Here is a 143,390-nt window from a genome sequence, read left to right as displayed (position 1 = left end):
TGTAAACAAGAAACTGGATTCCTGTCTCAACCAAGGAGTAAAATTTAGGGATGGCATCCCTAGCACTGCATTCTTACTATTCTTTGGGAATGAACTTTTTGTTGTTAAGTGTTAGTGCCTGCATAGAGGTAAAGTGCAACTGCCTGTTTATTTTTATAAGCAGCAAACCTCTTATCCAAATTGGATTAGAAGTGTAGGAAGTAAAGTACTGCTCCTCTGTAGATATGCTAAATCATGCATTGCCCATGGGATTATAAACGAAAGAAAAAGATATAATCGAATAGCATGGGATTTTTTTTCTCTGAGGAGTAACAAACTGGGAACAGGTAGGTGGTATAACATGAGGAGGTGGAAGAGATATTTGAACTCTGTCCTGTTTGAATTGCTGGCTGTAGGAGGCAATTAATATGGAAACTTATGTGTGCAAAAAGTTATTTTTGTGTTTATGTATAAATACAAGTTGTATATGCATAAAAGCTCGTTCACCTTATTAAGAGACAGCTTTTAATGTATCTGGAGATATTTCAGTATACCTCTATTAGAAACCTATTGCATATACAAAGTAATCAATTCTTGTTCTCTTGGGTCTTTGCCTAAAGTAACCTTTGTTGTGTACCTGAGCTCATACAACGCTATTTAAAATATTCTTAAAGACATGCTTGAATGTCAGAAATACAGAAAACTGAGGTACTGAAAGCAATTTATGTACAGGGCTGTAATATACCCTATCAGGCCACTATAAAAACGTGATACTTGGCTCACAGAGAGTAGGTAGACCTCTGACAGCTATCCAGAGGTACGTAGGTCGTATGCTTTTATATGTAAATGCTGGAGGTGATATGTTTAGAAAGGGTCAGGTTTTGTACCTTATATAAAGACTGTCCAAAGTTTGAAGTGAGGAGGAATATAGTAAGATGGTACATTTATTAGCAGAGACTTACAAAATATTCAGATATGAACTACAGACCTGGGACATTCGCATGCAGAAGTGAGGAGAGCAGTGTGGAGGTTATCCAGCACTTTTTTTACTGAAATTGCAGATGAACTACAGTTGAAATGGTGTCAAGAGTGTAGTAACAGTATGATGAGGAATTTAGGATGAAGCAGAGGGAAACTCTCTTGGATAAACTTGTCTTTTGCACTTCGCAACCTCTCCAAGTTAAAATAAGGCAAGTAATTTTTAAGATACGCATCTGTGTGATGTGGGAGTTGAATAGAAACTGCAGTGAATAGTTTTTAAACTTTGTCCCTCTTAAGATATATTTTTTTTTCCTAGAATGTGAGTGTGGGGAGCCAGCCCAGTCATAGCTGAATTTCTGTAACTGAATACTTTTTCTGTCATTTTTTTGCGAATCTATGTGAAATGTTTTTGATCACTGAAAGTGAGGCAAAGATGTGTTAATACTTCTAGTGACCGTCTGTCTTTAACTTTCTCTGAAGAAGTCCATGGTCAAACGATCTAGCTTTGTGGGAATGAAAACTTTCAGGTAATGCAGGTTCAGCTAGTTCTGCTAGAAGGTACCTTAGGAGTTTTGCAAGCAGGAAAACTACATCTTGGAAATTAATTCAAATTGGGCCTCCATGTCTTTATTTAGGGGAAACCATAATACCTGAAGCTTAGTGAATCCAAGTTCTGCTGTTCAAAGAACACAGAACTACAGCTAGAAGGTTCTTTGAGGAAGTGCTTGTGCATAGCCTAAGTTAATTGAACTTGCAGATACGGTATTTGGCTTGCAGAGTTCTCAAGATCCAGAAATGTTCCTGGAGAACTTAAAAAAAAAAAAAATTGTCTTCCACAATAGCTGTTTCCAGGTACCTGGGAACCTGGGAAACTCAAGTTTACTGTCTTGGAAAGAAGCCTGGTACAACTACATCTGTGTCTTTCTGACTTAGCAGATGGCTTACATCAGTTTGACCTTTTGGGAAATGAATGTGTTTTCTTCAGAATGATGCCTTACCTATCACCCTTTCAGTCTTGGATTTTTAGGAATCCAGCATGTCTGATGCTTCAGGCTGTTCTTGAGAAGCCAGGTGAAGGACCATCTTAAAAGCAGCTCAATTCCTGAATGTCTGTCTTGGGTAGCAATTGCTGTGAATAGAGTTCTGTGGTGTCAGTGCTGAACTGCTTATTGGGACACATTTCTCCTGTGAAGCTGTTGTAAAACACAGGCTATGCTCTGGGTCTCAGCCTTTCAAGTGTTTAATCAGCCCAAACAATCTTTGGTGTGGCTACAGCAAGCTCTCTGCAGTAATTTTTGCCAATTGTTTTATTTTAAGCAAATGTTGAATCAAACAGTCATAGGAAGGCTGTGAACAAACACGACGCTCCAGACTGTTCTGCAAGACTGCTTGTCATCTGCAGTTCTCCAGCATTTGGTACGCCTTTCCTATTTCCTGAGGGAATGCATGTCTTGAGAGGCCGTTTCATACTTAAAGCTCCCAGTCTCTTGCAGTAATAGCTCAATATCTGGGGAGCCAACTCCTGCTTTGAGCAGGAGGTTGGACTAAATGACCTCCTGAATTATCCTGTGATTCTGTGAAGTCCCTTATGAGGAAAGGAGTTGACTCAGCCTCTTGGAAACACAAAGTACATAAGTCAGTAGTTCTGCTGTCTTGTAGGTATTTCTTTATTCCTGTGTGAAATTCCTTCAGCTCATAGTAAGGCTAACTATGAAATATGTTCTCAGTGCAAGGATCAGGAAGCTTGCATGCACTTTTCTTAATGGGGTCTCCCCTATAGGAAGTTGAAAGTTCCGAGTTGGTACAGTGCTAAAAGCCACATGTACCTACTAAAGCAGAGATCAAACTGAAGACAGAGGGACAATTCTTTTTCAGTCTGCAGGATGGGATATGCATTGATGGTAACATACTGTCCGTGAGTAGAAGGGCTTCCCTGGTGTACCTGAAGAGCAGGCACACAAAGATCTAAGGGTGGAATAAGACTTAAGAAATGCTCATTAGGTTTGTCTGATGGCAAAGGATAACTCGTGTCATGGGAAATGCCTCTCTGCAGCGTGATGATTTGTTGCCTCTCTGTAACTAGGCTACTGCAGCTTCAGTGACTAATTGCTCCACAGTTGCCTAAGGGTCACCATGGTTGTTGGATGGCAGACATTTTAGAGTTGGCAAATCCCTTTGAAGGAGAATTTGCTGTGCCTTAAGAACTTGAGATTCTACTTAGATCTCTTTTACTCAATGTTCTGCAAATCTGATTAGCCTCTCCCACCCCTTCCAGAAGTGGTCAGTGTGGAAGAGTTCATAAAGTACCATTTACCCTTCATGTTGCAGCAACTTCATATGCAGCAAAGCGTTCTCTGAAAGCTGTAGCTATAACAATGGACCTTTGTTTGCTCAGCCCTTACAAGAATTTTCTTACTTCTTGCCACAAGGCAGCATACAGTAGTGCAGGGGATTAGGTCATTTCCTTCCCTCCTCCTCTTCCTGCAGATTATTTGATTAACATTTCTATTGTATACTCTAATTAGCATGTTCTTGGCTTCAGGCTGCTTTCCCCCCCATAATCTCCTTAAAACACTGTAGTATGACTTTATTAACTGTATAACATGGGAACTCCTTGCACAGAGATTACATGTGACATAACACAATGAAAGATTAATGGGGCTGGCAAGTCGGTAATTTTCCCTCCTTTCTTCTTCCCCCGTGCACCTGGGGTTAGACTTCTGGGAACCCCCTAACAGTGTTCACACTTTCCAATGCATGAAATATGTCTTTTTTGGGTATCATTGGCTTTGATCAGTTAGCTACTGACTTTGTGGGAAACAGAGTTAAGGTGGTGTATAGTGCATGTTCAGCCTTCAGTATTGAGTCTACAAATATACTTCCCCTTGGGACCGTTACAGATCCTATTCTTCCATGTGTTTGCTCTCTTTTCTCAGTGTTTCCTTTGGTCTCCTTTCCTCTGTACCCTGTGTGTGGCTATTTCAAGCACTTATCCTGTGGGGGGGTTTTCTTCCACTCCCTGCCTGTTTTGTTAAATGAAATTATCAACAGAGACATGTTTAAAATGTTCATCTTGAAATTTAGCAGTAAGATACTGATCAGGTTAAGTCTAGGTTGAAGAGTTTGCCACTCAGTCGTCTTGGCTGTCTGCATGCTAGGGGACATAGCATTGCCCTTTGCCTGTATCTGCAAGGCTGTTCTTTTAACTGATATAGCTAGAAATGCATTCCTCTTCAAAGCTCATTTTGAATGTCATGTGAAATCACGTAATTATATCAAACTGTACAGCATCTGCTCATGAGTCAGATAGAAGAACATGACGATGCAGCCCTTTATTTCTTTAACAACTTCAAGGAAAGAACCTCCCCTGCAGTTAAGCATCACTTCATGAAATTAGCAGTGGTATCTTGGGCTACAGATTTCATTGTTTGTCTGGCATGGTTGGCAGCATCTCTGCTCCAGGGAAAGTCAGATAGCTTGCCTAGCGACAGCATGCTTGAGGCATTTGCTTCCAGTCCTCAAGGCAGAGCATGGTTCTTGTGTGGAGTAGAAATCATTAAACCCTCCTTTTATTAAAAGTGAGGGACACAAGAACAGATGAGTAGAGCATGGCTGTGAGTAAACACAGGCAGAGAAACGAAGTGTTTCAAACTCTGTAGGGTGAGGTTCAGAGGCAGTCACATAGCAGTGCAGCTAGGGACAAAATAAACCCCCAAATACCCTGCTTTAAGACGGGGCATGATTAGCTATGAAAAGGGGATTATGTGGTGCCTTTGCCTGGTAGCAGAAGACCGTGCTCCAGAATACTGTGAGTCACTAATATGAAGGCAGGTGGGATGTAGAGATAGGAATTGTTACCTGTGGCAGGCTGGGTTGGGTGGTAGAAGGTATATCCACCTGCAGTTGCTCACTCTGTTACTTATGTGTCTGCAGCATAAAGTAATCCACAGGCTTATTAACCTGGACTCTGACAGTGGCATCTGTAAAATGAGAAAATAAAGGAGCTCTATAAGCAAATTAGTCCTAAGTTCTGCTTTTCAGACTGAACACTTTTGAAACAGCGCAACTCAAGTGCTACGGCTTGTGTGAGAGAAGTAATATGAACTGGAAGTGGTCATACCAATGTGACTTATCTCTACAGTTAAATAACTGACTACAAAGCACTTTTTGTACTCTTGTTGCCATATCTGTGTGTTAAGTGATGCTAATACAGTCCTGATTGTGTTGTTTTTACAAACAAACGAAAAAAAACCACCCCAAAACCAAACCCTTAGCCCTGATTAAAAAAGTATTAAAGCTGCTGACCTTGTATAGGCCAGGATGAAGTGTAAAATACTTGAAAGATGATGGGGGAGGTGGGATTGGGCGACTCTTCCACCCCAATGAACAGTGCCATTTTCAGGTTCTGGTAGTTACCAGTGGAAAAAGCTAGGTTCACATGCCAGTAGAGTGGGGCCATTGATTTTTGGCAGGGAGGAAGGCTCAGTTTTATTCTCAATATGTGCCTTGATGAGTCTCTGGCTTTACTGATGAGATTGATTGGGAAGGTTCCTATCCCCTCACTTGCATTGGTATAGTGTATTTACAGATAAACCCACAAACAGATTAGCAAAATGCTTTGGGTTAAAATAGTTGGGGTTTGTGTGTTGCGTTTTGGTTTTTCGCTAAGCCCTTTACCAGCTTAGTAATCTGACAGCTGTGATAACGACCATACCATCTCAGAGCAATATTCAGTAGCATGTCCTTTTTGGTGACCAGAAGAAGAGTGGGAACAAGGGGGCACCTGCACATCAATGTTTCGCCAAGCACTTTTTAGTGTTCAGCAGTTGTGGCTCAATCACTTCTGTGGAGCAAAGTGTGGTATCTTGTGCTTAGTAATCTATGATAGGAGAAAAAAAAAAGTGTCTTTGTGCCTGTGTAGAGTTTTATTATCCAGAATATCTTATGGCAAGGTGTTCTGCAGTTGAGTGTTTCAGGTAGGTGACAAGATCCTGTAACAGGACAGCCTTATGGTATTACTTGGGAGAAGGTTGGCTGTGGAGTACAGGTCAAGGAGAGAGAAAACAGGTATGCATTCACCTTGTTCTCAGCAATGGAGCTGACTTATGTGGAGTTGCAACTTATGCTGTGTTATGGCATTACGAACAAGAAGCTTGTTTGACATTGCTTAGCTTTGAGTGCTGCCAAGTAATGCACCTGCCCTTCCTGCCTTCAGTTCTACTGGTACAACTGCATGGCCATGCCATGAGCTGAACTTGGAAATGGATCCAGCTGATAAACAACCGAGCGGGTAAACCAACTTTTAAAAACATGGACAGATCAGGGAAACCAGTCCATAAAGTTGTGCTTGCAAAATTGAGGTGGCAAGCCAAGGGAGGAGCAGCAGAAACCAGAGCAATAGTCACCTGTAGAACTTGGAGATGTCAGTCACAGCCTGCGTACACATCATTTGAGCCAGGGTAACTGTGCACACCTTCTTGGCCCACTACAACTGTGATGTAAAACTTGATGCAAAGGTTAAGCTACTGCGTCATATCACGCTTGCAGCAGCCTCGGAACATTTGCATGATCAATTCTAAGAGGCGGTAACTTGGAAACTGTGGTAACTTGATCACTATTTTATGGCTCAGACATTTAAATGATCCCACCCACTGGCTCGATGCAGTGATTTCCATGTTAGTGGAATAAGAAATGAGCTCAGAACCTGGTCTGGCATGTGCAGATTTGTCTTTCTAAACGTGCATCCTACAGGAATGAGCTGTTAGTGTCGTTGGCCATGGGAGTCCAGTATACACAGGTGGTGACTGCAGGTGTGTCATGTGTCCAATTCTGTAGCATTAGTGAAAACAGGGATACCAGTGCCTGAAGAGTTTCTGCTGGTTTAATTCTCGCTGTATTAAGAAATCACTTTTTGTGTGGGAGGTGAGGAAAGCTAACTGGACTAATAAGTGATTATTTAAAAAAAAAAAAGGTATAGCATGCATGGGTACAGTTATGTAAGAGAAGTGGTGAAGGAAATAGATCAGCGTTTCCCCGAGAACCTCATCCACAGAGCTGCTGGAGAACTGGGCTGCAGGATCGTTCTCAACACACCCTCCGCTTCCTTTTTTCCTTTTTGGGGCCAGAGATGGATGAGTTTATGGAGTGGTGAGCAGGATGCAGGCTCTGACTCCAGCCAATGATGTGTGGTGAGGTGGTGTTTACCTAGCTTACGCAAGGCAGAGCCAGCCCCTCTTTAGTCAGAAGGCACTACCCACAGCTTAAGTAAAAGCACGCAGAGCAGAGGCACTCAGTCTGGCAGTTGCTGGGGGTTTAAAGGAGTTGGTGGATTTCGGCTGGTTTTAAACAAGATTGAAGGGGTGACTTTTTTTTTCTTCTCTACTGTGCAGAAATACTGAAAGGACAAAAAGATACTGGTAAGTGCTCTGCGTGCCATCGCTTTTTCCTTCTAGTGTTGCATTGTTTCAGTCTCTCTTCTAAAAGCCTCCTCAGTTGCAGTGTTTTTCAGTGAGAAGTTGAAAGATAGCTCAGTGATGTGGTCAAAAAGAAATCTGAGAACAGGCAGTGTGTCTGCGGGCTGCGCTTCCACCAAAAATAGGAAGAGGCCTTCAAAGTGCATAGTATAATAAATGCTTCTTGTTCTTAAGAAGTGTCAGTCACTTCTCATTTTTGGGGTGCAGAGCAAGATGCCTTGAAACTGTGAGCATTATCTAATAAAATCATACCAAGAGGAATTTCTTATAAAGCTGTTAAATATTTGTGTTGCCTAAACCAAAAAAGGCTTTCAATGTAATTGTAACTCCTATTTTTCCAAGATGATATAGTATGCTATGTGAAGAGGCTTTGGTGTAATACAAACACCTATTTAGCTGATACTTTGGTACATAAACTGCCTCATCAGGAAGTCAGAGGCTCATAAAAAGCAAAATGGTAATGTTCAGATCTGTAGAACAAGAAGTCATTGTGGTTTTCTGCAAGCACAGGGTCCTCGGCTGTGTATTCTAGTTCAGGTGCATCAGGCAGTAGATCTCCCAGGGCTCAGTCATAAAAGCATAAAAAGTTCCATCTATTTGCGTAAAGGCCCTTTTAAAAATAATGCCTCTGTTTTGGTATAAACTCTTAATCTGTATATGGAACTTGTGCTTCTGTCACCAACTTGCAATGAAAGTTGGGACTGCTTATTTTTAAGGTAATGCTGTGTAATTTGTCTGAAGGCAGTAAAGAGGATAATTTTAAAGGATCCTGACTGCAAAGTTCTCTGTGTCAGAACTGTACTTTTGCCACATTGTACCAGTATTCTACAAAGTTTTTTGTTTTCCTTCTACTTTCGCAGCACACTTGAATAGGTAGGATACAAATAGGTAGTGCTATGGCTAATGAACACATAACATTGTCCTATCCTCTATTGTATTGTTTTATGGCTTCATACATTACACCTTATATAAATAATCTTCATGTGATAATCTGAGTATGAAATCAAAACTATCCCTTTTTAACAAAACATAGAGTTTGTAGTAACAGCCCAAGTGCAAGTATAGCCAAAAGCTCGTGTAGAAAGCTGCAAATTAATCTTCTTAAGTAGCTCGTGTGAATAACTTTCACAGGTAGCTCAGCTGACTGAGCAAGTACAACCTGCAGCGTTTGGCCCTGATGATGCAGGGGCGGTCAATGGAGGAGCTTTGCCTCGTGTGAGGTTGTGTGCTTCATCACTAGTATATCTGAAAGCTGATGTGGAGGACATGGATGGTAAGGGGGTGTAGACTGCGTGTACATGTAGCAGTTTAACTGGTGAAAAACTCTTTCTCAGCTAATGAAGGTTATAGATAAAATTGCAGTGGCAGCTTTAAAATAGACACCTTGTGCTAAAAGACAAATATTTTCAGCTTCCCACACGCAGTCTGAATTATATCATTTATAACCTGTAGGAGGCTATCGTGGTTTCCTCAAGGGAGGATCAGCTGTTACTTTTTGTAACTGAAAAAAATGCTGGATTTTTTTTTCCCAGGGGAATATTTTCAGAATTGATTTTTGTCAGTCTGAGTGAGTCGTTAGCAGTTACATAAATCTTCCAGGTTTAATATACCCAGCCACATTCTCATCCCATCGACAGCAGTTCAGAATAACAGAACTGAAGTTAGCAGAGGTCTGATTGAAATCAGGCCCCTGTGCTTAGATGGTTTTTTCCATCTTCTGAACAGGAATTCCATTTTTGAATACTGTCATAAAGTACAGATTTTCATATAGGTGCCTATAACAGAGGTCTTGTTCTAAAACACTTGCCTTGTTCATTGAACAAGGATGGCTGTCCACAGTGCTGTTCCTCACTTTCCTAAAATTGCTAAAAAACACTCAGACTTGCTTCTGAGACTGAAACAGAACTCAAAGCAGGACACTGGATGCCAACCCAACTAAAACCCTTTCTTAGACTGGAAAAAGTTAGCTGTAGTCTTGGTGCAAAGCAGTAGGTTTGCTATTGTGTATCAAGTTAATGCCCCTTTGAAAGCCTCTACAGGCAGTGTGCCTTTTTTTTTTTTGCCGTGCTGTGACTCTTGCATGACTGGTTTCCAGGATGAACAGCCTACTAATGGCAGATGTCTGTGGTAAAAAGATGCTTTCATTCTGTTTATGAGAATGAAAAACCCCTCTATGGAGATTTTACAGATGTTCTCAAGGCACAGCAGCAGATAGTTGTTTGCATTGTTTTATGCTTGGTATCCTGTGCAGGAGAGGCTGCTTGCTCGTTTCAGAGCTTGGCTTTGTTGTCTTATTTTCAATGCTTTCATATCATAAGACACTCTTGTGTGTGTAGTGGATGACTAAGCTTATTCAGAGGTTATAAAAGAAAAGGCGAACAGTATAGACTAAGGAAAGAATAAGCCATACAAAAGCAAAAGGCTGGACTGATCTTCCGTACTCCCAAGGCTTGTTCTTTTTTTTTGGTGCTGAAAAACTCCCTTTTCTAGAAAGGAGAAAATTAATTATCCTTCCTTAGAAAGGTAAAGTAGGGCTACTGATCTAAAGTGACAATGCAATTTAAATACATAACAGATGCATCGCTATACCTTTCCTGTGCATCTGTAGTGAAGGATGCAAGCCGTAGACAGAATCTGGCAAATCTCAAAAATGGAATGTAAAACCTGCTGAACTTAAAGTTCTAGGTATGTGTGTGAAGGAAATGTGAGCTTGTTTTTTAAACTGGAAACTGGGAGAAGTGTGAAAACTATGGCTGATAAACGCATACCCTTCTGCATGTTCTTTTATCCAGGTGATTACTTAAGTAAAAACTATTTTAATAAAAGCTTCCAAAAAGATTGCTAAGAAGAACAGTTAAAGGAGAATAACTTTCCAATGGTGACTTAACCATCATGTAGAAGAAAGTGATTTCTCAATCTTTGTCTCCACTTTCAGAAACAGTGATGCAAGGAGCTGATTCCTTGTTGCTTGCACCAGTGTAGATCAGCAGTAAGATCACTGATATTGTTTCTGAAATCTGGCAACCTGGACTTGATGGGGACTTGTAATCAAACAAGAAGGCAGTCTGCTGGGAATTACTTTAGGTTTTTTCACTTCTCTCTCACTACTTCTTCCATGCTTGCTTCCATGCCTCTTCCTTCTTCCATGCTTGCAGATATCTTCATCTTGAGAGACTAGTATTCTGCACAGATTCTTTGTGTCTCACAGTGACTTTAACTTCGATATTCTGGTCCTTTAAATCTGGAAGTCAAGATTTTTGCCTTTGAAGGGATGAGACATAACCATATTCTCTTGAATATTACTATGCATGCATTCAGAGGAGTTTTGTTTCTGATCTTGCAAGATTGCCTAGTGGAAATTGGAGTGCTAAACAGCTTAAACATGTAAATGGATGTTAGCAAACTTGAGTCCTACTTGTGTTTTGTCAGGTAACTGCACAATTCTTTGTTTGAAGAGCAGTATGGGGTTTTAAATCCAAATGAAGCTATAGACAGTTATATGTAAATCTCAGGAGGATAAGGGTAAAATTTTGTTTCATTGGTAATGGAGTTGCTTATATTTTATGTCTAACTGATCAAAAGTGTACCTAAGGTACATATTTCAGTTGCTTGATAAAATTGTGTTGGGCTTCCTAAAATTAATTGTATTCCTAGAATAATTTAGGTTAGGAGGTTGTCTGGTCCGCTCCCCCTGCTCAAAGCAGGACGGGACTGCCTTAGATCAGGTTGTTCAGGGCCGCGTGCTGCTGAGGTTTGAGTATCTCCAAGGATGGAGATCCCACAGCCTCTCTGGATTTTTTTTTTTTCCCTAATAGCTAAACAGGATTTTGTGTTGCACCTTGTTTGTTGCCTCTTGTCCTGACACTGCATACCTGTCAGAAAGGCTGGATTATATTTTGTCCATATCCCCCCTGATTTAACACAGTTGCTGAGGGAAGAGCTGGATATGAGAATTGCAAGGACAGTAAATGGAGAACTACAAATAGCAAAATGTATAAAAATAAAAACATCAGTAGACAAGCTGTCTAGTGCTTTATTTCTAAAAGCCAAAAAAAATTCAAACCTTAGAATATGTAGATATAGAACATAAAGAAGATGATGATATAAAAATGGGGAAAAAAAATCCAATTTCTGCATCTGAATCAGCATATTTTTATTTTAATATACTCATTGACAGAGGACTTCTTTTTATACTGTGAAAGTGGTTTTATGCAGTATTTTAGAAAAGGCCTAGTCTGGCACTAGCTACAGTTGCTAGCAGCCTATAATGCTGGCTCTGTGTTTAGAAAATGATGGTAATTTATTACAAAGAGACTTTTATTCTAGTATTTTTAGCTCACAGCCGAGTGTTTAATGAATCTCTGCTTGGGCTCATTGAATTTATGTTCTCCCCTCCCCGTGCTCCATTTTAACCATTAAGATACTGCTATTCTTGCTGCAATTCCAAAAGCTATACTTGGTCTACTAAACAGCAAACTTATTCACAAGGTGCTGTGCCTCAGTGCAAACAAGATCTGAAGACTTTCTGTAGAAGCCATCAAAGAGTAGTCATTTATGAGTCTCATGGTCAGAAAAGGCAGCTGAATGATTGAGGATGGCTGGTAAGCTAAAGCTGATAGTTCAAAAACAACCAAAATTCATTATATCTTGAGGTTCCCCACTGAAAATGGCATGTTCAGTGAAAGTGGGCAGACTATTAAACTCTTCTTCTACTCTGAAGCATGGTTTGCTAGGTCTTCCCGGAGAACAGTCTGCCTCCAGATTCAGAGACTAGTGCTTGAATGTGACAGGAGAGTGTACAATGATACGGCTTTTCCTTCTACTTGAATGTAACCAGAAATCTGTGGCTTGCTTTCTGCCATAGCAATCATTGCCTTCCATGACTCAAGTGAATATTGAACAAGAACGCTTGTAAGAAACTGGACTTCCATTCCTAAAACAAATTTAAAATACATTTTCAGTTTAGATATCATCTCTTTCCAGTCCCTCAAAACAGTTGCACATGACAGTATTGTGCAAGTTACCTTCCATGAGCTTTCTCCCAGCTCCCGAGGAACCAGTGTTAAGAATAAAAATGTATTACTTGAACAGAAAGAACTCATGAACCAGTTTCCTATTTTTGAGACTAAAAGGTGCTAACTGGTACCAGTCGTGTTTTTGTGCTAACTGCAAATAGTTGTGCTCACCTCTTACCCAATCAAGTAATGCCTTTCCGAAATGGTTTCTTCTGTGTGTAAGTTGCTTTACTCACAAAATCTGTTATATTATATAATACAGGACTGTACACAGGTAGGGTTTTCAGGCTTTGGTCTCTTCTCTGTAGCAGAAGCAGAGATCTTGAGGTGAAAATTTGCTGCTACCAGTTCTGTGATTTGGAAGAATGTAGGATGGGGTGGGATCTTATAATCAACACCTTATTCCTCATCAGTGTGGAAGGGTCTTGGAGGAGTTTTGGAACAGTCAGTTGTTCAGAGCCTACTTCAATGAAGCCTGCTCCACTGGTGGCTGGAGATGCTGCTGCAAAACTAATGGTCATGGAAAAAAGCTAACTTACACATTTTGCTCAAGCAGTCAGTTGCTTAGTTGTATACTGGTGCTACAAGGCCAAGTTGTTTTTTTAATGTATTTAATTAGCCTTTCCTAACACTTCTAAGAAGTCTCTTGTAGTATTCTAGGAATAAAAACTGGACAGGTTATTCTACAAGAGAAGGCTCATCATATAAATTAGTGGATCCTTCCTCTCAAGAGCATTCCCTCCTGTAAGTTCTTAAATGCTTTATCCAGCTTTAAATGATCCGTAAGCCTGCTGTGTTTCAGGAGTGGAGATGCTATCCCATGGCCTGTTAGACTCCTCTCCAGTGGGAGAACACTTGAGTTTTATTTGCAGACATCAAATTTCACTTGGACTAGTCTTCAGGACCTCATTGGAAGAATACAATTAATCTTTGTTATTTCCAGGACTGAAATGAGTCTTCCTTTTCGGTACAGTGCATCAGGCAGATCATTCTGGGTGAGAAGTAGCATGTATGTTTTTTAGGGGCTCTGAATTTTGTATGTGCTTGAGTTGAAGTTACTGGGTGTTAGTAGCTGTGAAACTGATGTGTGCAGCTCGTAAAGGTTCTGGAACATATTTTTTAAAAAGTTAAGTTCAAACATTCAAGCTATGCCTTTGAAAATGTAGGAACAAGCTGTTTTACTAATGGTAGCTCTAGATTGCTAACTCTTGAACCTTCCTTAAGTCAAATAAGTGGGTTTCCATCATATGTGCTGGTCCCAAAATAAACTTGGCTGGATTTCTTTAAATATGAAACAAAAAATGTATTAAGGGGGAGCTGCGCGTTAGATGTTGGACACTTTTCCTTGCATTAAGATGTTCCAGTTAATTTCTTGCATTGCTGAAGTCTGACACTTGGAACTGTTGGCCCCGTTTTACGGTTTCTGCTCAGTTGTCTCCTAAGAGGAGGTTACTGGCCACTTGTTCAGGTAACTCTTTAGAGTCTCCTTTAACTGTTCATGTGTAATTACTTTTAATGAGACTCAGAAGCTGACTCTCTGACTGGGAGATGTATTTTTTTAGCTTTCCATGAAATTGTTCACTTGGGTGAACAGAAGAGAAGTTATGCCAAACCTTTTCTTGTACTAATGGCAAAAGTTAAAGTTATTTTTAATGGTTGCCTTCCCACCTTCTCTAAGTGAATGGATTAGCTCTCTTTTAAACACCATAGTGTTGGGTACTATTCAAATCTTTTTTTTTTTACCCTGTCATGGTATTTACTAGTCCTGTGCTGTTTCCTAATGGGCGGTGCTATAGATTTCATAGCAGTATTTCTCCTGAGTTGTTAAATGCCAATTCAAAGGACAACCATTATGTTGTCCTATATATTCTGTTTTCTATGTGAAGCATTGCATGTGAAATGCAATGGCCAAGGTGAAATGAGTTGTACGTGGAGAACACTGACATGCAGGGGAGAGACTGCTGAGGGGATCAATATTCAAGTAGAAAATAGGTTAATCATTTGGGGAGGAGACTAAAACATTAGGATATCTAAGCAATTATAATGCAAGATCATTTTAAAATAAAACAAAAGAAGAAATGCTGGATTTGATAATAATACTTCATAGTAAGTATATTTATATCCTTATATCTATATACAGATAAATACTTAAGATTTATACTCACTTAAGTAGAAATACTTCAGAAAGGAGATGTGTCTAGAGAACCAAGCACTGTTAAGCACTAAGAGCTAGACAGTTTAGTATTAATGTCAGTAAACCACCCCTGCAGTGTCTTCAGAGGCACATGGCTTCAGAGAATTGCTGGTGTGGTGCTCCAAAGAGGGGTTGTGATGCCAGGAGGCAAGGAAGACCCAGATGGCCATAGCAAACATGAAAATTATGAACACAGTTAATGTTGTGGGGCTCCATTTACCAAATGGGACAATCTCCACTTCAGGGTGTATGGCTACAGGCATGATAGGAGTTTAAGGTCACATTTTCATACAAGTTTGCTTTAAATTCTCCATTTTAGAATTTTAAAGGCAAAACCTTGGGCCCCACCTACAACAGTAAGTACCCTCACCATCCCAGTTAACTTACTGCTACACATGGATCAGCAATCTAGAAATGCTTCTGAGCAAACTATACTGCTTTGCTCTCTCCTGTGCTGCTGTTGCTATTGCTGTGTGACAGATGGGGACTGTTGGATCAGTATAAGGCACCTTCTGTACCAGGTAAATGGTGGATACCATAAGGCTTGAACCAGGATAGCTGCCTACTGGAAATGCACACTGCTTCCTATGCAACAAAGATATATTGGTGTAACTGTTGTGTAGACGGGATGCAGATGCTTCACAATAGTGTTGTGCAAATCAGGTATATTACAATGTGCTCACTCATCTAGCAGTGGGTCAGGATACCGTTGTGATAATGTTACACGTGTGCTAACTACAGAGACAGTCTTCAGTTAACTTATTCCAAGCACTATGAAATCCACAGTACCCAGACATGAGAGCAAAGGAGAAAAGATTTGGAAGAGAATGAGAAAAGAAAGGCCTCAGTTTAGCCTCCTGGTTGTATTCTGGAGGCATCACAGTAAAAGTTTGGAGGACAGCAAGATGTCTTTGCATGTATTTGTGTGAAGCCCTCCCAAATGTGTGGGATAGCATGTAAGAAGGCAATGAAGGAGCATATTGAATTTTCAGATAGCACTGTGAGCTGATTGCAGGTGGGCATCGACATATCCATGCTGAATAAGAAATTGATAGTTTGAGAAGAGACGTTGAAGGCCAAGCTTCTCTGAAGAAGCAAAAAAGATCGGGAGAGGGTGGAGATCAGGTCAGTAAAGGGATCTTTGCATGAGCTTCTGAACGAATGTGAGCAGGGTCTCAAGCACTGCCACATCCTTTCTTCTGTTAGGACAGAAGAAGTAGTAGATAAAATCTGCATGATGACGTCTTTTCTGCTAATATCTATGGTCTAGTTGAGGTAGAAGAAAATGGAGATGCAGCATTGTAGTTGTGATAAAAGTTGATGACAGGATACAAGACATTTTATGTGGGCCAAAATGTGTATTTGAACAGAAGGCAGAATGTTTAACCATCAGTACTAAAAAAAAGAGCTTTTTGAGTTGGTATGAAAACTTACTTGGAAGAACCAAGGGAATGTTCTTCTTTCTGTTAAAGCCTCGAACAGGCTAGCATCAGCTTTATTCTTTATCAAGCAAGTGCTCTGTTGGGTAGGCTTTCTCTCTAGGAAGGTCAGGGATGGGTTGCGTAGGTCAGAGGTGTCTGGAAATGTTACTAATGAGAAGCTGTAAAAAAATACTAGTGTGAACTGTTCCTCAAAGCAGAAGTATGATGAAAAATTGCACTTCAAGAGACTGTTCTCATTAAGAATTATGTGGAATTCCCTCAGGAAATCTCCCTTCAAACAGCTGTTTGTATCACTTCCGTCTCTGGTTAAACATGAGAGATCACATTGCACACCTCAAACTTGTATGGTAGACTCGATATCAAATTGTCATACAACTTCCTTCCCTCTGCAAATCCAGAAATTTCTTGGAAAGCTCTGAATCAGATACTTGCCATGAAAACTTCTACCTCTCTAGCTAATGGACTGGTCTTGCTTTGTTTTTTTTCCTTTAAATTTAATCCCTATCTGGCTCTACTTCTTGATAGTTGAACCAAACGTACTAAATGAAGCTATATACCATTTATACTAAAAACTAGCATGAAGGAAAACAACTGTGGGTGTTTTATCAAGGCCATACTGGAATTTTCTAAATGCACTTGTGGTTGTTTTGTGATCTGGTAGTTCTTCCAGGCAATTCAACCTTAATTGATGTGGTTTTATATGTATGTTTTTAAAATTATTTCAGGCAAAACCAAAACGTGGAAAATACTAAAATATTATACCTGCTGTCTAATACTAAAATATTATACCTGCTGTATCAGATAGGTGTGCAGGTTTGTGTAATTAATGGATTTGAGTCTTTTCTCTTACATTTATCTTTGTTTTTACAGGAAATAATGAAAAAAGTGTGCCACAACTCTTGATCAGAGACCTGAAATTTGAGAAGAAGTCATTAGCTAAGCTCATGTTTTCTCCTGATCAAGAAAATCATCCATCAAAAGCACCAGTAAAATATGGTGAATTGATTGTATTAGGGTAAGTGTTTGTGCCTTGGAAGTGAGAATGAAGGTAGAATTTCAGGGTGCACTTAAAGCAGATAAAATGCAGGTTGCTGTGAGAGATGATCCCACAGCCTCTCACTTGGACTCCCTCTTTTGCAGTGTATCTAGTGAGCATGCAACTAAATGGTGAGTTGATCAGCTTTTCTTTGGTAGCTGATCTCATGTAAGAGGGGGAGTGGAGGGAGGGTTACCTTCTTCAGTGGCAACCAGGCGTTATACATAACGTGATATATTGGAAAATTGCACTGCAGCACGCATACTTTTTTGTGACAGCATGAGTGTGGAGGTAGGGCTCTAAACAGTTGAGTAGACGTAAGTTTATTTTATGCTCTTGTGTTCTTCCCAGGTAAGTGTTTCATGACAAAAGCAGCCAATTTGTGAAGGGTTTCCCAGTTGGTTCCAGGGTGTACCTAAACAGATGACTAATGTGATAATGTGGAAGAAGAGGTTCCCTAGGACTTCAAAATGAAAGTAGTTTTATAAGAACATGGTAGCTGACTCTATAATATCCAAGTGCAAACAGAAGATTTTAATAAAGCAAGTTTGCTGGCTGGCCTATTAACATTGACATGTTCAAAGTGAGGGTCTGAGGGTTTTCTGGTGGATTAAATCAGAGTCTCAGAGAACAGTATGTCTATTTCTTACAAGGGTTGTTTTCAACCAAAATTCTCTAAAATTTTAACTCTCCACCAGGCTTGGTGAGTGTTTAGGTTCTTTCATTTACAGTGTGAACACACTATGTAGAGATAAAGCTACAGATAAGCATATAACCTTACTCGTTTTCATGTTTGGGACCAGAGTCTCTCTTGCTTGTTGACAGTAGCTTTGAGATTAATCTGGGTAGCATTCCTTGACCTACAAGCTTTGTGTGCAAATGCTGTAATTCCATGGGCATGTTTCAATATTGTGTTTATCAATTCTCAGATTTAAATAGATGTGATTAATTGGAAATTGTAATTTTTTTCAATACCATACTGATTAAGAAGACTTTGTGCTTAGTATGGAAGTTCTTGTGGGTCTGTATCTTGTGAGAAGCTAAGTGATACAGGAAGATAGAGTTTGTTGTTTTTCTGTCTTTTTTGATAGGTACAATGGGTCTCTCCCAAATGGAGATAGAGGAAGAAGAAAAAGTAGGTTTGCTTTATTTAAAAGGCCCAAGGCAAATGGGGTGAAACCTAGCACTGTGCATATTGCCTGTACCCCTCAAGCAGCAAAGGTAAGCTTGACTTGTCTAGTTAAGTCTTATTTCTCCTGGTGCTGTCTAAAGAGTTCAGTGAAGTCAGTGCTGTTATGCTGAGATGAAATGATGTAAAAAGCATGAAGTTCTGGCTGCAAAAAGAATGGTTCATGTTTATCCAAGTTTTTTTGGTACTTGTCAGGGTTAGCAAGAAACAGTTCAGCAAAACAAATCTGGTGCCCAGTCCTTGCCCTGTCCAGAAAGAAAAATGTTTATCTTTGAAACATGAATGTTCAGGGCACAGGCTAGTCATGTAAAACACTTTCTATTTTGTTTTCCTTCCAAACTCACTACAGACATCTGTTCTAGGGTTCTGGTTTTCGCACTCATTCATGCTTTAGGGCTAACTTTGCTTCATGTGAAGCTGACTCTGAAATGGTCCTTTGCCAAAGCTCTGTGTGCACTTGCTATTCTCTCCAATGGGTAGGAGTTCCCCAGGGATGAGGACAGGTGGGTTTTGCAGGGCACGTTTTATACTGCTTGTAATCAAGTTCAGACTTCCCATTAAGAAGCAGTAAAGGAAGGGCTTAGGTACTGAAGTTGAATTGTATTTCATGTCAAAACTAATATATTATAGCTAAGGTAATACCATTAAATACTTCTGTATTGTGGCAATTCAAGTGTATGTGCAACTATGTTCAATAACAAATGGAGCATTTCTACTAAAACCAATGGAATTTGAGAATGCTTAGTGGTGGTTTAGAGATCTCCAGTGTTGAGATCAGGCCCTTAAATACAGTAGTGTTAAGTGTTTGACTCCCTAAATACCTTGACACGTAAGAATATTGATTCCTAAATTCAGGGAATGGCATAAAGTATTCTGAAATCAAAAGCATTTTGCTAACGAAAGTTCTTGTAATAGTATTACATCTATAGGAGATCTGTGAAAGTAATATTTATTTTTGCTAATTCTTTATGGTCTTCAAGTAAGCGCTATTTAGAAGCACTTCTAGAAGAGTGTTTGTTCAGTTTCTAGGAGGTAGTTGCAGAATGAAAATCTAGACTAACAAACTGAAACCTAGATTACTTTGCTACAACTTCTGCAACCTGTGCTGTGTTTCTCCATTTTACCCTGTGTACCATCACTACTTGTTACGTTTTTTGTCTATGTATCTTATTAACCATCACTGATTTTAGTATGGACTTGGATCCTGTTTTTAGAATTAAGTCCTAAGTTTTTGTCCTCACTTGGTGTTAGAGAAGTTCAGGCTGAGAAGGCCATGAAGGTGTTACATTCAGTTTTAGCCTTTGCACCCAGTTGTTTTGTTCTTTTGTGTTAAGGCCAGTGTTGCTTTAACACGAAGCATGACTAATAATATGTCTTGGTTATGTGTATTTTGTTGCAGCATGCGGTGAAGAGACCAGTTTGGTCTGTTGCTGAATCAATCCTGCAGCTTTTTTTAATGGCCAGGACTGGTTTTTGTGAAGTTTAACTACAGGCGTGTCACTAACAACCATCTGCCTTAATGCATTAGTTGAGCAGAACAAGAGCCTGGTTATATATATTGTCTGCTTTGCTGCTGTATTCTGTAGAGTTACTGTTCACAGGTTCAATAATATTTGGCATTTTTTCCATAGGCAATAAGTAATAAGGACCAACACAGCATATCTTACACTTTGTCTCGGGCCCAGACAGTAGTAGTTGAATATACACATGACAGCAACACAGATATGTTCCAGGTATGTGAAGTAAATATGATATATAAATGTATTCTCGCTTTTGGTAGTTTCTAATAAGACATCCTCTAAACAGGCTTTTTCCCTCAGACCCAAAAGTTTGCATGTGTCACTTTCTGCTCTTTGCTATTCAGAGACGTTTAATTCTGTTCATTCCCAAGGCCATCACATGAACAAAGCTGTATATCTGTGCATCTCTTCTAGGCTTGGTCAGAGGTGGCAGTTGTGTTTTTGTGACTAATACACAGGATCATGGTTTTGCCTTTGCAAGGCCATGGTTTTGCTGGTCTGCAAGTCACGTAACCTGTCTCCTACTCCCTCCTTGCAAAATGAAGAATAAAGTGCACAGTTCTCTTTAAGCACTTGGAACTTTGCTTCTAGCGTTTACAAAGGGATTTGGGATCAGCCAGTTGGAGGCAGGGTAGAAAAGAAATACAATGGGAAACTACAGCAAAGCTTTTGACACAACTAATAAGAAAAATACCCCTAACTCCTTTAAGCAAACCTAGGATTAAGTCTAAAGCGCTGGGAAATGTGGAGAGAGGAGGCCCAGTTCTCATGTGCTGGCAGTTCAGAGCAACTTTGCTGCAGTTCCTGTATGTATGAGAAGGAACCACAAACACATTTGCAGCTGTGGTGTGCGCTCCTATCTTATAATTGTTTCCTGTTTTTCTCAAAAGGAAGGGTTTTGTTTTGTGGGTTGTTTTGTGTGCTTTGTTCCTTCTGATTCCTGGACTGATCTTGTGTTGATTTTTTTTTTGTTGTCGCTAACTTATGGCAAGGAGTTTTGCTGTCACAGCATTTAGCTGTGACGCCACTGCAGGATCTAAGGAGGTGGGAGGTGTTGGTAAGTGGTGGAGGAAGCTGCTGTGCTGCTGCAAATACCTACAACAGAGCAAAAGGGCTGTAACAAACTGACTGCAGCATAAGCAATTGTTTGTGTAAGTGTTCTGTCTTCAGGCATGCTGTGGCATGTATGCTGCTCCAAAATTGCCAGTGGCAATCCCTGTGTACTGATGGGTTATCCTGCCTAAGAAGCAATAGAAAATACATTCTGACGAAGCAGTTTCAGTCTCATGAAAGCTCTCCATCCAGCCTTCACCAAAATGCACCTTGGGCTTTTGGGTCTCCTGCCCAGCAGTTAATCAGTCTTAATATAACCAGCTATTTTATAAGATGCTGTTGGGAGAGCTCTGGAAGTGAGTGAAAGGTGGTAGTGTGTAAGTAGGCTTTAAACCTGGCTACGTGGATGTTTGGGAGAGGGATATAACTTATCTTCATGTTTTATAAGGAAAAGGACAAGACGAGTTGACTGGAAGAGCAGTGAAACCCATGCAATTCTGTCAAACCCCATAGAGTTGTGTGGGACTGCAAAACTCATTCTTCCACGCAACCAGAAAAGAAGGCGCAGCTACTAGAAAAATCTGGTTGTAGTCAGATGTTGTATTCCTGTTGTGTTCTGTGCGTATTAATGTAACCCCTCCCCGCCATTAACATCTTGTACCTGGTCCTTCCTGACAGGTTTGCTGCTTCTCAGTGCCCCACCAGAGCTGGAGAGTCAGCTCACATAATCTAATTTTCCTACATCTACACCTCCACCTAGTCTGGCATTGTTCAGAATATTCTGGGCATGCAAAGTGACTGAAAACCACTTTTGTTCCATCTAACTGCAGTTTCCTAGCTGTTTTGGCACTGTTGCAGCTGGTCCAGCTGACCTGAGTGTAACCTTTCTGATGAGAAGGCCTTCAATGGAAAATCGTCTCAGAATTGACTTAATTGCATCATTTTATTTCCCCTTCCTTCAGTTGGCTGTACTCAGCCTTCAAAATAACTTTGATCACATGGAGGTGGAATAACTCATCAATTCAGATTAGGCTTTAGAAACCTAAATTTAGATTGGTGGAGGGTAATGCTTCAAGCTGGAATGTCATGATTTTTTTTCTTGATCATTTTTAAATGCTTTGAGTTTGACTATTCCTAGACCCAAAGGCAAACTTGTAAACAGTTTTTTTTCAATCTCTTTCTAGATTGGTCGGTCAACGGAGAGTCCTATAGACTTTGTCGTGACAGATACAGTTCCTGGAAGTCAAAGTAATTCAGATACACAGTCTGTGCAGAGCACTATATCAAGGTTTGCCTGCAGAATCATATGTGAACGTAACCCTCCTTTTACAGCAAGAATATACGCTGCAGGATTTGACTCCTCAAAAAACATCTTTCTTGGGGTAAGGGAACTCTTTCTTTTTCCTCTGAGTTCAATGCAGGCTTATTTTTAAACGAATTCATAGCTCCACTTCAGCCAAATTAAAAGTTTTCATTGATGTAATTTCTCTTAGGAGAAAGCTGCGAAGTGGAAGACATCAGATGGGCAAATGGATGGACTAACCACAAATGGAGTTCTTGTTATGCATCCCCGTAATGGATTTACAGAAGACTCCAAGCCAGGGGTGTGGAGAGAGATATCTGTGTGTGGGAATGTGTTCAGCCTCCGTGAAACCAGATCAGCTCAGCAGAGGGGAAAAATGGTAAGAGTAGTGACCAATGTTTTATGCAGCCTGTTTAAAATGGGTACAACCATGGGTACAGCTTGGGCATAAACAGAGGCTGGAATCTGACTCATTCAGTGTAGATGTCACCTCTGTCATTAGTTACTGACTACTTATGTGTCTGTGTTCATACATGAAGGTGCACTGCTCAACCTGAATAACTGACATTTATCTGCAGACTAATACTTCATTGCAGATCTAGACTGCTCTCCTGAGTTGCCAGTCCACTATGCTCTTCTGCAAACTGTCATAGTCACACACACATTTTAGAGTATTTTCCTGATTCTCCCTCTTGAGTTTATGCTTTTAAGGTTTTCCCACTTTTCTATTTTTATAGAATAATAAAGAATAGTTCTAGTTATATTGACACATGCCTATATACCTGGATATCCATTTCCAACTTGGCATTCTGAGTTTTCCTCTTCCTCTTGTTTCCAAAGCATTGGTGGTGATTTCCAGGAGATGACTCTGTTTAGTATGACTTGAGATCTCTTAGCAAAAAGAAATGCTACATGAACACTTGTTTAAGTGATGCATTTAGCTAGGAATGCTGACAGCTGACTCTTTCTGGAGGAGAGGAAAGCCATGTGTAAAGGCATGTTTGAAGAAAACAGTCTAAAATGTGATGGAGGACTAAAGACTTGTCAAAAAGAGGGGAGGGAGAAGCTGACACTGGGCTCTCTGTGGGTATCTTGTATAGGACAGTCAGGAGCTGCTTGAAACTTTTTGTCTAGATCTTCCAGGCAGATTTGTAGTATGAAAGTGCCTTGTGTTACTCTTCAGGTAACCTTAGGTGACACCTCTCTTTCCCTTTGTCCATCACAAGGTTGAGAATGAAACGAACCAACTCCAAGATGGCTCTCTAATTGACCTGTGTGGAGCAACACTGCTGTGGCGCACTGCAGAAGGGCTTTCCCGCACTCCTACTGTCAAGCACCTGGAGGCACTAAGACAGGAAATAAATGCAGCAAGGCCCCAGTGTCCCGTGGGGTTTAACACCTTGGCGTTTCCCAGCATGAAGAGAAAAGATGTTGTAGACGAAAAGCAGCCGTGGGTGTATCTGAACTGTGGCCACGTCCACGGCTATCACAATTGGGGAAACAAAGAGGAGAGAGACGGCAAGGATCGTGAGTGTCCCATGTGCCGCTCTGTTGGTCCCTATGTGCCTCTGTGGCTTGGATGTGAAGCAGGATTTTATGTGGATGCAGGACCTCCAACTCATGCGTTCAGCCCATGTGGACACGTGTGCTCAGAAAAGACAACTGCATATTGGTCCCAAATTCCTCTTCCTCATGGTACTCACACTTTTCACGCAGCCTGTCCGTTCTGCGCGCATCAGCTGGCTGGTGAGCAAGGTTACATCAGACTCATTTTCCAAGGACCTCTTGACTAACACGTGTTACTGAGGACTGCAGTAAACTGATAAGCTAAGCGATTCTGATTTTTAAACCAACTGTTTTTCGTATTCTCTGGGCTTTGCTGGTTTGCATTAAGAATTTCTGGGTTTTTTTGTTACAACAGCTAAATCCCTCTCTATTGAGGCAAGTCTGGAAATAGAAGAAACAGGGGGAGAAGGGGGAGAACTCCTGATTTTTTTTTTTTTTTTTTAGTTAATAACTACTTCTGAAGAGCTGAAGGAAGTGTTGTAGAGTGAACTTCGATGCCTTCTGTTTAATGGTTTTGAATCACATGCCCACAGTGTTTCAGTGAATGAAAGTTGTTTCATTCTTTTTGTATATGGAGGGTAAATAGTTCAAAGAACATTAGTTTACAGCTTGGATGCAAACGTTGTAAAATATAACGTGTATATTAACTCTTTTCTATTTATCTTTATTATTGAAAATACGTAGAATGTTTAGAGAATAGCATGGTCATAGTGTGTTCATCCAGCAACTGGATGTGTAGAGTAGTTCTGGATGGAGAAGGACATGAGATGGAAATGGTAGAAAAATTTTTTTAATCTAAAATACTGAGTTCTTAGAATAGTTAAAATGCTTTTTAAACAAAGCTAATGCAAGTTATGATGGCATAAAGGTGTGCTTTAACCATGTTGAAAGGTAGCTAAGAAGGAACTTCTTAATGTCTTTTTTGGTAGGACTGTACTTAAGATCTGGTTATGAGGAGAATATTTACCAGACTCTTTGAATATGCAACTTAGTCTAGATTAAGGATTTTTTTTCTCCCTTCATGCTAACACATCTCTTTTATTTAGCATTAGTGACATTTGTGAGGGTTTTTCCAGTGTTAAACATTAACAAACCTGAAAGACAAGGCTCATTTTGTTCCTTGCTGTTTGGGGTGGGGGGTGAGGGGAGAGGCGGATGTGCCGGTGTGCGTGTCTGGGGAGCAGGGAGCAATATGTGAATTGGTCAAGGTCACACCTTGTGACAGGTTTGTCAGTCGGATGTTCTGCCTTTCTTCTGGCCCATTGCAAACTAGCACGCTTGGGTGCATGGGAGCCACAGGCTTCATGGGCTTGCCTGTACCCTGCTGTGAGGAGCTGGGTGCAAATACTCATCTAGGCCACACAAAGTTGAAGCCTGGTACCCAAGGGATGCATGCCTGCGTCCTAGCATCCTTGTGCAACTTGTCACAATTGGCAATCTGTTAGGGGAGAGCTTGAGCTGGGGCCGGACTGGACTCATAGACCTCGGTGTGGGATGCTTGTGTAAGGTCTGCTCACGCTGCAGTGGGCTCTAGTTAGTAGTCTCTCTCTACTCTCCCCTCCCTACCCTTACTTTCCCTCTGTATCCACCAGAAAAGGCCAGTGCACTACATCCAGCTTTGCTGCTAACCCACTGTGCTTCATGGCAAATACACAACCTGACCTTTTTAGGATTTGAGTTGAGCTTTTTTGGCCAGCTTCATACTTTTTTTTTTAAATACGTACTGTATAATTGACAGTAGCAGATTTCTGTACTTTATAGCATAGCTTTAATTTTTTCCTTTCGAAGCTGTTCTAAAATTTATTTGGTTTAAAGAGACCTATGTTGCTTAGATGTCATGAATTATTTACTTTGACTGTCAATTGTTTCTCCATTTTTAAAAAGAAATTATATATATTGTTTGGTTCACTCAGGAAATGCATGTGTCAGGAAACCTGTATTATAAGTTCAGTTAGCTGTCATGTACAAGTAACTGCTGTTACTCCCTTTCCATAGAAATATAACTGATTTTGACATTTTCCAGATTATATGCATTAAGTAATGAAACTTATGCAGCAAGAAATCCCTGTATTCTAGTTGTTCTAATCATTTTATTCAACTATAGTATACTGTAGTTTAATTTTTATTTGCAAATTAATTTATTCAAACTACGTGAGTAAACACTTTTCAAAAATAGAAATTCTGGGATTGTCTGTTGCTTTGTTGCCAAGAGATGTGAAAGGTGGCTGGAGATGGCCCTTCTGCTGTCATGTAAGGTGTCTGTTCTGCACATGTGGATTAAGATCACAAAAAAGAAGCAACTGTAAGGAGTTTGCATGTTATCCCAGTCATGGATTTGAATGGCTCCTTTCAGATGTGACCTTTCAATGTCTTTTACATTTAACCCTACATTAACAAAGGTGAGATTCTTGTTCAAAAAACATAATTAAATTATCTCTTCCCTGAGTAAGTAACAAATAACAAAATGTAAGTAAAAACTTTAACCAAGTGGCTGGGCTCTTGCAAAATGTCAAGAGCTCTTGGTTTCATCTTCCACAAAATCGGATTGACACTTCTTCTCTGGTCCTGATCTTGTTGATTACAGGGATATGAAAAATCAGAAAAGGACATGATGAAAGCCACAAAGCAGTATGAGTAATATAAAGATGAATTGTGAAAACAGATTGAGAATTGGATGGTAGCAGACATATGGAAAGCAGTGTACTCACCCTGTGTTGGAGGCACAGCTGGATGCTGGTGTGGAGCCAATAGTGCAGTTGGGTGCACGCACATCTGACTGTCAAGGGGAAGAGGAGAGGTTCATGCCTGACACACAACCATCATTAAGCCTCTCCCTTATTAAGATGATACCTTATGCTTTCATTATACTTCTCTACCCCTGCGTGCACTCCACCACCCCCCGGCCAAAAAAGAAACACCACAGAAGTAGGTGTAGTTTTAGCAGGACTGGCTGTTTCTCTGGGTAGCATTATGCTAAGATAACCCTTCAGAGTCTGCCCTATGCTCTCTGCCTGTTGTGTACTTTTCTTGACCCAAGCTGGGCCTGTTAATCCCATTTTTAAATGGGCAGAACATGGGCATTCAAATGCCTTAGACACGGAAATCCCACTGTCAAAAGCAGGATAGCAGCGGTTGAGTAGTTTGAGGAACAATTTCCATACAACATGCAAGCTAACTAAAAGCAGTGGCTTTGACAGCGGTTCCCTATTTGAGTTCCCCCTGGGCTTTTGTTCTTTGATAAACAATTTAAACAGATGGTCTTGTGCTCTGTAAACTGTAAAATGAATGTCAGATTAAAAGTAAAATGATCCCTTTGACTCAGCCAGCTGACTGAAGCACTCTGAACTGTAAGGCCTTTGCTTCTGAACAAATTTGGGAGCTGGGAGAAGTGCAAGAGGTTGCACTGTGCTGGCTTTGAGATGATTACAGCTCCACTTGAATGCAGCCTAAATCAGCCCCTTGTACATGCAAAAACCAGCCCTGAAGGAGATCTGTGGCCTTAACCTGCTTTCAAAGTTTGTTTGAATGGAAAGAGGCATCTATGATGCAACCAGCAGATGGGACAGGACTATTCCCTGGGAGATCACCGCAGGTGTGTGGAACTGATGAGGGAATGCATGTGGAAAATGAGGTAAGTGTAGGCCCTTTTCTAGTCTTAAAGTTTTGTGAAGATCTGCAGAAATGCAACTGGAAATCAGCAAGTAGCTTTCTGCAGTTGGTTTGTGCATGGCTGCTCTGTTCTGTACAGTTCTTGTGTGTGATGTGTAATGCAGGGGATTTAATGAGCTAATTTGCTTTTCAGCTGTAGGAAATGGCATGGATTTAACACTGGTAAAAGGCAGCAGCTTGGCACAGCAGCTGGCTAATGAAGCCTTTTTTTTTTTTCTTCCAAAGCAGAAGTGGGGAGCTTTTGGTGTGCTGACTCACAGCAGGGCAGGAGAATGTTGATGGGGAGGTTGCTGGGGGCTTTCCCTGGGAAGGCAGTGGGTAGCCCAGCACTGACGGAGGGCTCTGTTTCCTTCGCTGACTCAGCCATTGGGTTCAAGCAATACCACAAGCACGTGGTGTAGCTCTGAGACGTGTGGTGCAGGCTGGGGATAAGGTTTTCTAATCCCATCTGTGCTAGGCTTGTTACACCTACAAGAATGAGGCTGGTATCCTGAAAGGTTTAATGATGTGATGAAGTCACCCCAGCAGTCCAACTGTATTTGAAGGTGCTCTGCAAATCCCATAATGACCCTGCTGTGGCACGCTTGACCTCTTTCTGAAGAGACACTTTCCAAGCCTGATTCTAAAACACATTTCCAGTTTTGCAATATAAATCTATCATGATGACTACAGCTACTTACCTGCACACTGTCTTTCAGCCTGGATTAGGCCTGATTGCTGTTGAATTGGACCAGATTTCCTGGTCCTAGTCTTGGCTCATGCAATCCCTGCTTCCTTTTCTGTAAAAACAGCAGCAAAGCTCGTCTATTTTTAATTGTAGCACTTGGCTTTGACATACAGGCTGTGATCATCCTGGAAATGCATCTTCTAAGGCTCTTTTGTGGCTATAGATCACTTGTACACGTGCTGTTGTGCATCTTGTGAAAAAGATCTGGGAAAGCATCTCTGTGTGAGCTGGGATGGTTCCTGTGAATTGTGTCAGGGGCTCTTTGGCAAGCATGGCCTCTGCATGGGTAGCAGCAAGTCTGTCCCTTCCTGGGTGCTGCTTCCAGGGCAGCAGCAAGAGCTGGGGACCCTGTTTGCTTGCAGAGAACAGCACTGTGTCAAACTGCTATTTGGATGCAGTATGCCATGGTAACATACCCGGTGACACAAGCCGAAGCTGGGGAAACACCGATGTGTGCTATTGCACAAGAAACAGCCGGCTGCTTCAGCTGCGCTGGGTGTTACTGGTTGTCGGTCTGGTTCTATCTCTTTCCTGAAAGCAAAAGGGTGGCAGATTTAAAGAGCAGAAAAAAAGTGCTTTTATTACCTCAAGCCTAAGCTGCCCCTGTGAGAGCAGCCATCCCGAACGCAGCCTCAGAGGACTGCAAAGCCTGCGGCAGCGGGACCGGTGGCTTCGGACGTCAGTGCAGTGTTAGGCAGCAGCATTAGCCATAAGCCCCAGTGCCTGAATCTTTACATTCCTGCCTTGGTCCCCCTGCGAGCTGCTGCCCATCCTCCTTCTCCCTCCAGCCCTGGCAGATAATGGTCCATTCCATGGCCACAGCAAGCAGGTGAATTTGCAGAAGCCATCCCTGTTTTGCCTTGCCCAGCACTAGCTTGTGTGAGATCAGGTTAGGCATCGGCTGGGGCTGTGTCCCCTGAGGCTGAGCTCAGGGGAAGATGAGTAACCAGAGGCAAAGTGCCAGCTCTGGCAGTCAGGAGCTCCCTGGCTACAGCCTTCCCCCAAGATCTCCCTGCACCTCAGCTGCTGCTGCGCAGAGTGACAGGGACATGGCAAAATGGGTGGACAGTGCCAGGTCCTGGTGTGGAAAAGGGGGGTGGACCCTCAATCCTGGTGTCTGAACTGTAGAGCAGGAGAGCTGACAGTGGTCCTCTGGGTCTTCCTGCATGAAAAGCATTTGGATCCAGAGAAATCACTCTTATAGAGCAAGGTCCACCCAACCCCACTGTTCGGTTTCCAGCGGTGGGTGTAAGTGTGTGCAAGTGTGTGCCTGGGAGGCATAAGAACAGCACAAGCAGATGTGACACTGCCCAAGCCTCATTCAAGTTGTGGCTCGGAGACTATGAGTAAGAGGTGGCATCCTTGGATTTTTCTTCCTTTAATATAACTTCATTTGAGCTCAAACAGGCTTCCAGCACCTGAAATTCTTGCAGCAAGGAGACCCAAGGCTCAGCCACACACTATGAAGTACCTCTTGTTTTTGAGCCTGTCTGATTACTTTGCTTTATACCCAATTTCTTGTGTTACAAGAGGCAAGTGAATAACTATTTCCCATTCACCTTTTATCTGCCACTATTGATTTTGCCACTAGCGCTCCCAGCTGTCCGTCCTTGTCCTACTGTGCCTTTTGCGGGGCTGGCAGGAGGGAATGGGAACCAGCACCAATGTCGCCCTGTCTTCTGCCCTGTGATCTTTGCCTGGCTCCGCTGGCGAGGATGTGTTTGCGGCAGCAGCGAAAGTACCAGCAAATACTTGGTTCTGCCATCCTGCTGAGGGCCCAGCGCTACCACGCAGGGGGTTGAGACATCTCGCATCTTCTGCATGGGCACAAATGACCTTACAGATCAACTAGAGAAGCACTTTCCTGCTGGCAGAAGCAACTCCTTTGTCATTTGGCAACACCTGCAATATTGTGATGTTTTTATTTTGACTGCTTTTGCTGATTTAGTGTGACTAAACAGCTCTGAGGCAGGAGTAAATTATTAATCTGCTCTGACTTCCTTCCTCTACCCTGTCTATGCACAGAGCAGCTCTGTACTGAGATCACTACTGGAGATCTGCTGCCTTTCAGAAATACAGTGAGAGTCCTTTGGAGTTATCACTCGAACCAGGATCACCTATTTTTCCTCTTCGTAGTGGAAAGGTCTCATTAAAAGGCTTCCCCTCCACAGCACTTGCACAGCACACAGCAGACTCCTAACGATTCCCCGTGAGCATGCCGCATGAAGCATGAGCAGCAGGGAGAGGGTAGGTAGAAAATGATAATTCATATTTTCAGACAGTAGATGAAGGCATAGTACACAGTTAAATCACTTGGGGGTGGGGAGGGAAGCTTCCTTATGTGTATTCTTTACTAGTAACTCCCAAGATCATCCTGTTGTCTTATTTGTCTTTGTCCTTGTATTTGCTTCTGCTTAAAAAAAAAAATAAATTAAATCAGATTCACTCTTCCTCTGCAGTGTTTTTATCCAACAGTTTCTCAGTCATGTTCACTGTGGTTATGATTTTTTAAAGTGTTTCTATTGAAATATGTGATTTTTTTTTTTAATGCATTGAACCATGTTGGCTGGACTCGGGCCCTGCAAAATGCATTTTGGGGTTTTTTGGTCATCTGTTCTTCAGCCTAGCTAGGGTTTCCCTTCAGTCTCTCCTGGAAAATGGTGGAAATGTGAGCTGGTAAAGGATAAGGGAAGAATGATGCCTTTCCTGGGCTCCTGGGAAACAGCCACATGAAGGATGAGCATTTAATTTCTAGGCTGAGGATATCCACTTCTTTCCCTGGATGACGCTCAGATCTCACAGAGTCCCAGCACCTCCCACATCTCGGCACTCCGATACCTGTAAAATAGCTTTTAAATACAACCACCTCACAAATGGGATCTACCTGTGCTATTCCCTTAGGTTGGTTGCAATTTAGGAGCTGAATGAACATGACACCTTTAGTGCTTCCATATCCTCTTCTCTCAAATAATATTTTTAGCTGATCCCAGAAGTTTTGAAAACAAATGCATGCAGTGATATTCTAAACTTGCTTGGATGCAAAGCTAAAAACTGCAGCTTGCTGTCATGTGCTGTAGGAAAGGAATTGAGTCAACTCATCCTTTCCAAAAAACACATGCTTTTTTTTTTTCTGTTGTGTGGGAGGAGGAGAGAATTAGTTATTCAGTGGAACAAGGACAATTAAAAGCAAGCACAGCTTCCAGCAATGCCATCATCTGTTCTGTTAGCCCTGAGCGACACTGAGACAACCTGGCTTTTTAATTGGCCTCTTTTTTTCTCTCTGGCCTGCACTTCCAGTTGGCATGGTGGCTGACTTTTTCAAAAGTCTTCATAGGACTGAGATGCAGGCGGGCCTGCTTTAGTTTTGCTTGGGCAATCACCTAAAATGTGGCTTTAAAGGGGATGAAAGGCTGCAAATGGCAGAGGACTGAGAGGTCATGGTCCTACCTGCCCAGCTTGCCCTTCTGTGGAGTGTTACCTTGTAATGGGGACATGTCCATGGGTCCCACCACGGGATGAACCTGTAGTGCTCCACTGCTGGAGGATAAATGTTGTCCAAGATGGGTCGCAGGGATGCAGGCACCTCTCCTATCTGCTGCCCCTTCCCTGCAGCCTGTGGTCACGGTGGCCGGCTGGGCAAAGCAGCTCCCAGGCTCTGCGGAGCAAAGCTGCTGGAGCCTCATTTCATTTAATTAGCTTGCTTCATTTCTAAAGGGGAGCTAAATCAATCGGAAGGTCTTTTAAATGCCGCATAACAGCACAGGGCATGGATATTTAATGCTTTTTTCACTTACTCGCATTAAAAGTGGATTCAGAGCAGCTTTCCTGAGAGTCAGGGTAAGCGATGCCGAAAACCTCAGCTCCACCATGGCTCCAGGTGTTTTCAGTGTTACTCAGTGTTTCTGCCAGCGTCACTCTTTATCACTTGGAAATCTTGCTCCACCTGTTCTGGAGCAGGAGAAGCAGAAGGTGTGTGCAAGCGCCTTTGGGCATCAATGAATCAGTGCTCATGTCGCACTCCTTGGCAGCTCCGGACAACTGCCTGCCAGGGAAAGCTATGGCCGGAGCTGGGGCAAGTGCCTTTGCAAAAGGGGGGCTTGACGAGAGACCATGCCAGCCCTAAAGAAAAAAAACCACCCCAGCCTCCCTGTCCTTAAAACGATATTGCCAAATGCACAGTATTTATACAGTGGAGTGTTTTTCATACTGTGGAGGCCTGGGTTTAGTGTTCTTCATGACAACATAAATATATTTATAGACCATGTGTGTCTGCATTTTGTAATATTTTTATCTTTACAGGCTAATGGTTAATAAAGCCAGGCTGTATTTATGTTTCTGCAGTGAAAAATATGTTGAATAGTATCAGGCAAGAGGCTTAGGCTCTGCTGGCCCCAAACAATCTTTCAGACTGTAATTTAGGGGCTAATTCACATTATGGAAGTATAAAGGTGGGATGTCAGAGGTTGGCTTCCCCCAGATACAGCAGAGGAAGTGAAGAGCAGCTGTGGGAGTCCCCAAGGTGGGGGTATTTAACCCACCTTTGCTCTTGGTCCTCAAAAAAAAATAGCAATACATCCAGCGTATTCTGTGTAGCAGCAGTTTCTAAATGACTTTCCTCAGCCCAGCTTGCCACCTGGCTGATCCTTACATCCTGTATACACATGGTCAGCAATCACCTTATGTTTGCTCCCAGATCCTGAGTGGCAATGCAAAGCAGCACCAGGTCCGGGCACCTCCCAGGCCATTCTGTCCTGTCCGCGGCAGAGCCTCCACTGGGGAGCTGTCAGCTAATGCATTTAACGTGGGCTTTTCTGGTAGTGGGGAGTGCTAATCTTTTAATCATAATGTCACTCCATACCGAGTCAAATGTCTTGCAAGACTCCATTAGGACTGCCTTTTATCTGCCAAACTTGTTACCTCAAAGGAGGAAAGCAGGTTTGCCAAATGTGAGTTTTTCTTCAAAAAAATCCCATGTTGATTGGCGTTATGTTATTGTCTTTTATGTGTGAGCTCTGATCAGCTTTCTCTTTATTTTGCTCAGTATGGATGTCAGATGAGCTGGTCTAAAATTATAGTTCTTGCTCTCTTTTGAGTACCAGCTCTTACAGTCTCTGGAATTTCCCTACTATTTTGGCAGGGGGGGAAAACAAACCAATAAGGGTTCTCAGATCGCATCAAACAACCTTTTCACAAGTTTCAGATGCAAGCTCCTTTGCATAAGCTGATTTTAAAATGCATTGTTCATAATGTCACCACGGATCCATGGACGGTCCTCTCCTGCATGAGTCTGCCCTGTGGCAGGGTCAGCTCTACCCAAATCCTGCTTGTGAGCATCCATCTCGCTTACCCTTTCAAAATCTGCAGATTAACGGAGACTCCACAGCCTCTCCAGGCAGCTTGTTCCTCAGTTCAACTATCCTCCCAGTGAGAAATTGCTCCTTATCTTGAACTTTAAAGCCCCCCAGAAGGAAAGCTTTAGCTCATTACTGTTTGTTATTGCCTCCATGACCCAGAGGATGTGGAGGGAATAGTTTTTTCTCCTTCCTTCTAGCAGCCTTTTACACGTGAAGGCTGTGAGCATGTCTCTTCTCAGCCTTTTCTTCTCTATGCTGAAGCAGTCCTTTTGATCTTTCTTCCTAGGTTGTGCTTACCAGACTGCCAGGGTTCTTGCTTCTGTTTCCTGAGCTCTGTCTTCAACTTCGCCACGTCCTCCCCGAGGCCCTCCGTTTGCCGAGTGAAGTGAGAAGGTCCTCGCCCATGTCCTGCATGCTGTACATCCCTCCAAAGACTCTTACCCACCTTCTCCAGTGGGGAAAAACATCCTGATGGTTCTTTGTTTCAGTACACTTCTGCCCATCAAGAAGCATTTCTGTTTTGCGTGCCTGAGCCCCAAAGGCCGAGCAATTCAGATCTTCTACAGAGTCCTTCTTTCGGGTTTTAACCGCAAGGTGAGGGGGATTATCCACACCAAAACAACCCTATGCAAGCAAGTATCAGTGCTGCTGACAGTGTCACTGCTGCACCCAGGAGAGGGGCTGTGCACCCCTGGGATGGAGATAGAGCAACTTCCACCCCGACAAACATGATGGAGAGGATCCCTCCCTACCATGGACTTCTGTGCTTCTCCTGGAGCATCCCCAATTCACTGCTCTTCAGGGGACAGACCCTGCATTAGGCTCGGTCCTACGCAGACCGACAGTCTTACACAGCCAAGTTGCTCCCATCTTCCCTGTGAAACCAACTCATTAATGAACAAAGCTAGAACTTGTCAACTCCCACTCCAATAAAGTAAACCGAAGAGCAAATTGAGACCAAAGACTTACCTACTGTTGGGGGTTTTGTTTTGTTTTGTTTTCTTAAAGAAAAAAACAACTCAAAGCAAAAGCTTTTATATGCCAAACACTTCTGCAGAGTTTGGAAATAAAGATATTACAACTTTCTGCAAAAGGTACGCCTGCTATCAATCGACAGCTTCTCCTGCATGACACTGAATGAACTTATCCAAAAAATGGACCCCAAAGAAAGAAAAAAAAGGGAGGAAAGGTGCCTAGCAAGCCTTAAACCTCTGGTATTCAATTTATTAAAATTTAATGGTGAGCTATTAATAATGAATGCAGCCAGGAAGATGGGAGAACTGCAGTATAATGGCCTCGAGATTTCTAGTTAGCCAGATTTCTCTACAGAGCTGGGAAAGAAGAGGGCAGCTTTCAAAAGGATGAAAAGGCTCCTCTGAGGGGCAGATACAAGCAGCAGTCTACAACAGTCTCTGCGGGCTGGGTAGATTGGTGGAAGAGTATTTTAAGTGTTTCTTTCATTAAAAGCTGAACTGGGGGTGGGTGGTGCGCATGTCGTGTAAGGAAAAGATGATCGTGAATGCCAAGACCTTGAGTATAAGGTAGGGAATTGGGGTCATTTCCTCGCTGACGGTGATTTCCTGTGTGAAATTAACTCTTTCTCCCCGCATCTCCCATTCCTCGCGGTATGCACGCAGAAACAGAGCCTCCTGCCTCTTTGGCCAGACTTCAGGAGCCAACGTTCCCATGGTCGTGGCTGTCAAGGACATACCAAGGGATGTGATGAACGTTACACCTTGAGCATAAACAACTCGCCTGTTCACCTCGTAGTAGCATTGTCTAGACCATTTCCTTTGGTGGCTGTATGAGCCAGTGTTATTCAAGTGAAGATACAGCACATCTGTGACTTCCCTTTCCTAGCTGCCAGGCCAGCTGCCTTATCAAAGAGAGAAATGGAGTTGGTTAGACACAGCTTGTTTTTGTAAGCCCATAGTGGTTGCTTTAGGATCATGTGGGTCTTTAAGATTAATTAATGCTGTATTTGGATGTCCCCCTAGATATTGATAATAGGTTCTCTGGTCCTGTGGAACCTCTCCTGTCCCCAGAGTTTATTAAATTGTTCACTGACAACCGTTTGATTAGTTTCTTGAAGGCTCCAGAGTAAATTTTACTCAGCCCTGCTGACTCTGAATTCCTCTCATCTCTCTTAACTATTGTTTAAGCTGTTCTTTTCCTCATCTGGCCTGTATTTCCTGTCTCTGGTTGTTAGTATGAAATGTGTTAATAAGCATCTGGATGCCATTAACATATTTTGTGAGAACAGAAGCAGGATAAAAAGCAGAAATTGGAGGCAGAGCCTACGTAGAAGTAAATCTGTGTTCTTTTGTGTTTGCATCAGGAACAACCTCCCAGAAGAAGACACCTTTGCACCTCTCTTGTGCTTGTAAAACAGACCACTAGGACTGATTAATACCAGTTAGATAGGTATAAAAACATGGTATGGACAAGGGAGTTGCCATGTGGTAATAAGAAATGCTTCCACAGGGTCTAGAGGGTATTAGAAAGAGCTTGGTGTGCCTGTGGTCATCTCAAAAAACCCTGTCCCAATAAGCATTTCTGTCCTGGCTCCCAGAGCAGGGAATAAAAGGGGCAGGACAGAAGAGTGCTGATCACTTTTCTCCTTGCTTTTCAGGACTGGGTGAATCCACAGAGCAGATCTGAGGCTCTTTTGAACAGTCACCAGCAGATGAAGTAATTTGAGGCCTCACCCACACCACAGTTTATTCAGCCAGCTGCTGTAGGTCGTTTAACAAAGGTGCTTTTTAATACGGCACGGACATCTTATTAAACCAAGCACTGAAAAACGTCACTTTGATTTTGACATACTACCCACAAAGTACAATGTATTTTCTGTTATGTGGTGTTGTCCAGGTGAAGAAATGAATTAGCATGGATTTTTAATTACTTTGATCTTGAACTGTGATATAAGTTGGAAGGGAAACATCATCCTAGATGAATAAAGAGGCAGTGCAACAGCTGATCAGACCCCTGGTGAGGAACCAAGCCCTGCAAATGCAAGGAGGTGATTTCGGTCTTGTTTCTCTCTCTAGCTTCTTCGATCTAGTTGCTCAGTTCCGACGGAGGCTTCTGCTGGTGGCAAGCAGACACCAGGAGACAAGAAAAGACATGTATTGTCTGAAATCCAGGTAAGCTTCATTTCTGGAAATCTGGGGAAAGGCTGCCATCTGCTGTAATACAAAGCGGTTGCTGGAAATAAATCTGACCTAAATCAAATCATAATAGTCACGTTGAAGCTGTGATGAGCTTAGGACAGAAGCAAGGCAAGACAAATGAAGACAAACTGTGCGCTTAAAGGCATGTTGATGCTTTCCACAACGATCACTCTCCTAGTAACCGCTATTACCCATCCTACAAAATCATGCCCTTAGAGGAAAAGAACCATCCTTATGGTTAGGACCAACAGGTCCCCACTTGCTTTGATCCCTGGTATTTCCAGTCAAGGTCAGAGATGGGCAGAGGGGGACCGAGGCAGCAATGCATGCTGCACTGTTCAGGCTGGGGAAGCCTGCTGTGAGGGGACAGTGTGCTGCTTCCTCAATTTAATCTAGGTGCTCAGGGTACTTCTACAGCCTCTCAGCTGTTGAATGTTAAAATGCACAAAGGTGTGTGTTTTTCTTCTCAGTGGTATGTGTGTGATACCCAAGATAGCAACAAGTTAGCTTGGCTGCTTCTGCATTACTTGGTTGGGATTCCTGTGGCTGTACCTTCTACTGGTGGACCTTGCAACCTAGAGCAGAGCAAAGTCGAAAAACATCTATAATTCAGGGCCTTTATCTCTGATCTTTAAAATAAAATCTGTACTGAACCCTGTGGTAAAACTAGAATCGAATTCATATCTCTAAAAGTCCCTAAGATCCCAGGCCTGCTTGCTTGGTACCTTCTTTAGACATGGCCAAGTTGGTCTGCTTTTTCTGTACTTTTTTCTGTTTTCTCACTCCACATCATCACTTACTTTGAAACTGCACATTTTGACTCACAAGTAATCTCAGAAACAAGAGCTTTTAGTTTGCCTGAGTAAAGACAGACTGAGAGGCCAGAAAGAATTGTTCCAAATAAATGAGTTTGCATGGAAAAAGGTGGAAATAAAGGACAGGAGCTCTTGACACCCTGCTTGTTTTGTAAAAAGAAATTTACTGCATGGCTGTAGGGTGGCAAGTCCGGCAGACGCATGTTCCTGGAGTCCTTTAAGAGGACCTCCTCACATGCATGCTCAGATGAAAAGAATGCACTTAGAGATGTAGTTTTTAAAACATTTGGGTTGTGTATTGTCTGCCTGCTTGTAGGCATGCTTCCATCCCTCTGCCAGACGGTGCCTAACACACCAAAATCCAGTAAAGTCAAGACATTTTGCTGCTTCTGGGATACAGGATGGTTGGAAACAGTGAGATCTGGGAAGGAAAATAATTTATTTTTGGCTGTGTTTTGCTACAGTGGTCAGGAGGTCTAACATCAAATATTGCTGAAGAGATGGTCAGATCAAGATGGTAGGTACTCAAGCCTAAATGGTGGAAGAGGACAGAGAGAGATATGCCAATAAAAGAGAGGTAAATTTTTGTCGGCAGTACAACAGTGTGGGTCAGACTGGTGAAAACACCCAGGGTGAGATGTAGACAGAAAAAAGATGAGAGAGAGAGAGGAACTTCTTCAGGTGTATCTCAAAGAGCAGCAGGATTAGAGAAAGAATCTATGGGCTGCAAAAGGAGAAGTCTTACCTAGACCCAGCAAAACTGGAGGGCTTGATCAGGCATCTTAATCCCCACGGATGATTTAAGTAAATGCTATAGGTGAATTCCATATGCATTAGGCACGCCTGGTCTTTACACAGTGATTCCTTGTTGCCAAACAAGATAATCTCCTGTTGTGTTTTTCAATAACTTCCCATGTCACCATTGAATTTAAAAGCCCTGTTTGAATCCACGGTTGATGATATTGGAGTTGCCACTCGGACCAGACTGTTTCCCATTACACTTCCCTGAAAGCATCCCACTAGAATCCCTCCTTTTGTAATGTCGGGGTGTCAGTGGCCGAATTCAAAGGGAGCGCTGCACATAACAAAGCTAGCTTGGAAAGCTGACATAAAAAAAGCCAGAGCCCCTGATGACTCAGGTATTAATGTACTCCACTTCATCAGAATAAGCTGCTATCTGATAAAATGTGCTCACTCCAGATACAGAAGCAAGAGCTTTTAATTTTACGCAGCCTCTTTACTGGAGACTGGCAGTACCAAGAAGAAACTGGGTTAAACGCAGATACATCTGCAGCATGTCTAACATGCTGAGGAATGACTTAGAGCCAGGAGGAGCTCTGCTACCATTGCAGACATGGAGGAATAAATGCTGTATCATTTAGGAGCAATGGGAGAGATTTGGCATCCCCATTTTATGGCCTGTCCTTATGTTGCAACAGTGTCTTGATGGAGTATATTAAGAAACTGTTCTAGACAGAGCCATTGACCTCCACTATCCTGATCCAGCCACTCTCCCTTCCTGCAGGCCCCTTCTTCTCACACTTTGTGCACTCTGGCATGCAGTAGTGGCCCAGCTCTTCTCATCTCTTCAAGGAAAATGTGGGTATTGTCCTCCAGAGTCAGACCAGGCACCCATCCTGCCCTGTATCTTGCCTCTGGCAAAGATACAGCATGTCAGGTGGTGGCCCATGAGCAGAGAAGTGGGCCAGTCATCTGTCTTCTCTACATGGGTCTGATCCTGAGCTCTAACAGTTAGTATTTGGTTGACATGATAAAAATAATCTTCAAAAATGTCCTATGTGTTTATTTTGAAAGCCACTAATGTTGCCCTATAAAACTGCCATCCCATTCTGCATCTTTCTAAGCTCCTGTCTTGAAAGGTTTCTTGTGGCATTGAACACCACGCTCCACTTACACAAGGCATGGAAATGTTTTCCCCGTTATTGGCATAAAAAATTCAGTCTGAACATCCCTTCACATCACTGAAGACAAGAAGAGCAGAAACTCTCCATCTGCTTTCTCTGCAGTGTTCATTATTTTATGTATTTCTTTTATATCCCTTGGTTCCTCCAAGGAGAGCTATTCCTTGATGTTCCTTTCATTGTTTAATGCTGCTCTTTTAGAGACACGATTACCCACTACACTCAGGGTTCCTGGGGGACCTGCCCCTCTAATTACATTTAATCATTATTTTCCCTCATATTCCTTACAGATCCCAATACCTTGTTCATTTTTGTACTTGCAGTACAAGCTGAGCAAAGGTTTTCTGTGAAAGTTTCTGAAAGCTAGCGGTACCAGGACCCTGCAAGCAAGGACCTTCTAAAACACTATAGCATCCCAAGAAAGGAGCCCAGATATTACTAGAGATAACCCAGCTTTTACAATAGTTGGCTACCAGTTCTGCCACCGAGCAGTAATACGCATTTCCTTACTTTTTATTGTCTCTTGCACTCTCTCGTATCTGGGAAAACATCGAGCTACTTTGTTCTTTTTACTGTTTATTTTCTGCATCACAAAACCCACTGTTTCCCCTGTTTCTTTTCCAGGAAGACTCTACAGAAGACTCCTGAACCAGAGTGAATGTAGGAAAAAACCCTGTCATATTTCTGTTGTTTTTCAAGAATGCCAATTTAACTCATGTATCTGAAAGAGTAGTGGTAGAAAAATTTTCCTGGCTAAAACTACTGGGGATTGGAGTTGTTTACCTAGGAGACTCTTTGCAGGACTATGTCCAACACGCACAGGAATAAGGATGTTTGTCGTTTTATATCACCGGGGCACTAACACACTGGCAGCGCTGAGTCACATTCTCCTGCAAAGCCGACGTGGCCCTTGGCAATCAGTAGGAAGCAGAGATAACTGAAAGCTTACAGTCAGAAGAATTACTGTAAAAGCACACTTTACGAACATAAGTTGTGCTCGAAGAGGTAGATAGACAACACATCAAGTGAACTATGGTTGACTGACTCACAATTTCCTCACCTAACTCTGCTCGTAAAGAAATGGCCATTCTTATCTGCAGAGAACAGTCAGCACGTTCCAACTTGTGAGTATGAGAGTTCACAAGATCAGCCACGCTGCCTGCCCTGGGGAAGCTTGTTGTGGTTTAAACCAGCCTTTCTTCTCAAAGTCACTAGAAATCACCCACTGAGTATCCTACAGTCTGAGGGGGGGGGAAGATATCTCGGGCTGGACTGGTGTTGTTACGGCCACCATGGTGTTTAGCCAAAAGATAACAGTCAGTAAAGCAAGCGGCGGGAGGTAACTGCATGTCTGTCACTCTTTCCTTCGGGTCCACAACTATTACGCAGCATTAGTTTATCCTTCCCAAGGGGAACAGAGGGCTTTGCTGTTAATACAAAATGCAGCAGAACAGTGACAACATTTAACTCGGCGATAACGTCAATGAAGCATAAGGTAGACAAGCAAACAAGGTAGAAAATCAAACAATTTGTTACTTTCCCTGTGTGAGCAGATAACAAGACTCTCTCCATTACAACGGTAAAATATTAAAGGTCATGGGAAGGCGCATGGCTAAAAGATCACTTTGAGGGTATGGCTTTCCCCTAAGTCTCTGGCACAATTAATCATTGTTGATTTTAATGTACCTCTCTGGTGAAAGAGAAACACAGACCTGAGATTTTCAGCCAGGTCAGTACTTCCTGGGCAAATGTCAACTGAGGGGTAAGTCCAGCTCTACATAAAGGTCATTTCATCCTAAGCAAGTGATGCAAAATTTCTTTTTAAAGCTGCTCTGAGCGATCGACTGAGATTAACCTGGCAGGATGGCTCCCTGACTTGGGTGAAGATACTTCAAGATCAGAGATCTGAACCTCACCAGCTGAGCACTGAGGTCAGTCCTGCACAGCTGGACTTGGCTCCAGGTCAGTTTGCGGACCAGGACCAGACACATTGCAGCAGCAAGTGCATCAGCCCATGATTCATCCAAGGGAGGCATAGAAAAGGGTATCCACACTGCAGCACTCACCTTCAGCCTCAGGCTGACGCATAAGGCTGGAGAGGGGAAACTTGGTTTACCACCAAGGCTGTGGGAAGGGCTTTCCCTTCAAAAATAGCAGCTGTAGTTAATAACCACCCACAGCTGCTCCTCTGCTGGGGATTCACTTTCTTTTTGCCTTTCCCCTCCCTTCCCATCCCCTCCCATCTATCTCTTTGCCAGTGGAAAGTTGTTATGTAGATACTCCCAGGTCCCCTTCCAGAAAGTCAGACTACTGAAAGCAAACAATGAATATCATTTGGGCAAACCCAAACTTTCTGTCTCACTTGCGAGTGCTTGCAGGAGCCATGGGGACACCCCCAGCCAGCTGGCAGCAATGACAAGGCAGCAAGGCAGGAATGCCATCCTCAACCCACACGGCTGAGGACATTCATCTGAGACAGCAGCAAGTAACACAAAGCAGAACTGCAACAGAGCACAGGGCTAACACAGCCTCTGTCCCTCACACAGCCTCTCTGATTTCATTGACTCTATCCACGTGAGTAAATTCTGCAAACTCAGTCTTTCTGCAGTCTGGATCTATATACAGCGATCAGTTTTACGTTATACTCATGATCTCTCACTTTATTGCAGCTGTGTTGTGTTTTAGGGATTAGAAGACATCTGGCTTCTTCAACTATTGTGATCCCCAAGCAAAAAAAAAAAAAAATGACCATGTTTTCCCCATGAGGACCATGACAAATGTGTGCCTGCAGTCTGAACATGGCTGAGGCTGTTAGGGACAAAGAGATTTCTGCCAGGTAGTGGAAAAGATGCTATGAAAATATTGTTGGAGGTTGCTGTCCAGGTTGCTGGAGGGAAATTCCCATTGGCTTCCTAACAAGCATTTAATATTTAACATGGGTCTTTTACTGCTTTTGCTGTTCCAGCTTCAAATAAACCCTGTTTGAGCTGTGCTGAGCTGATATTAATCCCAGTGCCTCAGAAAGCCAAGGATGGTATTTTGAAGCATGAGAAGGTACATCTTTATTTTCTAAAGCATGTCTAGGGAAGGTATAATGGATGTAAAGAGAGCACAGCAGTGATGGTGATGACCACTGACACTGAAGCCAACAGTTATGAAGTAATAGTAACACGAAACTAGTATTTCTTTCTGGTAGTGCCACATTTTCTGCTCTTTAAACTCATCGTATAAACCAGTTACCTCTTGCAGGGTAAGACAAGAGATCAGATTTCATTACTATTTCACATGCAAAGCAGCAAACAGTGCTATTTCAGCCTGCGTCAGTGTCTCACAGGCTGTCATGCACACGTGAGTGGCAATCAGCGGGCCAGGCTGAGTAGCCAGCACTTCAGTCCATGTAGCAGCACATTAAGCTGTGCTTTCAATAACCTTTGCAATGAAAACTTTGGTGCTGTGTGAGCTGTGAGCCACAAAGACATTGTAAAAACTGCCAGGAATATTCTAATGCAAAAATCTTGGGATCCACAGCAGCAGTTTTCCTCTCCAGTCATTGTGACTTTAGGGTGTTAACATGAATCAACAACAACAAAAACACCCAAACCTCCATCTGGGCATGAAATGACCACTTCCAAACAGGGCTGGAATGTTTTGCTTATTGGAAAACAGCTGTACTCATAGTGTAAATAAAAGGGAGTCGAAGGTGCTCCCTGTGCCCTCAATAAATTGTGATGCTGCACAACTAGGGCTGCAAGATGTGCAGGCTGAGGCTGTGATTATCTCAGGGAAGGGTCCTGGACTGATCTCCACCATGTTCACATGCTTCCATGTGGGCTGTGGATGAGTTTGTTTGGCTTTGTAGCATCAGGCCACCCCAGGGCCTTGCAGATAGGGAAGCGAAAGGGAAGTAATTGCAAGGTAGGCATCTTAAGATCCTTATTTGTGCTCCATGGCGTTACTCAGTATTTCACGATCTGAAACCTGGGGACCCATGGGTGCATCCAGATGTGTGGTGGCCTGAGAAAGTGAAATTAAGCAGTGAAAGCAGGAAAACAGCAGCCATAAATTTCCATTGGCCTCTGAGGATAAACATTAATGAAATCCTCCCACCTATTTCTCTCAGGTGTTCCTTTCTGCAGTGTCCTAAGGTTTGCAGAGCTAAGAGCTGACTTGAACGCCACAGGAAGATAGCTGCATACTGGGTTGGACAGCAGGTCCCACAAGTAGTTGTGACCCACGAGGTTCCATGTCTGGGTCCAAAAGCCATGACTCAGCCTAGCACTCAAGTCCATGCTCTTGCAAGGTGGGAGAGTAGTCCTGCTGGAAATGGCAGCCCAGGTGTGTGATACCAGCAGTGACACACAGCTGTGACTACCTGTGTCGGTCTTGCTGCTGGAGGCAAAGCAGTAGCAAAACACAGCCTTGAACTGACACAGAGGCATGCAGTTTGACCTGTGAGCACAACATCCATGCACCTGAAACCACAGTCTCTATTGTGGGATGTACAACAGCTTGCTTGCTGATGGGTCTGTGCTTTAAATGTACCGAATCTGGTTATCCTTTGGGATAAACCTTTTACAGCCTGTGGTAGTGATGCTAGTGCATATCTTTAGCCTGTTGCAGCCTTTTGCCATGTTGCAAACTAAGTCTGACGGGAGGAATGAAACGGGATACTGCAACCACAATATGCAGTCTCCCCAAGACAGTGTCTGGAACAAAGAAAATAATGTCCTTAATGCAGGGTCGTGTGGGGGGAACAAAGCGACTCCACAATTTTCTTGTATTTTCTTCCTGCTATTTATTTATCTTATGTGTGTATGTATTTCTCTCTTCTGCATCTACACCTCATTCCTTCTCTTGCAAAAAGCCCAGCCTGCTGCACCAGCAACTTGCATGGAGTCATTACAGGTGTCAGCAGCTTTCTGTTGCCATTAGTACATTCCTGACAGGAGAAAAGATGAAGACAGGAGCCTGACAAAAGAGCATTGCGAGCCAAAGGGTGAACACACGTCAGGTCAGACACGTCTCTCAAAGAAGCCATAGAAGAGTCCCTGTGACTCCCAGGCACCTGATCCTGGTGATGGCCGTTTGGGATTTATCAGTCCAGAGTCTGCAAAACAAATTGTACCCAACAAACATCTGTCAACATCAACTACCGAGGAGCAAAAAAACATCTTCAGCCCAGCTGAGGTGACACCGGTCTGTCTGGTGTCAGCACAGGGGCAGACACAGGAATGAGTTAGCGAGCTGCAAGCCAGGGTGTGAACCCCTGGATTTCCACATACATGCATTTATGCAGCCCATAGCCACGTGCTCACGTGCCTCTGCTCGTTAACACAAATTGAATAACTACTATTAATTAATCAGAGCCTCCCTGTGTTTTGATAACTTTTGTTGACTGCCACAGGGCTACAGCCGAGAATTTAAGTGTGTTTAAGGCACGATCAGGCATGAGGCTGTTATTGCTTAATTGGGACCTAACGTGTCCCTGTATTTCAGCATCTTTTGTGGCCTGATGAAGAATTACAGCCTAAAATATGTCTGAATACTCAGTTACCAGCCAGTGGGTTGCTGTGCACGATGCCTGATTAAAGTCTCTGAGCATGACTGTGGCCACCTGGCATGACTTCCCCACTGCTGTGCAGCGCAGCGACCGTGGCTGAAACCCGTGCAGGAGCAGCTGCTGTCACAGAGCCTGGCTGCTGCAGCTCCCCTCCCCTGCTCACCGCTGGCATGGAGGGAAGCCATAAGGCCTCCATGGTGCCATGGAGACCCTGCTCCCTGTGTTGGGGCACATTTGTGGAACCCCTTGTGCTCCAGGATGGTGGTGCCTTGGCTGTGGGGCACTTGTGGGGACTCTCACACCCTGGCATGGCAGTGCTGTAGCTGTGGGACACTTGCGGGGCCTCTCAAATGGCAGACCCTTGTCTGTGGGGCCTGTCAAATGGCAGCACCTTGGCTGTGGGGCACTTCTGGGGCCTCTCAGATGGCGGTGCCTCAGCCATGGGGTACACATGGGGTCTCTCAAATGGCAGTGGCTTGGCTGTGGAGCACTCATGGGGCCTCTCACACCCCAGGATGGCAGTGCTGTAGCTGTGGGGCACTTGTGGGGCCTCTCAAATGGCAGTGCTGTAGCTGTGGGGCACTCGTGGGGACCCTCAAATGGCGGCACCCTGTCTGTGGGGCCTGACAAATGGCAGCACCTTGGCCGTGGAGCTCTCGTGGGGCCTCTCACACCCGAGGATGGTGGTGCTGTAGCAGCGGGGCATTTGTAGGGACTCTCAAATGGTGGCAGCTCAGCCATGGGGCACTCGTGGGGCCTCTCAAATGGCGGCGCCGCGGCCGTGGGGCACTGCGGAGCCTCTCGCTCCCCGCGACGCCGGCGGGCACTGCGGGTCCCCCCCGCCCCGGATGGGACGGCAGCACCTCAGCCCCGCAGCCCGCCCCCCCCCCGGGCGGGCCTCGCAGCAAGAGCCGGAGCCGCTCCTGGGGGGACGGAACCGCAACGCCCAACGCGGCCGGGCAGGAGCAGCCCCTTCCGCCGGCTGCGGCGGCGGCTCCTCCCCCGGGCGGCGGGGAGAGGCGGTGCCTCGGCCCCTCCCGCCGCCGCCGCCGCTGCCGCCGCCGCTTGGGCCGCTTCCTGCGCCGCGCCGCCCTGCGCGGGGGGGAGCGACGTGTCGCCGCGGAGGCGCCGCGCTAGGCCGCGCCGCCCGCCTGGCGCCGCAGGTAGGCAGCGGGGAGCTTTCCCGGCCGCCCGGCTCTAGGCCGCCGGCGCAGGTGCCTCTTCGCCTCAGCCCGCGGCCGGGGGGCTCTGCCGGAGAGCGGCCGGGAAAGTTGAATTTTCCTGGGTGCCTTTTGTCTTTGCGGCCCGGGCTCTCCGCGGGGCGAGTGGCGGGGGGCGGCCTGGGCCGTATAGAGGAGAGGAGGGCGTGAGGGAAGGGGTGCCAACTTCGAGGCGCAGGGGGCGCCGCCCGGTTCTCCCCTTTTTCCACAAATTTACGTTTTGTATTTCCATGGTAACCCCCCGGTGGGATACGGGTGCTGTCTGAAATCGGTGCCTGTGCTTGGCAAGGGAGGCGTTGAGCGTGTGTGGAAGTGTCAGCGTTAAGCCAGGCTTTCCTGGGCCGCCCGAAGCACGGCCGTAGTGCCCGTGTCTCATGTGGGCTCTCTCCTGCAGGTCACTGACGCGCTGTCCCCAAGCTCTGAGGAGACCCGGCAGTTTTCCGTACGATGTGACGGGGAGAGATATGACGACGGCCTCCCCGAGATACTCCCAGCGTGTTCTCGCCAAGGTACGGCCGGCTCTTTGCATGGTGGTGCCACGCTCATCAGGCACGGCTTTTATAAGCAGTCGGTGCTGGTGTGGGGAAGTACTGTTTGGAGCAAGTATTTGGGGTTTTTCTCTGTAACGCTGGCACGTAACACCTGTGTTAATGGCAACCGGGATGGACTGGGATGTGGAGAGCTAAAGGATTTGTTGGTTTGAAAAACCATTTAGGACTGCGATGGTTCCTGGGTTTATAGACGATCCTAAACTTGTGTGCATAGACAAACATAATTTCTTACCTTTCCTTAGTGTAATTTTTTGAACACAGCATGTCCTGCTGAGAGCAATACCCATATGTGTTTGTAAAATACTGACCTCCTGCACTTTCAACAAAAAATTAACTTTCTCTCTCTTTGACTGCCCAGTTTTGGCCTTGGTATTTTATTGATTCTCCTTTCCTTCTCCATTTTTGTTATATTTTCTAAGTACTTAGGATTTCTGTTGCAGACCATCGAGTGATCCCAAACGTGTAAAGTACCTATTTTAATGTACATAAAAATATTTACTTGTTTACAGATTTGCCTGTATGTTTTTGAGAGTTTTAAAGCGCAAGTGGTGTATTGACTTTACTGTCTTACCTATACCTTATCTGATGGAGTCCTGAGCAAGAAGGAGTCCTATGGACTTCTGCGCAGCTGTGGCCCTGTGCAACCACAGCTGTTTTGCGGCCCTGTGGAAAAATTGCTCTTACTAAAAAACCTGACTGCAGTATGTTAATTGTTGTAGTGGCTGCAGTAATTGCTACTTTAGCCTGAGAGCCAGTGTGACTTTCGCAAACTGTAGTATAGACAAAAGCTATAGTTCCCTTGAAATCCTCTGGGCGTAGGATGGTGCTTCTGTTGGGTGGGAAAACAATGCCTAAAATGAACTAATTGACAGGAGATCTATGGCTGTCTAAGCAAAAGCTGCTGTGCATCGTGTGGGCAGCCTCACCAGTGAGGTCTGAAGGCTGCATGCTGAGAAGCAGCTCTACCTCTCCCATCCATTTGCCAGCAATAGGATCTGTCTTGGGTGCCCCTGTGCCTTCAGTACTGTCTTTCTCTGTAGTAGGAGTCTGGCACATGCGTGCAGGAATTTTGCCTTCCTGTTGACAGCACAAACTTCATGGGAGGAGGAGGGGATGTACATTTCCAAGGTTGAACAGGAATATTGTTTGCCTGAGAAGTGTCAGGAGCCACTAGAGAGTGGAGAAAACAGACCTCAGACTTGCTCTTCGGCAGTTTGAGTGGGAAGAAGTTGGGAAATGGAATCATGTCGGTATCGTTTCTTCTTTTGGGGCAGCAACGCTGTGTAGAAGCCACTTCTGCTTTCCTTCTTCAGACTTTTGGGGAAATGAGGAGCTGCAAGTTTCTCAAGAAGAGTGAAGGGTCACAAACATATTATCATCCTTCCAATTGGGAGGCTCACTTTTCTTCTGGTTTCTGTTTTGTTTTGTGGTTTGGGGTTTTTTTTGTTTGGTTGGTTTGGTTTTTTTATACTTTATTTGGTTTATTCCTCATCTTATTTTATGAATGTAGCATAAAGAGAGAAAGGGTGAGTATGAATGGATGTTCTACATACATATTTCTGGGGCCTCATATGATTAAGTCCAAAGAAATATTTACCAGCACATCTAAGATTTGTCTTCCCCATATTTTTAACTTTTTGCACCCACTTCACCTAGGTGCTAGGTTTTGAAAAAAGATCCGAGCATTCTTTTCAAAAGGTAAAGAATCCTTAATGTATTTCCCTCGTAGTAAAAAATGGCAGATCCATTTACTGATCAGATGTTCCAAAATACTCATCTTTAGATAGAGAAAAAGCTAGGATATTTCAACTATTAATCTGGTTCTTAAAACAAAAAAAGGAGCCACTTTGGATATGGAGGTGCATGTTTTTAAGATAGGTCATTAGAGTTGGAGTAGCATATCTGGTGCTTTGCAATATGGCAGAGAGCTCCCATCAGTTTTACAGAGTTACTGTAAGCAGTGGTGTAAGGCCTTCCTTTTATTTTTTTGCATTCTAAATGTAGCATAACTATACTGTTTTTTACATTTCTAGAAATATTTATTCTTCTTCTAAATGGAAGCTATTTGAGGGATGAAAAGGAAGTGATGTGAGTAGAGGTGATCCGTTTCACTTGAGCTTCTGTTGGGCAGGTATTAACACGACAAGAACTATCAACAAACATGGGTTTGTTGCTCTCTGTTGCTCACCAAAGTAAAGTTTGGATGGTCTTGTTTGCTGAGTACTTGCCCTGCAAAGTGACTTACTGCCTCCCGCTAGTGGATTGGTATCCTATGTCAAGACCGCTCGATAAGACTTGCTATGAGGTATGCTGTGCCTGATTTTGGATGATCCCTGGTCTCAGCTTTTTGCATAGTGTCAACATTATTAAATATTTTTATTTGGCTCTTTCATAGCTACTTGCAGTTGCTCAGGGCTTTGGTAAGGCTTCAGAAAGACATGATTCTCATGAAAAATCACATTTTTAGAAAATTAATTTCAGATTAACAAGTTTAGCCTAACCCCACTGAAGATAGCAAGTGGAGAGCCTGCACAGGGAAACTTGCTGTTGACGCAGATTGCCGTAAGCTTCTGTCAAACTCCTTTCGTAAAGTCAGGACCTTAGTGTTATGATTTTTGCTCTGGCTGGTGCGGTTCTTCTGCCTTTCCTCAAAATGTTGCTATTCTGCAGCCTCTGCCTTTGACAGACTTCTAGCTGGAATGCCTTCCGGGGCTCCTTGATCTTTGTTCAGTTGCATGCACCTCTGTGGAGCTATATGAGATGCTCATATTTCACCATTTTCCAAGGGGATAATGCGCACTGTAATGCTGATGCCTGAAAAAAAAAGAGTACGAAGAGATTTCGCCCTCATCTTGTGTGATAGTGTGGGCAACTAACTACAAGGCCTTTTCTTTTCTGACGTGTATTTTTACTGCTTTGGTAATTGTTTCCAAATGATTCTATGACCCCTGGCATGGAAGAACTTGACGCATAATGACCTAAATGGCTGTAGGAAGGTCTGTTCTTCCAGCACAGAAGCTGCCTTCCAATTTCAAATTAGTGTTCATCATTGGGAAGTTAGATTTCCGGATGAGAGGAAGTGCATTTGGTACATTGGGTATATCACACGTGTTTCATTTAATTGTTTTATTCAGTACCTGAATAAATGTGAAATATTGCTTTTAAGATAGTTTGTCTATAGGGAGATAAATTGCTTTCCAATTTTTGACAAAACATTTACACTTGTGTATTATTTTAAATAACTTGTGCATACATGCATTCAAATAACAATATGTTGTTCAGTGATGGGGCTTTTTGAGGTAACTTTTTTCAGATGATCTTATTCTTGTATTTAAAGAAGTGAAGCTCAACTAAAGCTGCCTTTTTTTTTTTTTTTTTAAATCTACTGTTCAGGTGTCTTCAGCTGGAGAGGGCAAAAGAAACCAATACAAAATATAATAATATGAAAGTCAGATGCTGTTTTACCCTGGCCTTGTAGTCTACCCACAGTGCTTTGCAGTGGGGATGCAGCTGTCCTGTTCTTTCTTTGTAGTCACATTACTTTTTTCCTCGCCTGTTTTCCCGTGTGAGGAGAGCATTTTGAGATGGCATTATGAAAGAGACTATATAAGGGGAGGGTGGTGGCATTACTCTAAGCTATTCAACTGTTCTTGCTTTTCTACAGTCTGCATTATACAGTTTGCTGAGAAAGTAGCACAGTCTGGTTCTGCTCAGCACCGTCCAAGGACTTACAGAACATGCTGGATTGTAACACCACATGTGGCTAAGCAAGGCTGATGAGAAACACAGATAACTCGTATATAGCTTCCTTGTCAGATTGCTTTCATCCCAGCAAGCCTAGTCTGCATGGTCATCGCTCATGCTAACTTCGCGGAGAAGGTGTATCCTCAGTGGGCATATGAGATTTGGGATACTATTAAAAGATGTGCAGAATGCACTGAAATTCATGTGTGTTCATGAATACAAATATACGTATATTTATTAGGCTTTCAGAAAGGCTGACAGACTTCTCTCCAAGTTGTGTAAGGAGGTTTGGTTTTGGAGTTGTCCCCATGGCAAGCCATCTACATTTGGTGCACAAGTCACAGCTGTCCTCCAACTCTAGCTTCATCATGCCCCTGACAATCATCTGCTTCCTACTTTAAAACCCCAGGGTGAAAATAGGTGTTCAGAAAGAGCTTGAGTTAGCAGAACAGCTTCCGCAGCCTTAACCTCATTCTCTGAAACTGCTTAAACGTTTCTGCTGAAAGCTAACCTTCTTGGCTTCCCTGCTGAAAGAAAGATGTCTGTCTTGGGGCACAGGGGCAAGCTTGGAAATTTCAGCCTGAGGAATTAGCTAGTTGAAAGAAATTGAAAGCTTGTGTTAGTCCAGGCTGGTTCACATTGCCAGGCCATCACATTGCTACAAAGGTGATGTGTACTTTGCTCATACCATGGTTTCCTTGTTACAGGGATAAATCCTGCTGATTTAGCAAAAAGAGCTGTATAATAATAGAGTGGGAAACCTAAACTTTTGAGGACAGACGATAACAGGCGTGTTGTTCGTTGCTGAGGTCCTGAAAGGAATCCTTTGTGCATTTTTCTCTTTTAGTTATGTTTCATGTATTCTTTTGCTTAGTAAGTATCTCCGGTATTTATCACTTCTTCTAGAAATGGTGAAATATTTTGCTTTAGTGTGACTTGTGGGTGGCTTCTCATGGTTTTCTATTCCGAAGGGTCTTGGGTAACCAGAACAGTACTTTAAAATGTTTTGATTTCATTCTGTTGCTGCCAGACAAAGCCATGAAAAGCAGCAGGGACTTAAGCATGCCGTTTGTGTTCACTGAGAAACTTCTCTTCCCCTTACCTTTGGGATGCAGAGTGTACCTCTTGAAAAGTACCTAGTGGTGTGCAAGTGTGGCTCATCGTGGACAATGTGGGACTTGCTCAGTGTTGTGTCATCAGGTGGAAGCCATGGGCTCTTTCCCCTGGGTGCTTAGTGTCTCTTCTCAGATGTCACTATTTTTGAAGCCAAAATCGAGGTTGGAGAGCAGATTCTATGAATTGTATGAAGGGCTGGAGCCAATAAGCTCCATGTTCCTGGGTGTCCCTTGTGGTACCAGCTAACTTACCAAAACTACCAATTTAAGTTGAAGGTATTACTAATAGGCTGTAGATTTATTTTCATTTGGGAGGGAAAGCACAGAGAATGAAGAAATATGGGTTTCTTTAGTGCATAAATTGAGACTTACTTCAGGCACCTTGCAGGGATTGCGCTGGTTTCATAAATTCTAATTTGTATTGTTAGTACAAATTACAGCTTTACAAACCGAAGTGTGTGCATATGAAAATTGCCGGTAAAAATTATTAACTCATGTAAAGCTGTTACCTTAAGTAGGAAATAGAAAATTGGTTGATAATGCTAATGGAAAACTGCCAAAAACGAGGAAGTAGGAAGTTAATATCCATGAATAGGTGAGGTTTAGTTTGCACCTTCTCTAATATCGTGTTTATGTGGAGATAATACCAGATGTTTCTGTAGCAAATACTTACCATCTGAAAAACAAAGTGTGCGAATAACATTAAGAATATAGAAAGGCAGTTTCTGAAGGACTTTGTACAAGTGTTAATACTTAGAAAAACAAGCACGTGCTCAAGAATTGTAACTGTCCTGTGCAATTACTTCTGAGTAATACGCTTTGTTGTTTGTTGTGCTGCTCTTCTAACTGCTGAAACCTTGGGTGTGAAACTCAAGAGTCAGAGAGTAGTCATCACAGAAATAACTTCTTAAAATTCATGAGTTTAAAACATTGCTAACTGCACAGATCTTCTACTTTGCTGACTGTACAGTGTCCAAGCATGTGGTTATTACATCTGTCATCACAGTCACTTTATTCCATGCTGTATGTCGCACAGCTGTGTCATATCATAGTTACTAAGCATGCTATTGAACAAGAATTTTTTTTTTAGAGGAAGGTGTAAGATTGTCGAATATGAAATATTAACCTTCATGTGTTCAGACTGTAAGAATACCATAAACTCAAATCATCAAAGCTATTTTCATTGTTGCGACAGTTGATTTAAAAAAAATTAAAAAATTAATGTTTAACTTCAGTAATATTAAGTCATTACAGTGACAGTGTAATTTAATACCATTTTTTAAATTAAAGAAATTAATACAGTGTGTACAAAATAGATTTAATATATTGAAGGCATGTTGTAAATATAGCTGTAATCCTGTAAGTATTTCGATCATTGGTCTTGTATCTAACCCCTAAAGGTTTTTTTATTGTGTTAGTTTAATACATGTTGCTAGACAAAATGTGAGTAAACTATGGTGATTACTGGAGAGAACAGAGTTAATCTAACCCAGTTTTAATTGTATATAATTTAAGTATTGATGTCATTAAGTTACACAGTTGCATATTCTTATCGGTGCACATATGCTCTTCTAAGTAGGAGGCTCAGGGGACTCACCATTTCATAATTCATTCTGCACAGCTTGTGCAGTTAACTACATTTACCTGCATTTCACTTGCTTTTAAAGTTGAATGAGTTAAAATATTCTGCAGCAGTTTTGTTCTATGTTAACATTGAGTTTCTTTTTTTTGTAGTATGTTTAAATCAGCAAATTTATATATTGTTGCATATATAAGAATGCTGATTCAGAAGGCTGGTTATAGATTCATTTATCTATAAAATGTTTAGTACTGTAGCACAAGGAATGGCTGTTCTGTTGGTGAATGAAACTATTTTTCTGTTGTCTGCAAGGTTAGCATACACCGAAGGGCTCAGGTGTAGGGCAGGATTTTTGTCTTTGTGTAGGCTTGTCACATACTCCTTTGTAATTTGAATTTAATTCAGGTAATTCTGTCCAGTTTTCTTTCTCTCTCTGAAGCTATACTTACTTGGCTAATTTAAGGACTGCAGTTTGAGCAATGCCTGGCTTTGGGCAGTACAGATGGGTTTATTCCTGTGCAAATGTGGCTGTTCGTTGAGGTTAATTATCCATAAGGTCCTGACTTACGAGGCTACTAGAATAGCTGTTAACTATGAATAATTTAGTACAGAATCATATTGCATGCCACTTAAGAAGGCCTCTGCCTGTGAATCCTTATATCTTGTTGAAATCCACTCAACAGTATGAAGGTTACTGCTTGCATTGATATTTTATTGTACTCTTTTCATTCAATTTTAAAATTTGTCAGTGTACAATGGCAATGTGAATATTTTATGGTGATAAGTAATAAAAATACCTGTGCAAGAGTAGGTATAGTTTGTTTTTGAAAAATTGAGGTATTGAACCAGTCTTCAGTGTTAAATTGTCTTTTAAATTTATTTTAAATCTTACACTGGCATAATGCAGTTAGCATTTTCTCCACTTTATGTAGTTGAGACAATTCACACAGATGTATGTAGTTGAGACAATTCACATCTTGGAATATAATTTTAGGCAATACCTCATTATGGGGTAAGGAAAGAGGCTTAATGAAAGACTTGCTAGCAAGACTACAAGATTTCAGTGCTTTCTACAAATTGTCTTAGTTGCTCATACATCTGTCTAGGGCAGACTGTGTGTCATATTACAGAGGCTTTTTTGGGAGGAAAAACTGCAAATACAGAACTTGGAAGCAGTTCCAAGTGTGGATAAATTTACTGCATGCCTTTAGGAGACTTGATCATTATAACCTAGCATTGTATATGTTTTTTAAGGAAGCTAAAATGTTAGAATTCTGTCATTATCATAAACTAGATTTTCCCTCAAAACATTAGGGAAGAGCTTCATAAAGGAAGAAGTTGCTTTGGAAATATCAGGGGAAGAACATAAGAATATAAACATGTAACAGAAGTAGTAATGAAAAAGTTTTTCTTCAGGGCATTTTAGGGAGAGAGAGTGATGCTTTATGATATTTAAGGAAGGTCTGTCATACATCTGGGAAGGTTTTTCCCATTTCTGACTACTTCCAGTTTTCCATTAGTGCTCTCATTCTCTATCTCGACTAGTAAGTTTTTCTAAGAAAGAAGGGAATCCCCTCCCAAGAAAAAAAAAACGGGAGACAAATTTTCAGTCCTTCTGCAACATTTTTAGAGAGGATTCTGGTGGTCTATTTTCACCCCTTTTAAAAGTCACTTCTAAAAATGACAGTGGAAGATCGTTATCCTCCCTGTCTTGCTGTGTTGTCAGATAGAAAGGGAGAGAGGCAAGTGAACATCGGGAATGGTACCCAATGGACAGCGTTTTGGCCAGAATACAGGTTTGTTAGTCATGGGCCTGTTCATTGGGATGCTCTATTACAGCTGTACATATCTTAACTCGTCTTTAGAATCGTTTTGTTAGGACGCTTCCAACCTCATTTAGAAAGTAGAACTTTTTTCCTTTTCCAAATGAGGTTTGCTGTAGTATATGTGATGCTGTTAGAAGTTGACACAGTGATGTACAGTCATCCCTTGGTGCCTGCTTCAGTGATTGAAAATAAAATAGGCCTTTTATCTTTTTGTGCTCCTTCACAGCATGGTAAGTAATTTAGGTGTCCCTTAAGGGGGTTGGTAGTTAAACGCCAAGATCTTGCTAGATGTGTTTATTTCTCCTTAAAGGTGAGGATTCAGAGCAGTCCCTTTGAACGGGCACTCTTTGAGCTGCACATTATGGGGATGTTCTAATAAACTCTCAAACCTCTAATAGTTCTGCAGTTTACTACTGACTCAACTGATGCTTTGATGGAAATGCAGATTTGTTTACAGGTGGAAAGGACACATTATGTTGTTCAGCCCTGGTGTAAAATTTTTAAGGCTGTTTATTTTCAAACTGGGAGCTTAAAATTCAACTGAAAATTAATGGGACTTTCCTTACTCCAGAGCTTTTTGATCTGTGTTTTGTCTTCTCTCTGCAAATGTTTTTTATGTTGAAATAAACTATAGTTTACTTTACTAGACAGCCATGAAAAGTTGAATTGGCAATTTTCCCGATTCAAGTGATAAAAGATGTCTATGTTCTATGCATAGCACGTGCTCATGCTGTTCTGATGTACATGGTATGCTTGTATTCTTCAGATTCTGATTTGTCTGAAATGTGATAATGATTTCAATTACTGTAAATAATTAATGATATATTGTATCTGTGGGTAGCTGTTGCTGGGCTTGGGTGAATCATGAACACAGGTTGCAGGCCTCCTCATTTGGAGAAAACAGTGCGCCTCCTGTTGCTGGAGTCGTAAGATTAAGGCAGTGCAACAAAGTGAGGGCACAGAATATCCCACCTGCATCCCTTACCTTTTTCACTGCAGCATGTAACGCACTGTGGTTAAACCTCACTGAGTGTGGCATGCCTCTGCAGGTGCAAAAGTGATCTGCTCCCTGCAGTCACTGAGGATAAGTAGGAGGGAAGAGGAGGTGGAAGGCTATAAATTTGTCTACCCAAGCTTCCTGATATCCGTGAGGAAGTTCCACTGTGACTGCAATAGTTATGGCAATAGAAAGGCAGAAGTGCCTGAACGACACTTTTTTTTAAAAAAAAAACATATTATTTTATTGGTGCTGTGTACAAGAACAAAATATCGTCCAAACCTAGAGGTGTGGGAGGAAACAGACTATGAAGTTACCTTATGCCTTTTATTTTTGTGTTTAAAATAAACTTTCCCCTGTTGCTGTTGAAATGTGTCAGTTAGTGTTGCAGTTAAAAAGTACTATGTAGCTGATGGAGTGTCATTGTTTTGATAAAATCCATAACTGGAAGTTTATTAAAGCCTTGATATGTATTGTTTCTTATTTAGCTTTTATCAAGTGGTGATTTTATGCAATGGCATCAAGCCACAGTTCTTCACCAGTGCCTCAGTCAAACAGCAGTGATGCTTTCTTTAAAAAGGAAATGGATGCCACAAAACGTTTTCGACCTGTGCAGTCACTGCCTGATGTGTGTCCCAAGGAACCTACAGGTAATGTCGGTGTCAAGGAAAGTGAAAATACAGTTAAATTTGCTAATCCATTTACAATTGTTCAGCCAAATTTTCTCGTATACTGGGTGTAGTGTATTAAGCCATAGTCTTATTTCAAAGTATGCTGTAATTCTGCTTTATGCCACCCAGTGTCCATTTGGAGCAATGGGAGAGCCTTCCTATTTGCAGCTTGTTTTTAGATGTCCACATTATAGATAGAATCTTGCTTGTGTGATTCCGCATTATAGCTATGATATGTACTACATACAAGAAGAGGGTATATTCTGTCAGAGCCTGTAAAAGACCTGTCCAGCGTGCTTGGAGTCTAGTTGCAGTACTTCTGTGAAACACCCCGGCACTCTTGCAGTGGGAAGCAAGAGACCAGGACCTGTCTCTAGCACTGTCATAAGTCTCTATTGCTATTGTAAAACCAGGGTTTGGTCACAGTATATAGATGCTGTGGTGTACTAAAGCTTAGTTTATAAAAAGGAGTAGGTGGGGTGGGATCTTATGAAACATAATGCTAATAAATCGCAACTGTCATTCTGATCAAGTTCAGATTATTAAAAATATGTTTGCGGTTGGATTTTTTTTTTTCTCTTCAATAGAAGCTAATGTTGTTGAGCTAAATATATTTAATGAGTGTGAATACACCACTGTGTTCAAAACTTATGTTGGTTAATCTGATAGAAGAAATGCAAGTTAAAGTGTTGCAGAAGGAGAATATCTTGTGTCTTTTGCATAAACAATTCTGATCCACTATGTAATTGTGGAAACATGGTTTGCTTAAGAACCACATTTTAGCAAAAATACAACTTTCAGTTTCTCACCTTAACAAACTGTCTTGTCTTTTGTGCTGCAGGCGATCCCAGTAATTTATGTGCCAGCCCATCTCTAGTTGTGGATCAGCACAGATGGACTATTTATCATTCCAAAGTCAATCTCCCAGCAGCACTAAATGATCCTAGGTTAGCAAAAAGGGAATCTGATTTCTTTACAAAAACATGGGGAGTAGACTTTGTGGACACTGAAGTCACGCCTTCATTCTACCTCCCACAGATCACCAAGGAACATTTTGCATTATACCAACAGGAAATCACTCCGGTAAGAACCAAAATTAGATGCACCTAGTACAGCCAGAAAGAGATTTGAGATCCTTCTAATTAGAGATTGTCCCTGTTAGTAGTTATCATACAGTTAGCTGATAATTAATTTGCTCTTCAGTGCTTGTTGACTCTTCATTAGGCTTTTCTTGTTTTATAATTCAATATTTGTAGTGTGGAAAATGCTGTTTAAATTCTCTCTAGGCAATTTCTTTTTTTTTTTTTCTTTTGTATTTCTGAATACTGTGCTCCATACCAGGGCTTGCAGTTCCTATTTATTCTTTCTGATTATTAATAATTTTTCTGTAAGGATTGTTTAACGATTGGGCCCTACAGTGCAACATAGCATTTTCAGACCTTTGCATCAAATTTAAAACATGACTGTGCACTGCAAGGCTTGGAGATATTTTTTTAAGAGTCTCTAATGTAAACATTTGTACATGAAGTTTTAAAACTATAAATAGGCCTATTATCTTGATGATTTCTTTTGTAACAGGAAAGTTTAAGCTACATCTAAGGACACCAGGACCAGTAGGAGACTTCTACAAACTCTTAAAATACAGGTGTCAGTAAGTATGTAGTATTCTTTCTTTTTTTAACTGAAAGAACATGTAGAAGTCTCCCACTGTTTTCTGCTTCCTTGGTTTGTAACTTTCTTATTGTTTTGCTGTTACAGAATTAGCTGCAGGAAGTGTTACTTATGTAAATCAGTTAAAGTATGTGGAAGGGAATTGTCTGTAACTGATCTATTGCTATTAGTTCACACATTCAACATCTGAAACGTTTAAGAGCTCATCCATTAGCAGTGACTGCGAAATGAAAAAAGGTTTTAGGAAGAGGGAGCTGACCCATGATGTAGCTTCTAGCAGAGATCTAGCTAACATCTGTGTTCTTTAGAAACGTAATTTCTCACCACTATGGTTTCTGGTGTTGTTTACACCTGTGGATGAAATTTGAAGCTCAGCATGATGAAACAAGATACGTGGTTTCAGTAAGGTGCTCATTAGTAAGATGTGAAAGCAATTTCTACTTTGATCCGATTTCATTTAGCAATGAAAAAGCATTCATTGTGTGTTAGTGTGATTTCTGGATTAGACAGCAAATAAATGTTTGGATGTGTAATTACAATTGGTCTATGGTTCTATCTCATTAAGTACAGAGGTTATTACACCTCTTCAGTAACTTTTGTGTTCATTTTCTCTTGAGATGTAAAGATACTGAAAAAACAACATATAGGCAAACATTTCAACCTGTGTTACCTTTCACTTGGACAAACATCATCTGAGCTTTTAAGAGGGGAAAAAAAATTATTGTGAACTTGTCAGAATTATTTGGCTTAATGCAATATGTTTCACTGAAAACGTTCTGAATGTTCTGCTTCAAAAAAAAAAAAATTTTTAAAGCCTCAAAGTAATTCTTTAATATATTTTCTCTTTTACAGAGAGAGAAGGTTCATGAAAGATGCAAGAATATTTGTGCTTCTAAAGATACCTTTGACAGGACTCTGTTACACACCCACGGTACAGTCAAAGCCTTCCTTTAGTTGTTAAAATAATTTCTTTAATGACTACTATAACATACTGATCATCTCCTTTACTTGCTCAGGGACTTCATGTGCAAAAATAGCTGCTGGTGAACAACAATTGAAAACTCAGACATGGTTGACTAGAAGTATTCATGACCACTCCTGATATTTTATAGGTTAAAATGCTTGTGATACCTGCTCTTAAACTTTTCATGGCATGTTTGCATTCATGGCAGGTCATTATGTCCCTGGCAGTGTTTTGTTTAACTTCCTTTTATTTAAGATCCATTGAAACTGTTGCATCAAATTTCTAGCAGCTGTTGACTTTGCAATGAAGAATGGCAGCACTGGGCCATTCCTGTCTCTCTGCCATGAGGATCACGGAATGGCTAAGGTGGGAAGTGACATCTCAAGATGGTCTAGTCCAATGCACCTGCTCAAGCAGGGTCACCTACGGGAGGACAGTGTCCGGTTGGGTTTTGAATTTATCCACAGATGGAGATTACACAACCTCTCTGGGCAACCTGTTTCAGTGTTTGAACACCCTCACACTAAAAGTGTTTCCCTATGTTCAGATGGATTTTTTTGTGTATCAGTTTCTGCCTGTTGCCTCTTGTCCTGTCACTGGGCTCCACTGAGAAAAGCCTGCTCTGTCTTCTTTACACCCTCTCATCAGATGTTTAAAAACATTGATGAGATCCCCCTTGAGCTTTTCCAGGCTAAACAGTCTCAGCTCTCTCAGCCTCTCCTCCTGTGAAAAATGCCCTGGTCTCTTAATCATCTTTGTGGCCCTTCACTGGACTCGTTCCAGTATGTTTAGGTCTGTCTTGTACTGGGGAGGTCAGAACTGGACGCACTGCTCCAGATGTCTCACCAGTGCTGAGTGGAGAGGGAGGATCACCTTCCCTCAACCTGCTGGCAATTCTCTACCTAATGCAACCCAGGATGCTTTGCCGCAAGAGTGCACTACTGGCTCATGGTCAGTTTGTTGTCTGCCAGGACCCCAGGTCCCTCTCTGCAGGGATGCTTTCCAGCCACTAGATCCCTAGTGTGTACTGGTGCTTGGGGTTATTCCTCTGCAGGTGCAGGACTTTGCCTTTTCCTGTGTTGAACTTCATGAAGTTCTACTCTGGTGAGTTCTCTGGTTAGTATTTCTCTGATTACTGTTAGCAAAGACTACCTGGAAAACTTTTTTTGGTGTCCGCAGCTGTAGCAAGGCTGAATTTCAAGATTTTATGGAAGTAGTTCAGCTAATATGAAACTGGACAAAGGAAGGCGAGAGGCAAAATGAAAAAGAAGAGACAAGCAAAAGGAAAAGAAACACTCATAACCTGGAGCAAACTTTTAATATGTAATTTATTTTAATTTATCTTCTCAAAAATGTTAGCATAAAAGGGTTCATTTACCAATCACTGTTTGATCAGGCTTGTCTATATCAATGTCTACAGGTAATGCAGCTAGAAACATTCAGTAGTTTACTCCTTTTGATCAAGTTCTTTCAATCAGCTTTCTTCCTCCTTTTCCACGCAAAAGGAAGCCCCTCAGTAGGGTTTCTCTGTACTTGGTGTCATTTTGGAATAGCTATTCCTGAATGAGTCTGCTTGTGGCACATACTGTGCAAAATAAAAGTTCCTTCTTCAGGCTTAGCTCAATCCATTTTGAAGGAGTCGAGTCTTTTTAAAAAGAGAAAATTACTGTGCCACCAAAGTAACTGGGAGCTTCTTGGATGGACAGTTCCTAGGAGAAGCATCATTTGGTAAACTGAAACACTCTATTTTCTATAGCTTCTTTTGTTAGTGTTGCCTGTCTTCCTCTAACTCCACACTTTCACTTCCATAAGAGTTGGTCTGTCCAAAGACTGAGGACAGCAGGATTATTCCTAGGTTGCCTTGTGTATTTCAATACAAATAAAGTAACAAAGTAAGAACCAAAGAGGTGAGAGAAATGTGGGAGATAATGCCGATGTAGCACTTACCGTGTTTGTCAGGGAGGAGTAGACTGTCCAGCTGAGGTGTATGGGCTTGTTGTTTTTAAATTCCTCACCTTTTCTGGCCTCCAATTTGCCCCCTCTTTATGATGCACACTAAGTTAATGAGTAGGGGAGGAAAAGGGGATTTTGGCTAAACCTTAAAAGTCTGAATTTGCCTTTTCTTCAAGTTCTGCTGGGTTACAATGATGCACCTCTTTTCCCAGCTCAACTATCTTACCCTCTGAAATTGTCAGGTCAGCTTACTTCAAGGGAAGGGCTACTTCTGTGCTGCTTGCTCAGTGTGCTCAGGACTCTGTCCTGAGTCCTCATTCCTCCTTGTTTCCAGCGTTTGTGCATTCATTTTCCAAGTGCTGTGCAGAAGTGATTATATGGACAGCTTCAGTATGGAGCATTAAAATTGGGATGATGTTAGACGGACCTTTTACTGGCCCTTGCCAGTTGACTGAACAGTGTGTTAAGGAATGTGAAGTGCTAAGTAGATTGCTTTGTATGACTAACATTTTCGCTGTCAAAGTAGCCAAGTGCAAGTACCTTTGAATACTCCGAGCACAAGACCTAAACTACAAAGGACAACAGAGTGTTTCAAAGGATCAAAATATTTCAGGTTGGAAGGGACTTCAGAAGGTCTTTACTGCAACTGCCATCTCAAAGCCAGTTCAGGTGTGAGGTCAGGCCAAGCTGTTTAGGGCTTTATCTAGACGGGCCTTGAAAGCCTCCAAGGATGGAGAGTATCTAGTCTCTCTGGGCAGCCTGCTCCAATACTTGATTGTCCTCGTGGTGAAAAAGGTTTTCCTTGTGTTCAGTCAGAACCTCTCTTTTAATTTATAACCACTGTTCCCTGTCCACTCCCTGTGAGGAATCTGGCACCGTTGTCTTGAAAACTTCCTCATAGGGTTTCATAGTGTTCAAGGTAATTGTTTTCCATCGTTTGCTCATGAATGACTTCTTGTATTTTGTTTAATTTTAGATAAATCCAGGACAGATCTGGAACAAGTACCTAAGGTATGGTTCCTGTGCACTCTAAGCTTTTATAAGGATTTCTCACATGTAGTCTTGAATATATGAATGTACTCTCTGTAGAAATTTTGTCCAAGCTGATTACTTGAGCTGATTCTCAAGAGGATCTGCAGTGCTCAGAATTTAAAAATACTATGAACAATCTGCTTTTTCTTTCTTTTTTTTGTTGTTGTTGTTTCCCGTGGTCTTGATTTTTCTCTTACTTAAAGTAGAATATAAATGCCATTATTTTTTTCATCTTTAATAGTTAAAACCTCAGAGCTGGGCAAAATTAGCCACTCTGTGTTCTAGGAGGAAAGGGGAACTGAAGAGTTTGATAGAAGCTTGAATGTTGCATAGCATAGAACTGAGCATTAGGTTTAACTCCTTGAATCCTTGAGCAAAGCCCTCTTGCATATATGCTTGCAGCCTATATGATGTGGATTTTTTGTGACAGATTGACAAAAGACACAACTCCAGATTCTATTTCAGTCTGAATAATTTTTTCTAGGTACATTAAGAAGTCATAGTGTTAATATGGGTCAGCATCTGTGTCCCAGTCATGTAGGCTGTTGCTTGAATAGCTGTCATTGCAATGTTTAAAGTCCAGGAAACAAGAATGTTTGAGTGTGGTGTGATGCTATAGTCTATGTTGAACCTTTTAAAATTACACTTTATAAATACAGGCGAAATGGTACTACTGTCTGCGTGGAAGCTCAAGGTTTGTACCAGTTTGTCAAGTAAAAATAACTTTATCAGAGAGAATTTTACATTAATAGTTCTCTGACGTGTAGTTAATGTTACATGTTACTGACTCTTTCTGCGACTGGCATGTTTGCTGCATTGTGCTAAAGGAGATCAGCTTGAGGCTCTGTTTCCTCCCAGGCAACACTTGCTGCACCCTGACAGCTGGCTGGATCCTATGCTGGATTCAGCTATGGCCCCAGAACTGAGCACATCAGCAGTAGGATGCCCCTGCTATTGAAGAACATTCGCTCTGATCCTTTAGAGGACCCACCTGCAGTTTAATGTTGCCTATATTTTCAGGCTCAGGATGTTTAGATCATTTTGAGTGCTTGATAACCTATGTAATTTTGGAGCTGTGACTTCCACTTTTAGGAAGATAAGACTTTGTCAGATCACAGAAGCTTTTAAGATGTAAAGTTATAAGGTCTGGAATGAATTTGTTTGCCTGGATATTGGTTTTTGAAAAATTAACAAATAAGGTCCCTGTTAGCTTCATGAGACAGGAGGTGTGTTAAACTGGGGAGGAAAATGTAGGGGTGAGAGAGATGCATTTATTTCTTTTGTTTTTCTGTTTCAGATTTTTATGAAACCAGATTTTGCCTTGGAAGATTCTTTAACATTTAATGCCGTTTTACCATGGTCTCATTTTAGTACTGCTGGTGGAAAAGGAAATCGTGATGCAGCTTCCTCCAAGTTACTTCAAGAAAAGGTACAACTTTGATACAAGATGTTATCCATCACAGCTGTTACTTACTACAGAGAAACTCCATTGCTGCTGTTCTGTACTGTTTGTTGAGACATCACTGTTGTGGGGTTTGTTATCTCTCATTTTGCATCAGGCTGCAGATTGTTAGTAACAATGCAGGAAGCATCTTACTGAAAGAGAACTTTTTTCCCCTGGTAAATAAATGCATCTATAAAATCTGGAAAAAAGAATCTGTATATGGCATAATAATTGGCTCTTCATGACTACTGAAACTTAGTGACATAGGTATATGTTGAGAACTTCAGAGATGTGGAGCTATATTTAAGGGAGGAAAAGCAATTTCATGAGAAGGGAAAGCTAGAGGTTGTACACTGTTTATTGCTTTCTCACATCTCAGGAAAACCCCAGATTCAAGGCACTGTGGTTTCTGTGCTAAAAGAAATACTAAATCCTAAGGTTTTGTATGTTAGAAGCTTTCTCTTGCCTTTTGTTGTCATGTCATCTGCACTGATCCATTTTTGCATTTCATAAAGGACTTGAGTGCATTGGAGAGCATGAAAGCAGAACTGTTTCCTTCATATTGGAAACAGAAGTCTTTACGTGGGGGTTTCTTTTGGTGTGGTGGTGGTGGTGGTGGTGTTAGTTATGTAGGCATAGTGTAGAAAATCCCATAACGAATCATTTTTATGGTACAAATACCCACAAAATGCTTATAGAAAATCTACATAATTTTGGAGTCTGTTTTCTAACTTTAATTTTCCCTCCTGTTTAACTTACTAAAGCTTCTGGGAGCTAGCAAGGGGCAGGGGGGAAGTAGTGAGGTGCCTTAAGAAAAAATAACATGAGATCTTCTGGAAGATGTTTCCAAATTTCCAGGAGTTAGTCTTCCTGCTCTCCCTCCAGGTCAGGAGGAAGAGACAGGCTTGCTGGAGGCTAATTTGATCCTTCCTTGGGTTGTCCTCCACACGTAAAGTTGGAGGAATACTTTGGAGTTTCTTGTGGCAGTTGCTGTCTGAAGATGAAAAAGCAGTGTCCAGCGTATGCTTTAAACTCGCAAAGTGAGCCTGGCAGCAGGAGGCTGGACACTCAATGTGGACTTTGAGCAAAGGAGAGTCAGAGCCCTCTCTGATGCAGTGGAGTGAAAATAAGGCTTTGAATAGCTGTGAGCCACGCTCCTTTGGAGAGGTGATACAAATACCTAAAGAGTATAAAACAGTTCTGTTGCCTCCAAACCACATGCCTGATAGATTATTACACTGCTTCATGTTACTGAAATGGGCCCAATTTTTTTGTTTTACTTTTTAAAGGCTCTGAACTGCACAAGGTTTACACTTACCACGTGTAAGTAGGCACCCTGCTGCCATAATTATCCTTAGCTTCAGGCAGTATTTTTCAACAGGATTTGGAAAAAATCTGCCTTAAGCAAATGTACTTAGGCTATTAGTGCTTTTGGACTGCTGCTGATCTACTTGAACAATTTCCCCCTGACATTTTTTCCTCCTTAGTTCCTTCCATGTCTTACCCTACATTGGAACTGTAAGCTCTTTGAGGCAGGTACTATCATTTTGTTCTGTTTGTTCTACCTTGCTTAGCATAGCAAAGGGACCTGAGGCATCTGGTTGGTACGACCACATAAATAAAAGATCATAATAACCCTTTCTCTGATCCCTGTGTCACAGTCTGTCTCAGCTTTTCCTGTGGGCTAGGTGTGTCACAGCTGTTTGGTGGAGGAAGTTTTTGATTAAATGTATTACAAAAAAGATGGGTTGGCATATTGTATAAATCCCCAGTGTATATGCAGGATGAAAATAACTATAAGAAGGAGGCATTCTCCAGCTGATTTTCTTTCCATCTCTGGATAGGCCTTTTGAAATTCAGCATGAGGTTTGAGTGTTTGGCACCTCTTAGAAACCAGGTCATCTAAGTATTAGCATTCAGATGAGCATCCTAATGCCTCAGTCCTTTGAGTTTGCATGTTCAGCATAAGCCAGAACACAAGAGCTTTTTCAGCTCAAATAATCAGGCCAACCCAGTGGCGTGGTAACTGTTTGACATGGAGAATTTGAATTTCACGTTCTAAACATGTAGGCATACTCTGTCTCTGGGAATCCCACAGTGCCAGCGTACAGGAAATATGTTTAATAGGAGCTCCAACTGGTTGGCAAAAAAACAACTGCAGCCAGAGATATCCTGAGGATTTTTCTACAAAGAAGGTGCTACAGCCTTTTAAATGAACAGAGCCATTCCAAAGCCATGTCATCAAGTATAGTTGGGCTGCATCTTTAGCAACTTCAGTGACCCGAAGTACATAGCGTATTTGCATGTGTATACTGTTCTTACTTGCAAGCCAGTATCCAGAGCTGTCTCCTGGTTAATGGCTGTATTGTAACAGTGCCAGTGTGCAGCTATGTGGTACAAAAGCTTGGATATTTGAAGATTCCTTGCTTTTTCTACCTTGTAATTTCAAGCAGGGGGAGGCATCAAGTCAGCCTTCCCAAAGTGATTTTTGAGCTCTTTTAAAATACAAATTATCAAACCACAATGGGTAGTTATTTGCTTGCTAATTTGACAAAGGGTTATAATTTTTATTAGCAAAATTTCCTTGTGATACAAGAAGACAAATACCCTGAAAGTAGATTTGCATGGTGATAAACTTGCCAAGTCATAACAACACTGTTTTTCCTCCTTCATCCTCTTTCTAGCTGAGCCATTATCTGGACATTGTGGAAGTCAATATTGCTCATCAGATTTCTCTGCGCTCAGAAGCATTTTTTCATGCAATGACCTCTCAGCACGAGTTGCAGGACTACCTCAGGAAAACCTCCCAGGCTGTAAAATTACTTAGAGAGAAAATCTCCAAAATTGATAAAGTAATGTGTGAAGGATCGCTTCGAGTTTTAAGACTGTCACTCACCAGAAATAATTGTATAAAAGCGTACAATAAACTGAAGTTAATGGCTACTGTACACCAAACACAGCCCACGGTACAGTTGCTGCTATCTACTTCTGAGTTTGTTGGAGCTTTGGACTTAATAGCAACAACACAGGAGGTGTTACAGCAAGAACTTCAAGGCATTCACAGTTTCCGGTAGGTAACCATCTAGGAAATGAATAAAATGCAACAAGAGCTAGAATGTGTTGAGCACATTATGTTGGCTAAAGGGGTTTGTTTTACCTTTGTTTGTTCATTCTTGGAGGACATAGTATAAAAGGTACAAAAATATAAGTGTGGTATAAGCAGTGTGACTAAATGCATGTGCCAGAGATAATTTTTTTTGGGGGGGGGGGGGGGGGGGTTGAACTTTTAACATCTAGATGCTTTGTACTCAGTTTTTGTCTACAGATGGTTTAGGGGTGCAGAGATGAGAGCCAAGCAGTGGCTGGACCTTCATCTTGCAGGGCTTGTAGCCCACAGCAGGTTTCCAAGTGGTGGTCTGCAATCCTCATGCATGCAGCACCCCAGAGATACAGTTCTTGCTACACAGCTCTGCTCTGGGCCACTGTCTTTAGTGACTGACCTAGGCATGTGGTGTCACAGGAATATGCACAGGCTGTGTGTTGAGTAGGTCAGCCTCCAGCCTATGCTTGTGCTGGAAGAAGCTTTGCAAGCAAAAGCCAGTGCAAAGCTATCAAACCATGGCTCAAAACATGGTCTGAGGTTGACATCTGGTCAGATGGGATGTGTTCAGCCGTGTCTGCTCTTGTGGAGAGCTGTATTTACAGTGGCCAGGGGGTGCTTCCCCTTGCTCCATCTGACTGAGAAATCCAGTTCTATGAGCTGCTGAAGTTGGGAAGGGAAGAAACAGTGTGAAGGTGCTGCCCAAGCTGCTGTTGCTACTATTTTTTCACCTGTGTTTGCTACAGTGATGGGAATTAGTGAGTCCAAGGTCCCATGCTGGCTGCTTCTGTTAACAGTGGATGCTTAGAGCTCCACTTGGGAGATGCCACTGCACTGGGCGAGGTTCCTCTGTGATATGCAAGAGTATTACTACAGTAGAATCCTTTTAGCTGATGTAAAATAAGCTATCATAATGGTTGTATACAGGATAAAAGTGTCATATGCAAAGCTGCCACTGTGGCATGATGCTGGCAGAAGTAGTGTATGTTAAATCAGGTCATCAGCCAGTTGAGGAGCTGTACACTTAGTTTTATAAATTGATGCTGGGGAGTTTTTTGTTTTGTTTAGAGGCTATGTGGTTCTTGCAACCTGGTGGTTCCCCGCTTGCGTAATAAAAACATGGTTGTTGCTCAGTAACGGTAACATGAACGTTCAGAACTTTATACAGTTACTACTCTTGTCCATCTGCTCAGATGAGCTTCTCTTCTAACACCCCTTCTAGCTGGTTCAGAAAAAGACTCAAATTTTATGTAGAAAAGATCTCAGAAAAATTTTTTTTTTTAAAATTACATTAATTTTTTTTTTTTTTTTTTTAAAAAGAGCTGATAAACTATTGGGAGGAAATCTGTTAGAAGCTGTTTAGTCTTTCTTTTAGCTTAGATGGTCCATCTTCAGACACCTCAGTGCAGTTTCTGTCCTCTTTACTGTTCCTACTCTCAACCACTTGATTGTGGTGCACAGCCCTTGACTGAGTCACATTTGTATTTACCTTGATGGTAGTGAGTGTACTTCTACAGCCTTGTGACAACATCAATCAGAATTAGTTGTGTTTTGCAATCAAGTAACCTCTGTGCTACATCAGCAGACTGCAGTTCTGTTGTCGTTGTGATCAGTGTGCGTGATATCCCAAGAATGTGCCATTATTTTAAAATTGCACTCAGATGTGGAACATATTTGCAGGTAAATATTCATCTTGTCTGTAAAAAGTTATTTCAGTTGGTTGGTTTGTTAGAGTTAAAAATAGTGATAGGAGTGGGAAATGTGTCCTCTGCTTTGGATATTAAAGGTTCAGAAAGGTGAATTAAATGCAGCCTAAGTCATCACTCCCACCAGAGATGCAAGTACAGTTGAGAAGCCCAGCACAGTTGTTCCCAAGTCTCACAGTGGCCTGTGTGTATAGTGTGTCTGGAGAAATAATGTGCAATGGAAAGATGGAGATCTTGATAAAACTTCTCAGTAGAATGTTGTGTTTTTAAAAATAGATAAAATTTTTAAAAATCTAAATTGATGCGATACACAAACGCTTCAGCTTTTTCCAAGAAATACCAAATGGATGTTCTTGCTTTGTTCTGAGTAAGAATGCTGCAATTGTCAAGTGAGTTAAATACCTGATATATTTTAAGAAGAGATTAACTTCTAAATCAGTATCTCATTTTTCTAAATAATTAGTATCTCTTTTTTTCCCCTAAATAATTTGTATCTTATTTAAAAAAAAAAAAACACACACAAAAAAACCCAAAACTTGTTGCTTTAGTCTTGTGCGTGGCAGCTTGTAGAACTTGGTTTTGAACAGACAGCTTTAAATTGAGTCATGTCGCAGAGTCATTCAGTGTAAAGCAGTAAGAAAACTATTCAGAGCACCCATATACAAAAATTATTCTCCTCTTGTCATGCTATATGCAGAAAAAAAATGTAATTTGATTCTAGTTATAGCAAATAATGAAAGCACCTTAATGGTGCTGTGAAGTAATAAATTGGTGTCTTTAGGTTAATATCCCCGGTCATTACATGTATCAGTCATAACTGTATGATTATTGCTTGCTACTGCTATAGGATAGAATTAAAGTTTTAGAGCTCTTCAATCCTTTCAAGTTCATCTTTTTAATTTTACAAAAAAAAAAACTTATGTGTTAACTAAATTACAAATCCGTACTGCCAATTTTTACATTGTTTTCACAATCCTTCTTGGGGTGATGGAGATCTAGTGATTTTTTTTTTTTTGCACAGGTATGCTGGCAAACCACAGGCGCCTGGTAAAATAGTTCTCATCTGTGTATTTTAAAAGAATTTTTACCCTGCACTCATAATTGTACATAAGAGAATTGTAGTATTCAGTCATTGAAAGGACCCATTGTGACTGGTACCTCTTAAGAGATCATTGTCAAGGTGTTTCGCTGGAGTATGAATTAAGATTTGACTTATTCTTGCGTGTTTCAGGGTGGAGTGATTTTTTGTTGTTGTTGTTAGGGGCTAGAACATCTTGGGTGAAGTGGTGGTGGCAAGTGCTGGGAACTCTTGTTGGACGTTTCCATACCTGAGGTTTGAGAGCGTAGGTTACGTTGTATTTCAGTGTAGTTAAGCACAGTTACAGAAATAATTTACCAAAGAGCATCTTTGTGCTTACCTAAGTAAGAGCCTTTGTGTTGTGGGTTTTAGTCCTGCAGTAAGTTTTGCAACTTGTCATTACATTGCAAATAATAATCTTTAATTTTTTCTATTGGGTTTGTTTTGAAATGTCCATGATGCAACTGGCTTGGATTTTCGAGAGGCCATTTTTGCTTAAATTAGGTATTTGAAACATGTCCACTTTGTCCATTCCAGCCAGTTCTTGACCAACAATTTCAAAAGCAGACATGTCCTTGGTCATCTTAAAATTAAAAAAAATTAATCTGCTTAACTCAGATCCAGCAAGATTCATTCAGTTCATCTCAGCACTGGCCATGGGGGCTTCTGCATGGAGGAGCCACCCTGGCATTGTGCTTCCTTGTGCCCTGGCACTGACTTTGCCCTACGTGGGCTGCGAGGCTGGATCCCGTGGGCTTCGCATTGGTACAGCAGTGCTCCTACCAGGGAGTGCCAAGACGTTTTTGCTGCTCTATGCAAGCTAACAGTCCAGCTACACCAGCACTGAATTAAAGCCAGCGAGCCATGCAGGTTCATCCTCATTTGTATCCAGGTTTATCTAAAATATCACAGCTCCTGTTAATTCTCATTGGCAAAGTGTCTTTTTCTTTTTTTTTTTTTAAAGAAAAAGCAGTCTGATTTTTACAGATACTTGGTGCTCTCCGCTGTCGATGGAAGTTGGAAAACCTGGAGTGTTTGGCATCTCTGAAATTCCCACTTTTAACTTTATTCTGCTAAAAGTTTCTCTAGCTGCACAAATTTTCAAGACTGGTCGACATTTCTGACGTGAGAAATTCCCTTGTTGTTCTGTATGACAACAGTCTGCAAAATATGATTTAAAATCTGTAATACATGGGGAAAAAAATTCTTAATTTAGAGTAGTGTAAAAATGACAAATTTGAAAACTCTTCTGTGTTCTCTGAAAGCCATCCTGTAATGTAAATCTATTACTGTATCTCAGTCATGTGAATTAAATTTGTGACCACATCAAAAGCTCAAATGTTTGAAGTGGAAGAACTTGCGGACTGATGAGCTGAGGAACTGGACGAGCAAAAGAAGTATTCCTTCTTTTTAACACCTATATACTTACAGGCGCTGAGTATTCTTGGTTCTGGTTCACTTCATTGGGAAGAGAGGTACTTGGCACCTTCCAAAAAAAAAAAAAAAGCCCTACATCCAATTTTTACCCTCCATCAATGTTCAGGTCCATATGTTTTACTGCAAGGTGACGGTGCCTCTGAAAAATGCTCTAAGGAGTGAAAAATTTCAGCCTCCCATTAAGCCACTGTTGATTGCATGGAAATTACCTGCTGTGTGGTTATTTTCTTCAACTGTGAACTGATGATTCATTTTCAGATTGATTATTTAGCTCACATCTCAATGGCTGTTTTTCTTAGGCATCTTGGCTCACAGCTTTGTGAACTGGAAAAGCTGATAGATAAAATGATGATTGCAGAGTTTTCAACTTACGCTCGCAATGATTTAAATAGACCCCTAGAAGATGATTGCCAAATTCTAGAAGAGGTATGTCTGTTATTGAAATAAACTGTCTGATGAACATGTTTGCATCTTTAACATACTTAATCAGCACCAACTAATTCACTAAGGTCTGTAGTAGCAACATTATAATTTTATACTATGTCTCTTCTCATTCAAACCTCCCCCTGCCCCTTTTTTTTGTGCTTGATAAATAATTTTAACTAAACTCATGGAACTGCAATCCAGTCCTATATCCAGTTTCAAAATAATCAGTTCTCTTTTCTCTGAAGTGTATACTGAATTTACTTCATGAACCTCAACATGTAAGTGGAAAAGAACATGGACTCTCATATCTACTTGACTGTAAAATTTCAGTTTTGCAATGAAAGCTTCTGTCTCCCTATGCGTTATGGGTGCTTATATCAAGCATATGGTTGCCCTGAATACATGTTTCATTTGCAGTGTATATATATATATATATATTCCTCATTCCTCTGAAGATCGTAAACATCTGAAGATTAAGCTATTGTGATTGCTTTCTAGCCCGGAAAAGATTTTTCTGGATTTTGCCTGTACTATTATTGAGTAGTATTATTGAGCTAGACCCTGTTAACTGGTTAGTCTTGTTTAATCCATGGGTTTCATGAAATATAGTGAATGGCAATAGCACTTAAATATTCCCATTTCTGCCTCATATTTTCTTCCCACCTCCATGCTGTGATGTGATAGCCCTCTCACTTGTGCTGGTGAAATTGTATTTAGTGTCATTCTTGCTCGGGGTAAGGAAACTCACCAATCTTTAGAAATATCCATGTTTTTAAGCACAAGTGTGTGAGCACAACTGAGGAACAGGTGTGAAAGGGTCTGGGAGGAAGGGACTCCGTTAGCTGGTATTGCCTCAGGGAACTTCGTATAGTTAAATCGTGGCATTAGTCTCAAGGCGCTGGATTGATCTAAATCTTGTTCACCGTGTGTTTGATACATGAACTTTCTTACTGCTGTGCAATTTCTTAAAATTGTCTCTTGTCCTCACCTTGGTATTTTTAGTGTGGTTTTTTAATTTTCTTTTTTCTTCTTGATAGGAGAGACTTGTATCACTAGTATTTGGACTTTTAAAACAAAGAAAGCTAAATTTTTATGAAATATATGGAGATGAAATGATTATTACTGCAAAGAACATAATTAAACAGGTAAGCCAAACACTTCTAATGTATTTGACAAGGTTGCCTCAACCCCCTACAAATTATTTTTTAAGTAGTTAAGAACAGGTCTGAAGTTTTTTGGTGGCTGATGGTCTCTCATTTAGAGCAGCTGGGCTTGCAGACACTAAGGACTTCCTGAAGCACAGAGGTCTGTTTGCAAAAAAGACCTTCTGGAAGGAGTAGGTAGCACAAGTACAGCAGATCACAGCTTTCTCTGTATAATTACCATTGTTCTGCATCCACTGATTTTAGCTTAGATTTTTTCTCTCTCTTAACGCACAGCTTTCCCGAATAGTATAGTTGTATCATAACACTCCGTTTCAAAAAAAAAACCAAAACCCAAACCAAACCAACAAACCCAAACCACACCAAAAAGCACTCCCCTCCCCAACCCTCCAAAAAACAAAATCCCCTAGTTCTTGGTGTAAATACATAAAAGAGAATAAAAAAACTTGCCAGTTGAGGCAATCAAATTCCCAACAAATGCTACGGAAAACATTGCTTGCCTGAATGTTAGCACAGGCCTAGCATAGGCACATGATAAAAGGTTGGAAAGCATCCTTGCCTTTTTCTAAGAGAGCAAGGTGAAGTAATGAAGAATGTAGAAGTGCTTGCCTGTAAAAATTTTATTTAAAAAATGAATCCTTGTCCACATTGCTGTCATCATTTGCCATTTAGGGTAGTGTATCTATCTTTTCAAACCAAAAACCTTTGTCAATAAAGCCAGCTAAAACCAACAAATGAACAAAGTTTAGATGACTTCTTTGGGCAAAAATGCATGGAATATTTTGGACAGTAATATGATGGCTTTTGTTTGCAAACAAAACCTCTAGACTGAACTTTGAGTGTGTGTTTGGTACTTTTAATTTTACTCATCTTGTTTGTTTGCATGCATATGTGAGAATATTGTGCAAGGGGTGTGTTTCTCTCCTGAAGATACATGATTATTTCAGGAGTCATGTTCTGATGCATTATGAGCTACCTCTGATTTGTATCTCAAAGCTGGGAGACAGCCAGGTGGCAGGTTTGCCAGCAGATGAAGACATCTTGTCTTCTCTCCTGTCCTCATAGTATAGCATGCTGTTCAGAGCTGTTGTGAACTAGGTTGGGAACCCAGCTTTTAAAAGTTTGGAGGAGGAGGAGGATGATTATAATAATAATAATAATAATAATAATAATAATAATCATTATTATTATTATTAGGATTTTGTTGTAAGCCAGATTGGCTTCCCCAATCCACTTCACAGTGCAGCCCCATGGTTCTGTTGATCCAGTTGTGCAGGGTGGGTATAGATAACACAGGTTGATGTTGCTAGTAAATATTGTGGCAGAGTTAGAAGACAGACAGTGATGTGCGCAACTGCACCACCATTTCTTGTAAGGACTTGGCAATGATGCGAACTCTTTCTCACTTGACCCCAATACAATTTAAATCACATTAAGCACCCCTGCCCCTAGCTGCTTGTTCTCTCCCGACCTGAAAGCGATGGGATGCTAGGCTGGGTTATTGCCCTGCTGCCTGAAAGATCAGCGGGGGGGGAGAGCGAGCTCTACTTTCTAATCATGCTGTATTACTGTAAGCCTGGAAAAACAAGAGCATACAGCTGTGTGCAGCTGCTCTGGGCCTTCACATAAGGTGTAACACCCCCCCAAAAAAAAGCATGAATGAATAACAGCAGGATAAAAGTGTTCATCTGCCTGTCAGTCTCCATTGGCTTTTCACTTGCCTGTGTCGGCAGACAGGAAGAGACCTTTTTTTCCTTTAAATTCTCTGTTTAGTTGGATAATAGGCAAGTAGTGCTCCCTGTTTTCCTGCTCATTTTTGATCATAAAGTCCTCTTCCCATTCTGCTGGGAATATTTGTCTTTATGTTGGATTTTTCAGGTGTCACCTCTGCTCAGTAATAGACAAAGTTTAATCAACTTCCACCTTCCAAGTTTCTGTTAAACAGGGAAAATAGACAGGATCGGAGTATTTCTGTGTGGTTTGTGCAACACATTTGCATTGTGGCCTATTGTCTCAACTCTTAGAGATACTTTTCCTTAATAAGGGAAACTGTTTCCTTCCCACATCTCAAATGTGCTTCCTGTTCAAATGCATTGCTGGGCTGTTTTGGTCAGTACTTTAGTAGCTCTTTATTGCCAGGCGGGTGAAAGAGCAGAGGTTTGTAAGCACTGAACAGACTGCATAGTTCAAGAACAAGGTCTGCTTTTAAGAAGCTTCTGTACTGACCACCTTATTCAAAATGCAGGTAAAATCTATGTAGCTGGAGATGGCAGCCCTCAGTCACCGTTTGTGTTGTACATATTCACTTAAAGGCAAGATGAGTTCATACACTACTGACTCATTTGATCAGGTTATTGATTGACATTTGGGAGAAAACACCTAATTCAGTCTAAATTGAGTTAATTTGTACCTAGGGCTTACAAGTAACCTGAAAAGAGATCACTGAACAAATTGCCATAAAACAATAGATATGTTTGGAATAAAAATCGATTGTTCTGGAGACCTGAAGAAACTGGCCAGTTTTCTGTGTACCAGTTGAAAAGCAAATGTTCTTTGAGGAAGGGCCATAGTGTAGCAATAATGATGTGGAGAAATGTGGGGACAGAGGCAGGTGGTGCCCTGGAGGTGAAGAGGACAGACAGACAGCAAATACCATGTCTGCTAGGAGAGCAGTTGTAACTGGGTCTGCCTTAACAGTTGAAAGCACAGGACTGTAGGCGTGTGCTTCCACGCTTCCCTGGTGCTGTTCCTTCCAGTTTAGGTTGGATCCCAAGTCTGTATTTAAAGCTGAAAAGGAAGTCAACCAACATTTTCCAAAGTCAGTCACTTTGGAAAGGGGAAGAATATGGCTTCTGTTCTTAAGTACCTGACCTGAGAGACATTTTTGAAATGGTGTTTAGCATCAATGCTCAGAAAAGCAGGTCCCTTTGAGATGGAGCCAGGGTACCCTCCAGAGCTTAGTACACAGTTGGGAACGTTTTAATAATCTCTATTTTGCAAACAGATGTTCGGGGGGTGGTTTGGGGGGTTTCTTTAGGGTTTTTTGTTTGTTTGTTTTTAGAGAAACAAGTTGCTAAATGATACAAATATGTCTTTCCTTTGTTTTACTTTTTCTTATTTAACATGAGGATTATTGTATGTGTTATGAAACTCAGCAGCAGTTAGAAGGAAGCTAAGATCTTTTTTGTTTTGTTTTTTCCCCTTTAAATTTGACAGTGTGTGGTTAATACAGTATCGCAGATAGAAGAAATAGATACAGAAGTGGTTGTTAAGTAAGTATACAGCCAGATTTTTTTTTTTGTGGTGGTGGGTGGGCATAGGAGATGGATGGTTTTTAGCATAGATAAATTCACCATTCTAACTTTTGCTTAAATTTTCCTGTAATTAAGGCTTATCCTTCTGTCTCACATTAAGCCTCTGCTTCTGTCTGCCTCTGTGAGAGTATTGCATATGCCCCTTCTCGTTCAGATTCTAATGTTACCTTAAATTAAACTTACCTTTAAAATAAATACTGAAATTCTGTGCATCTCATTACATGAAGCATAAAATACTGTATTTAGGCATATATCTCTTAACTACTTGAAAGCATTCCCTGGTGTCATAATCTGGGATTTTGTATTAAAATGTGTCAGCAGTTTCAGTACTTCCCGCATGAATGAGAATAGGAGCTATCCAGAGAGGAGATCAGACAACTTCAGATGCAATAAATGGGTGGGCAGGAACCTCATAAAGCCCAGTAAAGGCAAATGCCAAGCTCTGTGTCTTGGAAGGAGCAACCCTTTGCAAGAGGAGAGCCAGGAGCTGGCTGGCTTCAGAGCAGCTTTGCAGGGCAGGACCTGGGGGTCCTGGTGGAGAACTGGTTGGCCATGGACCAGCAGTGTGTCCTTGCAGCTGCAGCCTGGGCCATGTTAACATAGCCAGCAGGTCGAGGAACAAGAAAGACATTGAGATCCAGCGAAGGCCAGCAGGCTGGTTGGGGGCTGAAGCATGGAGTGTAGGAGGAGCCATCAAGGGAGCTGGGTCCCTCTCCAGTGTGGGGAGGGGAAAACACAGGGGAGAACTACCCACAGCTACCCCATGGGAGGGTTATTGCAGAGCTGTAGACAGAGGCAGGCTCCTCTGAGGTGTGCAGGGGAAGGATGAGGGGCAATGGGCACAAGATGGAAGATGAGAAATGCTAGTTGAATCTTAGGAGAAATGTGTTCCCTATGAGGATGGTCAAACACTGGAACAGGGGCCCAGAGAGGCTGTGGGATCTCTGTCCTGGGACATAGTCAAGCTTTGACTGGGCAGGGCCCTGAACAACCTGATTTAGTTGGACCTGTGTTGAACAGGAGTTGGACAAGGCACCTCCAGAGGTCCCAGCTCCAGAGGCCCCTCTGCCAGCATCTGTTTTTCCATTGCTCTATGATTTGTTTGGCTCAGCAAAAGGTTACCCCAAGATAACAAAATCAGACCAGCTGATAAAGCAAAGTGAGTGGCAGAATCTGCATGAGATTCACAACAAGATTGGGAAAAGACTGGGCACAGGGTCATTTTTAAACATTGGGTATTTGTTCACCATTCTCCGATGTTTACTATTCTGCAGTTGGGTCCTAACTGTGTATTACAGGGTTTAACTTTTGTTCTATCAATTACTTTTCTGCCCTTTGCCACAAGCAGCTGACTTGCACTTTGATAGCAGAAGTGGTCTCATTGCAATGCAACAAAATGGGCTTAATAACATGGCTTTTGTAAAACTTGCAAAACAAATTTTTTTTTTTTTGTAATCTCATTTTTTTTTCACATGATTTGTGAAAATGTTATTAACCCCCCTCCCTTGCTGGTATCACATACTTACCCTGGGGGAAAAGAACATTATGCCCTGGAAAAACTAAATGGTAAATGTGAGGCTTTCATTTTTTTTAATATGATCTATCTTTATACACCTCCTTCCCCATTCCACTTGCATACATTGTGTTGATCATGACTGTTGTTCAGGTAATGTCTGTTGTCTTGCCAGATAAAAGTCTACATAGTGTTCCTTATATTTACAATTCCATTTAAAGCATGTTTTTTCTTTATGTGCCAGTAAACATTTGCTGTTTACTGAATACTTCTCTGTTTTTCAGACTTGCAGACCAGATGAGGATGATGAATTTTCCTCAGTGGTTTGATTTACTGAAGAATATTTTTTCTAAGTTTACCATCTTCCTCAAGAGAATAAAGGTAAGACATTCATTTACCAAGAGCTTCACATAGTTCAGACATGAAATGGAATGAAGTTACTTTCCATTTGAAGTCTTAAGGTATTGGTTTTGATTATAAAGTTCAAACTTCGGGTTGAAAGAAGGATATGTGAATATCGGCATCCAGGGCAAAAATGATTAGTGCTAACAAAGAGAGCAGTGGGAAGGAGATAATACCTCTTGTTGAGTGATTACATCCATTCCAGGCTGCTAGGGATTAGGACAGAACTTTTGTATGTGTTAGATTGCTCCAAATGAGGTTTCTTTCACCATTCTTAGGAACATCTGATATTGGGTACCGTCAAAGACGGATGGGTCTGCCTCTGAATGCTAATTACACAATAGAAAATAAAGCCAGGATTTAGTTTAGTGCTGTGGGTAAAAGAAAATCTGTTTCTAGTGCAAGCCTGTGGCACAGGGTTTTGGGTTTTTTGTAATAAAAGTTATATTTGATTCTAGGCAACGTTAAATACTATCCATAGCGTGGTTTTCTTGGTTCTAGACAAGAACCAAAAAACCAGAGACCTGGAGGACACCTTACAAAAGAACTCTGCTAAAGACAGTACAGTGGACACAGAAGTGGCTTACCTGACTCATGAAGGCATGTTTATAAGCGATGCGTTCAGCGAAGGGGACCTCCCGCCTGTAGCAGCTGATGACACTACCTCTCAAAGAAACACTTCCCCAAACAGTGAGCCGTGTAGCAGTGATTCCGTCTCTGAACCGGAGTGCACTACCGATTCCTCATCCAGTAAAGAGCAAACTACGTCTTCTATTACTCCAGGGGGAGTAGAGATGATGTAAGTAAATGCACTGCCTGTCTCAACTTCACCTTGTCAGAAACAAGGTGTTAGGTGAAGGTGGTTGTTTCTGATGATACAGTACAAAAATTACTTTGGAGGAATGTGCTTTTCTAGGTAAGTGAAGTGGAATGGCTTTCTACCATCGCTCCTAGAGACTGCCATCAGACTGTGCTGTCCCCAGCTCACCTTTCTTTAATTTATTTGCCTTGCTTTCACCTCTGTGTGTAGTGGTACAGGTACTGATTATGTCACTTCTTACAGAAAAGGGTCCCTTCTCCGTCTGTTCTGCTGGGGAACCTGCTTTGGTAGAGAGCAGGAGAAATGCAAGTCTAGCCTACATGAAAGACAGATTGTTAAGCATTTAGCAGGCAGAAGCATCTCTGTTCCCTGTCCATGTTCCCTATGGCTATTTTTTCTGGGTGTTTTTAAGCTGGCTTCATGGAATGCACCTAGATAAATTCTAGAGAAAAATCTGCTATTCATTGTCAACTATTTGGCTTGCATGGTTAAATAAATCTATCTCGGTGCTTTGGTAACATAGGCAGTGCTGCCCTGTGGTGGTCCAGACTCCAGAGTTGTAACCTTTTTGGCATCCTTTTATGCATACCTTACTTATGGCTGGAAGTCAGAGCTACCTTTTTAAAAGAACCAGGCATAGTGTGTGTGGGACTCAGGCATGAGCCACTTCAAAGATACAGAGTTCTATGAAGCAAAATTGAAATACCACTTGTTACTCTGCTGAAAGGTGGAAGATAAAAAGTGGCCTGCTCGCTCTAGCTGGTTGGTACTCAAGTGTCTATACTTGTGTGTTTAAGCAACTGTCAGTTTTGATAGAGACCTTTCCCCCTCAAATCACAATTCTGGCTGAAGGAGATACATTTAAAATACGCATGCTGTGCATAAAACAAATTCAGGCCTCTGTATGTCAAAACATCTGTCATATGCTGGAAGAGAAATGCAATGTGAAGAGGAGTCCCGGGTTACAGTGAGGAGCAGGGAAGGAGAAGGGGATTGGATCCAAACTGGTCTGGAGCACTTTGCCGAGTTTGCTAAAAATATACCACCCAGCTAAAGCTCTCGAGCAATAAAGTTGTTTCCAAGGCTGGTTGCATAACTTTGTTCTAAAATGAACTTGCTTCATTCCTCTTCCTGTTTTCTGTGCGCCTCTGCTCTGTGTTTGGAGCAGGCTAGTAAAATTACACAGTTACAACAGTGTTAGCCCAGTTGCTTCTCTGTAGCGTCCTGGGTTTTCTCTCTCCTCTCATACTGTCAGTCCCTTGAGCAGCCACACTGGACCAAAAGATTGTTTTCTTAACTGATTATATGAATGGCAGAGCTGTGCTACAGGCTAGCCTCAAAACAGTAGACAAAGCATAAAAGGTTTTTTAAAAAGCACCAACTTAGGAGCCTGAAGTCTAAAGAGCTAATAGAATGACAGCCTGTAGATTAAGGTGATGAGGAGTGCAGAGTATCTATTTTAGGCCTTACATTTGCATTGGAAGAAAAATGCTGTGTTTTATGTGTCATACGCTTGTGATGATCAAGTGTTACAGGAGCGGGATAAATTTTAGCCCAGTAAATGTTAATATTTATTGTATTAGTAATGGCTATATCGTGTTTTCTCTTAGACCATTAATAGCAATTAGAATGTGGATTTAAAACAAAATATCAAGATGTGCAGTTGTGCATTTCCTTGTTACAGGGACTGACATGACATTGACAGCAGCTTAGAAGATCCCCTCTGTACAAAGTGACTTTGGTGATTAACTGACTGTCTGCATTTGACAGTTGCTGCAAGGCTTTTTCCTCCTTCAACCTGTGAGCAGAAATACTGGGGTTTTTTTATAAATTGATGCTCAACCAACTGGTTCTGTCATTTGTAGGATCAGTGATGACATGAAGCTGACTGACCTGGAACTGGTCAGGCTGGCAAACAATATTCAAGAGTTACTTTATAATGCCTCTGATATCTGCCACGATCGTTCAGTCAAGTTCCTCATGGCAAGAGCAAAGGTAAGGAGCTTGGGTCAGACTGCTGGTGGTGTCTCATCCTTAAAGAGAATTTACTCCCAAGTTACTGGTTTAATGAGTGAGAGTTCTGAAATGGCATTCTCAACTGAAATTAAGTAACTGTTCTGCTGCCACAGGCGCTTGATGTTAATGCCCAGAGCACATGAGCATTAACATATCATGTCATTGTAAGTCCATGTGGGTTTCTGCTACTTTTTTTTTCCCCCTTGTTAATATTCTGACTTGCTGTCTTTGAAGCTCTATGCAGAGAATGCATATCTATGACAAGGTACTGTACTGCACTGTAGTCTGCCTTCTCTGTCCCATGTAGGGTTAAATAGTGTGCCTATTAAAATACTAGTAGCCCTCAGACATGCTGACTAGTTATTTCTTTACATCTCTGAATTTTGTGGTGTTATGTCTCCTTACAATGGTTTTCTTTGCATACAGGATGGCTTCCTAGAGAAGCTGAATTCCAGCGAGTTTGTTGCTCTTTCTCGCTTGATGGAAGGCTTTATCTTAGATACTGAGCAGATCTGTGGCAGGAAAAGTATGTCCTTGCGAGGAGCACTTCAAAGTCAAGCCAATAGATTTGTGAATAGATTCCATGAGGAGAGGAAGACGAAACTAAGGTATGTCTGGATAGAAGATCTTTGTGTTCTTACATGACTAATTTTATCAATCATATGCCAGGCAAACACAATCTTTTGTTGCCTAGAACACTGGTAAGCCAGCTGTACTTGAGAGCAGGGGGTGAAAAAACTGTATTAAAACCCAATTATTTTCAATTGGTTTAGACTTTTACTGTTTTCATAACTTAATTTCTTCAAACTGTATTGTTCTACAGTTACCTAAAAAAGGACAGTAACAGCTACAGGAAGTACTCAAGACTGACATTGAAGGGCAGGATTGCTCTGTCTCAGGGGTTAAGTAACTTCAAGATAATTCACTTCCAACTGTTTAAAAAAAAAAAAAATCCAAAACAAACAAAACCAACCCAAAAAACCTCCAACAAAAACAACAATTAAAAAAAACCCAACCACGTAACATACCTCAAGTCTTTTTGCTCTCATCCATCAAAAGGTCTTAAAATTCCACTATTTACACATTACTTCAGTGGCAGTGATCTCATAAGGATCTCTATTGCCTAGTGTAGTCTTTTGTGCTCTATGATAGATTGAATGAATAAATTGTGAGATCTCTAGGCCAACATGGTGGTTTTCTGTTTTGCTACTGCCAGTTGTTGGGCACCTCTTTCTAATGAAGATGAATAACATAACATTTTGGGGCACTGGCTTTTTTTAAATTACTGTAGTTTTTCCATGGCATTACAGGCAGGAGAAGGGTCAAGACAAGGCATTTCATTTTCTCAGCCTCCTCTCTTTCATGTTTATGACTAGCCTACTTTTGGACAATGAGCGCTGGAAGCAAGCTGAAGTTCCTGCCGAGTTTCAGGATCTTGTCGATTTGGTGTCAGATGGCAGAATTTCTCTCCCTGAAAAAAAACCAGCAGGTGTGTATCTTGCAGTCCTACTGTTAACTGAATTTATTATCAGCAAATGCTGCTATTGAATGTTGATGGACATATCCCAATGTCACTCTTGATCTGTGTTTGCTCGCTGCCTTCCAGGGGGATCAGAAACAAGTTGATACTACTTTTTTTCTTTCCTTTTTTTCTATTACCAGCGTTGAAACTTCTTGTGCTGACCTTAAAAGATTATTTATTTATTTTTTGGAAACCCATTTAAGTGTTAGCACAGGGAGGGAGCTACTTTTTTATACAAGTATTCCCAGTGTAGAGGCTTACAGTCTTTGCACAAATTCAGTCTTTCCCCAGAACGTACCACTGAAGTGTTGCAAGGGACCGAGGAGCGTGTGTGTGTGCTCAGCCCCCCTTGTGTTAAACAAAGCTTGCTCCTTCCCACTACTTCATCTGCCAGTTCAAATGAAAGGCAGCATACTATATGGCTGCTCATGGAAGTGAAAACTCGTGTACGTTCAATTATTTACCTTGCCACAGAAACCTCATTTGACCTCAGACAAGTCACTCTTTTCTCCTCGTGCCCCACTTCCCTGTGTGCAAAATGGGAACGCATAATGTGTTCTTACCTTGTGGGGATACTTATCCAATATTGCAGTGATGAATGTGTGTGAACAGCTAGAAGAGGAAGAATACATACATAGAGGGGAAGGAAAATGGCAATAGATGAGGAGGAAGAAAATACAGTAATGTCATGGTGGAGAAACGCCGATCCCCCAAAAGGAATATGGCAAATATAGAGAATGTATTCGGAAATAATCTCTTCAATTATGGAACACGACACCAAAATATGCTCATCGACTGTTGCTCTTAAAATAAGCTCTTGCAGCTTCCTTCAGTAAGATAGGAAACTGATGGCATCAAATTTAGCATGAAAAACTGCATCAGTAAGAGCTTCTACTATGAAGCCTGAAGAAGAAGTGGTATGAAGCTAAAATATTACTATACACAGCAAATCATTTGAGAATGTGTAGTAGAAAACCTAGTGACGACTTCTGCTTTTCTTCTTCTATTTGTAACCTGTTGTATTTGAAGTTTCTAAGTCCATAATGACTGTGGGACTTAGGGGGATTTTTGGTCTAAAATCCCAGCAGATAATAAAGTAACTTTATGGGTTGTAATAATTATGATGGGTGACCAACTATATAATAACTATTGTAAAAGAGAGTAGTGCTTCAAAGATTGTGTTTTTTTCAAGCCTTAGCAAGTGAACACTAAATTTTAGAAACTAGCATTTTTTGTACTTGCTTTTAGTTCAACTCATCCCTTTTCTTTTCTTGCTAAAATGTCTAGCTACTGAAGAAAGAAAGCCAACTGAATTTCTTATTGTTGAAGGACAAAAATATGCAACAGTTGGGTAAGATGCACTCTTTTTCTCTTAGCAGTGGGTTAGTTGGCAAGAACTTTTGAGTAGAACTGTGATGAATACTAACAGCTTTAGCAATCTTATTTAAATTAAAAAAACCCTCTCCTTCCACAGACTAGTTTTTCTGTATTTCCCAGTTATAAAAGATTGCAAGTTCTTCTGTACATTAAAATGCTGTTTCTTCTCTGAATGACTAGGCTGAAATTTATGGTTTCATTTTTACCAATTATTTCATGAAAACACATTAGTGATGAAAATACAGGTTTGTCTTCATAGCACACTGTTATTTCTTGCAAATTACAAGAAATATTATCTCTGGCAAAATCATGGAATCATAGAATAGTTGGGGTTGGAAGGGACCTTTAGAGGTCATCTAGTCAACCCCCCTGCAATGAGCAGGGACATTTTCAACTAGATCAGGTTGCTCAGAGCCCTGTCCAACCTGACCTTGAATGTTTCCAGGGATGGGGCATCTGCAGCCTCTCTGGGCAACCTGTGCCAGTGTTTCACCACCCTCATTGTAAAAAATGTCTTCCTTATGCCTAGTCTAAATCTACCCTCTTTTAGTTTAAAACCATTATCCCTTGCCTTATCGCTACAGGCACTATTAAAAAGTCTGTCCCCATCTTTCTTATAAGCCCCCTTTAAGTACTGAAAGGCCACAATAAGGTCTCCCTGGAGCCTTCTCTTCTCCAGGCTAAACCACCCCAAAATACATGAGTCCACTACTGATTATTCAGAATAAGAAATAAGATATGGGCTATCTCAGAAGCTGCATACGCTATTTCTTGGTATCCTGATTGCTTTGGATTGGATAGTAGTTTCTTAAAGCTGGTTATATCAAAGACATTTTAAAATATGTGATACTCACATACTTCTTTCATTTAAAAGCATGCTGTGTTTCCAAAGACTGTGAGGCTTAAGCATTAAATATACATTAGTGTTTTTGGGGAGGGAGTAAAACCTGGAAGATCCCACTCCCCAGAGTCCTAACATCAATTTACCCCAAACTTAAAAGTTCTGATTTACATAATGTCTTTGACAAGCTGTCATTTTATGAGTTGCTTCATGATGATGCATCATTGTTCAATTAGAAACAGAAGCTGATGGCTCAGAACTTCTGTGCCAGCCAACTGATATCACTGCAAAAGAGCATTTCAGGTTGAGCAGGAGTACTTGAACAGGCTTTAAAGGATAAAATTTACTTAATAGATTATGTGTTTGATAATCCATCTCTGCTCATTTGAAACTTGTTATATTTAGCTCTGTGAAGCAATTGTCAGCTTCATGTTGGTGCAAATCTTTGATTCAGTTCTACACACTTCTACATAGAGTTTCATTGTATTTAATCAAATAAAATGCATTCATGAAAAAAAGCCTAGATGTTGCCCCAAAATTTTCCAGGTATTTATTTTCAGTTGATTGTTCATCATCTTTTTGCACTCTACTGCCTAAAGGAGGAAAGAGATTTAACTTTTTGAAATGTTGGAGTATCTACTCTGAACACTTGATCTTGCCTTAGGTTTCCTGCCTTCTGTGTATTTGAATTCAAAGGAGCATACCTGCTCTTTGTGGAGCCTTCTTAATTCCATCCAGTACCTCCCAAATTCTCCAGTGCCTGCTGAATTCAGGGGAAATTACAGGTGTTGAGCATCTTTGAATATTTGGTGCTCTTTTGTCACAGCTGCCTTCTCTGTTAGTGACTCCTTAGCATTCTTTACATCCTTTTCAGTGGTGGCTGTTGTCTACATTCTGTGGATTTTTATACTTGCTCAAAGTTGGCCAGAATTATACAGTAGTATAAGAAAGGAGCTTTGGATTTTTTTGTCCACTGCCAACATCTACATGGAGACTCCTAGTTCCACAGTAGCTTTTTTAGAATCATAGAATAGTTTGGGTTGGAAGGGACCTTTAAAGGTCATCTAGTCCAACCACCCTGCAATGAGTAGGGACATCTTCGACTAGATGAGGTTGCTCAGAGCCCCGTCCAGCCTGACCTTGAATGTTTCCAGGGATGGGGCATCTGCAGCCTCTCTGGGCAACCTGTGCCAGTGTTTCACCACCCTCGTTGTAAAGAACGTCTTCCTTATATCTAGTGTAAATCTACCCTCTTTTAGTTTAAAACCATTGCCCCTTGTCCCTTTTGGAGATTAACAAGTTATACCAATGAACCTTAGAGATTTTTCTCTCATATATGCTAAGTACTTTTCCACACGCCACCCTGTGGAATGGGTATTCTTTATAACCATCTTTATGTATATCTTCTTCTATGTTTTACTTCAGATCAGTTAGTGGGTTTATTTAATGCTATTATCTCTAGCACTAGGTAGCTTTCTATCAACATGACTGGCCTGTGTTTGACTTTTCAATGTCTTCTGTGCACTGAGATGACAAATTTGGTTGTTTTCTCTCTTGTAGGACAGTATTGCTGTTAATAAGAATAATCCTTGAGTACTGCCAGTGTGTGGATAACATTCCTTCCATCACCACTGACATGCTTACCCGCCTGTCTGATTTACTGAAGGTACGACTCCAAATGTACTGTCTGTGCTCATCAGGGGTATTCAGGGCAGAGAATGTGTCTTACTTTCTGTAATGCTTCATGTGCTTTTATGACTTCATATAAATGATATAAATTGTCTAGAAATTATTGCATTTGTTACTTTCCCGTAAAGTAGCCTTCTAAGCTAAGGGCATTAAAGATGCAATTTGTTGTGTGAATTAACTTTGGGAAGGCCATCTTTCCTCTTGTTCACCTGGAATATTGGAAATCCCATCTAGTAGTGTTTGTCACAGCTGCCTGTCCTTCAGGCTGGGTGTAGGATTAATGCTGCTGAAGAAAAAGCAATTTGATTCCAGGTGCCACAGAGATATATCTATATTCAGGAAGGAAATGAGTCCCTTGGGTTTTACAAGTCAGTAGAAGCATGAAAAATAGTTTGGGATGAAGCTTCTGTTGTAGAATGTAAAGATTATGAAAGACCAGGACCTTTTTGTCATTTATTTCTCACTAGAGAAGAGGAAAGCTGGTAAAGCACAGATACTGCAAGGTAATATAAGTAAACAGTAATGAAAGAAGCACATGAATGCACCTTAAAACTGTCATATATATTTTTATATATATATATATATATACGCTCCAAAGCCTGGCAGTTAATGTATTTTAAGGTTTTCACTTGTGTCTTTGCCCACAAAGGTTATGTCAGGTATTAGAGTTATGAACATAAGCATAATCGATAAAAGATGAACAGATTCTACTCTCCAAAACTATATTTTACATAAGGTGGGGGAGGGGAAACACACCCTAGGAGATGGACCTTTAAATAATCTTCCTGTTGGTAGTTCTTATCTAAATAATCAGATGCAAGAACACTCCTCCCTGCAGTCATCATTCAGATTCATCCCTTTGAAAGCACTATCCAAGGCAAATCAGTCAATCTGGGACTGGGGATGCCCCTCTTCACCTCTTGTTCTCCAGCTGCTGCTTCACTCAAGTCTTGCAGCACCTTTTCGCAGGCAGGCAGAATAGCAGCAGATGCCTCAAACTTGGCCAGATTTGCATCTCTGTGTTACTTCTCTCTCCCTACCATATCTTATTCTAGCTCTGTGTCACTTGTGTTTTATGCCTTGGTATTCAAACATCATGTGCAGTTTAATTATTCTATTTCCTGTCTGGCAGCAAGGTGCCATCAATTGCAGAGATGACAAGAACAGCTAGCAAAAACAAAAACTCATTTATTACACTTTGAACAAAATAAGAGCCACTCAAGGTGTCCTTGCAGGTGACTATGCTTTTTGTTTGACAGCTGTCAGAGCTAGCAAATTTTGAAGGTAGCAAGAGCTAGTCTTTATTGTGATGGAAGCTGCAAAGTGTTCCCAGGTAATGAAATTCCAGGCCGTTTTGGACTTTGGCTGCAACCAGAGTGAAATAACACCTGTGTTTGAACAAAAACACAATCAAACACAAACTGAGTTTGATTAGGTGGTGCAGACAAGAGAAGGCTTGCCGCCACGGTGCTGGAATGCAGAAATGCTTTCCTCCAAGCAGTCACAAGGAGGGGGTATTGCTCTTTTGATGTTTCAGGCATACTACTTCCTTGCTGCTTTGTCTGCAACAGGCCATCCAGTAACAGCAATATCTACGAAAGGCAGGGGGAGAGCACAAGTGTCTGTCATCCTTTATAGAACATGTTTTTAATGGTCTGTCACGCAGTCAATGAGTTGGCGCTAACTTGAGCTAAATACCTCAGAGCAGCTTAGGCTGTGTAGGATATATCTGTCTTTGGCTCAATGGATCTACTTCTAAAGTCCACCAGGAGGCATAAGAAAAGGTCTTGCTTTTCAGGAGGAGGATGAGGAAATGAAGTGAATGTCACACAGTTTCAGATCCTGACTTCTGTCTGAGAGCAGAGTAGATTATGCCTCTCTCAGGTTGGGGGTCACATGTAGCTCAGGTTCAGTTGTGGCGTTAGGTCTGGGTTGCTTTTCTGGCCCTGGATACACCACTCTGGCAGCCGAGAGCAAGTGTGTGGTGTTCACAGCATATCCTCTCTGGTCCTGAGTTTTGTGACTGATTCCAGGCAATAGCCAGAAAAATTGTTTCCTGTTTTTACTCAAGGAGGGTTGAAATTTTGGGTTTGTTCCTGCATTATCGTGAAGCAAGACCTGTGAAGCAGGACTGTGGCCCTCCAGAAAAAGGAGTTCTGTATGAGGGAAATCCTCTGTGTTGCAGACACAAGCTGCAGGGCATCCTTGTCACAATTCCTCATGAATCTTTCTCCAGGTGCAAGAGAAAGGGTTGGCTCTCTGTAGGTTTTGCCTCCCAATTTCCACCCCAGTGTGAACAGGACAGTTCTGTTGAAACATGAGCCCTGGGACTTCTGCTCTCCATTCAGAGCAGGGATTGGGGACAGCAGCAATGGCTCCTCTGTCTCTATTGCATCACCCAAGCCAGTCTAGACTATCTGGTATCGCAAGCTGAGTGGTGGAGCAGAATTCCAAAATAAGACAGAATATGCTAACAGGAACTGTCTTACTGTCCAGAGACCTTGCTGGAGTGTGCATTTAATGATAACTTATTTTCTTCTGGAACTAAGTTGGGAAGATCAAGTTGTGAGTTGTCCACTATGCCTGGAATTCTTCCAGAACTGTTTTTTGACATGGCTTAACATCTTCTCTGCATCATTTCTTAATCTCAGTATTTTATAGTGTTACACAGATTAACCCACCTCAGCAGCAGTAAGTTTGTGCTTTCAAGTTTTCTTTAACATCAGCAGTGGGTGGTCTAGAGCCAGAGCAGAAACTTGTCTTTTGATGTTTTCCATTCTGATACTACACTTGTCTACTCTAGTTAGCAAAACTAGTGAGGTCCTTACCCTTCACTTCACCCAAGGCCCTGGTTTGAGAAGTACGTTTTAATAGATTTCTATTATAAAGCCATTCTTGTGCACGGCTTTCAAAGTAAAGCTGAACATAGCTAGTCTGCAGCAAGTCTGACTTGCTACTTTACTTTCACACTGAGAGAAGCCTCACCCAAAGGTCTCATAGAGAAGCAGAAATTAGTCCCTGAATTGAAATCACTGAGCAGCTAACTGCGGTTTTAATAACAGTATTTCTGCTTCCCTCTGGTGAAACACTGCCTTGAGTGCTTTAGCATAAGCTCAGTCAAAAAAATACTATGGGCCAGTGACTACTGACAGTGGTGAAAAAGTTCCTTTTGTCTTACTAGTTAATAGTCGTGGACTCCTCTGTAGCAAGGAGTATGTGAAACTCTGGTACTGGCCTTCATTTATTTTGTAATAATCTGTTTAATCTTGCAGAATTCTATTGATGGTATTTCTAAACTGTGGTTACGTGTAGTTGTTAGAGTCAGCATAAATTTTTACTACCTTATTCTTTCTCACAGTATTTCAACTCTAGAAGTTGCCAACTAGTGCTTGGAGCTGGTGCGTTACAAGTTGTTGGTTTGAAAACAATCACTACAAAAAACCTAGGTATGGATTTCTGTATTTAAAATGTCAAAGCTTGTTCTCCTGCCTGTTTAAAAAAACAAACACAAAAAACCCCTAAACATTTATGATAAGCTATGTTTGTGTTGTGCTGCCATGCATGGAACACAGAGGGTGATAAGACCTTGCTGGTTAGGGGTAAAACGTGTATAAAAGCTAGTGAATTGTCTGATTAAGGGATGCACTAAAATCCATCAAATTCCTTTGCTGTCTACTGGATCACTTTAAATGTAAAGCTTCACTGTGTTACACGAAGGAAATGTAAGAACAAATATAGAGACTAGCAAGTTTTCCATGAAATTGTTTTGGCTGGGGCAAGGTGTAGTTACTTTTTCAGCAGTGACTTTGGCATGCTTGGGAGCTGCTTAGTGTTCAGACCTTGAGATTGGAGGTATGTAGGTAGAGGAACGCAGCCAAACCCCTGTCTCCCCATGCATTTCACTGAGCTGTGCTGTCCCGTCTGCCCTGTGGTGCCGTATTCTGTAACCCCCTGTCCACATACAGCTCCTGCGGGTTATAACCACATGTCAGTAATGCACGAAATTATTTCTGTGGGTGGCTCTGAATCGAACAGTTAGTCTCTATATGGCTGAGTGTCCCAGCGCAGTCAGGTAACTTAGGGCTCTCTGTCTGTGTGCTGAATCCAAACTGTGATTTGGGCTTTAGAGTTTCTCATTTTCAGTGTGCAGCTATTTAGCTGAATTGCCAGCGCCAAGTTACCCGCCTGGACTGCTTTAGCTGTGCCGAAAACCCGGGGAGAACTAGGTGCCCAGTCCGATGCTCCAGAAAAGTCTGACATGCTACTTGAGACCCCCCGATTTAAACTATCTCCTGAAATTAAGAGCCTTTGGTTGGTGGGTTGAAGCAGGTGTTTGACTGCAGTTCCCATGTTTCAGGGTGTCCTGATTACCTGCATTTCATTTTTTAAAAGGGAATAGCTTGAGGAGGATGGGTTGAGAGGCTTCCCCCTAAGGGGCCATGGGCCGTAGTGTTGGAACAGACGCAGGTGAGCAGAGAAAAGCTGGGTGAGGTCTTTGCTCTAGAAGTCTTGGCCAATGTGGTGACCACTCTGGCACCACTGTGTGTCCTGCTGCCGGCTCAGGCCCTGGTGGGCACAGGAGAAGCTCAGTTTTGGGAATCCTGCTGGTGCCACAGGCAGGAGCTGGCTCTGTGCAGGTTTGGCAGGGCAGAGTGTTTACATACACCTCCCGCAGAAGAAATATTGATGCCTTGAGAATGTGCCTGCCGAGGTTAGGTAGCTGATGAGTCAGGTCTTTTGAGATCTCTCTGATGTCTGTGTGTGCTCAGGGCTCAAAATGTCAAGTAGACACTTAAAGCCTCTTGTAAAATTAGTCCCTTACCCATATCTTACAAAAGCTGGGTGTGAATAGCCAGGTGCTAGTCTGGCATCTTCACTGGGTGGGGTTTCCCAGTGGAAACAAATGCTTACCTCCTCTTTTTTTTTTTTTTTTTTAAAAGGCATATTAAATTGTGTCAGATCTGTTATATATGTTAAAGGAGATAAAGTCTATACAAAATGACTCTTCCTGTGTAATAATTATTTTTCTTTCCCTCTCTCTCTCCTGGATTTACAGCCCTTTCTTCACGTTGCCTACAGCTAATCGTACACTACATTCCTATTATCAGGGCTCATTTTGAAGCTCGACTGCAGCCGAAGCAGTTTAGCATGCTCAGGCATTTTGACCACATTACGAAGGTAATTCTTTTGGCATTTCCTAATTAAACACAAAGTTCTGCTTTTCAACTGTGCTCTGAAGAATATGAATGCCAGTAGATAGTAAATAAAACCTGCTTTCTTCCATTACAGGATTATCATGACCACATAGCTGAAATTTCAGCAAAGCTCGTTGCCATAATGGATAGCTTATTTGACAAACTATTATCCAAGGTAATGATTTATGGAAATAATTATACACTCTCTAAATTGCGATGGGAGGTCTCATTGTATACAGTCTAGTGTTTCAAATGGAGTCTTAAACTTTCCTAATCAGGAGTTGTTTGAACATCTTGAAACTGTATAAACACAAAGCTCTATGCTTGTGAATGTGTTTTGTCTTAACATTTGCCACCCAGGTGTCGTTCGCCTTCACCACCCCCCCCCCAAAAAAAATAATTGTTCGTTTACTCCTTCAGCAGTAACAGAAATGCTTTGGCTGGCGCAGATGCTGTGGTGTTTAGAAAATGAAGTGCTCTCCTACCCTCAGCAGTTTTATCCACTGACAGCTCTTGTCTGTAGTCAGGCTGAGCCAGTTCCTGTTTCCTGCTCTTCCCGATGGTGCTCCCCACTTTTTGGAAATGGGGAGCATGTAATTTCCTGCAGCTGAGGAAACAGCAAAACCTGCTGAGGAGGAAAAGTTTTTGGAGGGGAATGACCAGCTCTTCTATTGGGCTGCAGGCCTGGGGGCTAGAGGTCTGCACTTAACAGTTTCTGCTGTGTAGCAATGCTAATAGCTGTCCCATGAAGTGCTCTTAGTGGTGTTTTGATTTTTGAACGCTCATCAGTGGAACAGGTTGGTCCTGGGCTGGATCCACTCACTCTCACTCATCTTGAGGTGGAATACACTGAGAGAGACTGCCCCAAGATAGGACCTGCTGGGCCCACAGATCTGAGGGATGAAGTACATGAGCTTTTAAAGCTTAGTGTTTTGCTTTGGATCTTATGCTCTTAAAAAAAAAACCAGACCAAAAAAAAAAAAGCTGTGTCATGAGAGAAAAAAATTAATTATTTACTGACTGATTTGATTTTTTTTGGCCTGGGCCAACCTCTTCCTTGTAGGAGCTCATGGGAAGCACAGAATCTCCCTGGTGGAGCACAGGTTGGGGACAGGCTGATGGGCTGCAGTGAGGCAGCTGTAACAGGCAACATTTCTGTCTTCCTTGCTGTTTCTATTATTTTATTGTTTATTTTATGTTGTGCTTTTTCTTTTCATCCGTTTCTTTGGGCTATCAAATAGTGTTACCTAAACTTACGGGGAGGGGGGGGAGCCAAAGCATTTAAATTGGGATTCCTCACCCCCTGTTGCATTTATACTTCTTAAAACATGTTTATGCCCTTTTCTAAAGATCCAAATAATGATCTGCTGCTTTTTTGGGTTCCTGTGTCCCCCTCATAAAAGTACCTGTTCTGTGAAGTAGCATGGCTTTTTGGTCACTTTACCTCTTATCTCTTGAAAACAGAAGACAAATGCAAGAATTTAGATTATTGATCCTAAACAAGTTAACCCACAACAAACCAGTAATACACTTTATGTTCTTGATGGTAGTTAGTAAGTATCCATCCCTTACTGTCCTTCCATCTTTAGAGCCTATTCTCCTCTTGTGAGCTGGCATGAAATATAAACTGAGAATTTTCCCATCCTTAAGAGCTCTAAAAGGCTTGAGTGAGAGTGCCTGGCTCACATGAATGCAACCCACAGCGTACAAGAGAAAAGGAGACCGTGTGTTGATTTGCCTCCGTTCCTAACACACCCCATAATTTGGCTCATCTTGTTCCTGAAATAATGAAATCTTGGCACTGAAGGCTGTGAAGAACATAAAAACAGGAAATTTGTAAATGGGCATGTCAGTGCAACCATGTCAGTGTGTTCTTTGTTTTATATGTTTTTGTGAGAGTCTAAATATTTCAGTGCCTTGTGGATAAAGTGGTCACATGCTTTAAAGTGTGTAAATCTGAATGAGTAAGCAAGCAAGTTTCATAGTAGTGTGAGTCCAGCATGCTTTAAAAGCAAATACTGCACAGTCTAGAAACCTGCTTTGTAGGAGATGAATGGTTTGGTCCAGTAAGAGGGACATTGACCTGGCACTTGCGTAACGTGGACAAGTTACTTCTGCATTTCCAGGCTCTGCTTTCCTCTGGGAGTTCCGTGGAACAGGAGCTGTCTTCACACAGTGCCACCGTGATGAGGCCACACACTCAGCGGGGCATTTCACAACAGCACGGACAGTTCGCAGCATCTGTCTATTAACTTTGGCAGGGAGATAAAATGGGAACAGGGGTATTTAACAGCTGTAATTAACAAGTGAAAAAGGCGTAGGTTTTTAAAAAGGGATAAATGTTTGTGGAAAAAATCCGGTGCGAGTTCTTAGCTTCTCTTGGAGCTTGCTGTCTTGTGACTGTTTGGACAGAAGAGCAGTAAACTTTTGTCTGATCCCTCATGGTATTACACGTTGTTGACCTTAGCTGGAGATAAAAATGGCCGGCACCTTGCAGGGCTGGAGCTCATATTTCTTTCTGGTGCTGTTGTTTTTCCCCCGTCACGATTAAAAGTTTAATTTGTCTGTAGTCGTGCAAGAGCCGTTGCTGCAGCTTGCCAGTTCCCTTTGGCTTTACAGCATACTGGTAAATTGTAAATCATTTGTTGCCTAACTGTCATGTCTTGAGGCACAATCCTGTACACTGTGTGGTTGTCCCATGCAGGGAGCAGGGCTCCTGGAGCAGTAAGCACTATTTTTCTGCTGCTTCTCCTGTCAAAATTAGGTCATTGGTTTGGCTTTTCTGTAAAGACTTTCTCAAAACTCCCCATTTCTTTTTTTCTCTCACACTCAGGCAAGCTTTGTTCTCTTTCACAATTCAGGCTAGCATAAGGGAGCATCTCCTCCCATGTGTTTGTAAATAATTTAGTTTATAATGATTCAGCTCTTCCACTGAATTGTGCAAGGCTCTGTGGGGACGTATCACCCTACCAAAAGCAACCTACCAGTGTTTAGCCCAGGCCTGTGCTAGCGCAGCCTGTCCACCAGGAACTGAAGAGCTGGCCTCACTGTTCCTGGGACAGTTTTTCAAAGTGCTTCTGAAATCACATTCAGATCTTCCCTATCCAGGGTGGGGACATAAGAATTTTGTTCCCTTTGTAGCAAATCTCTTGCCTTCTGGTGGTTTCCAGTGTCTTGTTTCTTGATCTCAGTTACTGGGAGAAGGGACATTTCCTACTTTGTTTTCCAAGGTATTTCTTCAATGTTTTTGGGGTTTGTTTTGGTTTTTTCTGTGGCCAATATTGAGTTTTCAGGAGCTTCTATTTCTTTATTCTTTCCTTTCCTTGTTTCTTCAGAAATTTGGATGTATGTGATCTTAGAGAAGTAGTTTTCTCTCAGGAAGTACTTGAGGGGTATATTCATCAGAGGTAGAATTGTTTGTCTGTCATTGACTCATACAAATCTGAAGGAGAGGGCCAGCTAGCAGGCCACATAGCGTGCATCTTTGTAGCTGGCACGGTGATTATTTTCTCTGCATCTGTAATTCATAGGGTAATGGAAACCAACAAAAAGCAACGAGCAAAGAGAAGCAATTCAAACTGACAAAGATGAATAGATGAAGTTGGGAAACCTTCAGATTTCATACTGCTGGTGAATGTTACTGTTTGCTTATAAAGAAAGATTATATGATGTTAGTCCTTGGCTGAATCAGATCATGCCCAGCGACCGTTTTAATGTGTGATATGCTAAACGAGCCTTGATTCATGACATCATTAGCAGTGCAGGGCTTCAGACGGCTGTTGGAAATTCTGCTCTATAAACTGTTTTAAGGTGGCAGAAAGGAGTAACTTGGTTTTGTTTTTATTTCCAGTATGAAGTGAAAGCTCCTGTTCCTTCAGCATGCTTCAGGAATATCTGCAAGCAAATGGCAAAGATGCATGAAGCTATATATGATCTCCTTCCTGAGGAGCAAACTCAGGTGAATGTTATTTTTGAGATTCATGTAACACCTCCCTTGCAAATGCACATGAACTCTGTAACAAGAGAGACTTCTGCTTTATCTAAGGGGGGGGATTCTTTTTTGAGTCTTTGTGAAACTCGCACATTAAAGAGGTTGGCAGCAGTCATGCAGACAGCTCGTTCTGAACTGAAGTAAGTGTTTGGATGTGCAGGGAGAACGATGAGACACACAAAAAGAACTGACTGATTCCAGCATTTTGAGATGCATTTTAATGTCTAGAGAGGTGGATCTTCAATTCAGGAATTAGTGCTGAAATTCTGCACAAATTGTAACACTTTGGGGCTTGAGTACAGCCCTTTTAGGGAATTCTTCTGTAACACTGCTCAGAGTTAGTGGCTTCCAAAGGTCTCTAAACGTATTATGCAGCCAGGTTGTACCAGATGTGCTTTTTCAGTATTTTGCTGCAGTTACTGCTACTGCAGAGTTGTAAATCTAAGGACAGGAAGGACTGGTACAGTCACTGAATGCACTAAGTTGTAGTTTCTCTTTTGCACTAAATTAAATGGTCCCTTCAAACTGTTTTTCACGCTTTCTCTTGGAGAAAAGACTATAAGTGGTTATAGTACAGGAAAAAGATTTGTTATCTTCTAGCCTTAATACAAGTTGCTAGATGCTTCATACAACAGGGAAGAAAAATTTATGCTCCAAAGAATGTGTCCTCTAAGTGCAACATGTAACAAATAAGTGAGGATGTATACTGTCCTGTATGTTATATATCATATGTGGCCAGAAAGATTAGGAGGCAGAACAACTGCCAGAAGGGAAAACCACATGAATTGCAAAAACAAAACCGAAGGTTAGTGATTTAAGGTGTTTGCAAAGTGTTTCCTCGCTGTAGGCAGTGATGCAAGCATGGGGATGGTTCCTTACTCTGCTTCTGTGGTTTCTTCTAGATGTTGTTTTTAAGAATTAATGCAAGCTACAAACTTCACCTGAAGAGGCAGCTGGCCCACCTAAACGTAGTCAATGATGGAGGACCTCTGAATGGGTACGTTTGGGCCCTTCTGTTTTTTTTACTGCTTAATTTAAATATGCAGGCTTTGTCTTCTGCAAGAAAGTTGTGATTGCAGAATGCAGCCACACTCTGTGTTTTATTATGTCCTAGTAAAGGACATGACTTGAGCCTTTCCATAGTAACTAGGAATGCAATCAGCTTGGTGATAGATTGGGAGTTGGGCATTGTCCTACTGGAAACCTGCTGTAGGTTTCCTTGGTTGTGGATTGCTTTTTCTCCTTTTGTGTGACAGCAGTAGCCACAGTTCAGTTCACAAGAATTGTGTGATTCGTGAAGCAGTTTTGAAACGCAGATGATGACTCACGGTGCTAGCAAAGTAAAAATAGGAAAACGTGGTATTTCATCTGTGCAATGGGCAGCTTCTATACAGAAATTGTTTTTACAGCAGAACTAGATTTGAAATGGAGATTATGCTCACAGAGCTTTTCCCCTTTCCTGCCCCAGCCCAACCCTCCATCACCAAAACAGGTCAGTGGTACCTCTCCTGAGAGGGTGTGGCTAGCTGTGCCTGGCATCCCACACCTCCCAGGAAAGCATACAGCCTCTTGCAGGCTGAATCCTATTTTAAGTTGGATTTTCCCCTGAAACAGTGGGTTTTGTAATTGTTCTTAATGACCTGGGGGTGTTTATTTGCAGTGTGGTAGGGGTGAAATTCAGTCGGCCTACCTGCATGCAAGAAAGCATTGTCTTAGGTTGAAGAAGCTAGAGATGGAAGTTCATAAATGTTTCAAATGTTGCTGGAATGAAGAGTTTTGTTCCTCTCCAGTTTATTCTTACATGTCCTGCTTAAGCTTATTCATCCTTGTACTCTGTGAAAGAGTTTATCTGAAATGGTTTTCTGTACTTGCAGTATATTTGCAAGGTAACATCCAGTTGCCTTTTGTACTTACTAAGGTATTTGTGAGCTAACAAGCTTACTGAATAGGATTGAGGCCGCAACAGCCCCAGCTGAAATGAGAGCACCCAGGGTGTGTTCAGGAGTGTTTCACACTGGGGTTTCTAGCATAGTCCTAAACAGTGTGCCATGCTGTCCTTGTGCTGCTCCTTCCGTTTTTGTTTGATGCTTGTGGTTGGTTGGTGTAAATTGATTCCTTTGATACAAGGGTCGGGGCAGGTGTTCCTGGTTACATACTGGTGGTGTGTTTCCCAGCACAGTTGTCCTTGCTGTCAGAAGGGTCTCTCCTCTGCAGCTGGAAACAGTAATGCCCCAAATCTGTTTCTTTCATAGCAGCAGTTACGTACTTTAGAACACAGCTCTCTGGGAGTGTGTTGTTGGGGCCTTTTGAGAAGGGAAACATCAAACACTGGATTTCACTTGCTGCTGTTCAGCAGTCTTCATTGACCTAGTTTTGAACATGCTTTTCTGATCCTCATCCTATTTTAAACTGCCTGTTTCTGTAACACTAGTAAAAATCCAGGTCTGTGAATCCTGGTTAATTTTTTTACTATGAAAATACAACTTTTATGCCTCCATCTTGCTGCTTTCTAATTGGAAACACCATGGTCATGTTTCTGTCATCCCCTGATATGTTTCAACAATGCATGAGGGATCTTAACTCTGTGTAAATTGTTATAAACAATATAACTGTTTTGCTGTTTCATTGGTTTTATATTAACCTTCCAGAAGTTAATGTTGTAATAATTCATATTCTAAGTTGCAATGGAATTGGGTTTAAATCTAGATAAGCCTGGGTTTACAGCAAGAGAATAGAAGTTTTGGATGCCCAGTTCCTGCTGAGTTTTCTGAACTTGTTGTTTTATCTCCCTTCCTTGTAACTAGTTTTACACCTAGCAGTAATCACGTTATGTATGATCACTCCTGTAAAATAAGCCACCTCCATAGCATTGAGTTTTGAACTGATACTTAAAACATCTCATCCAGGCATAGTATTTGAACATGGATTGTTGTAATTGTGTGCCCAATTCATAAACAAACCCCAGCTGTTCTTCTGAATACTCCAGGTGGATGTGATCTGTTCAGGTGCTAATTTCCTTGTATGTTTCACTGCAGACTGGTGACTTCTGATGTAGCTTTTTACACTGGAAACCTTCAAGCTCTGAAAGGCCTTAACAACTTAGACCTAAACATGGCTGAAATTTGGGAGCAGAAGAGGTGATAATCCACTGGGAGCAGTCACTTGGCTCTGACAACAGACTGACTTTCTTCTAAGCAGCGTGATGACTGTGAGGTGAATACTTAAGACCAGAGGCCAAGAAAGGACACTATTGATAGTTGGGGAAGCTAGACTCAGAGCGAGCTGCAGGGAGTGATCTTTTCAGTGTCCTTCAGCAAGAAACAAGTGATCAGCTGTCTGTGCAATGTTTTTTTCATTCTCTCTGGAAACAGACTCAGGTTTCTTTGGACCAAATCCAAAAGAACACATAGCTGTAACACAGCTGTAGTTGTCTAGAATGCTCTGTATATCTTTATATTAAAAAGATGCTTTGCATTTCTTCTAGTGCAATGAAATTCACATGGTGTCCCACCTTATTTAATGATGGTACAATATAAAAATCTTGCAGTTGGAATGCTGTAGAAAATGTTTTTCTCTATGAAACTATGCTGTTCTAAAATTTATTTTTTTACAGAACTTTATATAAATAAATGTCTTTTGCATATAGGATTCAGAGTTGTTAGGGAGCAGTCTTGTTTCAGGGGATTTCTCACAGCTGGGCTCTACTGCCATCTGAGGATAGGATTTTCTAACAAATTGTCAGTTCACTGAAGCCATTACCTACAGGATAGAGTTGTGAAATGATAATTGTTAGCAGTGACAGCATAACAGCAGGCTTCTGGTGGAATTTGAAGGTAGCAAAAAAGCTGGTGGGGGGGATGGTTTCCTGCAGCTACCCAACCAGGGACAAGGCAGTGCCACTGACAGTAGGGTAAGGACAGGGAGTGTTTCAGGACTTCACCAATCGCTCTGCAGTTCTAAAGCCACAAAGCTGTGTGCATAAAGACAGAGGAGGATGCAGAAAACAGGGCAGGAAGAACTTTAAAGTTTTTAGCTGCTTATGAAAGGTTGCACCATTAAGGAAGGTGCAGCTGAAATTAATTTATTGAAGAGTTTTTAATACTACCTTTTAAGACTGGATGCTGCCAGTTAACTGAGTAAAAGTGCCTGTGTATTTCACCTCACACCTCTTTACCTAACCATAGTCCGAGTGCCTAACCCTGTGATGATTATGTACAACGGAATGGTCTACAGTGTGTGTATGCCTATGGTTTCTTCAGACAGGCATGCTTATCTGTTAGCATAACAGATGTCATTAATTATCAGTCAAAATAAAGCTATAAAATCACAGTTGTTTTTAAAGACCAACTTCTTTAATGATACATACCAGTGTTATACTAAGCTTATAAAATAAAGTTGTCTGCATGTAAATACAAGAGAAACATTAAGAAATCAATAGTGATCAGGACAGGGATTTCAATTCCTGCACAAATTTAGAAATGACTCAAAAGAAGATAAGTTAACATACATGGCTATGACAATATGGACATGGGTGTAGTCAACATGATCCATTTATTGAAAAAAAGAGGGCAGATCAAGAATCAAGATATTAACAGGAGATGCAGTCTTAAATGGGATGTGAAAAAGCAAACACCACATGCAGATACCGAGGCATTTTTCTCAAGTATTAGATTCTTTGGGTGAGTTTGGAACATCAATGATTCCCTCTCTCACAATACAGAAATGGAGGTATTGACAGCCTTACCCCAGTATCTTGACAATAGGGATAGGACATCCCGCTTGCAGTTGGGGGGGGTTAAAGAGGGCTATAGGTTGGGATGTTTGTGAGCACATGAAATACAGGGTTGTTAACAGCCCATTTAGCAGTAGTGAAACTTTTGGTTTTCAACTGTGCCTGCCACTTACTTATACTTCATAAAAAGCTAACTGTGTTGTCCCACAAGTATTGCTTCACAGCTTTATTTCTGCAGTTACAAGCAATTCAAAACTACTAACTGTTAGAGGCAAGCCTCTTAACTTCTTATCAAAGAAGATCTGTCCATCTTACCTCAAGACAAACAGTATTGCACTTCAAGGTTATATTAACTGAGTTACAGAATCTCTTTAAGGACTGAAGCATTACTTACGCACATCCATTGCGCTATGTGTCTGCTTAAAAGGATAAGCAAGAGAAATTAATTTTAAATTAATACTGCAGGGTACTGTAAAGATGACAAAGCATAGGCCCTTTGTGTACTTATATTTCTAATGCTTAAAAGGTTCTTCCATTACGAGGCTGGTTTAGCACAGCAGTCTACAGAACCGACCGTGCCCTTTCACAGACTCAGTGGTCCAGGATCCGAAGATTGCCAGACACGATTTTGTTCTCTAGTAGAGCTCCAGCTGGGATGTCAATTCTGTCGCCGTGATTTGCAATGATGATAACTGTTCCCTGGATTTACAGAAGAGAAAACAAGCAATTAGAAACTTTACGCTAACTGTTCACTTGGAATGAGCTAGAGTAGGGTTGTCGGGTGGACCAGTTAGGTGTCAGCTGTAACACAGCCATATCCTGGATGCATTTAGTTGTATTGTTTCTGCACAGACTTTTCCCCCCTGCCAACAGAGATTTTAAACAAGCAATATTGGAAATACTGCAATTACCAGCATACTAGATACTATCAGCTTACAAGCAGAGCTGATGCCTTATTTGAAGAAACATGCTTGCTCTAAGTGCTCTTATCCTGTCTGCTTGCTTTTAGGTGCAAAAACGTTACCCACATCAGTATGGCTCATGGCACAGTGCACCATTATAGCTATAAGGCAAGTACACAGAAAGAGCTGGGAACAGATACACACGTGTGAGCATAACAGCCTAAGCCGGTTCAAGTGCTCGTTGTTGCAGCCCCACCTTGCACCAATCTGTGTCAGCAGCTAAACTGGCCTAGATTGTTACAGGACCACGACAGTGTTCTGCTAGGATTGGCCAGATCCTCAGGAAGAATTTGAGATATGATAAACTAACTTGCTCAGCTCCAACATTTACTAATAAATCCAGAACGCCCAATTGATAAGGGGCCTGTGGCTGTACAGCCAGCTCCAGAGGTGAGGTGGTACATGCCCCGTAGAGCTAAAGGACAAAGCTGTAAGCAATGTTTTGAACGCAGAGTCACGAGGTCTGCAGTGTTTTCAAGGTTTGCAGACAAACCTCAGCTCTCCCTGGGACTATACAGGGAAGCAGCTATACCGGTAACACCTTCATAAGGGTCACTGGTCTTGGCCTCTGCAATCCTTGGGCCAGTTGCTTAATTCCTAGGAGTGCTTCTGTGGACTGTGGGTAAACGCACTGACTTAGGCAGGATCAGCTACCAAGGAGCAGAGATCAGTCATGTTTATTGCAGGACCATCCCAACTGCACGCTCACCTTTAATGAAACATTCTTCCCAAATGTAACATCACCTGAAACCGTGAGATGATCCAGCTCCAGCATATCTGGAATACTTTCAAACCTCCGCAGGTAATCTTGAACCTTTTGGAGAGAGGAAAGAATAGAGATTCTTTAAATCCATCTGTGGATTAAGACAAGTGTGGGAGCTTCCTGAAAACTCCTTTCGGGGATCTTTCTGGAATCTACATCTGATATAATAAAGGTTGCTACTTGGAAAGCAACATGGTATTGTCATTTCTGTCGGAAACAACTATGAGAAGCAGCGAGGGCAGCATCCCACCAAAGCTGGATAAACTCTAGAGAACACACACAACCCAATTCACCCTTCTGTTTCCTTGACTGACGGGGTAAAGGAGCGCCAAACAGCAGCACGACATTGCGCACACATGTTAAGTAGTTTGTATTCTAACAGCCTAACAATTCTTTACGAAGAAGGGGAATACCCAAAAGGGAATACACAGATGCGCAGAGGTAGGTAAAGTAAACCTTGCTTTTAACTTACTTATTCCTATGGACTGTATTTTTATTTAAAGAGAGAAAAACAAAGTATAAGTATAGGAGTTTACCTTTGTGAAAGAACTTCCCAGTTTGACAAGAGGCACTGTTGGAAATTCACGCTTCTCGCTCATCGTTAGAGAGCCAGCATTAAGGCTATACAAATTAGACATCACAAGCAAGAGATCTGACGTGGTCTTAACAGGCAGAAAACGACTACGAGGTACGTTTATCCCCAGAGAGTTCTCAAAACTCTTAATAGCAGCACCAACTGCAGTCTCCAACTGAATAACATTCAAGCCTCCGTCCAGAGTCTGGAAGAGAAAACTCACGTAAACATGACCAGCAGGTAACGGTGCTTGGAACTAGAGATGAGCATAAGTCAGGGCTCTGCATTTAGCGACAGACTGGCTCCTTTTTGAAGGCAGCAGTCCATTTAGTTACCTAGAAATGAACAGTTCTTTTGAGTCCATTTCCTCTAAAAATCTTCCTAGCTGATTACCTTTGGGTTAACAATGATCTCCATGTCAATAGCATTTTTCTCTTGCAGCCTTTTAATTGCAGACAGAGCAATCCACAAGTTGTTGGTATTGAATATTTTGAATTTTGACACGGACTTGAATTCATCCACGTGTGCTTTTGGGACCTGAGCTATCTCCACCAGCCTCAGCTTGTTTTCATATTGTGTAAGCGTGCCACCCTGCAAGGGTGAAAGAAGAAGTTTTAAGTCCTGTTCATGAGATGCCAGAGAAGCCCTCCCCTCACCCCGCACAGATGCACTGTTTTGTTGGCATTTAAAGTTGAACCTCAGTGAAAACATGTTGCTTGTGTTCAGCTACCAGGTTACTAATTATAGAGTATGTTTAAAGCACAGTCAGAACTGTCAAACGATCACCTTTCAGCACTCCAAGACAGTTAATTCTTGTCATGAAAGTTGTTGAGAATCTTTTGCAAGTGCTGCCGTTGTCAAAAATCACCTTCAGCAGTACTTCGCTAGATTACAGAGCAAAATCTAAATTAAATCTAATAGTTCTGTATTTGTGGCACTTACTGGAGAAACAAGTGGTACTTCAGTAACCTGAACTGTATTCTTACAGTGCATTTCTGTGGTTTTATAGGACTAAGTCAGAGCTTTCTTAATATCTAATGAACACAGAGAAAAACACGTTTCCTCCCCATCCTCATATTTAAAAGAATAGAGGCAAAGTACAGTTACAGGACAAATTACTGCATGCTAGAAGTATTTGGTACATGCCATAAACACCTGACAAGTTGTCAAACCTGGACTTTGTACAAAGTCAAGCAGTTAGGGCAGGAGCAGACTGGCAGCCACACCAAGCTGAGTTGTGCAATGCACACCTTGACAGCTGGGTAAGTAGCACCGGCAGTTTTCAGTCAGTAGAGATACAACTGCTGTATCTCACCCCTCAGTGCTCTGCTTTTACCATCCCCAAACTTCTCCCCCTGTGTAAGCAACAGTTTGGAGAAGGTATGGAGGTTGTGACCTGCACCCTGCAGAAATCACTTTTGTTTTCAGTAATCAGTCAAGTCCAGGCTGTCCTTGTCTGCTGTTGCCCAGAACCTAGATCCAATTTGTTCCATGAATTAGAACTTCATAAACTTGCTGATTTGGTGCATCTCAAATTAGATCACAGCTGATGTGTTAAATGGTGCCTGAAATAGCTGTAAGAAGATTTAATGTATGTCTGAATTCATGCATACAGAAGAGACAAGAGGCTGAGATTTTCACCAACATGCCAGGCATTTGGACAGACTGGTACAACTCTTTCCCTTTACCTTCACATCCGCCCTGGTTTTGTTTGTGACTTCCATGACAAATTCACAGCGTTTTCCATTGGGTGGGTTCATAAGATGATTAAGAATGTAAAGGTCCACAGTGGCACCCAAGTTATCTATATTGGATACAAAAATATATTCCTTCCCCTCTCCGATAAGGTTATCCAGCAGACCAGAGTTATAGAAACTGGCGTAGATATCTCCATGGCCTGGGGGATACCAGCACTCTGTATTCTCTCCTGAGTAAGATACATCCTTGGCTATTGGCAGCAGAGTTTCCTTGTTAATTCTAGGATACCTGGGAAGACAATGGGTTTTTGTTAAGTTCTCACCAATGCTGGACTAGCATAAAGAAAAAGAAAATACAATAGTAAAGGTGCAACTACATGGGCTTTTTCATACAGCTTTTGAAGATACGCTTTCTAGGTTAGTGTAAGTACTCTGAATTGAAAGACCCATCCAAATACTGAGAAGCTGCAGAATGCAATCTCTCATTCAAGAATTTAAAGCCACCAGTCTCCAACCATGCTGTAAACCAGCTTTCCTCTGACACGCAGGTTCAGAGCATGCCAAGCACGCCTCTGACATCATCAGCCACTTTAGATAAGAGTTTGTTCTTGATAAGGAAGCCATGTTCTATCTCCCTCCAGAGCCCAGGTACCCTAAAAGCAAATTCAGGAATCAAGTAGCCAGCATCCAGTACACCATTATTCATACATTTCTTAGAAACTGTGTCCCCCACACACCCCTCTCCCTAATTTTAATACATTGCCTTTGACTCTGCTTAGCACCCTGATGTTTCAGTCTTTCAAAGAGGCCCAAAATAGAGACTGAACATCGGTACAAGAGACACTATTGCTACCTCAGCATCTCAAACTAAAAACCCACAGCATTTGGAATATGGAGAAATGCAAGCTAGTTTTTCCTTTCACCCCAAGTGGAGGTTTTTTGATACCTGCTTTGATTAAAAGTATATATCTTCACACGGCTGTGACTGTATTTCTGCAAGATTTTCTTTGTGTCATCATCAGTGTTGAAGGAATTCATGAGAACAAGAGGAACATCGGTGTTGTAGGATTTGTTTAAATGCTGAGATGGGAAAGAAATGGTAAATTCAGCATATATTATTAGCTTTAACTCCTGACACCTAAGATTTTGGAAGAAAGAAGTTACATAAAACAGACTAGAAATACTAAACACATGAGATAAGAGATACGTTTATGCTGACAGAAAGGATAATAAATCAGGTAAAGGAAAACAAGTCCTTGTAAGTAGTAAAGATAAGGCCCACATTAATTAATGTATAATTAATCATTGTTTTTAAATCTGCATCAAGATTTAAAATTTGAAAAGCACGACACCACAAAATGATTATTTTAAATTTTAGGCTACTTTGATTACAAAAGGCATGTTTTCCCTCAAATTATTAAAGTCTCTCAGGGTGAAGTTTCAAAACCTTCTCTGCACAGTAAGCACTTTGGAGCCTTCTTGTCAGGCTATGAGATGGATGATAGTATCAAGAGTACATAATGAATGAAATGTCGCCATGTTAATTATTGGGAATCTATAGAATGGAGCTGAAATACACAAGACCATTTCCACATGCACAGCAAAGGCAAAAATCAGAAAACATGACAGTGTTCCATCAAAAATAGAGTGTGCAGAAAAAAAAGATACTTCAGTGAGTTTTAAGCTTTGTGTACCAGATCGCCCTCATCTGCTGGGGAGTGTTTGGGATCATTACCCTCCAGTGGAGCTGGAGACTTCCACAATGACCCTTTTGAGAAAGCGCCCGCAACACCAAAGGATTAGGACTGCATTATTTGGATATAAATTTAAGTCTGCTATAGAACTGTCTAACATACATGGGAGAGTCACTCCATACAAACACCACACTGAGGCAAAAATTGCTGGAGCTCCAGAAACAATGGAACAGGCACACCCAATTTCCTACTCTAATGACCGTCTTCATTATCTGCTGTAAGAGGAATATTCTGCATTAAAAACATAAGCTGAAACGTCCTCTCTCAACACCAGCAGCTGTTATTTTCTTTTACTTTTCTTTCTTCAGAGGAAAATGCCAGCAATCACTTCCACCATGAGAGTTTTAATTCAACAAGGAACTTGGAGCTGCTGTGAAGAGCTTTGTTCTAATGCGCATTAAAAAAAGCTTTTAAAAAGCTGAACTTAAACTTGCACCTGGAGGAGTCAGAAACAAGCCTAGGAGTTAGCCATGCCAGGCCAGCTCTACAATTTGATTGCTTCTGTTTCTGGACACAATCATCACTGTCTGGGTTGGTGTGCACAAGCTGATTTACACTTGTGCTAACACGTGTGGAGTGGACAGAGTTCAATCGCTGATTGTTCCATCCCTTTCATGCCTATTCTTCCCAAAGTGATTCTCTACCACTAGCACTGTAACCAGACCTCATTTCCCTCTCCTTTTTCTTTTGGCAAGCCTCCACTGTGATCTCTCTTAAAGGGTCATACAGGAGAAGCTCAGTGTGTCTTGCTTCCTCCAACGTAGAAAGAAAAGCCCATCAAAAGTTACCTCAATCTGCTGAACTGTCAGATCCAAGAAGGTGTTCTCATTCCGCACCCCGATAAGACTTTTTGGGCCTTTACAACCCATGCTTGTGCCCAAGCCGCCATTTAGTTTTACAACCACCAGCTTGTTCAAGACAGAAGCAATGTTATCAGGCAGTCCTCTGGCCTTTATCTTCTCATAGGGCTGGATCTGTACAAACAAACAAACCAGCAGTCAGATATTTGGAAGGAAATTGCTTTCTCCTAAAACCTTTCAAAACTTAAAATTTGGCAACAATACCCACACTTTTTTATATGATTTATGACACTGAAGAACATTTGCAAAATGAGTCTACAATAACCTGATCTGTTACAATACAAACAACCTGATTTGTTACTGCAGTACCTCTTATCTTGATAAGTTCTATAGATTTTGTGACACTAGTCACAATCAGCTTCATCCAGATGAAAAAAAAGTCTGTCTGCTCTTCCAGGTAAAGGAAACTTATTCAATAGTAAGAAAGAAGTTAGGCCAGTTATGCCACTTATCACCCTCCTCTTGCTTTGCAGGAGGAAAGGGGGTCTCCTTGTGAGCCATCTAACTCACTTCCCCAGTAAGATATCCCCCTTCAGCCAGACCACAGTTTAAGAACACAGGCTCTGCATGCAGGACATAAAATTTTTCTTCCCTGAGCAGCTTAAACTCACAGCAGATTTTTTTTGATACTTTGCCCTGAGGTTGTCAAAGACAACATTCTTGGCAAAAGGTTTGTTCTTTGACTCTGTTTAAACCAATGTTTATTCCAACTATTAGTCCAATATAATAATTCATCTCTCTCAATAGCATGCTACAAAGTGGAAGAAAGTTTCTTCCTATAACTAGGAAGTTCCTAGTTCTTATCCTGCTATTTTCAGGATGTGTTCATCCAGCTCACATCACACCTTGCAGGAAGTCTTCTACCTTGCTGACAGCTATATCCTACAGGTTTAAAACAAGAGTATGGGCTACATTTGGGGCTAGTGATGGAAAGCAAAATCAGGCTTGTAATGACAGTGTGCCTTGCATTAGGCATTGCTTATCTCCTAATCCAAAGAACTTAAGTCAAAGAAACAAAGGTAACAATGCAACAAGTATCATGCCAAAACTGTTAGAGCAAAATCAATACAATTATCCTTTAGCCTGCCCTTCTAGAGATTTTCTTTTGAAGAAAAGCCTTGGTGTTTCAGTACTGTGTGTATTCTAGCAGCAAGAAAATGACTTTAGTTCTGATAAGGGGTGTGTAATATCCACAGCTGTTTTCCAAAAACAAATACATACAGGGCAGTTTTCAGAACTGTTTGCTTTGGGCAAGTCAGGCTGGGGTTCAAATGGAAATTCACATTGCACTGGAACAAGAGTCAGATTTCTTACTCGGATGTGCGGGGGTAGAGAGGAGAGTTTGCGCAGTTCCAGCATTCCAGTGCGCCACAGGCAGCAGATTAGAGCAGATCCCTCACATGAGGGAAATTCTGCCCTATGCAGGATCTGGACAGCTTATGGTACATATTTAAAGATCAGATCACTCCACAAGTTACAGCATAATGACTAACTAAACTCTCATTACTCAAACAGTGGAAACTGACCCAGGAGGAACATCTTGATCCAACTGCTTAAACTCATTCCCTTTAAAAAAATTTCCCAATGCGTCAGATATGTACACCAAAAAAGCAAGTGATTAACTTAACTTGAAAGCCCTACTTTCTCACTAAAATATTTTTAACTAATATGAAAAGATTAAATATAAGAATAGCACCAGATTCCTTGTTGAAACACTCTAGCTGTTGAACATTAAAAATATATGTCAATGTTATTACTTAATTTTTGGCTCAGTGAGCAGTGTTACTGGGGAACAAGACAGATTTCGATAGTTTTGTGATATGTACCCATCAAAACAAAGATATGCAACTAAAATGATGAGGCTTGACGAGTAAGCCTAGTAATTACTTTATCTTAATGCAATTTTTAAAGCTACATTCTGCACAAATGCCAGGAACTTTGCTGCTTGTTTCTGGCCAGTACTGGGAACACAGGTACCCCCAGACTATACTATTCCCAGGAGAAAAGGTAACATCCAGACTCGCTCATGACCCTATACTAAGGTTTAACCAACACATTACAGATAGATAGAAATTATTCCATCTACACACTCTTAAACAAGTTCTTGCATTCCTACCTACCAAGTAAGTTCAGACTTCACTGTACTTCTCCATGTTTCAAAAGCAGTAAAAGTTCCCTATGCCAAAAAATCCCAAGACAGCATATGCAGGTAAGGGGCTTTAGAAGTAATGCGCGGACTACCCTAAGTGTAAAGTTATAATCACATTCAAGATAAATACAATTTAGCTTGTAAGAGTAAGAATTAAAAGGAAAATCTTATGTATTTAAGCTACCACTTTCTAGCTAAGTCAGTGTCGTAGATGTGGTGGTTAAACAGTTTTTATTTCACTCTTTCAGCAAGCTAGAAGGTAAACGTGGAGTTATCATAGCTCAGGCAGCAAGCAGTAACACAATCACTGCTAGTGATCAGCTGCTAATAATAAGTTATCCTTAGAGAAAGAAATTAACTGATTAAACAAAGCAGGTGATATTGGCATGCTATTTCCCATTTAATCTGCAGAGAATGCTAGCCATAGAAACAACATGCCATTTAAGTCATTGACAAGCTCACAGATTTGTACAGTTTTGTCAGTAAAATCTGCATGGATCAATAAAGGACAACGGAGTGGAAATTTGCCAGCCAAGGCTTTAACTTGAACGCTAACCTTTGGATAACTAGAATGTTGATCCCTAGAAATTTACGGATGTCACCACAATGTGATTCACACATCTAAGAGAGACAGTTTTCAAACAAGGTTTTGGGGGGCCCCAGCAGTTTGACAAACTGTCTCAGTTTTGACATTGTATCATAAGATTATGAAATAAAACACAACACTTAGACAATAATTCATTACTCAAGTGACCCACGTAAGAAGTATACTAAATCAAAATGATTGCTCTGGATTTCTGCTACCTTGAAATGAGAATTAAAAACAGCCTCCTTCCTTGTTAACTAGCTGGTTAAAAACAGCTCTCCAAGATCCCTTCATTGAAAAGGCTGACAGCTTTAAATATGTGGCTTAACTGATAACTTCACAACTCGTTATGAATAATTGATGCAAATTCCTATTATAGACCAAATATGTTACTGAAAGGCATCTTAGTTGGTCCACTGTGCTAGGGAAGCAATATGGTAAAGTCTTCCCATTCCAGCTTTCTCATGTGAGGGTGTGACAGCATTCATTTTAGGCAAAAAGGTTCTTTATCTAGCAGTATCAAGAAATTAAACAACTGTTCTAATCACAAACGTATCTTTACAATTAGTCACACAGTGCCTAGAGATAACAGGCTTGTGCCATACATTACTCCAAGAAACACAGGCAGGTTATGAAATATTGTGATCAGAAGGGAAATATTCACCTATTTTTGCCTCGCTTTTTTCTCTCCATGGCCTCCCTCAGATTTGCTGGTGGTGATCTCTGGCCAACTGTAGCCTTTTCCCATTCTCCCTTTTCTACCCCAAACCCTGGCACAGCTTCCTGCCTCCAGGTTATAAATTCTGTTCAATTGCATCATCCAAAGATGACAAAAGGTTGAAATAAGTAAGGAAAGAGGCAGCTGAGGTTGATAAGAGGGAAGAAGGTAGAAGATAAGGTGACAGCTAGAAATGAATGGAGTCCCAGGGCAGAGGGGCAAAAGACCCTAAACCAGACATGAAATAACAGGAAATAAAACACCAAGCAAACTGTCAGTTTTCCAGTACAAAACTCTGCCACTGGGCTTGGGTATGAGACTTCACAGAATATAACAGCGATGCCCAGTAACACAAACATAAAGCCAGTACATCTTATCAAAACATTCCTCTCTGTATTTTAAATTTAACAGCAGCATTTTGGAAGCATCTCCACAGTCCTATTCAGCACAGGTTTAAGAGATGTGTAACCCAGGATAAGCAAAATTGGGAGCAGCCAAACGTGGCTCCAGAGCAGTTCAGGTGTGACTGAGCCCTGGGATAAAAGCTCCATCACTGTGCAGCCCAAATGTCTAGCCTTCCTGGAAGGGAACAGCCTGGCAGCAGCTCCCAGGAGGGCTGTGGTGGGATCTGGGTCTGCCCCATGCCAAGCATGCTCTGCCCTGTGCCGCAGAGCTACACCCTGGGGAGCAGGCACCAGTTACTAACCACAAGCTCCTCCAGCAGCATCTGCCCTTAGGTCTCTCTGAGGTAAGGCTCTTAACAGATTGTTGGTTTTTTTGGTTTTTTTTTTGGTTTTGTTTTGTTTTTTTTTTTTTGGGGGGGGGGTTGTGCCTGTAAACTTGGGAGCTCAGCATCCTAGGAGATGTACAAAATGAGTTTGTTTGGGTGTTTAGGCAGCAATCTGTTGTTGTGCCTCTTTTAATGCAGAAGATTCATTCATAAAGTCTAAACAACCCACAAAATATTTTTTAAAAGTTTAACTGTACTCAGACTTTTGGTAAATAAACAGCAACATCTGCACTTATGTGAAGTTGTAATGTTACATGGGGAAGATTTAAAACACCTTGAAGCAAAACAGTAGCTGTTGATTTGCTTGTTTTTGAAGCTGCATGTTCTCCGCATCAAAGATGCGCAGCACACCGGCCTTGATGTTTCCTGCTCCTTAAAGGGCTGAAGAGGAATAGAAACAGGCCCAACCTACTAATGGCTGCACTATTTCTACAGGGCTTGTACTGTTCCTTTCCCCACACCAGAAGCAGTGGGAGGTGGACGACTGGAAAAGTCAGATCAACAACAGCAGCTTAATAAGGAAGACTAGCTGTAAGGTGAGAAACTGGACCTATCCACCTGTGAGGTCTGAAGGAAATATCCCTCCCAGCTCTTCTCCATTTAGCGATGGCAGGAGGCTACATTTCTCTAGGCATTCTCTAATACTGTTCTTCCTCCTCTGCAAGTGGAGCTTGCTCTCCATGGCCCTGAGTTGTGTTCACGTCATCCAAAGGTTACTAAGCTACTAATACTTGTCACTTGCATCTGCCCTGGTTTCTAACATAGTTCTGCCACATACATAAACAACTGCTGAAAGAATACCAGGATGAGAAGCTTACTAAGTTGGGGCAGCCGGGGCAACCGGGATAAACATCATGTCGAAGCCACTTCCTAAATACTCACATCTACTGATCTCAAAAAGGACCATTTCAGATTGCCCACACAAGCACTTTATGTTACAGAGGAACACTACAGCCCTTCATCAGGAAACTTATGACTGGCAATAGAGTTATTCAGCTAAATTAAAACAGAGAAAGCTTTCAAGTCTGCAGAGTTGTTTTATTTATAACTTAGCTGAGAAGCTCATTTATTCCAGGAAGTGAGATGCAGAGAACTAGGAGACTAATATTTAGGGAAAAAAAAAATAAAACAAACAGAACACATACGTACAGGGCTTATCATATACGCATGTGTTACGTGTACACACACAGGCATACTCTTTGAACTAGGGAAGGCTCTCTTGAAAATATTCACAGATGACAGTAAATAACGACTAGAAAAGTCAGTTGCTTCGGGTATGAGGAAGTGGGAAAACAGATTATACATACAGTGCCTTTCCTTAGTCGGACAAAAAGGCCAGATTATGAAGTCTACTCAAAGGGAAGCTTGTATGGCAATTTTCAGGACAAACAAAAACTTTATCACCCATGTAACCATGCCTCAGGGGGATTGCCAATCAGCTACAGCTGACCTGAAAATATCACTAAACATTGGAGGTTTATGGAGCTTGTCACCAATAAACCCAAAGTTCCCGCATGGCATGCCCTCCATAAAACAGAAGCAACTGACCTAAGCAAAACACTGCACAACGACAGCAGCAACAACAGCTCTAGCAATTAGTTATCAGCAAGCAGTTCTGCAATCAAAAAGAAGCACACGCTAGACTGGTCTTGCATCAGCGATGCCTTAGCATCCCCAGATGTCTCTGTTCATGCAACAGAGCACATCAGCACGACTGAAATAACACATACCGAAGCTGGGCAGCCGCACTGCCTGCATCTATCAGAAAGTAATCTATTAAAACAGCATCCACCACACCTTCTGTGTGAAGACTTCAGCAATTCCTAACAGGACTGTGTGGCAAATAAGACGACTTCATCTGTTCCCACAGATCCCTCCTCCGGCAGTCCAGAGCAGGATGGTTGCTGCATTGGCATTACACTGCCACGCACACTCACTGCCATGAACATTTTCTGAGGCTATTAGGAATTAAGCAGGTGCGAGGGAGAGAATCTGAAGGTCACGGAGGCCAGTAACACCTGGATCAAAACCAGAGCTTCAAGCTGAGCTGTAGCAACAGGTTTGAATGTCAGATCTGGTCATCTACTCACTGCAGATCCAAATGATAGAACAATTCAAAGGAACCTTTAATAGGACTTTTTTCATTTGAGATTTATTGCTAAGTGGAACCTGGGGGAGGATGGAGAAAGGAAGGATACAAAGAATTGCACTATTCCAGTTCCAGCTGGAAACTGCACCATTGTTACCCGTCATACCAAGCTCTCACAAAGAGAATTTAGACCTTAAGCACTACCTGACAACAGCTATGGCCATGCTAGACAAGAATAACAGAGGCACATTCTGTAAGCTTGAGGTAAAATGATTTTCATGCAGGAGAACTCAAAGTCCTTTGCATCTCATGCATCCCTTTCCTTCTTTTTACCCTTTCTTTCCATTAAAAAGAAGACTATATACAAGAAAATCCTTTAGCAATCTTCTAGATACTATGCAAGGATCTTTGACATAAGCAGGTTTGCAGAATGTTAATATGCAAAAATCAAACAGAACTGGAGCTTTTTGATCTAGTGCAATCCCTCTCTTATTCCAAATGCATATCCATTCAGGAATACCATCTGTTCATAGTTAGTTTATTCTATCCACAGTTCATTTATTCTGCTGTATTTTCAAAAGGAAACATGTAGAATAAATGAGAGAGGCAGGACATGGATACAGCATTTCAGTGTTGCAGGATGCATCTGAACAAACTATTGAAGGTAAAAGATCCTGAAGGTTACCAGCATGGATTTGTCAGAAAGGCAGGGACAGCTGATACAGCACAAGGGGTCATGAACGTAGGAACCGACAGCAGATATCCAATTCAAAGTGCACACTGAGAAGAATTAACACACATGCACACGTCCTCTCAGTTCTCATCTAAAGAGACTGTTACCCAACTACTAAGCACTGTTTTTACTCTGTAACTACACTGATCCTTATGATCCCCGTACCCACAGACCCTTCCCTCCCAAAGGTCAATACTGAAATTAGTTACTCAAGGGTCAGGGTCAATACTGAAATTAGCTACTCAAGGGTAGCTACATGCCGTCAATGTAAGACTGCTCCCCAGAAAAAACACACAGTACTGCCATTTCAGAGGACACATGCAGGAACTTCATTCCAAAGTTCCTAGAACTTTTCAGCAACAGAAGTGTGCAAAAAGCAGAATCTCACTGTGTTTTGTCAAGAACAAAGATTGTGTTCATGCTGGATAGACACACTTAAAAACAACCATTCTTCTCATTAACAAAGAGATGATAAACACTGATTTTAATGTACTGAAGGTACATCAGAAAGTTTAACTAATGATTCACTACCAACAATATCTAGAGCAATTTATACTTGGTGCTGGGTACAGTTTGGGAGAGAAATGTGACTAGATCCTTACTCCCTGCCATCACTTCCCATCCACTCTAAGGTCAATACCACTCTGTACTAGGTTGCAAATGGATTTAAAACATTTAGGTTTGAGCTTTTGCTGGGTGGGATGCGAGTCACACCCAGAATGTTCCAATGCTGTCTGAACAGCCAAAAAAATGATTTCAACTTTCAAGTCTCGCTACGTTCTTCTTGCATCACTCACAATATAGCTCTCCAAAAAGAAGAAAGTCTGCCAGTCAGTTCAGGGCCAGACTGCCTCAAAATCATTTGCTTTTGCTCAAGTGCCAACTACACTTTTATGCCTTCGCTATCATGTCTGAAACTAGCTTATGCAGCTCAGAGTAAAATCCTGATGAAGTTAACGGTTCCATCCAGGCCCTTCATCAAGGATTTAGTTCACTGGATGTTGCATCAGCTACAACACAAAATTTATAACTCAGCCTCACTAAATATTTCAGTTTCTTTTGGCATAGACATTGGAAATGACAACTTGGCAATGAAGCCCTGGGTCTTGAAGGGTCTTTAATTCAAAGAATAACAAATGTCAAGAACTCAAATTCAAGCAGGATCCTTGCCGCATCAGGACTGCTGGATGCCAGTGCTATCATCTAGCAGTTCCAGTCATGGGTAGACATTAATATGCAGAACTACCTCATCACCTATGAGCATATACACAAGCATAAGAAGTGCTCCACAGTAATAAAAACCAATTCTTGCTCTAAGGGTTTGGAACAGTGGACTTGACAACTAAGTGCTGATGGGGAAATACTTCAGGACCAAAAATGGGAAGGAAGGACATGGCTTATAGATGCATGACTACAGTGTTACTCATTTGAGACATGTCTCAAAACTGTGGTTTGGGATTGTTCTAAGATGACATATCTAGCTTCTTTTGGTTTTGCAGACAATGTCACAGAAGTGATTTTCAGAACAGTTTGCATGAGGCAACGTCGGGAGTTTGACTAACAGATTTCAGCATACTCCTACTGCACGGAAGTTTGGAAGAATTTGTCAGAGACAGACAAAATGAGTATCAGGGCTGTCATCATGGGTGGGTAGACTGGAAAGGAATACACCCATATTAGTCAATATGTATTTACAGAACAACAAGGAGATATCTACTCAGCACCAAGGGACAGTTTCAGAAATAGCACCAAGTGAACCCTTAAAACCTGCTTCCAGAGTTGAAGATTAGGAAGACATTTTGCTTTTGAGTAAGAGCACAACATTCTTTCTTTTCTTTCATGATATGGTTCATTGAGATGACAACTTGAGCTGCAGACAAGAATCTGACCACTGGGGAAACAAAACCTCTAATAGACAAGCTCCTTTCACGCTCACATTGCTTCGGATGCTCTCTTTACATCCTAGATGAGGTTTTGCATCACTACTCTGAGGTTAACTTGATCACTGCAGTTCCCTTGGAGGCCTCCCAGCAGGACTTTGCTGCTATTGCTTCCAACTCAAACAAACAGATCACTGCAATCTACATCAAGAGGATTAAATTACATTTGTCACATTCTTTACCTCCTCTCCTTGTTAACCAGCACTCTAACCACACTTTCTTTGAAGACTGTAACAGTAATGGATCCTAACTATGCCAGCTATCACTGTAAACCTTTGGACACATGGAAGCAAAGCATCTAGAAGGAAAAAACAAGTCAGAAGTTTACCAATATAGTGTGAAATGGGTTCAATCTTTGTTATTATTATCTGGAGCTTACAATTTGCTTGCCCATCAGTATTAGTTGTTACGCTGAAAACATGGAGGTCAGGGATGAAATCTCTCATTGCAGAGAAAAACAGAGGAATATTACGAGACAATCATCATGTCTGTTTCAATTTACTGACAGGAGCCTTTACTTGTCAGTAGATGCTTCAGGAAAGAACCCAAAACTATATTCAAAGAGCAAGTACAATGGATAAAATATTAGATGACCCATGGAAGTCTGACCAGAAATTCTACTCCTGCATAGCACAGTCCCATGACATTGGGCAAAAGCCTGAAACACCTTTCTGACCTAATCTGAAAGTCAGAAGTAGCTTACGTAAAATAGAAAATTAAAAGACAAAGCCTATAAATGCAATAAACTATTCATGAACTTTTTTAAGCTGTTAAAAATAAACAACAACATAAAACCAACAACCCCACACTTTGGCACATTTTTTTGGTTCTTTTATTTTTTTTTATAGATACACACACACGTGCGCGCATAAATACCTAAACACATACTTTGAGCTCTAGTAGGTATCAGCTGAAGATTACACATTGCAGAATTCTCAGTGCTTTGGACTGATCAAGCAGCAAACCAATTATCCAAAACAATCACAGGCAAATAAATTCACATTGGAGAGAGTAGGTCTTTGCTTTCTAGGCCATGATACTTGTAGTGCAAGATTCTCAAAAGCAGCCGAGCACTCCACCACCTCATAAAGCAAGGTCATCACTTGCAAGATTACCAACCAACTTTCTAAACGAGTCTTGTGTGTACCATCCTCTGTGCTGTTCTAACAAGACCAGGAGGAGAGTTTTATAGGTAGGAAAATAAAAAACTCAACTAGAGCTGAACAAAAGCACTCAGAGAAAATCTGCATATATTCCCAGATGGATACCTGTCCCACAGAACTCAGTACCACAGTCTTTATTCTGAGGCCCTTCTAAAATTAGCACTCTTTACCCCTTCTAAAAGCTCCTACTGTTCTTACCTATACTAGTTACACTGATAGTTCTGGAATTCTGGTCTTGAATAAATCAATTTTTATCTAATAATTCCACAACTCATACCCCTCAGCAAAGAATAACTCAGGAGAAGTTATACTGCAGGTCACCTGAAAAACGTTTCACATAAGACACCTTTCACTTTCCCCAGTATGTCCCCTACATGACTGACATATTAAAAAGGTGGTGGAGGGGGGATAAATACAAGAGGGTTTGAGGCTGGCAGGAAAACCGAACTTTTATGGTCAGCAAAAAAAAGAAAAAAAATACTCAAAGTTAAGTTTACTCTCAGTTTTTGAGAGCACCCAACCCACCTCCTGTCAGATCAGGAAGTCTCTAAGTATCATCTTACCCAAGGAATCCTAAAGCAAGAGATATTTATCATGAAGTGAAGGAGGGATGAAAGGACATTTGTTTGTGGGTATTTCTCCCTAGCTTTCTTCTGTGACATTTATCAAGCATGATTATTTGATTTGGAGTTCATGCTAGGAAGCAAAATTTCCTCCAAGATCATGCATGCATCTCACCTAAGCCAAAGTGACCCAATTTTGCAGGAGGTCTTACTGTTTTGGGTTTGTGTTTTGGGGGTGGGGTGGGTGGTGGTGGTGTTTGTTTTGGGGTTTTTGTTTTGTTTTGTTTTTTGTTTTGTTTTTCTTTTTCGTCAAAAGTTGCTACATAGCTAAGGGTCACAGGTGAGAATGAGCCAGTGCAGGCCATAAGGAAGAAGAGAGATACTCTTGCTACTCTTGCCCTCCTTTCAGCCCTCTGTGACCTTAAGTTAGACTTTTGTCTAACTTCCTTTTTTAAAGAGCTTGCCTTGCCTGGGAATTTCCCATCGAGTATTTCAGTGTCTTATAACCCCCGTCTGAGATTTGCTCCAAATGTCCTACCCCGTAATTTTCAGTCCTTTATAGAACTTGAAGGTTTTTCTGCTGAAGGTGTGCAAAACTTTAAAAATAGACAATAGCTCTCCCTCGCCACAAAGCAGCCCATTCACTCGCATCAAATTGCTGTCATTTAATCCCAGGCCTTATCTTGACACAGAGAACAGTTTATTCCTTTCATTGTTGCAACTACTTTTTACATATTTAAAAGACTTATCACTCCCCAGAGTCTCCCCCCCTCTAGACTAAAAGCCTTTTTTTCAGCCTTCCTTTTAAGTCATGTTATCTAGAACTCCAATTTCTCACCTTAGCCTCTTTATTGAAGGTGAATTTTTCTCCCCAAAGCAACATTTCATTCAGTGTTATAGTACAGAAGAGAGAGACATCACATCTTTTTGAAGTTAAAAGAAAACACTGAACCTTGGAAAAACCCTAGACTTGCTCTAAAACAGCATCATTCTTCCAAAGCTTTAGAGAGCAGCACTGCATCTGTTCTGGAAGTAACTGGACAGCCTGCCTTTCAGTTGGAAGCAGAGCCTCGACTGAATCACCACAGAGAGGCTAAGAGAAACCACAAATGTGTTAGGACACAGAAATCCCGCAATATGCCAAGATCACTACACTGGGAAAAGCAAGAATTCGTAGCACAACTACACTGTTAGTTACGCAAGAGTCAAAAGACAGTCTAGGGCCACAGATGAATCAATAAAATGAGATTAGGTTTAATAGGAAGTGTTTATTTCAGTACTAAACAGTGCTGAAAAAAGCATTTAGTGCTTCTTCAGCAGCAGCTCAAGTGGCAGGTTATAAGTTGTAACAACATAGCTGACATTAGAAAATTACACTCAAAAACCCCCCACAGTCAACTACTTTCAGATTCCTCGCTTTTACTGAGCTGCTGCAGATTACAGAAGTTGCTAAATGAGCTATATAACCCAGCCCACTTGCCATATGTTCCTTTCAAATTATTTAGAAGAATGGATTGCTGGAAACAGTCTAATCTGAGACGCACAACCTTATTTCACGGGCAGGAGGGAAAGGGGAACAACAAGGGTCCTACCTGCTTCCCCTCTAACAAAAGTTACCATTTACTTCAGAGAAGGTACCAAATGGTAAGAAGGCATCTGTCCCATTTTGTTCCCCTGCTCAAAGAACAGCTAACAAAATAACACCAAAGAACTTGATACATATGTTAAGCAGGACCTGATGTTCGGGAACACATACAACATATGTCAATAAATAATTATTTTTCAGTTAGAACCCAAAGTGTTGTCCTACATGATTTTCCAGAGGCATGGCAGTTATATCCATTCTGTGAGCAACTACATCATTTGCTACAAGCAATTATCAGTTTTATGTTCCCTATAGACTGTCACTTCACATGAACTTACAGAATCTTCTGGAGGTCTCTGAATCTTCCCCCAGTCCACGGATGGTCCCTTTTCTTGTAGGAATCTATGAAATAGCTTCTTAAATCCTTCCAGATCCTTTTTAGTGTGCTACAAAGAAGAAATGCATTAGTTAATGCTGGTATTTAATGCATACCTATTCAATCACAGAAGCATTTCTACAAACTTGAAGTACAACCTATTCACAAGAGTGATTTTATCAGCACTGAAGTAGAGACATGCTACAATTTTACTTAAATTCTAAAAAGTACCAAAAGCTCATTTCCACTAAAACTCAAGGTACAAAACCAACTTGGATACCTAAAAGACAAGTCTTCAGTCAAAATCATAACCATTAGAATTTGGCCCAATCTTTAGGATAACAGCTTTACTCTCCCCTTCTGTAATCCATTGAAGATTACATAGAACCTTTAATAACTAAAGATGATTAAACACTTAATAACAACTCTGTCACACAGTTTATATGGAACTGAAACTCTCCTACTGACATTCTATCCAGGCTACTCCTCCACACAGGATCAGAGCACGTCCCAAAAATAAGGATCGTGGCATTCTGTAATTTGTCTCCCTGTATAAAATTTGCCTAAACTTCCTGCATCTAATTTATCATGCTTTGAGTTGTGTCCACATCATGCTCCTTACCTCTAGCTCATTTGAAGGTGCAGTCGCAAGTATCTTATCAAGTTCTACTTTCATGGAATACTCCAGCTCTTGTCGAATGACTTCCTGAAACTGTGAAGTGCCAGCTTGAGACATTGCTTTGCTGAAATCTTAAATAAAAATAAAAAACATGGATTAAAGGAAAAAGAAGAAAACTAACTTAGACTACAAATAGTCTTAAATTTTCTTTTAAAAATTAATAAACTCACATAATCTAGTCTCATTTTATTACTGTGCTAGCACTCCAGGTATCTAAAGCTTTTGTTGTTGGTAACTTGGAGAACAGACCTTACATTGGGGCCACAGAACAACCACCCTTCTATCAAAACTCAAAAAAGTCCCAAAAGACCAATGATCTATCTCAAGAAGTGTCCAAATATCCATAGTGGTACACTTTTTTGCTACAGAGCCAAAGAATTCACATCCTACCGCATCAACATACTTTAGCAAGTAAAAGTGTGAAAAAGCTTTTCACTAAAAAAATTATTTTATGTAGAACACTGTGATCGAGAGTATCCTTCTGTTCACACAAGCAAATAAAAACATATGCTTTAATTATTTATACAGTGCCCTTTCACACAATCTTCAGTTTGTTCCAGTAAATATTCCCTTACTCTATCGTATGAGTATTTTCACACTACAGCATGCATTTCAGTTACTAAGCAACCTAGAAAATTAGTCTGTCTATCACTTCAGCATTTGTTTTGCTCTTGAAAGCGATAAGCTCCATAAACGTGAAAAAGAGTAAATACACAAATGTTCTATACAGTGAAGTCCACATCGCAGTAAGAAACAGGAGATAACATGACTTTATTTTCCAACAGAAAGCATTTGAAGTGAGTGTGTTCTCAAAAGACATTCTGAGTATGTTCTCTAAAGACCTCAGTTAATTTAATTTCTGCCAAATCCCTTAAGTAGTTGTTTTTCTGTTACACAGAGAGTGATGTATTGCCAAATACAGCTGGATTTTAGAAACACCCTGAATACTAGTGCAAAAAGGGATGGGAGGAAACTTTGCAAGTGAACAGAGTGATGCTGGCAGAAAATATTGTTAGAAGAGGAACCTGTGTTTAAAGTTTACTTATTTAGAACATGCATTAAAAGGCTATTCTATTGAGAATGTCTAAAAGCCAGAGGCAGTTCATTTTAATACAGTTTTGCTTTTATTTTATTTTTTTAAGCAAAGTATTCCACAGCCTCAGACTCAGTGACAGTATCTAATCCTTGCTTTGAAGCCCACAGAGGCCATTTTCCTGACTGCACTGTTTTGCAGGTAGGGGAGGGGAGGGGGGGGGGGGAACAGACAAGTGCTGCAGTGCACATACTGTGTGTGGTGTGACACAGGGGAAACACCAGCTCAAGGTGAACAGTATAATGAACAATAGGTTCTTTTTTTAATCAAATACTTCATTTAGTAGTAAAAACAGGTTATAGTTGAAAGCCTGTTAGGCATATCTTTCCAGGTCAAATATGTAAAAACACGGACAGCTCTTCATTAGGAAGCACTTCCTCCTACAGAAAAACGAGGAGGTCTATACTAGCTTAATACTTTCATACCGAACTGCTACTAGTACTGTCTTTTCATTCACACATTTTGGGTTGATGCGTATTGAAACACTTGAAACTTCCAGAGAAACAAGTGGTAGGAGATACTTTCAGATGTTTGTAATCCTCCCTGCAATGTGTTATAGTACATGACTTCTGTTACAGCAACAGTGGCCATTTCTTCACAGTTCATCAGCCTGTAAAACATGTGAACCTTCCAATATGATGCAACACATCTGAGAAGAAACTGCAAATATCAAGTATTCAACAGAGATCGTCATCCATGCTGTTAAACACATTGAGGCTAAGTAAGGCAGAGCCAGCTAGCAACTTTCCCAGGTTGCCATGTAAGCAGGAAAATCTTGTTCGCTCATATTAGCCAAAAGACTTGTACCTACCAGATAAAAGCATTTAGAGATTAACTAACGTCACAAACAAATCAAAAGAAAAAAGGCATCGTAAAAGTAAGTGCATGATAATGTCCTAGGTTTTTTTTATAATACTATAAATTCTCCATGACTTAATGAGCAAGTGCTGAACACATCTGATTACCAACATCCTCACAGAGAAGCAAAGCAAACCTGTTGCTTTTTCCAAACACCAAGTGTCAAGCTCGCAGACCAGTCAGCTAGATGGGACACTTCTCACTGAAATCCAGAGCCCCAAACCTACCAGCACCGTCGGCTGCACCCTTCATTAGCAACAGAGAATATTTAGGCTTTACACTGACCATTTAACAACTACTGCAACCACTCGGTCTCATTCAGATTCAACATGCCAGGGCACGGTTGCTTGGGGAGAGCATTATTAGTGCTATTAGGACCATTATTATTATTTTGGGGAAAGAGAAAGGAAGGACATGGCTGGAGTCCATAAAAACATGTGTTTGCCTGGTGCAGGAAAAGTGTCTATTCTGCATACGTGAGAATTTGAATACTGTAACTAAGCAGCCAAGAGAAACAGCAACTCAAAGCTTTTCTGCTTTTAACGTACCATTGCAAGGCAGAGGCTTTTAAGCATTTATCTTAAGAGATGTCCACCAGGATTTGGACTGGATGGGGATCTACAGCACTCTCTAAAGGCTCCCCAAAGCAAGACCACAGCAGCAGCATGAGTGCATCCGCGCCAAACATAAACAAACTCAGCACTAGTTGTTCCTGTGTTGCTGCCCCTCAGTTTTGGGGAAGAAGCTGGTATTTATGCACCCCAGCCTACCGCTAGCAGAAAGACAACTGCAGTCCTTTAACACGAGCTACTGTTAAATTTAACAGCCCGGGTGAAGGTTTATTTCCCTTTCACCCTAGCAGCAATGAGGAAGTAGAAAGGCCGGTGCGACTGCATATCTGAAAGCAGTTACTTCCGACAGGCAAGTAAAATTTCCTAAGGCTATAATGAAAAGTAGTTATTGTGCCTCTAAAAATCAGATGGGAGGCAGGGACGTTGGATAATCACAGGAAGAGATTTCCAAGGGTACATGCGGCCATAAACTCCCAAATTATTTTTTAAAAGAACTGCCTCTTCCAAGCTATTTCGCAACCAATGCCTCGGATTTCAGCCTAAGCCCACTTTTATGGGATCAGCATTCTTGAACACTCATCTGAAGGAAGAAAAGGGTAGGATAAAGTAGTGGAAGACTCTCGGGGGACCGGCCCACGCAGGAAATTAGCACAGAACAGAAAAGCATGCCTAAACAGTTGAGGCTTCAGAAAACACTGGGCTTTGCAAAAATGACGACGCAGGATATCTTATTTTAATGTCTTCAGTAGAAAGTGCTTCTCAAGTAGTAGAGAAAGGAGAGCTCTTTAATCAAATTCGCGGTAGTGTCTGACACGTGGAGAGTTTCACTCAAACCCTCCTGCCCCCACTGTTATTTCTAACACGCTTTTGTGCTCTGCTCTCACTGCTAACCTGCCCCCTGCCCTCACAACATGAACTACAGCATATGGCAGAGTATTTGCAGGTTTATGATGCATAACTTTCATAACTGACATATGAAAAAACAAAATATGATAAATCAGATCAAGCTAATAAAAAGAAGGTCTTCGTACACTATCAGAAACAAAATAAGGGACAGATGTCTTCAGGAAAACTGCACAAGAACGGAACAGCGGTGACCCCTTACTTAGGGGTTTGCACATATTTCCTTTCTGCCGTTCCTCCCCTTATTTTACATTAAAAGCAGAGAATGCGTTAAGATTGATTAGTTTTGTTCATTAATTCACTCAGAAGAGAACTTCACTGCCTTGGTACTCGGTATACAAGGACCCAGCACAGGAGGGAGTCGCGGCACAAGTCAAGCAAGAAGTCCCCTCTCTCATTAAAAAACTGGGGATCTTTTGGGCTGAGAGTTATGAATTGTAATTACTTTTGCAACCCAAGTAAGCACACAGGAAGACCTACAGCAGAAAATTATTTAGGTCTCCTTGGAGCCAGACTACTCATATAAAAATCAAGAAGGGTGGACAGTAAGTTAAAACACACAGCTGAACTTTAAATGCTCCATCCTTGAACTCTGTGCTGAGGGTACAGAGTGAATGTCTTAACTTCCACCAACTCCACTAAAAGTTCATGGCAATTTTTATCCCTGACAAGGATAAAAATCACTTTAAATACCCACACTATAATGCGCAATGCTAATAAATATTACTTCATTTGATTTTTAGAACTGAACTCAGCCTTTACAAACATTTTTCTTTTCTTACTACTAGAGGCAAAATTGGTCAACATATGTTGGACTGAGGCATACCTGAAGAGAAACCTGTACACCCTCCCTCTCCTTAATGGATGAGCAGGTTGGCCTGAGCCAACTCAGAAGTTTGCAACCTAGGAAGCCGTTCTTGCCAGCTACACGCGCCAAGAGTTTAGGTGTTACGGTCAGACACGTCTGGATTTCTCAGTCTAGCAGCTGATCCTCACTGCTAAAAATATCACTTGACATTGGCAACATGTTTTAGTACTATTGGCTTGATACAAGAGCACTTAAATGGTGGGTACTTTTTTTTAAAAAAGCTTTTAGGATTGTCAAATCCTTGGTCATATTTTAAAAACTGGTTATTATCTTTACATAGGTTTCTCCAGCTTTCAGTTTCATAAATAGTATCACTTGCCTGCAAGATGGCTACCTTCAGCAGTAGGCTGAGATAAGCCAATTCTATTCAAAAAGAACAATTCACAACGTCTTTTCGTCATGTGTTTCCCAGCAAGAAGGGGCTTATCTTGCTAACTTTCAGAGTGACCAGTTGAGCAATGTGGCTGTAACACTTCCACCCTTCAGCTCTCCGCATTTTGCCCAGGTGCCACAGGCCATTTGCAGACTGTTGATGCATTTACACAGCAAGTGTTGCACAGTCCTAGACATCCACTGGGTGAGCGACAGTGATTTCCCAAAGCCTGCGAAGGCCCTTGGTTTCCTGCAACGTCCAAGTGCGTATAGCAAAAGACCTACTGGTGTTCTTTCTACAGGCTGTGTCACATTTTTTGACAGGCCTGCATGGATTTATATTAAGGAAACCTACAGGCACAGATTTAATTACAAAAAGCACACACGCATCATTAGGAATATCGGAAAGGAGGGAAAGAAAACTGCCTCAGCAATGCACCAAAGTCATTTTTCTTCCTGAAATGACCTCTCATGGGCTGGTTCCCTGTTTTGCAATAGAGGAATCTAAAACTCAGACCACGTACACACACACTCACGAATGCAGAGTAAAGGAGAGCACTGGAGCCTACCAGGATCAGGAAACGCCAAAATACACTCAAGCCTCTGAAAAAAAAGTGTAGACACTCGACCTCAGTGCTCTTTCTCCCCCAACTTTAACAAACCGCTCAGTGGAGAGGGAAGATTTGTGCTTGCAAGATCCCCCTGCATACTCCGGATCCTGCCGGTGCAGCAGCCACGAATAAGAGCCCTGCCGCTACAACCACCTGGTTTCACCGTTCGCCCGTTACCGCACGAGAGCTACACATCCACCGAGGTAAGCGAACCGAGCAGAGCGGAATCGGCAGAGGCCCCGCTGCCAAATACCGACTAACACTTCTAGGAAGCCCTCGCACATTGCGAGTCGGCTGCCGATCTGGCTGCTACACCTACGGCTGCCTGCGCTCTACCCCGCTGCTGGAAAGGACAGAAGAGAGAAAAAAAAGCAGAGATCTATGTATACACAGCTGAAGAGTCAAAAAAAAAAAACGAAGCACATCAGCTTACCTGTCGCAAAAGACGACATTTTCGCTCTTTAATAAAATAAATACTTTGCTCTTATAAATATAGACTGAATTGTTTGGGGGGTTATTTTGACCCCTAGGCTGGGGAGGGAAAGGCCGGGAGATCAGCCTGCCCTCCCGGAGGCTGGCCGCCGGCGGTCGAGAAGCTGCGCGGCGGGGAAGCGGGAGAGACGACGGCCACGGCCCCGGCCCCGGCCCCGGCCCCGGCCCCGGCCCCGGCCCCGGCCCCGGCCCCGCTGGGAGCAGCCCGCCCGCCGCGCTGGCCCCTCAGCCGAGCAGTCCCTCCCGGCCCGGCGGGCGGGAGGCAAACCCCGAGGAATTTAAATTTCATCAATGAAAGAGGCGGACCCGCCGCGCCGCGGGTTTCGCCACCCCCAACCCACCCCTCCCCTCCTCTCCTCTCCCCTCCCCTCCCCTCCCCGCCGGGCTGGGCCTCCCGCCTCCCCGGGGCTCCCCGCACGGCTCCTCCCCGCTCCCGGACGGGACAGGCCGGGCCGGGCCGGCACGGCCGCCTCCCGGCTCGGCCGTTAGGCCTGAAGGGCGGCCCCGCCTCTCCCTCAGGCGGCGGGGGGGCCGTGAGGGGCACTCCTCGCCGCCACCGCCCCCTCACGCTGCCCCAGGGAGGAGATGGGGAGGCGGCGGTCCCGCCGTACCCACCTCGTCGCTGCCGGCACCGCGGGCGGCGGGGGGCGGGGAGGGGCGGGGCGGCGGCGCGGAGACCCGCGTGCCACGCGCGCGCCCCCGCCCCCCCGTCCGCCCCCCCCCTTCCCGGCGGGCCCCTCGCGGCGGCGGCGGCGGCGGAAGTGGGCGGGGCGGGCGCTCTGCCCCGCCCCGCCCATCCGCTGAAGGGAAGGCGGTGCGGCCGCGCATGCGCCGGCTGCGGTTCCGGGCGGGGGCGCGATGGTGGCCGCGCAGAGCCACCCCCAGGCAGGGGAGGATCCCTCGGGTGGTGCGGGCGGCGGCCCTCCGCCTTCCCCTGGCCAGCGCAGGGCCGGCACCGGCGAGCGCCTTCCCCAGGGGATGGTGCGAGGCTGCGTGGGGCGCCGGAAGACGGGCGCTGCCCCGGGAGTTTGCAGCGGGGGCGGTAGCGGTAGCGCCGGACCTCTCCTGCAGTTAGCCGTCGGTAATTCATCCCGCTGCTCTCCTCAGGTCCTTCTGCCCCACGGGGAGACGCGTGGAAAGAAATCGCCATTGCTATTCTATCGCGACATCCGCGGTGCAAGGGTGGGAGCTTCGAAAAACGGGGCTGTAAGCCAAGATTAAGGACCGTTCAGAGCAACGTGTCTGTAATATTTGTGATTTATCAAGTTTATCGTGAATTTAAGCACCTCCGCCTATGGCTGAAAGGCCTTCCCGTCCCGGCTGCCCTGCAACATTCGGTGCTGGGGAGGCACTGCGCTGGTGGAGCGTCTTCAGCAAGCAAGGAGGTGCCGAAGGCCGAGCATCACTGCTGAACTCAGCTGTAATTTCCCTCTCTCTTTTAATATATTCCCCATTTTTTGCTTGAACACACCTCCCAGCACTGGCTGGGCTTCCTCCTTTAAGGTGCTGGCACCCAAGTATGGTAGATACTTGTGCCTCTGCCTGCCATAAATACTCTCCAGCACCCCACAGGTAAATAGCAGCACCTTTTTTTTTATCGGTGGGTGGGAGCCGACAAGCGCAGAGTCCGGTGCTGGTGGGATGCAGCAGCCCAAAAAGGATGGGAGCAGATACTGACTCATTCTAGACTCAAGAAAGAGAAACGGCTCCAGCAAACACCGGCATCGGCAGCTTTGCCCGCGGAGGTTAAGGTGCAACGGGGCCTGGCTGCTCCACACCACAGAATCGTACAGGTTGGAAAAGGGCTTTAAGATCATCAAGTTCAACGGTAAACCTAACGCTGCCAAGTCCACCGCTACACCATGTCCCTACGCACCTCTTCGCCCCAAGCACATCGCCCTAAGCCCAGCATCGCCCTGCAGCTGCGCCTGCAGAAGAGAAATGCCTCCCATGCCCCTCCGCAGACCAATGTGTCGGCCCAAGCCCACCTTTGGTGGTGGGATGGGTCAGTGCACCTGTCTTTGCAGTGTTTTGGGGAGGCAGGGATGCCCCTTCCCTCCCATCAGCTCTATATGGCCTTATATATATATGCATGTATATAAAAACATGTAATACATGATTGAATGATTCAGTGCAGCCCTTTACACCAATAATAAGGACACCAAAACATACCTGAACTGCTCCTTATATCCACACCAAGTTGAACTGCAAACAAGACCAGTGCCCCACTTCCACGAGGAGAGGGGCATGAGAATTGCCAGGGTAGTGCTGAACCCCAGTTTCAAGAGATGGATGGGTAGGAGACACACGCAGCTTTCCCTGGGACGGGCAGGGTGGGCTTCATCCCTCCTGGCTGCAGGCACCAAGGCTCAGCCACATTCATGAGGCTCCCCGTAGAGTCTGGGGAAAAACACGCAACCCCCAGGATAAGCCGGTCGGTTCATTTTGGGGTCCCATCTGGATCTGCCCATTTCTGCCTCTCGGCTTTAAAGAAAACAAAAAATGCAAAGACCTAAAGTGCTCCACAAATTTTATATCCCTATCCACTTGGCCTGGGAGCATCCCTTTGCACTTTGTACTGCCAGATGGGTGCAGTGGCTCGCTGCACGCTGCCTTTTCTGCATCAGGGAAGTTGCTTCTCTTCTGCCCCAGATCCACCAGCAGGAAAGTCCTGGGTTCGCTCCAGGACTTCAGCAAAGTCCTGTTCCTTCTCTCCAGACGTTGACAGCAGCTTGCTATTACCTTAAATGAAAAAGCAGCCCCACTCCTGTGCTTGCACTGTTAATTAAAACGCTTTGCTTTAAACCCGGCACTCCATTCCTACAGCTCAGTGCTACTACGATCCCACATCCAACACCTGCAAGCCAAAAACGCAAGCTAGATGATCTCCAGATAGTACTGGAACAACTTTTTAAAGCCATCCTTTTACAGGAAAATTACAGGCATAACTTACAGGGTAATAAACAGGGAAAACTTTTTATCTGCTTGCAATAAAAGTAATTTCAATGACCTGTCTCACTGGGGTAGAACCAGGAGAAAACCCTCCCTCCTTCACTGAGTTTTATGGAAGTAAGGGAAAAGTCAAGGCTGAGCACTGATGGTGTTGGTCAGGTCACCGCGTCACTTAGGATGGAGGTAACCAGAATCAACCCACCCCAAAATGGCAAGTTTTGGTAAAACTCTGGGTGCCCAGAGCTCTGATGGCATCTTTTTAGGAGATTAAGGAAATGAAGCTGATGGGGCTGATAGGGTCTGTCTGTTCGCCCCCAGCAATTCCTCCCGATTCCTTTGGCGGGCATCAGCTGAAGGACAGACAGAGGAGAGGCTGTGCAGCACATGTCCCTGGCTTTATTTTAAAAAACTTAATTGCCCAAGAGTTAGATTAAAATGCGAGGGAGAGGTTTTTCTCACAGGACACGTACAAGCTGATGCATACAGCCTCCCAGTGCTGCTGCTCCTGAAAACACCAACCGGGGATGTGCAGGGAGTGACGTGCCGGCAGCCTGTCCATCTGCACTGACATTTTGGGTTAAGTAAGCCATAGAAACACCGACAACAGGAGGTCAAAATGGCCTGAATTAAAAAATAAGCCTTTGATCCCACTGTGCCTGATGTCACTGTCTCACCCAGGGAGTTCATCGTCTTCCAGGAACATGAGGCTGGACTGCATCGCGAACGTAAGAGTAAGCAACAATGGGAAAAAGGCACCAAACCCAAACCACGGCCTGGTTTTTATGCCTCATAAATAAAATGCCTGGTAAATACGCCTTATCAATAAAATAAATAAATAAAATAATAGTGATTTCCTTTGGTTTCATTGCCCAAGAATCCGACGCCAATGCAAGATGCTGCCAGAAGTGCTGGTCCCATCCTCCCCTTACTCCAGCCCTTCTCCCCATCTGCTTTTGGCTCAGCACCAGCGCGTTTTGGCTGGGACAGTCGTTTTTCAGATGGGCTCGTTTCTGGCATGGTGGGAAGGGGAGGTGAAAAAGCTCTTCTGGGTAGCCAGCATCATCCCTTCATCCCCCTCTCATTTATTTCTTCCTTAGCTCTCCCTATTAAGTTTCCCACCGAGGACATTTATTTTCCTTCCATCCTCCGCCTGTTTTTCAGCCATTTATTGCCAATTAACTGCCTCACCTGAGCTGAGGAGGATCTGCAGAGAATGGAAATCGGGGTGTTTATGGGGCAAAAAACACAGTGCAAATGCCAGGGAAATGTGGCCAGGAGGTGCTTGGAAAGCCAAGGTGTGAACATTTTAATTTACTGACTAGGGAATTATAGAAGAAAACCTTTCCTTTTTTGTTCTTCAAATAATATAAACAGTAATGCAGATGCTTTACGGCCATTTCTCTGTTAAGCTGAAAGGTGATGTCCCAGCTAAGTTTCTTTTTTCCCCTGCAAGGTGAAGCAGCATCCCCAGCCTCATCGGGCCAGGCAGGGGGAGACCCCTTCCCCATCACGCCCAAGCCCTTCTCCCCAGGAACCCCCCAAGGCCATTTCAGAGCAGGGGCTTGAGACAAATTTGTGGCATAAGGGTAGAGCAGGAACAGCCTGAGGGCTTGGCTTTGCCAAGAGAGTCTTGGCCACCCTGGCAGGGCCTGGTGTGCACCTGAGACTGAGAAAAGAGGGGTGAAGGCTGCAGCATTTAGAATTTTTCCTAATTTTATAGGTCTGCCCTTCCTCTGAAATGAGCTACCCTCAGTTTTGTTTCCTCTGGGTCTTGTTCTTAGTAAAAGCACTGTTTAATATTCCTGGATATGTATGTGTGTGTGTGTATCTAAAAATATATATTATTATCTACATCCTATGTATTTTTATATATTGTATAAAGACATATTTATATTATATACATATAATCCGAGGCAATGTGTCTGGGCATCCAGCAAAGCAGACGTTACACACATCCCCAAGGATGCGTCTATATATATTTTTATATAAACATATATTTACATTTTATCACATAAATATATATTACTATATATTATATATATTCTATAGATTTTACAGATTTTAATATATTATATAAATATATTTATCTATAATATAAATGTGCATATAAAATATTTAATATATAGAAATCCATAAAATTTATAGAAATGTAATTATAATAATGTATTAGTTTGTTGTTGTTGTTATTGTTATTATTATCATTATCATTATCATAATCATTATCATCATTATAATTATTATTAAATCAGGGTTTTGGCAGGAAGAGACCATGAGTGACTGGGAATCGAGTGCAATCACCCGCCTGACGGATTCCCGGCTTGCTCTGGAGACTTGTTTCCTGTGACCAACACCTAGTCACAATATTTCATAACGAGAAGAGGCTCATCAGCTAGCACCATCGGTCCCACTCCAGTTTCCCCTTCAAACTGCCTCTGCTGGCTGGGGAGCAGCTGAGTGCTCAGGTGTGCTCAAGTGTAAGCCCGGGAGGATGTAAAGAATTGCATTAACAAATTTAATAGCCCAAACAGATCAAAGCTTTCAAATTGTGTCATTAAAAAATATCCCTCTTGGGCACTGGTCTGTGATACCCCAGGACTCCAATGCAGGGTGCAGAAACCTGAGACTGTATTCTTCTGAAATATCTCGCAGGTGTTTTAAAAGGTTTTAAGGATTTAAAAAAAGGATTTTAAAAAAAATCCACCATCTATGGCCAGCAGCTTAAGGCTGCTCCAGCACTGGAGTTGAGCAAGGGCTGTGCGAGCAAGGCACGAGTGGGAAGAGCGGGGCTGAGCATCCCAGGCAAACTGTTGTGGTGCTTCAGCCAATCGTTGTGTGGGCTTTTCCTCTCCAATTTTTTAAAATTAAATTAAAGTAAAATAAAATAATTTACATTTTTTAATTATTATTCTGTGGCTTTCTCTCTCTTTCTTTTACACGTTTAAAGCAAGGAAGCACAATACACCTTTGGGGCAAGAGCTGAAAGCCACTGTATCAGGAACGAGCCTGGTCGCACCTAAAAATCCCCCATTAACAACCTCAGCAGGGACCATCCAAAGGTTTCGGGTGCCCTTGCTCGGAGCTGCAGCACTCTTTAATAGTGTTTTTGTAACATAGCAACCCGGGAACACAACAGAGGCAGCAGGGGCAGGGTCTCAGGTTTGGAGGGGGGTTCGGTGGTGGTGGGAACAGCTGGAGCTGCTCAGGGGTCAGAAGGTAATGGGGGTTATTTTGTCCACAAATAGGCTGGACAAAAGCTCTGGAATAATTCAGCGTCTATTTTTAACTCCCTTCTTGCAGTAACTTTGCATTGCCTGCTGCCTTGTGGCATGTCGGCATGCAAACGGCATGTGCGTCACTCCTGATGCAAGGCTGTGAGGGGCCTCCAGACCTTTCTGGTCTGGAGATGTTGGCATGGCAGAGGGGAAGGCATGGTTTCTATACATCCTGTCCTTTGAGCTGCTTCTCCGCACACTCAAAGTCTTTCTGCTGATTTTTCTTAGGAAATAAAGCCCTTGGGAAAAGCCCTTATGCCAAATGACAGACAAGTCTTGTCCTTATCACCACCCAGTTGTCACCCTTTCACATTTGCCCCTAGGCTTTTTCCCACCGCTGTAATTAAGGGCAAATCAGGTGTTAGCTCGCTCTGTTGGACACGGCTGTAGAAATTCTTGGCACGGTGATCTTCCTTTCAGGGCTGGAAGCCAAGCGCTAGCGAGATGGGAGGAAAAGAGCTTGTTACGGCCGCGGCGGGGTGAGAGCCTTCCCTGTTTTCCCCGGGCACTCAAGGCTGGAGTTCCAGGACCTAGCTCAGACAAGGTGGCTGTGGTTGGATATCTGTGTGCCACCCAGAGATCCCAGATGGGGAGAGCCTCACGGTGCCATGCCGGGCTCACCCACCTCCCGGTGTCCGCGCCTACGATCAGGCAGGTCCCCTGCAAGCAGGGGCATGGTGGACCTTGGCGTGGGGACATCATGCTGGCACTGCAGGGGCTGATGTGGGTCTGGAGGTGATGGTAACGCTTTGTGTCTGCAAGGGATGGGGCTGAGTCACTGGATGGTGAGTCTCTCCAGTGATCCCTAGCTGCCCCGTTGAGGTTGGCTGGGGATGCTAACACCAAAATGTCCTGCTCTGGGGTTGTTGGTGAAGCCAAGTGGGCAAGGAGGCTATGCCAAGAGGCACCAAGGCTGGGCTGTTGATATTTCCATGCCAGCAAGAGAGATGCAACAGTCAGGGAAGCAAAACAGAGATGTCATGAACCCTTCAAGCATCAGGATGGGCAGGAGTGGAGGAGGCAGCCACCTCCTCGCCCTGTGTCCACACTTGATGGCCGTAGCTTCTCCCTCCACACTGGCAAACCTGCTCCAGGGGCACAGGAGGTACAGCAAAGAGCACAAACCTCAGCGCTTGTCCAGGATGGGAAATTACCAAGCACAGCTCGTCCTGGAGCCCTGGGTAGCCTGACTCAGCCCAAGGCTGGGCATGACACCCTGTGGGCCAACGCAACGGCATCCGTGGGGTCGCAGTGGCCTCGCGGGTCCCCTACATAATGAGTGATTTTATCAGCCCTGGTAGCCCATCATCACAACCTACAGCTCATCCTTTCTAATGATGAACCATCCAGGGCTGCGTTTGGGCCCATTGGCTTAGTCAGGTTAGCGCAGAAATTTTGATTAAAGTCCTAGCCCAGAGGACTAGGATTAACCCTGCTGGTGACTCCTCCTGTGGGTTTGGTGAAACATCTCAGGAGGATTTTGGTGACTGACCGGCAGCTGGAGGCAAGGGGAGAAAGAGGGTTACCCATTCCTCTCTTGTTCCACCTGGCCAAGCGAAGCATGAAGAGATGTTTGGCTGGCAAATAATTAGGTCTTAAATGTTAGACCTGCAGAAAGAAGGGACATGCACTGGAGCATGGTGAACCTGGCAATGAAAAAACAAACATGTTGGTTAAGAACAAGACTAAAGGAATGATTATAACTTCTCCGGTGTCTCCACCAATAGACCGTGGGGTATTCCTGATGAGTCATAGATTGCAGAAGAACAGAGGCTGGTGGGGACCTCTGGAGCTGGGACCTCTGAAGGTTCTTCCTCCAACCCCTGCTAGATCAGGTTGCTCAGGGCCAAGGTTTGCATCTCCCAGGACAGAGATCCCACAGCCTTGGGCTCCAGTCTTGGATCACCCTCATGGAGAACACTTTTTTTTCCTAATATCCAACTGGCATTTCTCATCATCCACCTTGTGTCCATTGCCCCTTGTCCTTCCCCTGTGCAACCCCTGAGAGGAGCCTGGCTCTGTCTCCATCTCTGCTACAGCATTTACCTTTGCTGGGCTTCGTGAGGTTCCTGCCTGTGCTGGTTTTGGCTGGGGTTGGGTTAATTTTCTTCACAGTAGCCAGTACGGGGCTATGTTTTGGATCTGTGCTGAAAACAGTGTTGATCACACAGGGATGTTTTAGTTACTGCTGAGCAGTGCTTACACAGAGTCAAGCCTTTTCTGCTCCTCACACCACCCCACCAGCGAGTAGGCTGGGGGTGCACAAGAAGCAGGGAGGGGACACAGCTGAGACAGCTGGCCCCAACTGACCAAAGGGCTATTCCATACCATACGACATCATGCTCAGCATATAAAGCTGGGGGAAGAAGAAGGAAAGGGGGGATGTTCAGAGTCGATGGCGTTTTGTCTTCCCAAGGAACCGTTACACGTGATGGAGCCGTGCTTTCCTGGAGATGGCTGAACACCTGCCTGCCGATGGGAAGGAGTGAATGAATTCCTTGTTTTGCTTTGCTTGCATGCTCAGCTTCTTCTTTCCCTATTAAACTGTCCTTATCTTAACCCACGAGTTTTCTCACTTTTACTCTTCTGATTCTCTCCCCCATCTCACCAGGGAGAGGGTAAGTGAGCGGCTGTGTGGGGCTTAGTTGCTGGCTGGGGTTAAACCACGACACTGTTGGACCATTTATTGCATCTGAAGTTGTCTGATCTCCTCTCTGGATAGCTCCTATTCTCATTCATGCAGGAAGTACTGAAACTGCTGACACATTATAATACAAAATCCCAGATTATGACACCAGGGAATGCTTTCAAGTACTTAAGAGATATATGCCTAAATACAGTATTTTATGCTTCATGTAATGAGATGCACAGAATTTCAGTATTTATTTTAAAGGTAAGTTTAATTTAAGGTAACATTAGAATCTGAATGAGAAGGGGAATACACAATATTCTCATGGAGCTGGACAGAAGCAGAGGCTTAAGGTGAAGGAGAAGAATAATCCTTAATTATAGGGAAATTTAAACACAAATTAGAACTGTAAATTTATCTATGCTAAAAACATCCATCTGCTATCCCCACCCATCACAAAAAAATAATTTGGTTGTATACTTTCTTAACAACCACCGCTGTATCTATTTCTTCTATCTGCAATACCTTATTAACCATGTGGTGTCAAATTTAAACAGGAAAAAACAAAACAAACCAAGATATTAGCTTCCTTCTAACTGCTGCCAGGTCTCATAACACACACAATAATCCTCAAGTTAAATAAGGAAAAGAAATACACAGGAAAGACCTACTCACATTGTTTAACAATGTGTTTGTCTAGCAGCCCAAACCTGCACAGCAGCCCTGCCCTCCAGTGTACCGGGGACCGTGCCCTGGGCTTCTGCGCCAACCCTGGCTCTGCACAACTGGCTTCCCACCAAGTGTCCCTTCCAGAGAGGTGACCTTTTTTTTCCGAATCTGCACTTTTTTTTTTTTTCTGCATGGTTACCCAAGCAGCTAGTTTCTGAGGGAAGATGAAGCCTGTGCTCACAAGCCCGTGCGCAGCAGCATGATGGAGTTTGTCCCAGTGAGGGAACGGTGTTCTTCAGCCAACTCCTAGCCCTGCAACGCTGCAAAACCAACCAGAAGATCAACCCCAGTGTGTCCAAATGACCCTTTTTTCCCCTGAAATGCATAAAATAAATCCATTTGCATTTTATTTCTTGCAACGGTTGTGCCAAACCAGTACTTTACTGACAGATCACCACCCTCCTTCTCTGGCATGTGCAGGAGTATATACACCACTGTTGGGGTAAGGAATGAAATATCACCCATTCTCAAGCATAAAATAAATTCTCCAGGCCACCTGATCTTTCCTGGGCCCCTGTGGTTGGACTGAAGGAACCGTATCCCATGGTGGTGCTGCTGCCATGCACCCAGGGGATGGAGCAGCCTAAAGGGCCGGAGCTCCAGGTTTTTAGCTGTGCCATGTCCTCCGTGCTGCCTTTGGGCAGGACATCCAGCTGAGAAACCCTGGACCCACTGGTTTGCTTTGTATTAGTGGGCTGGAGGTTGAGGTGACAGGATCGGGAAGATCCAAGAGAAAGACACGCCTGAAGCTGCTGCATCCCAAAACTTCATAGGCAACATGAGTTTTCCCGACAGCCGAACGCCTCTCCACAGCTGCTTCTCATAGACATAACACGTGGTGTAAATACTGCCTTCATGAGGTCACATTTTAATAATTTCACAGTGGAGGAATGAGCCATCCTTGCAGAGATTTGGCAGAATCTTGCTGGACCAAAAGTCAGGACGGCCTCAAGCCTGAAGCCACAGCTCGATGAGGATATCCTGCCCCTGAGAGAAATCTGCAAAGAACGTGTGGTCCCATTGGGTCCCCAAGATCCCTTTGGGCCCCTAATGACCTCGCGGGTGCTTATATTTAAGGATATGTAGGAGGAAGGCAAGAAATGCCAGCTGCTAACCCATTTCAAGTAATAGCATTGTTATCGTTGACTTACTGCTTTCATTTTGTTTTAAATTTAGATCTGCTTGTTTTGGGTGCATTCTCTGAAAACGAAGTCTATAATAGAAAGGAGAAGATCACTTGTTTATTGCTACAAATGAGCATGTTTCTCACCTTTTCCATGTCTTGCATTTTTAGCCGAGTTGTCCAACCCAGGCAAGCTCTCCAGAGCCTCTGGGACATGCTCATGAGGATTTCTGTGGTGGGACAGTGACTCCCCACAAAGCCTGCCCTGCTCTTTTCCCCCTTCTCCAATGGAAACCAGTGGATTTCATCCTGTTAGTTCTTGCCTGCTCCACGCCTGACTTCCCTGCTCCATTTTCACTGAAACAATCCTGTTTCACAGACTGTCCCCAGAAAGAGTGCTTACTAAATCCTTTTAATTAAGGATGTTTGCATGTTTGCATCCCTGCCTTAGTTACAGAGGGACAAAAGACTTCAGCTGGAATCCCTGCTAAAATGTTTTCTTCATGGTACTAAATAGTCATGGAGAAGCTAGATGAAAAGGCAGCAAACAATTTATTTCTAGTGCCCACAACACATATTGCCACCATAATCTCATTTTGGTGGCAAAGGTGGAGTCTCAGATGCGTTTGGACGACATGTCACAGCTGCTCAGGCTTTGCTGGTGGCAGCACAAATTGTCCCGGAGCACCATCAGACGCTGTCCTTTCCACCCAAGCTCAGGATGGAGGGGGTTAAAATTTGCCTGCAGTACTGCTCTGTAGATCTTGGATGATAAATCTGTTGGATGATAAATCTGTCTGTTGATTGTAAATCACATTTACTGTGTTTTAGCCATTTTCAAGGAAATGCTTACCGAAGTACAACCCATGCCTTCAGTGAGGTCCTGGAGGCTTCCTGAGGGCAATTGTGGTCCCTCCTGGTGGGCTAGGCGGTGGCTGTAGGACACAGCACTGGTGGAGAAAAGGACCACAGAGGAGCCAGCAAGCAGCCTCTAAACCAAATGTTCTAAACCAAATGTTCTCTAAACCAAAGCCATACAGGAGGTCTCCAACAAAAGTGAGTGAGACCAAGCTATGGTTGCACCTCAAAACATCTTGAGAAGACCTGACGGCATCTCACCAGAGAAGGGATTTTCCATTTCTTGATCGGAAATAGTGATACCAAGGCTTGTGAGTCCCTTCCATGCTTGTCTGGGCTGCCTGCACGCTGGGCAGCAAGGGAGGGGACCACGTTTGCCGAGTGGCATCATGTCCTGGGAGGGCAGCAGCGTCACTGGAGGAGGTTCGGAGGGGAGCGGTGCAATATTTTTCCCATTAATCATTTACTGCAGAGCGATGTTTTCTTCGGCAGAAGTGGACGGTCCTGGTGCACACATTTTGGTTTTCCACAGCACTCCCGAGTGATTTGCTGCCTAATGTAGCATGTGAGTAAGAGGCACTAAAACCCAGCCAGGCACAGAAGCCAGTCTCAGGCAGATCTTCCTCATCTGGCCACAGCAGACCTCTGGCAGCTTGTAGGAGGCATCACACGCAGCCTCTCTAAAGCTGTCCACACCTCTGTGGCCCAAATTCAGGAGTGGGTGTCCACAAGGAAGTCCTTCCGGAGGCTGTATTTGCAGGGGTAGCAACCAGGGCTAAATCTCAAGTTCCTGGCTAAGCTTCTTACCCAGCCATGAAGAATGAAACGTCACAAACATAAAGCCAGACCTTTCTGTCCCTGGTACATTTTCCTGGAGGCTCCTAAAATTCTCCATCCTGATCAAGCTGCTATTGGGGTAGAATCATAGAATCATTTAGGTTGGAAAAGACCTTTAAGATCATCAAGTCCAACCATTAACCTAGCACTGCCAAGTCCACCACTACACCATGTTCCTCAGCACCTCATCCAAACGTCTTTTAAATACCTCCAGGGATGGTGACTCAACCACTTCCCTGGGCAGCCTGTTCCAATGCTGGACAGCCCTTTCAGTGAAGAAATTTTTCCTAATATCCAATCTAAACCTCCCCTGGTGTGGGCACACAACAAGCCCAGAAGTACTCCTTGCCCCAAAAAGCCCTTTATCAAGGGAAACACAATCAATGATTGCTAAGCATCATCACTCAGCACCTCAGAAAGAGAGGTAGGATTGGAAACCAGGTCTCTGAATGTGTGACTTCTGGACAACGTGGGGCCAGTGAGCAGCCTGAGTGAACAACCTCATGTCGGGCATCAGAGAGAGCCAGAGCTACTGAAGGACAGGAGACCTGGGATGTCTCTGCTGCCTTGGGCTATACTTACTACTGGGACCATATAATGCGATGTGCTCCAAGAACTGTATTTTGCCCCATCAACAGCTTCTAAAAGCCAACAGCATTTGCTATTCTGCAATTGGGTGCTGATCATATGAAAGCAGGAGCTTCAAAGCCAGGCTTCCCACCTCAGCCACACCTGATCTGTCCGAGAGCACTTTGGGTTTTTTTCCCTGGTTTCCTTAAGCTATGTGGTTAAACATGAGCGAGTTTAATCTTCTACTATATAACTTTGCCAGAGAAATCCAGAAACAACCAGAAATGTTTTACAGGCTTATTGAGGGCAATAAATGTTCTCCACTCAAGTGAAGAGGCTTTTACAGGAGTTTGGCTATACTGGTGGAGGACTAGCTTTACAACACAGACAGTTTCTCCCTTCTGGGTCCCTGAGCTTTTTCTGTAGCTGTGGGAAATGACCTCACATGCCACCAAGATCAGGCTCCAGAGAGATGGCAACAGGACCACTGCATCGCAGAGTAGCGAGCAGCGGGTGGGAACGAGAGGCTCTTACTGAATACAAATGGTGTGGAGGAGCCAAATCCTGCTGCTTTCAGTAAAAAAGCTTGGAAAGCAATTTGTTAGGAAGGGCAAACCACAGGGGTTTGCGGGGTTGCCAGCTGGAAGCCTCAAATAAGGAAAGCAACAAGTTGATTTACTGCGATGGTGAATGTGCTGGGCCACATTCCTGTGTTACTGGTGAGTGGATGATGCTGTTGTCTTTGTCAGCTGCAGAGATTTGACCCAGTGCTGGGCCAGGCAGCAGCTGAAAGCACTCTATATGGGTATATGTGTAGTATGACCAAGCTAGCCTGACCTTTGGCATCTCTTGCCCATGCATCGCCACACTGGGCATTAAGGCAGGGCTTGCCATTCTGCCCCTTAGGGAAGGTTGGGACTGAAAAAAAAAAAAAAAAGGGAAAAAAAAAAGCCTTTCTTCATTTAAAGGGAAATAAGCTGAAAAAAAAGTCAAGACCAGAAAGCTGCATGGCCATGCAAAAGGTTAAACTGGCGGGTGCTGCCTCCCTAGGGGATGTGCCATTTTTGCTGGGTGCTGTTCCTGCTGAGCCTGGAGCTCCAGGGGCTGCTCCGCATCCTGCCAGCTCCTCAGCTGGTGGCACCTTTTCCCAGCCCAGCGCAGGTCCTCCTTGCCCTCTGTCTCAGTGGCAATGCAAAGGTGGCTCCACTCCAGCCAGCAGCATGGCACGACCAAACCCTGCCTCTGGTTGCAGAGCCACCACCCTGCCTCGTCACAGCCCCCGGCTCCCTGCTCCCTCTTTGGAGAGCTCGTCCCCAAGGAAGAGAGAGATCCCAAAAGGCAACATGGCAAACCAAGAGCTGGTTAAAGCAGCCTGCATGGTTAAACCACCCTGTGCTCCTGTTTGGCCAGGGTACCTCTTTTAGGGGTGTCCCATGAGGACTGCAGTTATTATAGCAAGTGCATTATTTGGGGGAATTGAGAGTGTACGGCCCCCGCAAGCCCCCCGCAGCCCCGCATGGTCCCCCGTGGATGTTTTACGTGGTGCTGCAGGACCGAAGCTGCAATGTCTGCACTGCAGGGCTGAGCACAGCAACATCTTTGCTGCTGCAGATCCTTTTTTACCTGCTCGGTGTAGGACCCAGCAGCAGAGGACCTTGTAACGGGTGTTAAAGCAATAAATACCCAAGCGACCAACACCTTGAGCATTGTGCGGTACTTTATCATCTTCTTGCCCCTCTCCTGAGCCTCTCCCAGCATCCCCATCACTATCTGTTGGTTGCAACCCCGTGGGACACCAGATTCACGTGAATGGCTGGGTGGTGGGGACACAAAGCCCTGCAGCTGGGAAACATGACAGCTTGTCAGGAAATAAGCACAGGACTTTTCTCCTGGAGGCAGACCTTTGGTGAGATCAGCTCATGAGTTCAGCTGAAGGCGCAGAGTAACTTTTGCCTTTTTTAGAGGACCAGAAGATTGGAAGCTCCCATAAACTTTAATGAGATACTTCTGCAAAACCATTAGTAGAAGCTGTTGAAAAGCAAATTATAGCCATTTATGGGGACTCAAGAAACTCCAGCAGCTTTCACTCAACAAGAGCTAGCAAAGCAGCCTTCCCTTCAAATTTCATAATCCCCTTTGTCAATAACTTCCTCCTTTCTCTTGTCAGGTTTTAATTACATTTGCACAGGGTGGGCATATTTTCCTTCCCAAGCCACTTCTCCATGGACCAGCCTGGAGCTGGATTCAGCTGGGCAGGGAGCCTGGATCACCAAGTGGGGACTGGGCACTGCGGTTCCCCAGGGAAAACTACGATCCTCAGCAAACCGAGATCTCATCTGGTGTGTCCCAAAGGGCAACGTAACAGGGGGCCTCCAGAAAGCCCAACTGCTCAGCAACTGGATCTTTTAAAGCTGATTTAGAGAGACTCCTGATCTGGTCAGAAGAGAGGCGGATATAGCTTTTGAACATATCAAATGGCTTTTTAATGCTGTTAATGAAACCTGGGGAGAGGGTAAATTTCTTAGCTGCTCGGTTCTCCTGTTAAAAAAAAAAAAAAAGAGGGACAATACATCTCAGCCTTTCCCAGATAAAAGAGCGACTCTAGTGTGTCACCCTTCACCTTCAAGCTTTGTCTACAGGGCTGAGTCATTACTGCAGCTAATTAGAGACTTCAAGCTGATTATGAGGATTGCAATAAGTGGAGTTACAAAATCTCTGGGCCTGATACTCCTTAATACAAAAGACACTTTACGCTGACCTGGCCTTAAAATACCCCGGGATGATGTAAAGTGCTCTTAGAGCAAATGGGATGAGTACATCTGCATTTGGAGGGACCAGCACACATCACAGACCACCAGCATCCAAGGCTGATGGGAGTCTCAAAGGCCCCATCTGCCCCCATGTGAGATGAAAGCATCTTTCTGGTCACAGAGAGATAGGTTTTTCACAACAAATAAAAATAAAAAAAATATATTCAGGCAACTACCTGAAGAGCTGACTGATATCGATCTAATAAAAGCAGAACAAAACCTTGCTGAGTCCATTTGCGGGTGCCTCTAGGGGTATCTAACAGACCTCTTAAGAGACCTTAACAAGTCAGTAAAACTCCCCTCCGGATCAATCCTGCCAGCACTTCTGTGGATGGACTCTCCCTCAACTTTAGGCATATTTTAAACTTGATACAAACCTGAAAAGAAGAGCTCAGCTTTTCCATATTAGTGATACAGAGAAAGGAAAAAGAACTTCCTATGTTGTTTTAAAATAACTCAAAGCAATAGATATCACCCCACTGTCCACAAAACAACTTTTGAAGCAAAAGCACCAGGGATGCACAATGGTCTCATGGCCTGGAAGGGACCATTTGCAGACAAGGTGGCCAGCGCACGCCCCAAACAGGGAGCCACCCTCCCCAAAACGCAGAGGACTCTGCCAGCCCCAGCAGCCTGAGAGCTGCTCTGTCCGCATCCGTAGGGTCCTCCCAGAAGCTGCCGGTGTTGCATCCCAGGGTGGAGGACCACACGCAGATGACCATAATCTTGGCAGAGAAAGGAAGTTGCAAAGGGAAGCCTTATCTCTGGGCTAAGCACAGCTCCAAAAATATGACAATAGTCATGAGACCCATGACCCCAGTCACCCGGTGTAAGGTTACTGCCTCAGTGACATTTGGGTTACAGCATCATCTGTCATGGCTTTGAGTCAGCAAATAGGTGCAGCCAAGGGTTTAGGTTTCGCTGCGAGTAAAATGATGCAGGAAAAGCGTTTTGCTGGCAAGCGTGCTCCATCCAACCCCAGCAGCTCCCCAAGCCTGCAGGGCAGAGAGGGAGGGAGGTAGCTTGTGCATTTGAACTCACGGGAGCAACTCCTCTATTCACTGTAGGCACAGCAAGGTCCTGGGTACCAGCATCGGGGTGCACACAGGAGTTTATGCAGAGAAGCCAAAATACTACAGGTTCCTTCCCACTCACTTCCCAGGGCAGATCAGTCCTTGCGTGCAGAGGCAGCACTGCTGCTCGAAGGTAACCTGCGATACATAAAAAAACCGTGAAAATCCAGCCAAACCAGTACACCCAGCTGGCGGTATCGGGGAGATACCCAGCTCAACCCTGGGTGGTAGAAACTGAGACTCCACCTCCTTCAGCCCAGGCGTCTTGCCCTTCCCCAACACCAGCACTTCGGGCAAGGGGGAATGCAGAAAACCTCTGTGGTCACCTTTGCTCGTCAGCAGATTAGAGATCTTAGGAAGGACCTTTCTCCTGCAATGGGAGGTTTTGCTGGGGAATAACTTGGGATAATACAGTGGCAGCCCCACACCTAGTGGGTTAGTGGAGGGAATGGGATGGAATGGGCATGGATCCCTCTGTCAACAAAACTAGAGTTTGGATTGCTGCCACGGCTCTTTTAGGATAAATTATGGGTTAAGTAGGATGAAGAACTGAGAAGCAACTTGTTCCTGCATGGAGAAGAGATGCTTGTGTATAAATAAATATATGCATGTATGTATGTATACAAGCATTTTCTGATTTAAAGAAAAAAAACAATGTCTGCATGGCTCTGCAATCTCATATTAAAACAAATAAAAAGAAGTAAAGATTTCTTCATGTCCTGAAACC

General features: G+C 42.5%; 3 protein-coding genes across 10 annotated transcripts in view; 2 read left to right on the top strand and 1 right to left on the bottom strand.

Annotated features, from left to right (window-relative positions):
• The window catches only part of PELI1 (pellino E3 ubiquitin protein ligase 1), a 47,717-nt gene extending 20,508 nt beyond the window's left edge, over positions 1 to 27,209 (top strand). For 2 of the 3 annotated variants that reach the window (XM_072857344.1, XM_072857347.1), the window contains 6 exons: positions 16,955 to 17,099; positions 18,212 to 18,341; positions 19,941 to 20,042; positions 22,067 to 22,264; positions 22,376 to 22,564; positions 23,412 to 27,209. In XM_072857344.1, coding sequence (XP_072713445.1) covers positions 16,955 to 17,099; positions 18,212 to 18,341; positions 19,941 to 20,042; positions 22,067 to 22,264; positions 22,376 to 22,564; positions 23,412 to 23,978 — 1,331 coding nt within the window. In that variant the 3' untranslated portion in view covers positions 23,979 to 27,209. The remainder of the gene's footprint in view (positions 1 to 16,954; positions 17,100 to 18,211; positions 18,342 to 19,940; positions 20,043 to 22,066; positions 22,265 to 22,375; positions 22,565 to 23,411) is intronic. The other variant, XM_072857345.1, reaches the window with a different exon arrangement.
• An 18,765-nt stretch (positions 27,210 to 45,974) lies between these two features.
• VPS54 (VPS54 subunit of GARP complex) lies at positions 45,975 to 99,609 on the top strand. 4 transcript variants are annotated; one of them, XM_072857339.1, is made up of 25 exons: positions 45,975 to 46,134; positions 46,586 to 46,700; positions 56,492 to 56,653; positions 57,516 to 57,621; positions 57,713 to 57,757; positions 59,198 to 59,276; positions 62,239 to 62,273; positions 63,666 to 63,723; positions 66,423 to 66,808; positions 71,359 to 71,485; positions 72,523 to 72,630; positions 75,865 to 75,920; positions 77,760 to 77,856; positions 78,336 to 78,676; positions 80,563 to 80,692; positions 81,140 to 81,321; positions 82,090 to 82,202; positions 83,523 to 83,586; positions 86,014 to 86,119; positions 89,501 to 89,588; positions 91,199 to 91,320; positions 91,432 to 91,512; positions 95,188 to 95,295; positions 96,231 to 96,325; positions 98,364 to 99,609. In XM_072857339.1, the coding sequence occupies exons 3-25, from the start codon at positions 56,518 to 56,520 to the stop codon at positions 98,467 to 98,469; spliced, it is 2,769 nt and encodes a 922-aa protein (XP_072713440.1). In that variant the 5' UTR covers positions 45,975 to 46,134; positions 46,586 to 46,700; positions 56,492 to 56,517; the 3' UTR covers positions 98,470 to 99,609. The 4 variants fall into 4 exon arrangements, with proteins under 4 accessions (XP_072713440.1, XP_072713438.1, XP_072713439.1 ...); XM_072857337.1 differs by having other exon boundaries at positions 57,516 to 57,757; positions 63,592 to 63,723; XM_072857340.1 differs by lacking the exons at positions 45,975 to 46,134; positions 46,586 to 46,700 and adding an exon at positions 58,253 to 58,325 and having other exon boundaries at positions 56,629 to 56,653.
• Positions 99,610 to 99,709: 100 nt separating this feature from the next.
• Positions 99,710 to 126,561, bottom strand: UGP2 (UDP-glucose pyrophosphorylase 2). 3 transcript variants are annotated; one of them, XM_072857343.1, is made up of 10 exons: positions 126,426 to 126,561; positions 119,985 to 120,112; positions 119,325 to 119,432; positions 106,599 to 106,784; positions 105,003 to 105,136; positions 104,048 to 104,345; positions 102,753 to 102,950; positions 102,322 to 102,564; positions 101,732 to 101,836; positions 99,710 to 100,759 (listed from the first exon to the last, which is right to left on the bottom strand). In XM_072857343.1, the coding sequence occupies exons 2-10, from the start codon at positions 120,096 to 120,098 to the stop codon at positions 100,652 to 100,654; spliced, it is 1,494 nt and encodes a 497-aa protein (XP_072713444.1). In that variant the 5' UTR covers positions 120,099 to 120,112; positions 126,426 to 126,561; the 3' UTR covers positions 99,710 to 100,651. The 3 variants fall into 3 exon arrangements, with proteins under 3 accessions (XP_072713444.1, XP_072713443.1, XP_072713442.1); XM_072857342.1 differs by lacking the exon at positions 126,426 to 126,561 and adding an exon at positions 125,752 to 126,031 and having other exon boundaries at positions 101,767 to 101,836; XM_072857341.1 differs by lacking the exon at positions 126,426 to 126,561 and adding an exon at positions 125,752 to 126,023.
• Between the last annotated feature and the right edge of the window lie 16,829 nt (positions 126,562 to 143,390).

The sequence above is a fragment of the Ciconia boyciana genome, chromosome 3 (assembly GCF_034638445.1).
Source record: "Ciconia boyciana chromosome 3, ASM3463844v1, whole genome shotgun sequence".
NCBI classification, from domain to species: Eukaryota; Metazoa; Chordata; class Aves; order Ciconiiformes; family Ciconiidae; genus Ciconia; species Ciconia boyciana.
Note: the sequence above shows the minus strand (reverse complement) of the source record. Positions and strands in the feature narration are given on the sequence as shown.

Coding starts and splice junctions, on each gene's coding strand:
- UGP2 (XM_072857341.1), bottom strand. Junction 102,565..102,752: donor AGATCATTGTTAACCCAAAG/GTAATCAGCTAG, acceptor TTTCTCTTCCAG/ACTCTGGACGGAGGCTTGAA. Junction 101,837..102,321: donor TGGGAAGTTCTTTCACAAAG/GTAAACTCCTAT, acceptor TCTCTCCAAAAG/GTTCAAGATTACCTGCGGAG.
- VPS54 (XM_072857337.1), top strand. CDS start 56,518: ATGGCATCAAGCCACAGTTCTTCACCAGTGCCTCAGTCAAACAGCAGT. Junction 66,809..71,358: donor CAAGGCATTCACAGTTTCCG/GTAGGTAACCAT, acceptor TGTTTTTCTTAG/GCATCTTGGCTCACAGCTTT. Junction 77,857..78,335: donor TCTTCCTCAAGAGAATAAAG/GTAAGACATTCA, acceptor ATTTGATTCTAG/GCAACGTTAAATACTATCCA.